The sequence below is a fragment of the Ptychodera flava genome (assembly GCF_041260155.1).
Source record: "Ptychodera flava strain L36383 chromosome 23 unlocalized genomic scaffold, AS_Pfla_20210202 Scaffold_24__1_contigs__length_23054250_pilon, whole genome shotgun sequence".
Lineage (NCBI taxonomy): Eukaryota > Metazoa > Hemichordata > Enteropneusta > Ptychoderidae > Ptychodera > Ptychodera flava.
Genome location: NW_027248278.1, coordinates 4,768,733 through 4,912,911, shown reverse-complemented (window position 1 = coordinate 4,912,911; position 144,179 = coordinate 4,768,733). Strand labels below are relative to the sequence as shown.

Sequence of the window (144,179 nt, the reverse complement as noted above, 5' to 3'; positions counted from 1 at the left end):
CTCTTCATACATCTTAGCCCACTTACTGATTGATTGATTAATTGATTGATTGATTTCGACTTCACATTTCTCACCCTTCTCAACTCTTTCATGAAAACCACGTATACATGTGGAAGTAGTACCAGTGTTGCAGCCAGGACTCGCCCTTGCGACAATGTTCAAAAACAGAGCCCATTGTCCCACATTCTCGCAATCTTTAGTCACACTCATGCGTCGACTGTGTTGGATGTAGTCTGCAAATAATATCTGTTTTGCATGATTGTTTTGCGGCTTACATTTACTTACTATCTTTCAGAGCTGTTATTACTTGTACTGGGTAGTTAAAATGTTTCACTTGATATCACAACTTGCTTGTAGTCGGACTGAGCTCTGACGGGAGGCAGATAGTACGGTATACTGAATTTAATGAAATTCAGAAGCATAGCGATGCAGTCCCAGTATCTTGAATTTTGTTTTACGAAACTAATTTGTTACAAAAATTATGTAACATTTGATTGACAATTGATGCATGTTGTTACCAAAACGTACAAAATGTCCCCCAAAATAACTGGCAGTAGGACACAATGTCCCCAGTTTAAAATTTCTGGCTGCAACACTGGAAGTACTTCTACAGACCGTACGATTTTACAAATATACGGTATATTGTGTAGCTGCCTATAGTGGATAAATTGGTACTAGACTATTTACAACTACAACTATTAATACCTTTGAACAATAAAGCATTTTGTATGGCACATCTGCACGGTATGAGTTTCATGTTGCCTAACACAGTCTGGCTTAGCCAGTCCCTATCCAAACACGTAGTTCAGTTCATTTCATTTTATTTCAGTACAAGGCCTCAGCCCATGGTAGGTTTCAGCTGAACAAAATACACAACAGGAGATGGCCAGTGACAAAAATATAGCACAGCCAGCAAATAAAGTTATTGTACAATTTTATTCGTGTTTCACTTAGAAAAAGGTAACAAAAGTTATTAAGTTAAGACAGTATGCGGACACATTTCTTTCGTCTATGAAAGACTTTACGTAAATAAATGGCAAAATTTCTGATTTTACTGAAAGCTCATGTGTTGTATAAGTTAAAGCCAAACACGTAGTGTAGAGAACAAACGTCCATCGCTAGAGTTTCAAGTACTTGAGATCTTCAGTTATTTTGTTTGGCTCAGCCACACGACATGAGGGCAGTACATGGCTATATGACATGACCAACAAACTGTGAAAGATTCTATTCTATTGTACCAGTATGCTTATTATTTATGTCCTACAGTTGACAATCACGAAATATGTGTAAATACATAACTTGGCATTTTTTTCTGTTTCATTTGCTTATGAAATACACCATTGTTGCCTTTTCACATTTCAACCTCAGTTTGAACAATCGGCAATATGGTGATCTCTTTACAGTACCACCCTTACACAATGACCAATGCTATGGAATATTCCATACAGCTTAGAAAAAAACAACAAAACAAAGACAGTGGATATTGTCTTTAAAACTGTCACCGGCAGACAACCACTACCAGGGCAAATGACAATGAATTCACAGTCACATCAACGGACAATAATTTCCTGGCCAAATGAGGGAACTTCACTTCTGGATTCATATTTCCGTACGAATCCACATTACTTACTTATCCATTCGTCGTCGTTTTCGTCGCTTTCATGACCCACACCGAGGCCAACGGTTTCATTCAGGTCCTGATAATATACAAGTGATCTGGATCCATTCCGTGACCACTTTCCAAATGAATTATTCTTTCTCCAAGAGAACATTCTATCCCAATATCCTCAAAAGTAACTTTTTCACCCTGTCCTTTTCATCGGAAGACTTTCTGGAAATGAGGAAAAGCAAAAAGGGGAAATATGAGAATGGTAATACAAACTTGCCTTTTGTACCGGATTCCAGTAATCCTTGTTTTTCCGCCATCATCATGTAGGACGGAGCAGATTTGGATAGCCACAGCTGTCACCTCACTATAACAATTGCCCTATGCAATGACAGGCGTGTGCTCTCCCCCGGTCACCATATTTCAAATTATTAAATCCCATATGCACTGTACAGCCTCTATCCCATCCCTCACCTCATTAACATATATTTGCATATTAATGTATGCAAATTGTACTCAGGGCCACTCAAAATAATATCATTGTTTACATTAACAGTTGCTCTCACGATTACCTAGTACCTGTACATATCACAGCACGACATTGGTCCATAGAATTACATGAGCCAGTCAAGTTAGGACCAGTGCTGGATATAATAATTGTATGTATTTTTACCTAGGGAAGAGAATGAATATTAAAATAAATTCTAAAAACTCAATAACAACTCAGCTAAAACTGATACAGACGTCCAACCAGAATTCAAGACCGTAAATATTACTTCCCATATATTATATATATATATATATATATATATATATATATATATATATATATATATATATATATATATATATATATATATTATATATATATATATATATATATATATATATACACACACCAGTATATATAAATATATATATATATATATATAAATATATATATAAATATATATATATGTAAATAAATATATTTATATATATTTTACAGTGCTAGATGCTAAAAGCAGATAATTGTAAATAATAACACAAATTATACAAATTACTTCAAAAATACATTTCAGTTATAAATATACTGGAATTTATATAACAGAGTCAGACACAGACAGACAGACAAACACATTGACCTCTCTCTCTCTTCTCTTTTTTTTCGGTCATTAAAAAACTCCCCTCCTTAACAATCTAAATGTGTCAAGAGATTTTCTTCCCCAACAGCAAGCATCCATCCATTGCTAAGAAGTCAGTTTTTCATACGCAAACATTTGGATTAATCAAAGGTAAATACGTTGAAAATAGTTCAAAACCAGTAACGGATTTCCCAAAATAATTATTCACAATATATACATTTAAGTTAGAATGTGCCTCAGGAACAGAAACTGTAGTGTGACTTTCAGTTTTCCAATTCTTTTCTGATCTTCCACTGGTTGGCGGCTCACTTCAAAGCTCTTGGACTATGAAACATTTTCAAAGTCTTTGTTTTTTGAAAATCAAAAATTTACCACCACTTAAAACACATTGTGCCACTTTCACTCCATTACTGTGATTGAAAAATTTTCATCACATGCTTTCTAGTCTAAAGACTATGCTGTCACTGAAACCTAGGTGATAGTGTAGATTGCACCATAACTGAGGACAGATCCTAGACTACAAGCTTTCAGACCTGGCAACTATTATTTCTGCTTGTTATTGTGCCACTGTACGGTACATGTTTGTTGAATTCATGAATCAAAAAACACTCATAAGTTTAACCCTATGAGTGCTGTAATTTTTCCCATAACCTATGAACTCCCAAATAAAATCTCAAGGCACGGTTTTGGACTACACATGTACATCACATTTATCATGCTTTCCAAAGCCCCAGACTGATGAACAGTAGTCAAGAACAGGGGTAACGCATGCATGATATAACTTTGTGTAAGAATCAAACCCAAAGTTTTTCAAAATTTTCACTTTTGAATTCAAAGCACCCAGTGCTCTATTGGCAGCTTGAGACAAAGTCGCAGAGGTTTCAGAAAAATCTAAGAATTCACTTAATATGACCCCAAGATATTTATACTTCTGAACATACTCAATTGAATTAACACCGAGATGAAAATCAAATACACTTCTTATCATGGTTTCTTTCCTGAAATGGATAACTTTTGATTTACTACAATTAATCAGAAGACGCCACTTGGAGCACCACTTACTGACATGGTCAAGCATTGCTTGCATATCAACTTCATTATCAGAAATTAAAACTGTCATCTGCATATAACAATATACAGACATTATACACATCAATAGAAATACCTTTGTTCAATGATTTAAGCTCAACTGAATGAAAATAAAAAGGGTGACAAATTGTCTCCCTGTCTTACACCCATTTTTGTAGCAAACCAGCATATACGGTATCTCTGTGGTTATAATTGTGATAAACTTTATTCTTGTGAACTGTTCATCTGACAAATTTTAGAGCCAGTCAACACCTTGTGTAGTGACTTCTGATGTTGACCTTGTGAGGGCGCTCTAGCACACTGGTCATCAGAGAAATTTCAGGTACATAATCATATCACCAGTGTCACAGACAGGAATTATTTAAGAGTCTGCATGTACCTGTGTTAACAATGGGTTGAGCCAAACCATGGTGGTGGAAAAGTTCAGTGAAACAACCGTATAGCAAAACCACAGTGAACTTGCTGGAGCAGATTTTAATCAATATGTGAAAACACGACAAGTTTTGATGTCAACAAAATAGGCTTTCATTCTCGCTGTGAGACTGAGCCTTCACAATGTGGTTTTTGGAAACACAAGCACTCCTGTTATTTATAGCAAAACCATTTTTCTAAAGGAGATAGTGAAATATAGTCACTTTGGAACGGTCTTTTTGAAACAGTTGCGACGTTTCGATCCGACTACAACGGAGCTTGATCACGCAATGATGTTAATTATTCAGCGTTAATATGTCTCTGTAACAACGGAGGCCAATCATGAATAGAGACCAAGGATATCAATTACCATAAATTTACGGACATATTATTCCGCCAGTTACAGAGACATATTAACGCTGAATAATTAACATCATTGCGTGATCAAGCTCCGTTGTAGTCGGATCGAAACGTCGCAACGGTTTCAAAAAGACCGTTCCAAAGTGACTATATTTCACTATCTGCTTTGATCCTTGGAACCATGAACAATATACTTTCCATCATTTTTCTAAACAATAAAAATTACTAAAAACAATTATTTGCTGTGCATTTGCTGCCACCTAAACTGTGAAATATTTCTGAAAAAAAAGACAACAAACAGACACATTGTGGTAAATGGATTAAAACACCAGCGGGGTCAAACGTAACAACAAACACTGATTATTGACAACTGGGCTCTTACATATTTCTGACAAGCCCTGTAAACCTCCTTAACCCTTTCACCCCCAGTTCCCTGTGTACAGGTCCAACTTTACCGTAGAAAATAATGGATTTGGGACAAACCATGGTGGTGAAAGGGTTAAGCCATTTGCACCTTGAAACCTTAAGGTAGTAATTGTGCTTCAAAGTGAAAGACTTCATCAACTTTTGCTCAAACTTTTTCAAGAAATCTTTCAACCACTCTCTTTCAAAATCAAAAATAACATATCACCGTTGATGACACAGTCCCCACTTGTTAATGGGTACTTTAATTACATGTCCTCAGAGAGGATAGAGTCCTCTTCATTAATTAGGTCTGTGATTAAAAATACTGCGATACAGATGGGGCTTAATGACTGAGAATGAATTCCGTGGTGGTGAAAACATAAAACAATGTAGACTGCCATCCTAATTACTAAAAGTCATTAAATGAGTCAATTAGTAATTAATCAAAAGGATGTTGCCAAACATTTTTGCATCCTATGATAACATGGACAGATTATCATCTGTATCATGTTTCATAAAGTTTGAGGCAGTGCTTCTAGGCGTTCACTTAAAAACAAAAATCCATAATATACATGCACATTAGCAATTAATTTGAGCGATAACGCTAAGTGTCATTGCATTGTATTTATAATACTATGAGATCATCATCTGTAGCAAGTTTCATCAAATTTAATGTAGTATTTGTGGACATATCACTCTAATTAGGAAAGTTCATTACATATGCAATTACAAATTAACCAACATGACACTGATAAATGTCTTTATTCACTGTTTTCTTTGTGAGCTTAACATCTGTACCAAGTTTCACGAAATTTGATGTAGTATTTCTTGACATATCAGCCTAATTACGAAAATTCAATAATTGACATTCTCCTGCTACATATTGTCAAACAAATTGATGTGCATATGTGTGACATAGGTCAATGTCCTTGTACTAACTTTGAATAAAATCAGCTTAGACGTGCCTCAGTTATGGCTCAGGACATGAAAAAACTGTAACAAAATGGCCGCCATGTGGCCATATTAGATCATACCATGAAACAAATTGATACGCATATGTACAATAAACCGGTAGGTCGATGTCCATGTACCAACTTACAAAAAAATCGGTTGAGGAGTGCCCAAGTTATGGCCTGGTGCATGAAAAAAATCGTAATAAAATGGCTGCACAGCAGCCATATTGGATTGCATCACAAAACAAATTGATGTGCATATGTACCTGTATATCATAAGGTGTAATCGTTGTACCAAGTTTGAATGAAATCACTCCAGGCATCTCTGACATATCTGCATGAACAGACGTACGCACAGACTCACACACGCACGGACATGACCAAACCTATAAGTCCCCCACAGAAGGTGTCCTTTGGGGACAAAAAATTGATGGTCATCATACAAATGTTGTCACTGGCGAAACAAATTACCCAACATTTACTGAGATGCGAAATTTAAACTTGCCAAAACACCTGTGTTAACTCTATGGAGAAACGTAAGGTTTTTTATTTCAAAAATGCTAAGATGGTGAAAAGTATTCTCACATCAAGAGCTTCAAAATGAACCCCCACAAGTGGTAGATCAGAAAAAAAATTGTAAAAGTTTCAGAGTCCGAATATCTGTCTCCAAGGTGAATTCTGCCTTAAGCTCCAGTGCATTTTGCCTTTAAAGGTCAACTTTCTATAAGGAAATTTTTCATTATAATGTGCTTGGCTGGAATCCGGCAATCTGATTGGCTGGAGCCGGGGTTTATATTCTCCACAAGAAGACCTGTGCGCCGCGTAACATTTTTGAGCTCGCGCAAATTTCGAACGCCAACTTTAGAGCTCAACGCGCCATAATGTTGGACAAGTCTATGGCTTCAGATTGATTTTGATTGTTAAATTTTAGTCTAGTGCAGCTTGACAAACAAACAAATGAAGAGTTTCTGTAAGGAGCGGAGGCTATGTAACAACAACATGAGTTTTTAAAGTTTTTTGAGCGTTTTATTTTAAGTAAAATTCTTCAAGTTCGATGTCTACTCGCGATATCGATGCGTTGCGTAACCGTATTTTATGAATTCAACTGTGCACGCGCGCGCGTTCTGAAACGTTCTTTTTTAGAGTTTGTATGAGGCTGAGCGCTCCTGAACTCTCGTTCCAACTTCGGCCCTAAATAACGAAACTGCCCACTTGTTTTTAACTTTAGCATATTATAATGAGGTTATAAACGGTGCGCTCGGGTATTTGGTTGCGGATATAAGACCTCTGGGGTGAAAATTAGCATATTTGGGTGAAATAATCACCTCGCTTCGCTCTGAGATTATTTCCCGCCAAATATGCTAATTTTCACCCCAGAGGTCTTATATCCGCAACCAAATATCCTCGCTTGCCGTTTATAACCTCTAATTATTCCCTTGCGAAATCCTAAGTCAAAATCTGGTACCAGAGAAACAAGTCCAATATTTTCCCACACTTGAAATTCAAATGGCTGCCATCTCTGTATTCTCTCTTACAGGAGGAAATTAAATTTTCAATTTCCCTAAAAATAAACAGGTGAAAATTTCAGATGTTCAATGAGCTTCAAAATGGCCCACAAGTTGTAGACCCAAAAGGCAAAAGTTTAAGAGTCTGCATGTCTGTTCCTGAGGAGCATTTCATCTTAAATATCAAACACAGCATGCACAGAATATGGAATTCTATTGTCCAAATTGTTGAACGAGAAACTGATCAATTTCTGTTTTTTAGTGTTAATTAAAGGTTATGTACTCTACATAGGTTTTAAGGTAAAACACAGATATGCAGCAATGCGATGTGAAAATTTGACTCTCACCTGAACATCAGAATGTGACGGCTGGGACGTTGGATGAGGTGTTTGAAGACTGTACAACACAGTGGCAGTATCAGTACATGTTATGACACCGTCAAAACCTAACACGACAATGGAAAACTTTTAACCAATGCTGTTTTTTTGTCTCCTCTAATTCTAAATACGTGCAGTCACACGCATAAAAATAGCTCTTTGTTTTGTGTTATCACTGTTTGTTGAATTTTGACTGAATTCCAATTATTAAACTTGCATTCATGTGTTAATGAACATCATGTTGTAAACATGTTTTTTGGTTATTTAAATGCATGAAATGCATAAACTACAAAATAATTTTAACAACACGTATGAATGTCAGGCGCATTTTCCCTTGAGTAATAATATTTCACAGGACAATGACTGTACCATGTGGTGCAGACTGAGCATTCTTTGAAGGCACAATAGCAGTCAATGGTGACTGTATTCTCAACATTTTTGTTGCAAGAAGCAACACCTTTGCGTAGCACAAGTTTTTAGACCTGAAAAAATACTGCCTTCAATATTGTTTCTGTTGACAAATGAATTCTAGTCAACATTTTTATTCATTTCTCAACAATAACATACAGAGACAATGTGAATCAACTCTGTCTGCAAAAGTTGAAGCATTGTCTAGCAGGAGGTCAGACGCCAGTGCGGGCGTTTGTGGATCAGGTGGTGTTGTTTTGATTGCGTCTGACCTCCTGGTCTAGTCCTGCTAGACAATGTTTCAACTTCCTCTACTACCGCCTAGCTGATAACTGCACAGTGCAATGTGATACAATCTTTCCTACATGTAGTACCAGATATGAACTGAAAATGCTCACGTGTTTCATTATATACCGGTTATGTGTAAATTTGAACCTTTGCCACATATTTGCAACTTCATTGAAAGTGTTATGATTAACATAATGAGCAATAATCACCGCCGATTAATTCTAAAAGGTCATGAAGTATACAAATATGTAGTTAGCTGAAATAAAAATATTAAAGTTCTTTGACTGCTGTCATTGTATCACCATTTTATATAGCAAGCGTAATTACCATTGGCCAAGTCCTTCAAGCCATATATGCCGAGCTGTGAAAGCTGATTAGATGTGCAAATTATAAATTAGCTGACATGAAAATGTGAAATGACTTTTGATATTGTTTTAACCTGGTATAATCATCCATGTACATAGCATGTTTCGCCAACTTTGATCAAGTAAATCCCAGTATATATCCCTAATAAGCAAAGTTTATTAAATATGTAAATTAGGAATTGACTTAAGTAAAAATGCTTAATGATTGTCAATAATGTTGTATCATGGTATCTGCAATATATGTAGCAAGTTTTGTCAACTTTGGTTAAGTCAATTCAGATATATATCTCTAATTAGGAAAGTTCATTAAATATGCAAATTAGGAATTGGCTGAAGAGAAAATGCTTAATGACTTTCAATAATATTGTATTATAATGTCATTAATGTACATAGCAAGTTTCATCAATTTTGATCTAGTCAATTCAGATAAATATCCCTAATTATGAAAATTCATTTAATATGCAAATTCGGAATTGGCTGACGTAAAAATGTCTTTTGACTTTCAATAATGTTATATCACAGTATCTTTGATGTATATAGCAAGTTTCAACAACTACAATCAAGTTAATTCAGATATATAGCCCTAATTGGGAAAGTTTATTAAACATGCAAATTTGGAATTGGCTGAAGTAAAAATGCTTAAAGACTTTCAAAAATGTTGTATCATAGTAGCTCCAAATACATGTAGCAAGTTACATCAACGTAGGTCCAGTCAATTCAAATATATATCCCTAATTAGCAAAGTTCATTAAATGTGCAAATTAGGAATTGGCTAAAGTTAAAACGCTTAATGACTTTCAATAATGTTAAATAATAGTATCTTTAATATACATACTAGGTTTGGTCAATTTTGATCGAGTCAAATCAGACATATATCCCTAATTAGGAAAGTTCATTAAATATGCAAATTAGCAACTATCTTTCATGTAACCCCTCAATGGTTCCCACTGCTGATATATCTCGATGTGATCAACATTTGTAGCAAATCTCATCAAATTGTGTGTAGTCGTTTTTAATGTATATCAGTTTTTTCTAAAGTCATTAATTATGCAAATGAGTAAAAAGTATGCAAGCCACACCCACCATAAACTAATCAGTTCTTGCCCTTTGCTAACTGAATATATGTACCAGATTTGATTCTGATCTGACCAGCCGTTTTTGAGATATCGGACCAACAGACAGACAGACAGACAGACAGACAGACACACGGACACACAGACAGACAGACAGACAGACAGACAGACATCGCTGCGAAATATGCTCAGGTGTGTAAACACGTGAGCAAAAAATGGTTATAAACAATTGTTGACCATACCTATTTTACTGTTGTACCACATCCATTTTATTGTTGTTCTTATCAATTTTTTTCGATACACTTAAATGCAATTGGTGGTGTTTACCCCGTTGGCAAGTGTATACCGTAGTAGGATTGACAATCTGACAACCAATCAGTACGCGCTATCAACCTTTCAAAGATACATAACTGCAAACACTAAAAATTTGATGTGATGGATAAATTTGCATGTCTGACAATTCCACTGAGTAAGGTCAGATAAAGTGGTGTTTTGAACACTCTGTATCACTTAAGCATACATACTTGAGCAACATTCAAGAATTGGTCGGGTCACAAACTGATGACCTCATTTCTGTTCTGGAGAAAATACAGAAGATGTGTATTATGCGACACTTTGCTACTGCCGACAGCTCACACAACTGTCTGAATGTTGCTGATCCTTGCTCCAGTGTCTACCAGCAAGGCACATTTTTTTTCTAACCTAATGCACCCTTTTAAACTGTTACTGTAGTAAAATTTATTCTTTCAATAGAGAGCTGAAACCAGTTTACTTTGAGATAAGGGGGAGGGCGGGTGACAATGTGACATTGTTTAAATTTTGGCATGGCATATTTACAGTCTTCTATCCCAATATTTGTTTAGGATAGTATGACAACGTCATAAAATAGGGATTTGTGTTGTAAGGACCAAACAACATACCGAAGGAAATGATAGCTTCTTTACATTATCCCTTTACCTGCTAGATTATCACTACCCCAGTAAGTAGTTAGCTGTATTGAGCCTAAACCATATGTACATGTACCATATTTTACTCACATGGCTTTATATTTGAACGTTATAGCAGCTTTCGTCTGTAAAAATAGTGTTTTAAGTATTTCTGTCTTCAGGGACCTTAAAATCTTCAAGTCTTTGTTAAAATACATGTTTTGCTTTACAATAGTTTCAACCAACTTGACCTGATGGTGAAATATGAACTTGGCAGGTAAAGGGTTAAATGGCTGTGAACCGGTGAGAAAGGGTGCACGCACAGTGATTTCAACCCTTTTGCCACAATGGTTTGGCCCAAATACATGTTTATCAACGGTGATTAAGGACCTGTGTACAGGACAATGGGGATGAACAGGTTAAAGAGAGACTACAGCAGTCACCTGTGACTGCTTACAAAAGTGATAATTGGGCTGACTGGTATGTCTAGCCAATGTCTACTTTTTTATCGGCACATATACGTTTCAACTCCAGTCACCAAAAATTAGAATATGAAGAAATCTTATTAGAAGCGGATGTACCGGTAGAGAAGGGTCGGTCTTTTCACTAATATTGTATTAAGGTCTTTTTTCCTACATTCCTATCCAAAAAAAAGACTGTGATACAATGTTGTAAAAAACTGACCTTTAGAAAATATACTGCAGTCAATTTTTTTTCAAGATTTTTGTCAAAATTTTGATTACAACCTGTAGCCAATGAAATGTGATGTCCATTAGGTCCAAAATTATCAAAAAATTACAGAAAAATTCATACAAATTGGTAAAAATGTTGCAATAAAATTTTGGTGGCAACAGCACTCAAAGGGTAAATCAGATTGGATACGAAACAACCATGGTTCAAACAATGTGATCATGAACAAAATAAAGCACTAGGTAAAGAACACCTTTAGTCACTGGCATTATCACAAGAGATTGGAAAATATATCACATCACGTTTGTTCTGTTATAAAAAAAGGGTCATACAAATATGCTCATATACCCCTGTAGAACATACCGTATACTGGTACTATACTGTATTTCAATAGTTATATTTCACAAGTTGGTGATCAAAGATAGATACACTTGTAAGCAAGTACAAATAATAATAATAACTTTATTGACGTTATTCCCTCAAAGGTGAACATAGTCAAGAACTAATACTACAAAAATAAGAAAAGGATACTTATCAAAAAAATAATAAATATATATATATATATATATATATATATATATATATATATATATATATATATATATATATATATATATATATATATATATATATATATATATATATATATACGTATACTTGAGATGTACAGATAGCTCCCAGTGTTGTTCGTAGCGTGGTTAGGTAATAGCGGATGAATAAAATTGCACACGTCTACTGATCTGCTTGTATATTTTCTGTTTATTCTGTTGGTAATTTGATACAACGTTTCGTCCTAAAAGTAGGACTTCATCAGGTGAAGATCTCTACAAGGGAGAATACAGACAAATACAGAACAGTGTAAGGATAGTGTTGATCCTAATTAAATGCTAAACGGACTTTATAGGCTGAGTAAATTTGAAAGTTACAAAGGATATAGAATATGACAATTCTTACCGTTTATGTGTGGCGCAGATGGAAAGTGGCGATTCAAAATTGGCGGTAATGGTTATTTATAGTGCCTGTCCGAGGGCGCTGTGAGCAATTGTTATTTAAATTGCTTTTAGCTAAGAATGTTGAGGCTGTTTGGTGACAATGTATCCAGTTTTGAAATCCAGATGGATTCTATTTTTTGCGAAGCGTGTCATCTTGTTTATTTATTTTGATAATCCCTATTATTGAAACGTCGTTAATGGTGTGTTGATTTTCGTTGAAATGAATCGCGACGGGAGTGTTAGCTTTGAGTCTTATGGTTGATAGATGGTTATTGAACCTGAGGCGAAATTCTGTTTTAGTTTCTCCAACATACTGTTTATTGCATCTGTTACATGTGATTAGATAAACCAGGTTTTTGGATTTGCAAGTAATGTTATGTTTGATGGTGTAAACGGAGTTTGTTACGTGACTTTGAAATTGCGTGGCATTAGTGAGTACTTGCAGATGTTGCAACCTCTGTTAGAACCGCATTTGTAGAAACCTGTTGGAAGTTTTGACTGTTGTATGTCGCTATGGACCAAGAGGTCTCGTAGATTGTGACTTCGTCTATGAGCTATTATTGGTGGATTTGGAATGGCAGTTTTGCAGCGAGTTGATTTGTGTAAGATATCGAAGTGGGAATTGACAATTTGTTTGATGTTGGGGTGGTGTGGTTAAACGTTGTTACTAATGGTATGCGTGACTGGTCTTGTTTTGATTTATATTGTAGTAGGGCGTCTCGGGATATTTGTTTGGCGCGATGTATTTGATCATCTACGAGATTTTCTGGATAGCCACGTTGAACGAGTGATGCTTTCAGTTCATTTAAACGAACATCCCGCCAGTCATTTTGGAGCCTGCCGCATCTGCTCCAAAAATGACTGGCGGGATGTTCGTTTAAATGAACTGAAAGCATCACTCGTTCAACGTGGCTATCCAGAAAATCTCGTAGATGATCAAATACATCGCGCCAAACAAATATCCCGAGACGCCCTACTACAATATAAATCAAAACAAGACCAGTCACGCATACCATTAGTAACAACGTTTAACCCACACACCCCCCAACATCAAACAAATTGTCAATTCCCACTTCGATATCTTACACAAATCAACTCGCTGCAAAACTGCCATTCCAAATCCACCAATAATAGCTCATAGACGAAGTCACAATCTACGAGACCTCTTGGTCCATAGCGACATACAACAGTCAAAACTTCCAACAGGTTTCTACAAATGCGGTTCTAACAGAGGTTGCAACATCTGCAAGTACTCCACTAATGCCACGCAATTTCAAAGTCACGTAACAAACTCCGTTTACACCATCAAACATAACATTACTTGCAAATCCAAAAACCTGGTTTATCTAATCACATGTAACAGATGCATAAACAGTATGTTGGAGAAACTAAAACAGAATTTCGCCTCAGGTTCAATAACCATCTATCAACCATAAGACTCAAAACTAACACTCCCGTCGCGATTCATTTCAACGAAAATCAACACACCATTCACGACGTTTCAATAATAGGGATTATCAAAATAAATAAACAAGATGACACGCTTCGCAAGAAAATAGAATCCATCTGGATTTCAAAACTGGGTACATTGTCACCAAACAGCCTCAACATTCTTAGCTAAAAGTAATTTAAATAACAATTGCTCACAGCGCCCTCGGACAGGCACTATAAATAACCATTACCGCCAATTTTGAATCGCCACTTTCCATCTGCGCCACACATAAACGGTAAGAATTGTCATATTCTATATCCTTTGTAACTTTCTAATTTACTCAGCCTATAAAGTCCGTTTAGCATTTAATTAGGATCAACACTATCCTTACACTGTTCTGTATTTGTCTGTATTCTCCCTTGTAGAGATCTTCAACCTGATGAAGTCCTACTTTTAGGACGAAACGTTGTATCAAAATTACCAACAGAATAAACAGAAAATATACAAGCAGATCAGTAGACGTGTGCAATTTTATTCATCCGCATATTATATATAATATATATATTTATATATATATATATATATATATATATATATATATATATATATATATATATATATATATATATATATATATATATATATAAATATAAGATATAACTTTATGGAGAATATGAAATGTTGGGTAATCTTAAAAAACATCTGTTTCTTGGATAAATGTTGAAATGTTGTGAGGTACAAAAGACTGCTACATATCTAGGAAGACAGAACATAAATTTCATTACCGTGCCTTTGTTGATGCTCACTCGTCCTACAGCTAGGCAGAATGCCACGGCATGAAGCATTTTTTCTGCAATATTGCTTCTTTTGTACGAATCAATGTAAATGCAAATGAACCATAAGGTTCTATAAAGGAATAAAAATAGAATTTTGACAAGTATCAGTCACTGCTACAGACATAAACAGATGGTAGGATTAATCCACTGGCAACTATTAAATTATGTTTCTTTTTTCTTTTTAATCAAAAAATTCAATTAAAAACATATGAACATAGCTAGGGTATGTACCGGTATAAGGACTGGCACTCCATTAATAAAAATGTCAGTTTTTTCCCTCAGAATTATACGCATCACGTATTGAAATTAACAGATATATAAATCAGTCAAAATTTGATGAAATATGTCCTCTTCAAAGACAGATTTTTGTTTTTGATTTTGGTTTCTGTTTAATATTTCAATTACTTCACATATCAATTGTGGGGAGATGTCGGAGTCTAACTCCATGGCAACGTAAGAGTAAAGAACAGATTTTGAATCCATGTTACCATTGCTTTATTACATGCCTCTTTGATGACGTCGCGGGCCGCATAGTCATCATTGGACTGAAAGTGAACCAGAACGTTTTTCAACTTGACAACTTTTTGATGTAAAAATGTTGAAATTTCATGTTTTGCACAGGAAATACGGTTTTTGAAAATTTGGCAGAAAAAACTGATAAACCGCATAACAGTAGTTTAAATATATCGATCACTGCACCATTCGATGATGAAAATCGTTCCATTTTTAACAGATATTCGTCTAAGATGGAAATTAAGCATTTGATTATCATTTGCCAATAAATCTAAATATTTTGAGTGAAAACTGTGTAAGAGAGGCATGTAATAAAAACATTATAGCCCAAACAAAGGACCATGTACCCTCGGGGCAGGAGACCATTTGCCCTCCTTACGTCGGGCAAATGGTCACCTACCCTCAGGCACATAGTCCCATGTTTGGGCCAAATAATATTGACGAAGGAAAGAATGTGAGGTTAGAATATGAGCACGACAACTAATTTTGGAGTAGGAAGGTTATGTGTATACATCTTAGGACTGACCATGCTTTAAAAACACTTTAAAATTCAATTTTTCCTCAATGGGTGAACACACATGGCATAAAGCAGCCATTTTTATGTTGTTGTGGACAAACTGCTACCAACAGGTCATTGACATGTACCGGTACAATTAATAGTCAAATTTAAGAAGTCACACAACTTGACATGCCTCGACAGGCATACACTATAAACATGAAAGATAGAATTGATGGGGTTACAGTAGATGGGTAATTTACAGTTAATTCATGGGTTAACAAAAGACTATCATTTATAATTAGCTGTGACTTCTGCCTTTATGGGCTCATAATAAATTAGTGTTTTACACGCTAGGTAGTATGCGCCTCAAAATAAAGTGAAACACTTAAACTTTTGCTGAAACTTTCATTCAGCAAACTTCCAACCACTCTTGCCAAAACCAAAAATAAACATCGGAGTTATCGTACAAATTTCAGTACCAGAGAAACAAGTTACCAAAGATTTACCAATGTTTGAAATTCAAAACGACCACTATCCATTTCTTAACTCTATGGAGAAAAATGAAATTTTCAAAAAATTAAGACACTGAAATGCTCTGTTACACCAATATCATCAAAATGAGTCCTCACATGTGGTAGATTAGAAAAGAGTTGTAAAAGTTTCAGAGTCCAAATATTTGTCCCTGAGACCCATTCTACTGCAATCACAGGTAAAAGGGGCACTTTTCCATTTACCTTGTTCTCGTATAGTGAGATCTCCTCTCAAGCAAACTCTGGGTTAGTTACAAAACAGACAAAACGGAAAATCATCTGTGGTTACAATGTTTTAATTTGCCCTGACATTATAGTTATAGTAGCTGTGGGTCCATAGCTGTGGTGTTTTCAGACGGGATTCCTGCCTTTTACGGGCTGGTTTTGACTTTTACGATTTTAACCCCACGGTGGTGGCGGGGTTAAAATCGTAAAAGTCAAAAGCAGCCGGTAAAAGGCAGGAATCCCGTCTGAAAACGCATGCACAGCTATGGACCCACAGCTTACACAATTTAAGATTAACTTTTACGATTTTAACCCCGCCACCACAGGTTAAAATCATAAAAGTCAAAAGCAGCCCGTAAAAGGCAGGAATCCCGCCTGAAAACACCACAGCTATGGACCCACAGCTACGTGCTGGAGTTTCAAACTCACAATCCTCCAATAACGGGAAATATAATCATATCATGGATGTGCAAAAATTCTGAGCAGAAATGAAGTTCAACGTTGATGTAATACAACAACTATTTGATATTTTCATAATATTTTAAAATTGTGATATCAATATATTTCTTATACTATTCACTCCTAGCTGCAATAATTGTAGCCTTGGTTTGCCGTTGGGCTTGTGGGCTTCTGTCCTGCGGCTCGAGCCTTGTCCAAGCTCTGCATGGCAGGGCTGTGTGTTACCGGCGTTATACGGCCTCCCACCGTATAACGCCCGTTGACGCCGGTAACACACAGCCCTGCCACGCAGAGCTAGCCTTGCCCCAACCATGTTGTTGGGGCAAGGCGTGAGCCGCACGACAGAAGCCCAAGCCCCAGGGCACGACCAACCAAGGCTACAATTATTGTTGCTGCGAATCCATAGCCTCTGCCACTCGGGTAGCTTGGTCATTGGAGTGGTAGCAGAACACGTCAAGGAGTGGCAGGGCTCGTTTTCGCAGCAACAATTATTGTAGCTGCAAAATTGTAGCGCTACGGTGAGGCGGTCGGTGTGAGCGAAGTCGCAAAAACAAAAATCACCGACCGCCTCACCGTAGCGCTACAATTTTGCAGCTACAATTATTGCAGTTAATTCACTCCTTGTTGGTTCGCCTGTGGTACCGGTACTACAAGCTTTCCAAGTAAAACACACAACGTACTTCCGCTATCCGGCTTTGTGAATATGCCCGATCGGTGTTGAAAAGCTTAGGCAGCCGGCAGTACGTATATATGCACTTGGTGTATTGTCCGCCGGAAAAACAAAAATTGCATGGACATGCATGAACACGAAAGCGTTGGGCTGGATACTCAGTTCAACCATAGATCTTCGAAAGTTTTTCTGGAGGGTCATGGTTGAAGCGTAAGGCATGTTTTAATCATAGACCCTCGAGAAAAACGTTTTTCTCGAGGGTCTATGTTTTAATCCGTGCTCCAACTTCCCTTGCACTCAAGAAAACCCATACAGCTGTTGGCTTTGAACAGTACATTCATTGAAACTTTCCCAGCAACCACTTTACGAGCCATTTTTCAATCTCTTGCGGGAAAAACAATTACTTACCAAAGAGCCACGGAAAACATGCAGGGAGAAAGGAGCTCTGTGATCCAAACTATGTAAATTATAAGGTCACCATGTCACCGCACTGCTCGACCTTGTTAAAGGCTACTTCCGGTATTGGAGAAAAACGAAAGATCACAATATGTTGACCCTGTGGTGGTATTTTGAATCATTGGACGGACTGAGCGCCAAAACTCGGTTACCCACCTTGTATGACATGCACGACTACTGCCCAGGACAAGAACAGTAGCCTATTGAAATCAAGCACATCCAGAAAATGTTACTGTGTAGTCCGACAGCCAAGTCCCCTTAACCCTTTGAGTGCCAAAATCAATTTCTGTCGCCTTTATAAAATATACCCTAGTCAATTTTTCTTTTGAGATTTCTGCAAAAAATTGATAAAAAGCTGTAGCCAATGAAATGTTATGTCCCTTTGGTGCAAAATTATCAAAAATTGCAGAAAACTTCATATTAATTGGGAAAATGTTGAACTAAAATTTTGGTGGGAAAAAATTACAGCACTTAAAGGGTTATTCTTGTTTTAGCTTTTTAAGATTTTTATTTATTTATTTATTTATCTATTTATTTATTTATTTATTTTAAACTTGTATAAGTAACATCAAGGTCATGTCTTCTACCACTGTATAATTTTTTGTTTGTTTGTTTTTGTTTTGGTTTTTTTTTTGCTTGTCAACATCGTCAAATTGAAAAATACAATCACTGCCACTCCTACAGCCACGGTAGATTTGAGATAAATGAACAACAACAAATTGACTCTTATCAGAATGAAAAGCTTTGATGTGAACACCGATTACATAGTGGCAATAAGCCCAAAAATGATTACACTTCCAAATAAAGCTTAAATCATTCAATGTCTGCCAGAATGTTCTCAAATTGGTGCACAAATCTCTTATTGAGAGTGTTCTGACCTTTAATATTAACCTCTGGTATGGTATTTTAACTGCTAAAACAGCAGAAAATAGTGCTCGGTCATCGGCAATTTGTTATCAAGCCTTTATTACTCACAGTGAAAAGAAAAGGACATCAGAATATCATGGGTGCACTCACCCTCTTCATTGTCAATACGAAATGCCCCCGTCGGGGAGGCGCTACAGGGTTCGGACTGGTAGAAAATGTAAGGTCGATTTAGAAAGTCATTTTGGCCTATACCTACATCTGTGTCAATTTTAAGGGAAACAGTCATCTGTACTGCGCATGTGCGAGTTTCTTGTTTACAAGCAATGTATCCAGATGCACCTCATCATCATAGCTGCAACATTTAAATTATACGATGTAGATTATGACAGACATGTTGTAACTCATCGTGCCTTGGATACAGTGTTGCCATTGGTTGTATGGGTCCCATTGAGCGCAGTTCCTACGACTGTATCCCTTAAAACTCTCTGTAAATCTGGTGATGCAGATTGTTTTTTTTTTTGTTGTTGTTGTTGTTTTTGGGTTTTTGGTGGGTTTTTTTTGGAGGGGGTTAATGTAAATTCGAAGAGTCAATGATAAATTCCAGTTTTATAGACAGAGAATAGAGTTATCTTTATTTATTAAAGTGTCATGAGTGGACTTTTATATTGCCACACCCAGCCCCTAGGGCTTACAAGACACTGGAGTAATAAGCGGTAACATACTTAAACATTATACACAAATTCCTTTCTCTTACAAAAAACATTACAGGTACTTACAAAGTTTGCTAGGTCTACAGGCATGACTTTCAATAAAAATTCTAGATTTTCTTCGCCCCATACGGTAAAATGTGAGGGTATTTCCCTTGCATCTGAAAAACAAAGCCTCTCGAAGTTTACGAGTATTTGTGAATTGACTCGAATTGAACCGAATAATCAACAATCACCATAATGTACATTCCATAGTAGTCACCCATTGTGTGAAAACAAGGGTATTTGAAAAAATCCCTGACGTGGTATTTAAATTAGGCATAGTGTTGAATTACTGATTACCATTAATAAGCTGCCAATGGTTATCCTTAAACGATAAAAATGTATCTTTCAAACACCTCAGACTATTTAATTTTTGATCATCGAAATTACACAGATACAAGTCATTGACAATGACATAGTCCCCACTTGAAATAGGGGAGTATTAGTCTTGATGGGGCAGGTAAATGTGGTCTTTAAGAAGTATCACTGGAGTATATATGTTAAGATCTATGGGCACATAGGTCTATGTTGTTTTTCCCAATTTGAAACACATGAGGCATGTCTAAGTTATGGTTCTAAATCAGGAAAATAGATCAGACCTCTAGCTGTATTGGCCAGCCAAGAAATACATATGTGGATAATAAATGATGTCCAAGATGTGACATCTTAAGGTCTAATATCCTATCAAAATTGGAGGGTATAGAACTTGTGGTTACTGAGTTATGCATATATGTATAATCAAGGTAAAAAGTCATCAAGGTCACGTGACATTTTGAAAAAATATATATATTGCTAATTAATCCCTATATGCCAAAAATCAGACATCTAGCTCGATTCGCTTGCCCAGAATTAGATATGTGCATAATCAATGAGGTAAAGCGTGTGTTGTCATAAGGTCGCCCATCCTACTAAATATAAAGGACATAGCACTTATGGTTACTTATTTATTGACAAAAACGTATATTTTAGGTAAAAGGTCATAGAGGTCATATGACATTTGATCAAAAAATTTCTAATCTATAGTTATCCCTATATACGAAAAATCAGACAGCCAGTTCTATTGGCATACTCAGAATAAGATATGTGCATAATTAATGAGGTACAGTATGTGGCATCATAAGGTCTTCCATCATACCAAATATGAAGGGTGTACCACTTGTGGTTACTGAGTTATGGACTAATATGTATATTTCAGGTCAAAGGTCATTGAGGTCACGTGACATCTTGTAAAAAAATTGTGTTGCTAAGTTATCCCTATATACCAAAAATCAGACCTCTAGCTCTATTGGCTTGCTCAAATTAGATATGCGCATAATTAATGAGGTACAATATGTGGCGTCATAAGGTGTCCCATCATACCATATATGAAGGGTGTAGCACTTGTGGTTACTGAGTTATGGACAAATATGTATATTTGAGGTCAAAGGTCACCGAGGTCAAGTGACATTTTGTCAAAATATCTGAGATATCATCGTGAATGGAGGGACATGACCCAATCTATAAGCCCCCTGGACTTCATCCGTGGGGCTAAAAACTGTGTCACCGCATCCTTTTTGCTATATGAATATGATGAGAAACTAAATTTTTATTTTACTTGGCCTTATACATGGGATTCTATGCAGAGCTGACTTATACATGGGAGTCTATGGACTGCCTTATACATGGGAGTCTATGGACTGCCTTATACATGGGAGTCTATGGACTGCCTTATACATGGGAGTCTATGGACTGCCTTATACATGGGAGTCTATGGACAGCTGCCTTATACATGAGAGTCAATGGAGGTGGAAACTAAAAAGTCCTCTAACACGGCCAAATTTGATCGCAATGTGAAACAAATCGACGTGCATCTGTATGGGGTCGGGTACTATCCTTGTGCAAAGTTTGAAAGAAATTGACCAAGGTATGTCTGAGATATCTGCGTGAACGGACGGACGGACGCACGCACGCACGCACGCACATGACCCAATCTATAAGTCTCCCCGGACTTCGTCCGTGGGGACTAAAACTCTATACACTTTGCAGGCACGAAAGTTAGAGAGATACATTTAGCAAGTCACCTCATTCTAGCGGACTACCAGAGATATTGATACGCTAGTGTTACTTTGCTGACATATTTTGATTAAAACCACAATATAAGGGGAAAGTATTTACAAACACAAGCTTGTCTTACAACCACCACCCCTGTGCACGAATTTTTAGGAAAAACTTTTTCAAAAAAGCTCTACAGCGCTTTCCGCTCGGGCTTGAAGTTGTAACTCGGGCTGAATCGGAGTGTCCCGTTTCGTATTGAAGCCACTGACCAGGTTGAGAAGAGTAGGCTGCGGAATTGTTAGATTGCTGAATATCCCCCTTAATAGCTAATAGGCTAATGGCCATGTTAGCCATATGAATAGCTTGCTTTCAGTTGTTCTCGGCAATTCAAGCTATTCTGAATTTCCACGGGACGTTTTAGTTGCTATTAGCCGTTTTTAGCTATCTACAAGCTGGCTACCTGCTGGCTAACCAGTGATGACGTCTGAGAAGGTCTGGCTATTGATCTATTCAAGCTATTAGCCGTTTTAGCCGCTATTAGCCCTTTTAGCTGACTATTAGCTGGCTACCAGCTAATCTGTGATGACTTCTGAGAATGGCTGGCTATTCAGCTATACAAGCTTTGAGCCGTTTTCAGCCCCTATTGGCTTTTTTTTCTTTCTTTTTTCGCTACCTTCTACCAGGCAACCAGTGGTGACTTCTGAGACGGGCTTTGTCATTGAACTATTCAAGCCATTAGCAGTTTTTAGCTGCTAATAGCTCGCTATTAGCTGGCTATCAGCTAACTACTGATGACGTCTGAGGAGGGCTGGCTATTGAGCTATTTACGCTATTAGCTGTTTTTAGCCGCTACTAGCCATTTTCGCGTGCTTTTAACTGGCTACCAGCTAACCAGTAGACACGTCTGAGAAGACCTGACTAATTTTTATAAAGAAAGTTACGAGGGTAACTTTAACTTAAGTCTACAAAGAAGACGTCTCTGAAATATGAATATCATTGAAGAACCAAGAAGGTAGTATCGAGTTCTATATGGGAATAGTTTTCATGCAGGTTGAAGTTTCAACCAGCCATGGCATATGGCATTTCTTTTGCTCTGAGAGCTATAAAAATCAAAAAGTGTACTAGTCACTGTCATGAACAAATATTGTTTTAAAATGAAATGATCAGGAGAAACTTGCGACTGGTAGAACCAAGAAAATGATGTAAAGTCACAGGGCTGATTGAACATTACAGTAGATACATTCAATGAGTCTCTGTTTGTAAAGGATTCATATCATTGCTTTAGTTTGTAAAGGTTTCGAGAGTATGTGAGGGCATTCACGCAGAGGTTTGAATTAAATACCTGTGACGGGTTTTGCGGTGTCTTTTATTCAGTGACGTAAAATATCGACATCTATGACGGCTGAACACAGAAACTGTTCGTAGAAGACTTACCACAACTGACGTACGTACATAGGAAATTACACAAGCGTTTGGATGATAATACGCTGAATTATATCCAAGAGCTACGTACGCAGGTAACACCATATGCGAGAATATGGGTAGAACCGAGAAAGCAATATCAAATGTCAGGTTGCTTTAGAAATACCCAATTGTATTGTGCATGACACTGTACATGTCGGGCCTGACTTTACAGAGGAAATGGCCAACGTTATGGTAATTATTATGTTTATTGTCTTGTAAGTTATTACCGAGTGGCAGTTGTGAGAACAGTAACTCAGTTTCGGCCTTGGGAATGCCGCAACACAACAGTAATGGTTTTAAAAGACTTCTTGAGTTAGAAAAGGAGTATATTTTCCGAAAAGTTGTAAGCAAATGTCAGAAATTATACTTACGAAATGTATATTACCACATTTGCATATACAAGCGCTAGGGTGGATGATGACAGTATACGTATTAGTCAAAGATGAATACGGAAAAATGACATTGTGCATGAATAAATTCGATAAGAAATAGCTGATTGAGCCAGCTATACAGCCCGCTAACATGGGCTAGTAGCAGCTAAAAACGGCTATTAGCTTGGATAGCTGAATAGTCAGGGATTTTAGTATCAAAGCAGAATAGCTGAATAACTGCTAAACATCCCCAATTGAAAACAGCTATAAGTCCATCATCATCCCAAACATGACAGCTGAATAGCCACTAATTATCTCTTGAGTCGTTACTGTAAACCCTCGTTGAATAGCTGAATAGCTTCTAAATATGTCAAAGTCAGCTATTTTGGTGATCAAAGTATAATAGCGGAATAGCTCTTTATATCCCGAGTGTCGAGGCTATAAACCCTCCAAGCTGAATAGCTGTTAAATATATCAAAGTTGGCTATTATTTTGGAGATCCAGCAATCCCGTATTCTTTACAGGGTTAAATTCTCTCGATTGCGCAATTGCGCAAATTGTGTAGTTTGAGCCATTTTCTACCCTTGAAATGTTACTGACAGTGCTAAAATCACGCACAAAACACACTGAGCAAGCAAATACGCCCTCATGATGATGACCCAAGAGCATAGTGTTAGTAACCTGTGGATTTGTTGTTGTTTCTGCCCCTAAAATGTCAAGTCTATCCCCTAATTTTGATGAATGGGGCAGAAATTGCATGCCCCTTCAGTGAACATGCAGAGAAAACACAGCCTTTATGTGTGAGAAGTACTACGACTACTGTTCGCAACAGACAGGTACGTTCCCCATAGCACAGCGAATTGAAGTTCGAGAGAGTTGCGTCACTGCGGGGCGATTAGCTGTAGCGGAACACACAGCATCGTACGCAGGGCTACGTCACCAGTAGCTGGTGTGTACGTGCAAGCATGGATGTGAAAAATAGAGATGCAAGTGACTCGATATAGCTTTGTCAAAAATGCAAAGTCACGCTGAAACAACAATTGTAAAGTTTGTTTTTGACACACTTAATACATGCCTCGGTCGAGAGATTGGGTGTCGTGCTTAGGACCGTCTCGACATATCGTACGCTACAAATTAAACCGACGAGACTCGACAATTCTGGTCGAAACTTCCTCCAGAAAAACCGTTCTTTTGTATCCGACCTGTTTTAAATCCGCTGAATTCGGCATGGCTGGCCTCAGTAAACTGTAAATATCAACGTGACGTTAGTAATTGGCGTATCAGTGATAACAGATCGGTATAAAGTTATGTTTCGAGCAACGCCGTCGACCAGCAGAATCAGAAATGTTGAACGCCCGGTTGAACGCTGTGTTTACGTCGTGTACAATGTTTATAGTGTTCTAGGGTTTAATAACAAATGCCTCACCTTACCAAAATTGGCTAATTGAATGAAGTTAAAGTTCACTACCACTTTGTATCCGCAGCACGGGAGGTTTTGTCGCTTACGGCGATATTTTGAGACGGTCCCTTAAACTGTTATCTTGACGTTCGCTTAGCTTCGTCCCAGTGGTGAGTGCTCGAGGTCAGTGCACAGTCAGTCATATCAGCGACACGCCGCTGACGGAATAGTGCTACGTTCCTTACACGGGATAATAAGAGTCGACATGTCAAAGAAACATCTGGCCACGGGTAAGTGTAGCTCTGCATGGCTGTGGTGGGAGGCCGTGTAACGCCGGTAACACACAGCCCTGCCATGCAGAGCTATGCAGGGCTGACTGTGTGTTACCGTTATACGGCCTCCGGAGGCCGTATAACGCCGGTAACACACAGCCCTGCCATGCAGAGCTAGGGTAAGCGAAGTTTATAACACAGTCCCCCAACCACGGATTGGAGGGGCTGTGGATACACATGGATGTAGGAAAGGCATATAGTTACGTACTAGTAGTTGTACCGTTTCTGGAAGCTGTATGTGCCTGCACTCCCCCGTGTTGCGTTTCGCAAATGATTAGGGGAGAAGAACCATTTGATTTCTGGGGGGGTATGGAGGAAGAGGGTATGGGAGCAATTTTTTTTTTCCTGTCAGAGTGACAGCAATTTTTTTTTCTACTGTCAGACCTGCATCAATTTTTTTTTTTCCAAATGGAGTAGCAGTGCAATTTTTTTTTTATTGGTCATCAAGTTTGTAATGCGTTGTATATAAGGGACCCGTCATTATTTACGGCCTGAAACTCCGAAATTTCGAGTGACCCCCTGCCCTTCGCCAACCATGATGAATTTGAGTAACCTCCCTCTCTAACTCTGAAATTTTGACCGATCCCCCACTTAGAAAAGTTAAATACCAATACATGTAATTGTAAAATTCACAAAATACAGCAACAGTAAAGACCTATCAAATCCTGATGTACCCTGCTAGACTATCATCAGTTATCTCATGATGGTTCAACAAAGGTGAACACATCAAAATGAAATTCAAAGTCACAATAAAATAAAGATATAAAAGATCACGCAGTATCTAATCATATAGTATATTGTTTAATTTGGATGGATATTATGACAGGGTTTTCACTAGGATATCTGACCGGGCAGAATTTGAAAGTACAGGGGGAGAACATGAGAGAGGCTTAGGGGGAAAGTGTCACAGGGGCTTTCCCCTATCTTGCATGGAAATTTTAAGATATTGATGTGTGCAATGGTGCAGTCTGGTGCAATCTGAGAGTTTTTTAATTTGTTTACTAAGTGAAACTGTTAGAATACCCTAAGGGGGAGAGCACGAGAGGGGGGTTCCCCCTCTCGTATTGGAAATTTTGAGAAATTGATGTGTTTAATGGTGCAATCTGAGAGGAGTTTCAGTTTATTTTGCACTCGGTAAAACTGTTTGAAAATGACATTGAACACTGATATTTTTTACATTTTTTTGCATGATCAGTTTTTGAGTCACAATATTCAACAACCAAACAATGACAATACAATTTGTGAAAAACAGTTCTGTTTGCCAGAGACTGAAGACAAATGAATATACAGGAACGTAAAATCTGTGACCTTCTGGTGTCATTTTCTCAGCTGCCAGCTTCTAATGAACAACCTGAATATGGTATGTTTGCGATCCGGTGTTTGTGGTCAGAAAAACAAGGCTCACACATTGTATTTCATTATATTTGTTGTTCCTCAATTTTTCATTGTCAAGGTACATCTTCTAACAAATTTATATCAAGAAAATAATATATTGGTTTTAATACTAGTTTATTGACTCCTGTCTTGTGTTTTAAATTTTCACAATTTACAGAAGTCAAATAGTCCCCTTTAGATAGTGCCTATGCCATTGAGATATTGCAACAGAAATCCTGCAATATGATTTCTTGGGTCAGAAAAGGGAAGGAAAACATTGAGTGTACTGAGGTGTAAAGTAGACCTATGTAGTGCATGTTTATATCATAAGTGCTGGGGAAAGAAACATAAGAATTGCTTGTGGTAAAAACATTTGCGCCGCCTATGGCGGCGCGCCGGCAAAGAATACATGAGAATAAGTCTCCAAATTTTGCTTATTTCTGGTGCATTGTGACAATTTTTTTTTCTCTTCTGTCTGTTATGACAATTTTTTTTTCTCAGGCCATGACAGGATCAATTTTTTTTTCTTCTCTCTCACCTGGTGACAAATTTTTTTTCTCAAAATCCTCCATATCCCCCCCAGAAATCAAATGGTTCCCCCTTAGGTCGTAGGAATGACTAATAATGTATATGTACGACCCTGTGATTATAAACGAGAACATGCTGGATAATCTAGTGATGATATTGATGATGAGGATGATGCTGTTGTTGTTGTTGCAATTTTTATTACAGTTTTTGAGTTAGGGCCTAATATAGCTCTGCATGGCAGGGCTGTGTGTTCCCGGCGTTATGGCCTCCCACCATAAACGCCGGGAACACACAGCCCTGCCATGCAGAGCTAGGGCCTAATACAACCGTGGCTGCATCATATGCATGTGAAGCCTGGGATGTGAAGGAAATTTAAGTTAATCATGTACTCAATACCTCTTCATTACTTTATGGCAGGGGACGTACGGCCAAACGTCAAAAGGCCATCCCCATTGTACACTGTGGACCAAAAAGCCAGTATTTCTGCCTAGTATAGTATACAGTATATCTACTTTGTTAGACGTCTACAATGACCTTTGACCACGGTCAAAAGCCGCCGTATCATGATTTGCAAAGGATTGTGGGGCGCGTACACGAAGAGAAGCACCATGGTTAGCACGGTTAGGGGTTACGTGTGGTTAGGTACATACATAGTGGACTCTCTCTCGTCCGCTACGTAGCCCTGCGTACAGGTCTGTGTGTTCCCGGCGTGATACTGCCTCCACCATGGTGGAGTGGAGGCAGTATCACGCCGGGAACACACAGACCTGTACACAGGGCTAGTCCGCTACGCAGCTCTATGGTGATGCGCCTTCAACGGTCTTTCTAGCAAGCGAGGCTCACCGAGCCAGCTGGGTTATAGGCGTAGCGGAACTTGGGGCTGTTAACGCTTGTTTTTTCGATTTTTTTTCCCGCTTTTTCTGATTGGCTACTTGCAGACAAGTTTTCCGTCCAACGCTATCTGTCGAACCTAAGCATCGAGGTAGCTGTGATCGTGAAGTTAATTAATTAAGACAGACAAACAACTCGGGTGGGGGGGGGGGGACTTGCCAACGTGTCGCTCTTTGGGTATGGTTTTTCAGTGACATTTTAGTGCCGCGAGCTACATTTAAAATTGAGTTTGATTTCTCCCACACAAATTTCTTTGAAGTCAAACATGTGTACTTTCACCGAAATTTTCAGTCTTTCCTCAATAACTGTTTAACAAATCGTGGCCTGGCCAGACACAGCGGTAAACGATGTCGCAGAAGCACAGTCCCTTTATCTCTATCATGTTTTTGTTCTACTGTTTGTTTGCAAACGTTGCATAACATTTCCTTGCAAATTTTTTCCAGTCACAGAGTGAGATAGTTCAAGGTCCAATTCTCTTGTACAACTTCATAACAGTCCAAAAGTATGCAAATAATTCATGTTAAAATTCCAATATCATGAGTCCACCGTCCAGTACTATCATTATCGACAACTGTCTAGTCATCAGCAATCATTGTCAGTGCTTGATTACAAAATTTGTATTTCTGTCAAAGCTTAGAATCTATAACATATAGTCATGTGCAAATAACCAGTCAGTCAGTCAGCTGAAATGATGAAAATGTTTTAATAAATTTACTGAATTTACTGAATTTACTGCCATTGGCACATGATGACAGGGCTTCTAATTGCTTGTCTGGCAACTTCCCGATATGACATTTAAATTTTTGTCAATGCACCGGCGTTTTCAACGCTTCACTGTAGACTTTTTGAGCCATGGACATTCCGTTCCAGTGACTATAATAGCACAACGGCTAAATTTATTATCTATTTTGGCAATGGCGTAATAGTAGCAAGCTTAAGATATCTAAGCAGCGTGCTGCCAACACTGATATCACTTGCATGTCTGTCTCGAAAGCTGGTCCAAAGGCAGACAAAATGGAAAAAGTATGGGTGGAGTTTTGACAACAAATCAAAAAAATCGAAAATAAAAACGAAATAATAAGTGTTAACAGCCCCTCGCCGGCTTCGCCGGCTCACCCTCTGAGGGCGGTATTATGGTCAGAGGTGAAGCATGGAGGTGAAGCCGATACGATGTCAAAGGCTGGTTGAGAATGATAAACTAATTTTTAGCGTATTTGCATATTAAATAATTTTCTCTAACTTCGTTGAATATAGGCCTAAGAGCTAAATTATATTGAAAAAATTTGTGGCATACAATTGATGAAAAGGGCACGGGGATGTGAAAGTTCGTTCTCAAATAGTGTATTAACTCGAAAAGAATTGCGGGACTTTATGAGTCTATTTTCATGTTGCATTATGGGAAATTTTAAGAATTTTTTCAATTGAGACTTTATACGGAAATTGCTTTCAATTAAACCGGAGTCATTCTTGGCCTTGAACATAATAGTTTTCCTACGCTGCATTGGAACTGCGGACACTGAAAACTTTACATGGCAAAGGTCTTTAATTAGTTTTTTTGGCAAATAAGAATGCCGATTACATTTTATTGTTTCATAGTCACTGTGTATTAGGTAAACCATAGAAAGTAGATAAACTGTCTATGGCTAAACATTGTCCAACGTTGTGTTGTATAAGTAAACCATGGGTTTTCCTCAAGTTGGCATGGTGGCAATACAGTCCAACATAACCTTTACATTTACCAATGCATGACAATTCACAATAGTGTCGATGTGCTCATTCATCAAGAGGGCTCTTTCGTTTCATATCTTGTCGTTCTATTTTTACCCGTTTACTTTTGGCAATTCTGTTTGTATTATAACATTCATGACTCAATTCATTCATTAACGGTCATTTCTTTGTTTATGCATGCATTTAATCTGTCCTTGGTTAGGTGATGAATGTCCACCGCTAAAGAAGGACACGCTGCGCGTGTATAACATGAGATTCTGTCCCTACGCACAGAGAGCCATCCTCACTCTGCAAGCCAAAGGAATACCGTGAGTGCTTATTGTTACTATAGACAGTACTCCCTGAAAGACCCTGATTGACAAAATTCATGGCACTGTGCAAAGTTGCTTCAGTGTCACTCTGCAAAAAGACTGATTACCATTAATGCAAAAACTGAAAAACTGAGCATGGCTGGTGTATTTGCCCTTTCCTCACTTTGTAGAGGTATATTACATCTAATGCATTATACAGCTATGCCTGAGTCTACTTCCTGAGAAATGCAACTATTGAGCGTCTTAATATGATTCAATATACAGTGGTCACTATGGTTACATACCACAATATTGCAAAAAATTATTCTTTTCTCCAAAATATCAAGGGGAGGGTCATGTCATTATGTAAATTAATATAAACCACCAGAATCCTAGAAAGCTAGGTTGTAGACCTTGGCAATTTGGTCAGGGTAAAGTCCTGAGTTTTAATTTCAGATTTTTTTATATCAAATGCTATTAAAAGATATACCTGTTCTGAATTTTTTCAAAGTAGGAATAAAGAAAACATTCTAAGGTAACAATACACATTTCTCTTTTTTAGGATAACACTAAATGGTTGCCAGACAGCCGTTTCATTACCGATACTCAGTGTTTGCATACATCAATCATACCAAATTAAGTAGATTCATTTCAAACTTTGTACAAAACACTGAACTGTTGCATATAGGTACATAGATGCTCATAAATGTCATAGAGAACATTGTATGACTCCAAATGGCAGCCACATCAATTTCAACTTCGTTACAAATGTTTCCATATAAGAGGACATTGCCTGACATGTGTGAACAGATTTTGTTCAAAAATGAAACAATAACAGAATGCCACAGTATGTGAAAGTGTTATATATATATTATATATATATATATATCAGAATATTGAGTATTTGAACACAATGTGCAAAGTGGACAAATATTTGGAAGCCAATAGTGATAAATTGAAAAATCTGAAAACAATCGTCAAAAAGTTGCACTTATTGGCTTTTACTAGAGTCACTGATTCTCTTGCAGCCATGAGGAAGTCAGGGTCAACACCAGAAAAAAGCCTGAGTGGTTTTTTGATAAAAACCCCAATGCCCTTGTGCCTGTACTGGAAATAAATGACAAGATAGTCTTTGAGTCTGCTATTTGCTGTGAATACTTGGATGAGGTGTACCCTGAAAATCCAATGACATCAAAGGATCCATACCAGAGAGCCAGGGATAAGATGTCTGTAAATTACTTCGATGGCAAGGTATGCATACTTTGAAATGCTGATAAGGATAGAGATGTTGGGAATTGTGAACAAGAGAAATTGTCTGTATCACAATCATGAGAAACTTGCAACCTCACTGATTTTGTAAGAAATCTTGAAATGATGAAAGACTAAAATTGTATTGAAATGAACTATGGATGCTCTGCCGAATCTATAAATGTCTTCAAACCTTGAAATAAAAACAAATAAGTCATAATGGTGACCATTCTCTTTCCAAGATTTGTTGCCTAGAATCTATCTATCATTTGAGTCTCTCAAAACGAATGTTCCGCATCATGCACCGATTTCCGTTAAAGCCACAAAACTGCCCATGTGACCATTGTAGGACTCTGACAAAGATTACATCAATCAATCACGTCCACTTGAATTCAGTAAGTTAATTTGTCACACTAGTACTTGACATCGTGTACTGTTGATGTTACTTCATGTATTCAGTAAATGATTGATAAGATTCGAACTCACAATGTACAGTACCCAGTCACATAGTGAATACATCACAGTCAAAACCACTCGGCGAAATACCAATCCTTAAAAATGAGTGGTTCAAACAGCTTTTCTGACTGCAACCCCTGTATGTGTTACATGTGACTGTGAAATCTCCATTGTGTCAAAATGTTGCAGCTGGGTTATGTAATTCATATTCATAGTGCCACCAACGGTGATTTTGCCAAAGCATGACAGCCAGCTTCGTCTCTTTGACATTGGTCTTATATATACCGTGTAGCTCGTCATGAATGAGTCACTGTGATTGACCTAACTTTTTGGTCTTTTAACAGTCAATTCAGCAGTTTTATTTCGTTTGGTAATGAAAATTTACTACAGGACAACACTGGAGGTTAGATTTTAGAGACTGAAATAATGGATAGTTTGTTGGCAACAAGATTTCACAAAGACCCTGGGCACAATTTTCGTATTACCTCCACTACTTGGCCATGTTAGGATATGTTAGTAAGGGTGCTATTTAGTGATGAGGCTTGACTAAAGTGTCCGTAAAAGATGGGAAATTGTTCTGATGATGAAGTAAGCACTTACCTCTCATTGAAACATGAAAGTGATCACCGACGTCAGATGTTCAGTGGAAATCTTCGTTTTGCAAAATTCAGATAAATGATACGTGTTGGTCAAATTGTTTGAAAGCTTTGCATTCAAAACAAAAATTTCAAATTTATGGTGTTTTCTATGTCATGAAATTGCAACACGTTTGGGGCCTTTTCAGTGTTGTATTTGATGTGGATCTCTAAAAATAACAAAGGAGATGCCACCAAAAAGAAACATTAACCCAATGTCTACCATACCTGAGTACATTCCTCTCCACTGTTACAATGGAAAGATGCGGCCTTTATACACGGAAATGGAAATGAAAGTTTTAAAATTCTTCTGACATTGTCATCAGTGTAATGTCTTTCTCACAGGTAATGTCAGTATACTGGAAAGCTGCATCTGCCAAGGGAAAGGATGCAGAACTCAAAGAGGACTTCCTGAAAAAACTTGATGGAATCGAAGAGGACCTGAAAAAGAGAAATACACAGTATTTCGGAGGTAGTGTTAGCGTGCGTGTGTGTGTGTGTGTGTGTGTGTGTGTGTGTGTGTGTGTGTGTGTGTATATATATATATATATATATATATATATATATATATATATAATTATTATTAAAGTTATGTGACAAACACTTTTCTTGAATCATGTGATATCCGGATTTTCTTCACATACATGCAACATGCCTGTATAAAGATATGCCACACTTACACATTACTTAAATTGCCATAAGATTGAATCTGTTATTCATACAAAACAATATGTATAAAATGTAATTAAGTCATGAAATTAAATTTATAGTCACGCTACCTTAATTTATCCACAGACTGCTAATGCAATTGTCAGGGTCTGTTTGCCATCATTTATGTTTTGCATGTGTACATGTATATGCATAAACTATATGGCACTTTTTGTCTCGAGATTTCATATAAGTATTTGTGTCATGAACTGGTCAAAATCTCACTGTATACTGTCGCTGGGTGTGGTTTATTGCTTAAATATAAATATTTTAGAATATGCCTACCACATATATGTTTTCACTGCGTTGTTGTTGCCCTAACGCCAGGATAATGTTTGGATTGTACCCACAATGCAAACCCCATCCATCCCATCTATATTCAAGGAAAATGAAGATTTGCGATTATAACGTTACTAAAACAATTCTTTCTCCACATGCATTTTATCCACCTCTATGAAAACATACTGTCACCCAAATATACTAAATTCCATTAAACTCTCACTTTTATTTCTTGCTTTGCAGGAGAAAAGCCAAACTGGGTCGATATCCACATGTGGCCTTTCTTTGAACGCATTGAAGGATTGGAAATATTTGGTGGTAGCTGCCTACCAAGTGACCGCTTCCCATTGTTATCTGACTGGGTTGCTCGTATGCTGGAATACCAGCCTGTGAAAGAATATATCTTACCAGCTGAGACCTTGAAGACATGGAATGCACGTTACCGCACAGAAACCCCAATCTTTGACGAGCTGCTCTGAAAGATACAGAGAAAATTCTTCAAGGAAAATTATCATATATGACAACAGAGGCAAACCAAGTAAATATTAACCGAGTAAAAATAGTCTATGACAATAAATGCGAACTTTGTCAAAAAATTCTGTGTTCATATGAATGTATTCACCGACATAATAATAGCTTACATTTTATAGAAGCAAATCTTTACATAATTACTGTGATTTCAATGCCATATTCGAATTACAATTATTATAGTTTTCAACGGTAATTATTTAATTTGTGTCATAAACTATGTATGCTTGCTCAAGTATGCTCCATGTTTTGCTTGTATGGGTATTGTTGTCACAAATGCAGTATTAACAAAGATATTCCAAATAATTGTTTTAATAATATGTGTAAGGTTGATAACTATTTTATGTTAGAAATGCACTTTTGTAGGTGGCAGTAGGTAGTGAAGAAATATAGATGACCTTACTTTTTGAAATAAATAGAAAGAAAACCACACCATTTGATTTGATGCAGCTCACATTGCTATATAAGACAAATTTCAGCTTATAATAAAACACGGAGCTTACTGAAATAAAGTCATTGTCGTGTGGTTTTTGTGTAGATTTTTAAACTTTCCCTTGCGATCTTTAATCATACTATAGTTTCTAGTCCCAGGTATTACAATGACTTATTCTTGCATTTCTTCATGCAAATTAATTTAAACGGCTGTCAATTTTTTAATATTACCATATTTTAACATGTTAAACTTATAATGTAATTTGTTCAGCTTTTTTATCGACAATGACGATCTTTATCATATTTCTATAATTATCAACATATCTAAAAAATTGCTGTATTTTGTAATGGTTATTACATGGAATGAGACTGTATGATTACAATACATACACAAATTAAAGGAAACAATTGCGAAAATTAATTAAGGTAAAGGGCGACAAATTCGGACGCGCACACGCTTTAGAACATTTTTGCGCAGATTTAACTCCAGCCTGCCGCAAATGGGTTATTTTGTAGCGCATGTATTTAACATCACCTGTCATTGTTGAAATTGCGCTTTTACCTAATTTTTTGACCCAGTCTCTTAGAAATACATGTGACCTTTAACCTTGTCATATTTTGACCCCCTAGGAAGCTGGTTTTTATTCAATATGAGCGCAAAATTAACATTTCTCTCCCATTTACATGGCACATATTACCCATTCACCTGGAGATATTGTAAAAAGTAGCGTGGTGACACCCTTTTATTAAAAGTGTAAACAAAATGGTATTATGTCAGGATTTTATTCGCCAAGTTTGGTCAAAATGACACCATTCAAAGCGACAGGAAGAAAGTTCGAAAATTATGTAGTGATTTAATTTCGATATCGTCATTTTGTAATCGATACTTATGTTAAAATTTCTTTACAAACATCATGAAAACTATACATTCGATAGATATGGAGCTTAATTCTTGGTATTTATTAAAATTAACTCATTTGCTAAGCGTTTTATAATTGCTTTCTTTAGTTTAAGTGAATTATATCATTTTTATTTATTCCTAACGACGCCATTTTAACGTCCGTTTCCATGGAAACGAGCGTGGTGACCCCCATTTTTTATTTCATTTTTGCACTTGCACAACTTCCAAGAATATTTGTGCAAAGTTTCAAGAAAATGACACCACAACCTAATTTTGACGTAATTCGTAGTACTTCACCTTAATGGTCATGACCGATAATTAATTTTCGCGATTGTTTCATTGATCGTGTCTAAAACCAGGGTCGAATACCGGTAGATGCATGTTCAATCATTCATTCAGTATCTTTCAACATGTCAAACAATATAAGTAGTATCTCATATCAAACAAAATTTATGAAAAATGGCCGACTTTGTCCCTTTTAACATTTGATGGTATACGCTTCCCAAAGAAGTCAAACTGATGCTGCGAGAGAGGAAATATGAAGCAGTGTCAGATCTGTGATCGATATAATCGTACAACCTTTTCATGCCTAAATCAGTCTACATAGGAAATGTGACCCAATCGTTGATGTAGAGCCATTGATGTTGTCAGTAAATATATCCTTATATTACATAACTATTTGTGCAGTGTCTTACTGTAGATTCTCAAACTACATTCCTTCCAAGACTCAGTTTTGAGGTACCGCTTCCTATCACTGTATATTTTACCAACCAGAGATTCAATCTGCTGAGACAATATGTGCAATCCATCATATGCCTTTCTCATGACTTATGCACACGTTTCCCGCCAAAAGTGCTTTATCAACGGGAAACCTCGCCTTCCGAAATCAGAGACATTTCTACTCTCAAAGAGACACTTCACGTCACTGGACTCTATGCACGGTCTCTAACCCTAGTGTTATGTTTCACTGTACCGGTATTAGCCGCTGTCTATTATTAGTTTTGAAATAAAGTAGTCATCTATAGTTACTGTATTAGATGACTTCGTCTCCCGACTGCTTTCTCAGACCAGGTCGTATTCCACACAGATGTGTTATGGAAATCAACAATGAAAATGACCTTTCTTATTTGTTGTATTACTCAGAATTTTACAGAGTATATTCAAAATATGTGCATATGTGTGCGTCTATGAAAAGGCCATTGGCCATTGCATGCTGATTTTAAAGCGACAAAGTAGACTGGTTTGACGAGTAATTGTTTTGACAAAAATGAGAAAACTAGCCAAAAGTTGTAGATTTGCAAATTTTCCTAGCATTTTGATGTATGTAAAGCATATCTGTAGAAAGCGTTAAAGACAGACCGAAAAGCTAGGAATCCGTTACTGTAAGCTTTTGAATTTTTGTACATCCAATTAAATGTAGTGTTACGAATCTGTAGGGTGATTTAGAAAGTGATAATGTTAAACACATTGAGAAAATGATTTTTATCAAGAAATCCACATGTAAAAATAGCTTTGAAAATTTTCACAATGTAAATATTGAAGATCTGTTGTTGTCAGATTTGTGAAATAATATTGGTCTATAGAGAGGTGACGTCTTGGGTGTACGTAAGAGCACCACTGGCAGAAGCGAAGAAAGAATATTAAAGAGGACTTATCAGGGATGTTCCATGGCCTCAGCTTGAAAATAACCATCGAAATTAACAGAAGTATCCAGAACTTCTTTGACATAACTAAAAACTTGAACAGTGATCAATATTACCTGTACAGAAAGTCAAACAATGATAAGGTATATGTCAATACGAAGTCCAGCCACACACCCTCCATAGTCAAACACCCCCGCCCCTCCCCCCGATCAATTGAAGCCCATCACTTCGATATCTAGTGATAGAGGCCTATTCAACAAAGCATGCAGGGATTTTATAGTGAGGATACAGTGACCTGTTGAAACACACACGTGTTGACAAACCTGCGATGAAAACAAGAAAGAAACAGCGTGGTACCTCCTCTCGCTAGCTGATCCGCGAAGGGAAACTGTGAGCGGTAATACATGGTGGAGAATCAGAGTATCGATCTCGTCAGACTGATTGCCATCTAACACAGGCAGACAGTCGGCAACGATTGCGCACGATCACCATCGCACAAAGTAGTGCCACATTCGTTTACTTGTACGGCAAATTGGGAGTAAACATGTCAGAGAGGCACTTATCCACTGGTGAGTGAGATTTTTACTGATTCTGGTGATCAACTTCTTTGCCAATTCGAAAGTGTCAGCAGTAAAGGAATTAAGGATAGTCGCTTGTGATACAGTGCATTTCGCTTCGATGCCACAATTCAGTGTATGAGACAGACTTAGGCCAAAGTAATTAAATTCTTTGTTTTGCGTCCACTCTAAATGGGAAAAGGTACGCGTCTAAGCGGCTGAAAAACACACACAAGAAAATTAACACAATGTAATTTGATTGCAACAAATAACAAATTGTAACAAAATTTTCGTTCAGAAAAGCTAAGCGGTTATGTCCTAAAATTTTCAATTCAAATACACTGTGTGTGTTTTTCATGGAAACCTTAAAAACCTAGGCGGGTTGGGACGCAAAACAAAGAATTTAATTACTTTGGCCTTATTTCATGTACAAAACAAGCTGCAGTACAATAGCTCAAGGTTTTGCCTTGGTATTTGGGTCGGACGGCAAAATCTGGTTTTGCCGTCCGAACCAAATACCCTGGCAAAATCTATAGCTACTGTACTCACGGTCCCGCCACAAAAGGACCGTGCTGTACTGCAGTTAGTACAAAACAAGCGACTAGCTTGGATATCATGATACATTTTGAAGTGAACGACTCATTGATTGATTAGTACAATAACCCAGCATTTGGGCGTATCAGCTGATTACACTTTATCTACAATGCAATGTAGTTGTTTTTAGTTTCAGTTGAAAGCTACAACAAGAAAATGCGTAGTTAATTTATTATGATTCTAATGAGAAAACCGCGTATCAAACAACGTATCAAAATGAGAGGCTTAGCCAAGAAGAGTACTTCAACGTAGTGTTATCTATTTGCTTTAGTATTACGTAAAAATTAAAGCGAAAATTTCGACTCCTGTAAGGCCGAACAAATAAAATTATGCTGTTCCAATAACCCGACCTACCCTATTTTTTACCTGCCGACCCTAAACTTTTTTTTTTGAAAACCATGTTATCGGAACAGCACAATTTCGGCAACGACGACCAGATAGGAGCAGGTCAAATCAAAGATGAAATGCGATCTCATTGGAATGCAAGCTAGAACTTATGCTATTTTCAGAGACAGTGTCGACTGTCAATGTCAGAAAAAAGGGAACTAAGCTTATGTGTTTGAGACACTCAGATGGTGTAGCCAGACCTAAGGGTTCTTGGGAACGACAACAGATGATAATTTGGTCTCGCCAGACTGATTAATGATTGTCATCTAACACAGGCAGGCAGTCGGCAACGCATGCGCACGATCACCATCGCACAAAGTAATGCCACATTCGTTTACTTGTACGGCAAATTGGGAGTAAACATGTCAGAGAGGCACCTATCCACTGGTGAGTGAGATTTTTACTGATTCTGGTGATCAACTTCTTTGCCAATTCGAAAGTGTCAGCAGTAAGGACAGTCGCTTGTGATACAGTGCGCTTCGGTACCACAACTCAGTGTATGAGACAGACATATTTCATGCACAAAACAAGTGCTGTACAATAGCTCAAGGTTTTGCCTTGGTATTTGGGTCGGACGGCAAAATCTGGTTTTGCCGTCCGAACCACATACCCAGGCAAAATCTATAGTTACTGTACTCACGGTCCCTCAACAAACGGACCGTGCTGTACTGCAGCTAGTACAAAACAAGCGATTGGCTTGGATATTGTAAAAACAGTTCTATTGTAGATCAAGTGTAGTCAACTTTTTATCTCTCAGTCCATACAGAGCAGCTGTCCCATGCTGGTTTCATGTAATTTATCGTTGGGTCGGTTACTTCGAAATATGCCGTAAGACCTTAGCTAATCGCTTGTTCTGTTCATGCAATGTGTCCCTCTCATACACTGAGTAGTGCCACCGAAAAGAAACTGTAAGGTCAACGATCGACAGCCCCTGTGACATAGAAAGGCAGCACCCACAAAAAAAGGTGAGGACAATGTTTGGGACATCGTTTATTTACGACTGTATACGTGGTTTGCCTTTGACCCGGTGACATTGGATGGACCAGACTTACTGTCCAAATCAAGATGTTGTCAACACTGTCAGGCCCAATGATCAGCTGGGCGGTAATTCTCCATGATCCGTACACACGGAGATCACTCATTAAATCGAGGCCAATTTCCTCTGTACACAGAACAGCCAAGACTGTGACAACATTTTTTGATATTCATATTGTTCGTATTTCCCACTTTTAATAATGACATCAACCCTTTTTCCTCGGAGGAGATAGCAATTTTGTCAACAGATATTTTTGACAGCAATACACAATACTTTCAAGGAAAGTAAGCGACTAAGTCGCATCTGTGTTGGCGTATTGGTTTTCTTGAATGCTCACGACAAAGGGAATTTGCAAGTCTAAAAGGTGGTGACCATCTCAGTTGCTGATAACTTTAACTTGACAACTACAATTTTAGCACCTACAAACATCGACTTATTATTCAAATTACTCTTCAATTTTAAACGTAATCAATCATTCTGGAACATAGTTTTAACAAACAATCTTGAAGTTCAATTCTACGTTTCATATTGTTCGGATTTTGGTACAATTGAATTAGCCTTTTATAGCAAACAATTTCTGATTGCACAAATCAAGGGAAATTGAGGGTAACCTCTCTTACTTGCGTAGCTCAAAACAACAAAACTCAATCCGCACACAGCACGTCTGCTATACTTGGCTACATATCAGCAATCCGAGTGCATAGTTCCGTCGCAATAAAGTTTCGTGTGTTGAGAAATTTCAAATTCATTGGTGACACCTGTATGTTTGTCATTTCAAAAATTGTAAATGCGAAAAGCCTTATATTTGATGGCAAGTGATACAGCCTAGACAGCGAGCTGTGCATGGATATGTGTGGTTGTGTTTTTAAGTATGTCCTACCACCTGGAAGACAATGAAAAGAATTTACTGAAGTTTTTTTTTGATATTCTGAAAAGCTAATTTTGCCACAACCAACAAGCCGCAAAGATCTACAGAAACTGTTTCTAGGAAGATTTTATGACCACCGATTAAAAATAAAGATAAAAAGTTATAGAAAATTACAGATATGTAGAAGTAACGTTTTTCAAGATTTGTATATATTTGACAATCAAGAAGTGTGATCTGATTTTGGAAGTCCTACACGATGCATCAATATACAGTAGTAAACACCAGGCATGGTAATTTCCAAATTTATCTCTGCTATACCATAGGATATGCCATGATGGATTGATGGAAAATACTTGAAAAGGCAGTGGCTAGCTTTCAGATTTTAAAGATCAGTCATCCCCTCATACATTTTTAAAGCCAAACAGAGGCAATGATTGAACTAAATGTGTTTCGGAATTCATCTCAGAAGGTTGTGTATCTTTGAAGTAAAGTCATTGATATGCATTTGCAAAGATATACATATTTTCACGTAAGTAATCACCAGTAATTACCAGTAATTAAAATTAAGGGCAAGTAACTATACCTTTTGCTGATTGTTTTTTCAGTATTTTTGTTCATTGTTAGTATAGTTTACTGTTTTACTCTCCGTGTTGACATACCAAGAATTACAGTCATTACATATATACACTGCATCGTTATTGTACACAACTAAATTTTATTCTGAACTGAGAGTTATTTGTACCAAATATTGATGCACTTCACGTGTGCACTGTTCATAAGCTGAATACTGAGCATTTCAATAAACTTTCAAGAGCAGAACAAGAAATAGAGTTGATACATTGAACATTTCAATTCTGAAATAGTCAACAATAGTCACAACTACTGTCACGTTAAAGGGACAAAGTCGGCCATTTTTCATGAATTTTGTTTGATAGGAGATACTACTTATATTGTTTGACATGTTAAAAGATACGGAGTGAATATGTAACCATGCATATATTCTACCCTGGTTTTAGACACGATACATGAAACCATCACGACAATAAATTAATGGTCATGACCTTTACTTCATCTTCGCCATGGTTTCATTTAATTTGTCACTAATTTATTCAGTATCTTTCAACACGTCAAACACTATATGTAGCATCTTGCATCAAACAAAATTCATGAAAATGGCCGACTTTGTCCCTTTAAGAACATTGTATTTCACAAAGACTGTGTTTGTTTGCTTTTTGCATTTGTTAAAAAATTGCTTTGAATCTAGCCACAAAATTGCTAACGGGTAAGGTTTTGAAATAATGCTTCAAGTATATGGGTAAGAAAATTCTGGCCATACCAATTTCGTACAGCCCCCCCCCCCCCCCCAACCAAGAAATCAAACAGTCCGCTCCATAAGTCATGAGCAATGTTTGAGTATGTAAATGAACCGATTTTAAGTCAATGGAAAGTATTCATAGGCCTAAACACGGTCACTCCACCAGTGATCCTGGCCTAATTAGAGGTTATCCAATATCGCCTGTTCCTGTGTCGTATCAGCATGAGTGTCATTTGTGCTGCGTCAGACACGAGACGAAGTCGAGTGTCTGACGTAGCACAAATGACACGAATGCTGATACGACACAAGAAACAGCCGATATTTAGAGGTTATAAACGGCAAGCGAGGGTATTTGGTTGCGGATATAAGACCTCTGGAGTGAAAATTAGCATATTTGGCGGGAAATAATCACCGAGCGAAGCGAGGTGATTATTTCACCCAAATATGCTAATTTCTCCCCAGAGGTCTTATATCCGCAACCAAATACTCGAGCGCACCGTTTATAACCTCATTATAATATGCTAAAGTTAAAACAAGTGGGCAATTTCGTTATTTAGGGCCGAAGTTGGAACGAGAGTTCAGGGAGCGCCCAGCCTCATACAACTCTAAAAAAGAACGTTTCAGAACGCGCGCGCGTGCACAGTTGAATTCATAAAATACGGTTACGCAACGCATCGATATCGCGATTAGACATCGAACTTGAAGAATTTTACTTAAAAAAAACGCTCAACAAACTTTAAAAAATCATGTTGTTGTTACATAGCCTCCGCTGCTTACAGAAACTCTTCATTTGTTGGTTCGTCAAGCTGCACTAGACTAAAATTTAACAATGAAAATAAATCTGAAGCCATAGACTTGTTCGACATTATGGCGCGTTGAGCTCTTAAGTTGGCGTTTGAAATTTGCGCGAGCTCACAAAATGTTACGCGGCGCGCAGGTCTTCTTGTTGAGAATATAAACCCCGGCTCCAGCCAATCAGATTGCCGGATTCCAGCTAAGCATATTATAATGGGTAATAACCGATTTATCATATACCCATGCCCATAATTTTAGGGAATGTTTACTAATAGAACGAAAAACCTTAAATTTTGAGGCTTTACTTTATTACGCCTTGCGCATAAATATCAGAATGTTTATGTGAATAGGCTTCATTCATAAAGTATACGACGAAGATGTCAACATCACGCGCGACATCGCTGCAAGTCGTCCATATCTCAATGAAACCCAAGAAGAAAGACACCGGGATACAAAAATCGTCATACAGAAGGAACATTTTAAGGTGCAATATGCTATTACAACTGTAACCGATCAAAAACTGCTCAGCTTTAAATCTATCCTGATTTTGATCGTCGTACGGCACGGAGCTCGCGCGGAGAGGGGACGCCATTTTGTTAGTTTACCTTTACAGTTGCCATGTCAACAGTCGTCGCGCGCGCGACATCGATGTCACGCCACGCGCTCACTACCTGTTTGGTGGAGACCGTGCACAGTGCCGGCGCCGTGCGAACGGCAGAATGTTTGCTAGAACTTGACCAAAAAAATGCCATGGGAAAACATTTCATGACTCAACGTGATATTTCCGTATTTTGCAACCAGAAATACCCGTGTTCTTCGAAGCCCTTCAAGTTTTTACGTCGGCGACATCGCTTCGCAGGCGGGGAGCGGCAGCCATTTTGTTGTTTACGTTGTTTACCAACAAACTGCTAATGTAGTTCGGGAAAACTCTAAAACTGATGACGTTCATCGTGCATATCCCGACGTTTACCGTGAAATATCACGGCTGATATTTTACGTTGAACGTCACTAGGATGTAACAATATGGGCATGGGTATATGATAAACTTTTATATTATGCATTTCAATTAATACGGCCGAGGTAGTACACAAGAACACTCTTCACAATGTGTAGTATATATGACAGAGTTGTATCAATAGGGTGATTGAATAATAATGGTGGACCAAATCTGTTTGCACCTTTGTCGTAAAACAAGGTCGACGCTATTCAAGCGCATCGCGGGTTTATTCAGTAAAATAAGACTTCAAGGCCATATTCCCTTCGTCACTCGCACGGGTCATTTACTTCCACTACTTCCACTGCAATATTTAAATTATACGATATGGATTATAACATGTTTTAACTTTCATGAATCACCATAGCACCTTGGAAACAGTGTTGCCATTGGTCGTATGGCTGCCATACGACATTCAGCGCAGTTCCGACGATTGTATCCCTTTAACACTATGTGATTGAACTCAATGAATTTTCTCAGAATTGGCATTGTGGCAGTTTGGCATGAAATTATTGGTATGACAAATCAGGATAGGGGGAGGAACAGTCTATCACAGTCTTCATGATGTTCGTTCTATTTTTGCCGTGACTTTGGACTGTATATTTTATTGTTTATTTTTTAAATACATTTTCATTCATTTAATATTAAACACCGTTTTATTTGACATTTTTGCAATTGGTCTTTTGCTTGTTCAGGTGATGAATGTCCACCATTGAAGAAGGACACTTTGAGAGTTTATAACATGAGGTTTTGTCCATTTGCAGAGAGGACTATACTGACTCTGAAAGCCAAAGGAATACCGTGAGTGCTTAACCATTACTTTGGCCTAAAGACAAATTCTCAAAGTACAAATACATGGAAGTATTTGAAGACTGCTATTTCTAGTACTAAACCTCTCTTTCTCTTATTCTGCTCATTCAAAATTTCAAAATTAGTCTGCAATATGTTGTAACCAATATTACCACGTACACTAATTTGAATTTACACCTTAATGCTAAATGCCATATATACATTTGTTAGACACAACAGTTTCAAATTTATCCAAAATAGGAATAAAGCCTAAAGAAATACCACGATGAAGGATTAAAAAATTCTATATGGTGACCAGGTAGCCATTTATTTACCAACCTTTTTGTGTGCATCCATTCCAACAAATCCCATTCGACATTTGTTTCAAACACGGTGACGACATGATAATGGAACAATTTTTGAGGCTATGGAGTGATCCAACATGGTAGTCACAAAGCTATTTTCTTGGAAATATTTTAATTTCCGATATCATAAGTGTGTCAAAGATTTTGGTTCAAAGTCAATACAAAGATAGTATTCTTAGAGTTAACTCTCCAATATCGCCAAAAATGATCTGAAGTCACGCTTTGTCTCTGGTTTAGGATAATTGAAAACAGCATTAACTTTATCTGCCACAGGTTTTATTTTTCCACTTCCAGCACCTTAACCTATCAAAGAAACCTCGTTGTAATAAAGGGAAAGTGGCTTCACACATCACCCATCTTTTCTTTTATGTGCTTTAATGTGTTTTGTGTAGACATTGCCAAAACACAATATACACACAAAACACATTAAAGCATATACACGACAAGATGGGTAATGTATGAAACCACTTTTCCTTTATTACAATGCTGATATTTTACTGCAAACATTACCACGATGGAGCGCTATTGATATCAATATATTATGATAATGCAACATACATTACGCACAAGCATTTTTGTGATATTGTCAAAAACATCCGTTATCATCAGTGATTTTTATTACTTCGTTCGAGCCTTGAGCAAACACCAACACACATACCAGAACTTAACCAGTTTCTTGAATGTTTGTTCGAGAACATTTGCTTGGATATACATATACCTTACTATTTATGAACGAAGGCAAATGACAAAAATGGTTTTAACCGCTTCTATAAAACGTATCTGGGTGCATGTCTATATTGCTTTTGACCTTTATTACGACAATGGACGGTATTGTGTACAGAGTGGTTACAATGACATGTAATATCATGTGCATATTCTCAACCAATTAATTTATCGGTACGCTGTTCATTGCATTGGACCAGAACCAAATTAAGGAAAGAAATGAGGACAAAATATATAGGGTGGTAATACAGTACAGTACAGTAACCAGTACATGGCTGGTCATTTATTGCATTTCAAGGCCTCCGGCCCATATACATTACAACTCTCAACAAAAGGAAAGATGAAGTCATACATGGCTCTGGAATCAGCTATTTTACAAATTCTGATTTCTTTTTGAAAAAGCATAATAAACAAATTTACATAGATTAATTAAAATATCTGGATGCTGAGTTCGCATAAGACTGTAAAACTTGTCGCAATTCACCTCAAAATGAAAAAACGGAGGAAAATATTTTTGTCTCAATTCTCTATAATAAGGGCAAATAAAAAGGAAATGATATTCATCTTCTACCTCTCTTAAGTTACAAAACTTACAGACTCTGTCAATTAAATCAATATTACGGTGCCTCCCTTCTTCTATTGCCAATAACAAAGTGGAACATCGGAAACGGGCAAATGCGTTAATGTATTTTCTGTTACAAGTTAAAGATAAATATTTCTCAGGTTCCAGTAAATTTTTGAAACCTGAGTAAATACGCAATTTCGATTTTTGGGAGATACCGTATTGCCATTGTTATTTACAGACATCAGCTACTCGAGTACAAAATTCTGAAAGAAAAATCTTTTTGTCGCCAACTTCCTGAAATACCCAGGCATATCAAAAAACATAAGAAAAAAGAATGTTTTTCAAGGATGTCGCCCATGTGTGTCTCCCTAAATCGTCGAGTCTAATTAGCATAAGATATGCTTGTTTTGGAAGACGATCCCTGAGCATTTCAAGAAGCTTCAACCAGTAGCTAACACAACCTTTCACCGTTGTTACAAATATGGGCAATCGCCCACATACCCCAATCACTGCTTCACTGGTTGTATTACTAGGTACTCCCATAAATTGAATAAACCATTTACTATGTACCCTTTACAGTCATATCAAGATTACAATTCACCATCAAAATCAAGGGTAATTATGTGATACTGTTTATTAATTATGAAATATACCATAATGAATAGGCTTAAGCCCATTACATTCGAAAGTTTACCTTCAGTTCGGAACATGATTGTTTAAAGTGTTTCTTTTGCAGCCATGAAGTGGTTAATGTCAACACCAGAGAAAAGCCTCAGTGGTTTTTTGATAAAAACCCCAAAGGCCTTGTTCCGGTACTAGAAATAAACGACAAGATTGTCTTTGAGTCTGCAATTTGCTGCGAATACTTGGACGAGGTGTACCCTGAAAATCCAATGACATCAAAGGATCCATACCAGAGAGCCAGGGATAAGATGTCTGCAAACTACTTTGATGACAAGGTATGCATACATTGAACTGTTTATAGGGATAAAGGGTTGAGAAAGGTCGACTAGAAATCTCACTCACAATTAATGAATAGAAACTTGCTTTAATCTGCGAAAGTTATTTGACGAAAGATTGAAAAAGTATAGATTCCAGGAAAATATATGTGTATTTTCAACCAACTTTGAATAAAAATCAAAATTTATCTTCTGAATAAAAAAATGAGATGTTTTTGTTTAGCAGTTTCACAAAGTAGATGAAAACCTCTCATACTCATTGTTTGGTTGAAACAACCGTACCTTGAAGCATGTTTATTGAATGGTTAACTCATGGGTTACAAAATTTGTTTGACAAATATGTGTCACTGAAGATATTTATACTTTATAGTAAATGTCAAATTGATTCATTTTTTTGGAGTGCAATGTTGGTTTCTAGGTATTGCTACGAATAAGAATAAATTGACATTAAGCTTCATTTTAACAATACTTCTATATTTCCTCTGTTCTCAATGGGTATGCACAGCTACACACAGAGAAACCGACGAGGAAGTAACATACTTCTGTCAATCACGTAGAGCTCAACTCTCTCACTGCTATCAATGGTGAGAATTGCCCTGATTAGAGGGAATCAGACTAAACAAGATAACATCTTTCTCACAGATAATGTCAGTATACTGGAAAGCTGCAGCTGCTAAGGGACAGGATGCAGAACTCAAAGAGGAATTCATGAAAAGAGTTGATGAACTGGAAGAAGATCTGAAAAAAAGAACTACACAGTACTTTGGAGGTAATATCTGTGAACACTGTAATGAATAAATGCATCAGAGAATTTAGTGTGGGATTCGAAGGACTTGACGTGTTGCATTTTGGTAGAATGCGCATCGAGAACAGACATTCAGACACTCAAATTTCTATGATACTTTTAGTCTACCGTTTGTGGGGGTAATCTTAAAGCCCCAGTAGCTGTAACTCTTGAAATGTTTTGACCTGAAAAAAAATTTCTATTTCTCTCGTATTCTTCAAATTCTAAAAATTTAAAGGACATCTACTGAAAAATTGGACAAGTAAATTTAAATTTTAATCGTTATTTTGATTCCCCGCCATTTTTAAAAAATTGTAATGTTTTAAAGAAATAAAAGCATATGATGTCCCACGGTAAAACATTCGGCACTATGCATTATATTTGACTACTTTGTTGTTTCTGTGAAGATTCCAAAACATATATGCACGACGTACAGCGTTTTTGCTTTTGGCAAACGTTTATCATTATCTTGCTCAAAATTGCACATGCAGTCCCAGTGGACAGTTTATTATACTTGTATAAGCACGCCTCAATGAGCACAATCCCACGAACTTGTTTTAGATCGGAAGTGAAATCACAGAAATAATGCTAAAATATACAGTTATTTTGCCTGTATTAAAATCTCTTGGAATAAAACAAATTTTAACCGTCTTATCTTTTTGAAATCAAAAATGTTCTTTATCTCCAAGAGTTAACACCAGGAAGGTGGCCATTTTGAATTTAGAATAAATCTTGGGTAATTTATTTCTCTAGTACCGATATTTGCACGGTGACCCCTAATGTTTATTATTGATTTTAAAAGAGAACGCTTAAAAATTGTTGCCTTGAGGCAAGTTTGAACTAGAATATTTTTCAGTTTCGAAGCGCAAACTACCTTCACTTAAGATTGAATCTGTTTATGAATTTTTGTGACAAACAGACAGAGACGTCTTTAGAAAAGTGACAGCTTAATTTTCTTCACAATCACACTCTTAATAAACACACAACGCACATAAACTTGCAATCCATACTAAATCCGACCACCAGGGGTCACCGTGCAAATTGAGCACCGCAGAAACAAAATAAATAGCACTTTATTGAGAATTAAACAGTACTTTATTGAGCATCGAAACGGTCTGCTTCCCTGTGTCAACTGTATGGGAAAATTATAAACATAATTTATAAACATAATCCACTGCAGAAATTCAATAAATTCTCAATCCGGGTTCGAACTCACAAAGTACGGCACCCAATCATATAGGGAAGACATTGCAATCAACGATAAAACTTCACTTGAACTTCAAAATGAAGCCAGTAAACAATTGATTCCCAAGGTGTACCCTACCTAAACAAGATCTGTATTAATTGACGCTCTCATCACTTTAGTGTTTGGTGCCTAGACTGCTGATTTAATTATCGGGGTCGTGTATGTTTGTATGTGTGTCATGTGTATACTCAGTAAGTTACAACAGTTTGTCAGTTTGGTGCTATGAAGATGTATAGAGGCTATACTAAATACTTGAGTATGCTCATTTCATAATTATGAAATCATTGATGGCGTTTATTGATTAAAAAGCGGGGCATAGGTAGTGGTTGCCACGTATGCATTTTATATCGATGAATACTTTAAGTTTCAAGAAGGGCATGCATTCGATTAAGCACTTCGCGCCTCGGAAATTCGTCAAGCAAACTTTCAACCATTCGCTTTAAAAGTCAAGAATGAAAATCAGGGCTCAGCATGCAAATGTTGGTACCAGAGACACTAATCACCCAATATTTACCAGGGTATTGGAAATTCACGCACAATGGCCTCCATCTCTATGTCTGCCATTGATCACAATGTTACCCCGAGCTTGAAACATTGGCTGAGCGTAAATTCAGAGGATTTGTTTATTCATGAAAGTGTATTTATTCGAGAAATTCTGTAATTTGTGATTTGGTTGTAGTTTCTGGTATTTTTTTCTTTCAATAGCAGTGTGTTTTCTACGGTCGATATGACGACACTGTGGCCAAATATGGCACCTCGGTCACTAAAATGATTAGCGACAGCACCCCCGGCTCTGACTTATCACAGTGATTTATATCCTGTATCATTTCATACAATATTTAGACATTTTTGGGACCAATCCTGACGGGTGTAGCATGCTAGTAGGATACGCTTACCCATTCCGGACACCTGGTACCACCACTAATTATCAGTGGTTCAGGATGGTCCTACTTAAATTTGTAAATCAGAAATGTCCCATGGACCTGGTAATGTATTACCTTGAATGGAAATGATTATTGGACCAGTTTAATGTCATATTGCTACTGAATTGGAGTCTCAATGCAAACTGAATCTGAATCAGGAATACAACATTGATTGATACATCATTTTATGTCCTCATGCATAATTACATTGCTGAAATTAAATTATTAACAACAATGTAAGCGTAGAACCACATACATACACCCTCGTGCAAACTGCTTCAATCTGTGTCTAACTCATATTTCTTGCTCCGTAGGAGAAAACCCGAACTGGCTTGATATCCACATGTGGCCTTTTATTGGAACCATTGAGGGAGTGGAGATCCTTGGGGGCAACAGTCTACCGAATGACCGCTTCCCTGTGTTGTGTGGCTGGGTGGCTCGTATGAGGGAATACCAACCTGTCAAAGACTACGCTATGCCGCCGGAAATTAAGAAGGCATTCCGTGCACGTTACCGCACAGACAGTCCAATCTTTGATGGACTGCTGTAAAAACACATAGCAGTTCTTCTACATCTTTGTCATTACTATAGTATTGATGAAAGCAGAGCCGATGTGTATTGTGCCCTCTCCTAACAGGTTTTATTCATAGAAATGTACCAGCAACAATCAAGTTACTATCTTTTTGGAATTGACAAGTACATGACGTCACAGACAGGTTATAAATTACTGTAATTGTATTCTCCAGAAGTGAATATGCCTTTTATGCCAAATTAAGTATACTCGAAGAATAATGCCTATGGTTTTGCAAATACTAATGACAAAGCTACGTCAAAGTGTTACATTAAAAAAAAACTATGTAACAGTAAAATGCTTTTCCTTTTACCAACAATGACATATTTTGTAGGTAGGAGCATGACATAAAAAACTGCGGATGAAAAAATCGTGTTTCGACATCAACGTTTTAGATACATTGCAACGGAATTTCTGCACCCTTGGATGTTACGCGGCTTACATTGCTTTTAATCAAATCTAAACTTTCTACGGAATACCAACCTTCATGAAGTACTGAGTAACATTGCAACCATTTTGAAAGTTACAATAGAATTGATTTTAATCGCTAGGATGAAGGACCTATAATGCTATTATTATATTCCTCATACATCGAAGGTCGCGCACTCCGTCAATAGTAACTTGTTGATCATGACGTCGCGGGACGCATAGTTATCATTTGACTAAAAGTGAGCCGGAACTATTTTCAACTGACAACTTTGGGATTTTAAATGATCAAATTACATGTTTTACATGGAAAATACTGTTTTTATAAAAGCATGCATAAAAATTTATGAACCGCATAACAGTGATTTTAATATATTAGTGCACCTATAGATGATGAGAATTGTTCTACCTTTTCGATATATTTTTGATTAACATAGAAATATAGGATATGATTTTCATTTGTACGTACAGCCAAAAATTTGAAGTGAAACTATGTAAGAGAGGCATGTAATAAAAACATTATAGCTCAAACAAGGGACTATGTACCATCGGGGCATGAGACCACTTACCCTCCTTACGTCGGACAAATAGTCACCTACCCTCAGGTACATAGTCCCGTGGTCGTTTTCGATAGTCAGACATATTTGCTTATTGACTTGTCCGTCGTTTCATTTTAAATTTCTCGTTTTAAAGTAGTTGTAATTCGCTGTATGCCAGGTTTCTTTTACGGAATTATAGGTTCTGGAAATTCATTACTTCTTAAAGAGCTGTAATTTTCTGTCAGCATAAATTTTAAGATGAGCCGTACACCTTCGAGTCGAAGTTGAGCATTGTGCAGTTCCGCATAAGACACATTTATACGATGACGTCAAACAGAAAATAGTCCATAGGATTATATATTTATCACATGAAATTAAGAAGAAAATACTTTTTGTTTGATGTGGATGATCAACATTATTCTGACAGATTGCAAAAATATACTGCATGCCGCGATCAGCTTCACCAAGGAGATATGCAAATGATTTATACGGTACTTTCATTGATAAATCCGATCAAATTGAAAGATGAACACACCAAATGCCATCCTTACCAATCAGACATACTGATTTGGTCTTCACATGAACTTGTCAATTGTTGTTTCGCGCTGTCCCGACGCCAAAGGAAGTCGGCAACTTGTGGCGGGCAGAGAGCTGTCTCTTGGCTAGCGACGGACATCTATTGTGATCTGAGTTATACAGAATATTTTCAAATACATTTTTGAAGTAAATTCAACCACACGATCGAAACTGTAGTGCCTATTCTTGCAGACTTTGATGCTTGCAGTGACACACATATCCCACACGTAGATACCCTCACACTTTTGTCACAAGACGGAAACTGTTTCGTTGTCAATTTGAGATAATACATCCAGTGCAGTTTAGGCTACAGCAGGGTTTGTTGAATGACTTGATGTTTTGAGCCTTCCACATCGCTTTTTGTAAGCGACTCGAAATTTCGTTGGACATACCAAATTTATCTGTATCAGCTTTTATTGTGAGAATATACTGTATGAGTCGCGACAGATCGGTCTGTACGCATTGGCGTGCAGTAAAACATTTCCGGCAGAATAGGGGAAATATGGATTTTTTAAATATGTCCTGGTCTACGTCACACAGGTGGCGATCCGGACAAGTTCATGCGATCTATCTATCTGTCTGTCTGTCTATCTATCTTTCTGTCTATCTGTCTATATATTACCTACCTGCCCACCTACCTATCTGTCTGTGTCTGTCTATCTATCTATCTATCTATCTATCTATCTATCTATCTATCTATCTATTTTTCTATGATGTTATAGCATGAGCTTTTGCAGACATTACACTTGATTGCATTTCGTGACCTAACATGACCTCAGTGTCGATAATTTTCGATGTCATGGTGAATTGAAATTTCTGGTACCTTCCTGAAGAGTGAGAGGGCGCCATTCACCCGAATCGCACGACCATAATCAATCGTGATTTCCTTGACGCCATTATTGGTATTGATATTTTAAAAAACAAGATGCTTCGTGAAATTTCTGTAACATGAAGTAAAGGATGATAGAGCTGACCCGACTCAATAGCTAGAATACAGTTAAGAAGCCCAACAATGCTAAGATAATGAGAAGCAATACTATCTAAAACCAGTTTTCTTTAATAACCAAAGCAACCAACCCGGACAATGGTGGAATCATGACCAATTGAACAACTGAGAAAAAAAGAAGAGTAGACATGTTAGTCAGGAAGGTAGGAGGGGTTGGGAGAGGACAATTGATACACAATTAAAGTTCTGGGAACAGGTCATTATGTGTGTATTTGGCTTTAGGAATGAAACATTTTTATTATTTTGTTGTTCACAATTGTTTATGAATGATAACTGTTGAAAGGTATTTAAGTGATAAAACGAAAGTGATACTCTGACTAGTACTGCAAATGACTCATTTGTTTATTTAGGATAGTAATGCTGTATTGAAAAATCTGCCGACCCCTATGTGATAAACAACAGATTGCATCAATACAGATATAAACAATATATATTAAGTGCAATACATGCTATTTCCCAGAACGGAATTACAGCCTGTAAAGAAAACGTGCGCTGGCAATTGTAGCTTCTGATACTTTCACTACACTGGCATAACAATGTTGAGAAATACGCATCGCCACATTTAATGAATTTCCTGGAAGAGAAAACTCAGGGCTCGAAATTAGCGGTAGTCCCGCGTCCACAGACTACCAACTTTTCCCTAAGACTACCAAAGTCCATGAAATGGTAGCCCACACGGACTACCAAAGCCTGGGACATGAAATACTTGGCGTGCGATGTCCGTCACTTTTGGACGATCTAAATGCAGTCAACATGTAGTTTCATTTGTTTGAAGCAATTATCCTTTCATTAGTGAAGAGTTTTTTCTGGTGACTATTACAATTTTCACTGCTATGTTGTTGTTTACACAAGATGCAGAGCGTTTGATACTAGAATGTTGAGTTGCTTTTCCGTGTGCAGTCTTTGCATACCAGTTCACACTATGCTGTTGATCGACAGCATACAAGACTTACTTGTGTCAAGTTTTGGGGTTTTGATGCTGAAATTTCACAATACTTTCACTTCTATATCAAGAGATAGTGTAATAAGTTTGATTTGAAATAGTAATATAAAACATGGAAATAATAATGGAAATCGTGGCTGAGTTTCGCTATGCTTGTCGATCAGTATCAATGTATTACGTTCTGTACAGAGAGACTCGAGTGTAACAAGGCATGCCAATTCATAAAGATCATGAGAATATTTTTTTTCTGTTTTTCTTTACTAAAGTTGCAATTTTTGGATGTATAAACCGATTTAGAAAGTGATAGAAAGTGTTACAAATGTACAAAGATAAGCATAAATTAAGCGTTTGTGACACATAACATAAGTTTTACTGCTGTTTTGTGTTGCTGAACCGGGGGCTTATACTGGGACGAGCAAAGTATCCCTAAACCAAAATATTCATGGACTACCAGCCATTGTCACTGGGCTACCAACTTCAGAAAATGGTAGCCCAAGTGGACTACCAGGGTAAAAAGTTAATTTCGAGCCCTGAAACTTAATAGTATGATTAATATTTCTGGCAGGAAAACGTGGTGAATCAGTTTACACATTAATTTATCCAAAGGTATATATATTCCTAGCAGTCATTTGAGCTGTAGATGCTGTGGGAAAAGTGATAAGATTACCAGTAACATTAAATTTTAAATTTGGAAAACGGCTACTCAACATGGTGACATCTTGTAAATTTCCTGTAAAGCAATTGAGATGAATTGGATGAGATGGATACAAATACTTCTTGGCAAGAGCAAATGTTTCTTCTTGCATGTCCCTGCAATGAATAACAATTGGAATATTATGTGTCTATGCTGCTTTAAGATTGAAAATGTATGTGTACTGCTGCTGCTGGAAAGTTGATTTGTGTCGATGCTTTCTGTCCAATCCAGTTTCACCAATGGCGACAATCTTCTGCTGATCCCACTTTCCTAAAATTAAAGATTCAACCGAAGGTGAATGTAGGTGTGCATACTTTGGGTGTCGCCCAACAGTTTTCCAGATTCTAGGGTTGGAAATATCGTGTAGGCGATGGTAAGATTCTGTGACACAAAAGTTAGAAATGCATCCTAAATAGTTTGTCGGAAATGAAAGAGAGTCACACTTCATTCGATGATGTAATGAATCTAGGTGACAGAGTGAGTCAAAATATACATATCGTCTTCGTAGGCGGTGGAATCGGCAATGTGAGGCCTAACATATTCCACACATGTAGTCTTTACATAATCCTTGACAAAGGACCTCATACTGCTGGGAAGCTGCCATACTGTAATATTTCTGAAATGGAGAGAGTAAACTGTATGAAGGCGTTTGGCTGGGAAAGTCATGTGTCAATGTCATAATCAATCGTTTTCTAAGATGTTTGTACGTGCTTTGAAATAAAGAAGACAGGTAAATATAGGAAGCAATGCAGGGTATTGTGAGTTCATGAAAAACCCACAAACTGGTATGCCATTGTAGTTTTCTTCGTGCAGTTCTGTAGGTGCAGTATATCTCAGATTACCCCTCTTTCTTCTGTCATGCTGACAGAACAACGTATGAATTTCCAGTGGAGAGACATTCCCTGGAATAGAAAGTGTGTCAGTTAGTGGTATTATAAATGAGCCATATATGTATATGGCTCTTTGTAAGGCTACTGTGAGTGCTAGGAGATTATATTCATCCCCCAGGCTTTCTACTTTATTGCTGTGTAAATCAGATCTGTAAACTTCCGTTGAACACTGTCTGCCTCTGCATTTAGAAGTCTGTTTGTTAAATCCTTTTCAATTATTTGTTTGAAAAGTGAGGGATGCTCTTTAAAAATCGAGAGTGTCAGAAGACGTAGAACAACTGTTTGTTCAGTCAGCAACGCATGCGCACGATCACCGAGACAGTCGTTGTAAAAATTAGTGTCACATTCGTTTACTTGTACGGCAAATTGGGAGAAAACATGTCAGAGAGACACTTATCCACTGGTGAGTGAGATTTTTACTGATTCTGGTGATCAATTTTTACAATATGAAAGTGTCAGTACAAAAGGAATTTAGGACAGTCGCTTGTGATACAGTGAATTTCGCTTCGGAGCCACAACTCAGTGTATGAGACAAACACGTTGCATGTGTCTGCATCATGGGTCAGTGGCAAGAGCAGTGGACGCACGATCACAGGATGGTGTGTTCGAGTCTTGTTTGAATATGCAAATGACCGATTTTGATTCAATCAATAGACCCTTGAGAAAAACGAGGGTATATGAGTCAATGGAGAATATTCGTAGGCCTAAACACAGGCATCCACCAGTGACCGTGGCCTAAATTTGTGTATTATGTATTTCAAGTATATGATTGAGGTAGTACACAAGAATACTCTTCACATCGTGTAGTATATATGGCAGTGTGGTATCAATAGGATGATTGAATGATAATGGACCAAACCTGTTTGCAACTTTGTCGGAAAACAAGGTTAACGCTATTCAAGCGTATCGCCGGTTTATTCAGTGAGTCATCTTTGCTTGCCAAGTCTTTTGTCCGGGCAGCTGGATGCTCCCCGACCCGTGAGAGCAGACGATGTCAATAAATAAGACATGAAGGCCCTATTCTCGTCGTCCGATCTCGCGGGTCCATTACTTCGACTACAGTCGTTTTCCACTTGCTACCATTAAGTAAGACAACTACTAAATTAACGTTAAAAATGCATAAAAATCAATAAGCATCCATATATTTTCATTTCGGATAAAACATATCTGACCATTCGATAGCGTCACCCTTGCGCGCGCTGCCGCTGGCAGCCGTATTGGTAAAGAGTCGTTGCCGCGGTCAGCCCTGGTGTGATATGAAATGGTAATGAAGCTCAATTATGCAGTCATGTATTCTGTGCTTGTACAATGAGAACATGACCCTACCAATGGTGTTTAATTGTTACTTTACAATTGGCACTCTGTGTTCAACATTGCATATATAATGCCAATTCCATGCGTAATTATTTGATGGGATCCGTGCTGCTAGCGTCATTTACACGAGCGTGTTCTATGTCGACTGTGTTTCATACGTTGAAATCAGTTGAACTCATTTTCATAGCTCTTCAAAGGTAATGTAATAAAAGGAAAAAAATGACATAAAATAATGTTTTGCCCCTCAACAATAATGTCGTAAGCTGGTATTTGAACACCCTTAGCAAAGTTGGTTTTGTCTTTGTACAAACAGAATTTCTGACTACATCAAATCGGCTAAGTCAGCACTTGGATGACCAAAAGTCTAACGCAATTTTAGATCCTGTAAACTGAGTACCATCTTAAACAAAATACACTATGAGTTATGGGAAATATAAAGTGATCAGCTGCAGGGCTTTACTGAATAAGAGCATGAATACCATTTATTTATATATAAAATGTTTTATAAGTCTTGACCTGCTTAGGCACAAAAGTAAACGTAACATGGACAAGTTATGTGTACTACGGAGTCTTGTTTGTATACCGTCGCTTGTTTGTATACCGTCGCTCGGTGTGCTTTATTGCTTCAATATCTTTTCTTAAGTCAGTAGAATGCGACTAGGAGACAGATATTAGATCTTTAAAACTTTTATAGTATCCTTTTGGCCCACCAATTGTTGGGGCTTATCATGAATCTTCTTGAGTAAATAACGTGCTCACCTTAGTAGTTTTTTGCCTATCGGGAATTTAAAATTTTTTGCCTATAGAGATAACACAGGGATGGTGGGAATTTTAAATTTCAAACAGTGGTATCTTGGGAAATCTGTTAAACCATTACAAAAGTTTGCATAGTGACCCCTGATTTGTATTCTGGATTTTTAAAGAGGGTGGTTGACGGTTTGTTTAGGGAACGTTTGAGCGAAAGCTTAAGCCTTTCAATTTGGAGGAGCGCACTAACTTAAGATTGATTTTCATTGTGTTTTTATGTGTCCAAAGTCACCCTTTGCCATGGTAACATCGTTCAACGAAATTGTGTCCCTGTGACGTTTAGTAAAACTGACCCTACCTAACTCATGGTTTTGCCCTGACTAATTATTATCAGGGTTGATCAGATCCTTTTCCCTGTGTGATTGAACTCATTTTTTCTCAAAATTGGCATGGTGGCAATTTATCAGGAAACTATTGGTATGACAAATAACGATAGGGGAATTTGGAAATTATTGACAATCCTCTTCGAACAAGAGACCACTCTGAGTCTTCATGATGTCCGATCTATTTTGGCCGTGACTTTGGATTGTTTATTGTATTGTTTATTTTTAAAGTACATCTTCATTCATTTAATTACACGCCGTTTTACTTGATCATTTGTGCATTTGCTCTTTTGTTTTTTTTTCAGGTGATGAATGTCCACCATTGAAGAAGGACACTTTGAGAGTTTATAGCATGAGGTTTTGTCCATTTGCAGAGAGGACAATACTGACTCTGAAGGCCAAAGGAATACCGTGAGTGTTTAACCACTACTTTGGCCTAGAGACAAATTCTCAAAATACAAATACATGAAAGTGTTTGAAGAGTTTGTCATTTTAGTACTAAACCTCTCTTTCTCTTATTCTGTTCATCGGATGGCTTTCACTGCATTATTTTGTTTGTTTACTTTGTTTACTATCATTGCAAATATAGTTCGGAACACTCCTTGACTAATGACATCTTTCGTGCATATGTCGACATTACCTTAAAATATATCGTCGTAATATAGGGAAAGTGGCGTCACACATCAAAAATCTTGTCTTGTGTGTGCTTTAATGTGTTTTGTGTCTCTATTGTGTTTTGGCGGTTAGTGTGAAAATTAACAACACGGTTCTTAATTTAAAATTAGCCATGGGGAGACATGGGCGTAGTCGAGTGTGTCTCAGACTACCTTGACCCTTTGACGCCACGTTTCAAAACCAGTTCGGTTTCTTCCTTATCAGTCGCTGATAGTCGCGCCAGCGACCTACTGACCACGCATTCCCAGATGAATAATATACTGTGCAAGCAACCGGAAGTGTACCCAACTGAATTCATGGGCACCACCTGATGCTATGGCATCGATAGCAGTTTTCAGTCGTATTGGACTACCCGGTGAAATTCTGACAGACCAGACGTTGCAACTTATGACAGATATGTGTGCTATTAAAGTTGAATATGTTGAAAATAAAAACTAACTCAAATACCCACAATGCATAGGGCTCATTGAGAAATTCAGTGAGACTCTTAAAGCTATGTAACAACGTTTTGTAGCAGGAGACCCGAAAGAATGGGACGAATATTTGCCGTACCTTCCTTTTTGCCTACATACAACCTGTAATATAGAGGTAGTAATATGACGTAGAACTCCATGACCTTGCCTTGACGTTTGTGTGGTACGGAATTCACGAGTGATGCGGTGTATCCTGCGGCCGTATTTTCACGAGCGAAGCGAGTGAAAATACAGCAAGGATACACCGCATCACGAGTGAAAATAACTTTCGTAACACACAAACGTCAAGGCAAGGTCATGGAGTTCTGTTATTATTACATATGTTTCCCAAATTACACACGTTGGTAACTTCGTCGAGCAAGTAAATTCTTCGGGTCGGCGGATGGATATTACTTAACCAATAGAGTTATTCGCCCCTCAGCTGGTACACTCAAACAACGTCACTCACACGTATGACACTACAAAATGTTTTCAAGCGAAACCGTTCGTATTTTATATCATTATAATCGAAATTCATGTACACTGGAACAAGAACAATGAGTAAAACTTCAAAACGAGAAAGTCTAATTATGTTATCGGTTGAATAATTCAATCTGAGTCGGAATCGGAGTAGATCACTGCAGGTCGGCGACGTTTGGAGGCGATGCAACGTGGTATACAGGTGAAGACTGTTTAGATATAGGGAATTATTTCCGGTGATGTTGAAGGTAAAGTTGAACGATCCACCACTGATGTGTGCATTTGAGAACATCCCTGGTAGTTGCGGCAACTGATGGAGGGCATTTTGATGCATTGACGACAAGGGACCTCGAATATTAGCATACGAAGGACCGGCCACCGGTCGCGGTGTATGTTCGGCCGGCATCAGGCTTGTACTTCCGGTCGCGGTCGGTCGTGGATGCAGGTTGTGTACCGGCGAGTATGTCGCTCATCTGACGCTGCTGGTTTGCACTGGCCACAGAATAACGGTTGAGTTTTTGTGCCCGCTTAGCTTAGTTGTGAAGCCACAGTTGGTGTAACGCCGGCATCGAGCAGTCGTTGTACGCAGGCTCTACGAGCGCTGTGATTACTCAATTTGTCAGTGAGTCCCGTCGCTCAGAAAAAAACGGGCTAGCAATTGATCTAACTCAGGTGGTGGAATTGTTTCTCCGTCAGCTTGAGCGGAGATACCCCTATTTGCATATTTATATTAGAATTTCGTTCAAACGGAAGTGATGAGGGCGCTGTTCTACTTGACCGTTAGTGTGATTTTTCCTGTTTTTTGGGGGGCAATTTCAGCCCATTTTTTCCCAACAAACGATGTCAGAGACGTTTCTATGGTCATATAAAGCAGTTAAGTTTGTGCCTATGAATTTTTATCAACTTCTACGGCTTACTTTTGGTGCTATGTGTGTATTGTCGATCTATGGCTCGCTAAACATAGGCCTACTTTTGGGCTGCCGCAACTACATGCACAGCTGATTCTTGTGAATATTTTTACATAGTTAGACAGTCTAATCATTATTTAAGCCCCTAACTTAGTTTTATTCTTGTTCATGCCCTGCAAATCACTGCTTTGGCCTCGTAGGTCGTACACCGTCCCGCCATCAGAAGACAAGATGGCCGCTTTAAGTGAGGAACGTGTTGCACTCCGCTGACGCCTTGCTCATGTTTACAAATTGTTTAGGCCCAAAGATTGCACAATATCACATATTTTACTGTTGTCAATCCAACTTATGTTATATTTATATTTGATGCTTGGGCTACAATTTCGCGGTAGTCCTCGTAGGCATTGGCTACCAATATTCCATTGGGTAACCGGAGAAGTCGGGCAGTTGCAAACTCGGCCATCGCCAGCGCCGATGGTGCCGACCAACTCGGCCAGTGCAGTGGGACTCGGCCAGGAGAAGTCTGCCACTCGCAACAAAGCAATATGATTGCATACGCATTCTCTTCACAGTTGAATATGCCAAACAATTTTAACTTTTTACTACCATAGTTTTTGTTATTTTGTCGGTTTAATACTACCGGGTACTACGAACCACAGGCGTACGGAATGTTTCCTAGATCGTCGTCCGATGGGAAGTGACGGACACTGCATGCACCGTGAGGCCGAAGGCCGAACCTCGGTACTGTATAACAATACCAAGGTATGACGCGGAAAACTCGACCGGTGGCCGGAAACAAACGAAATAAAGCATCTACCTCAAAATAATTACATCGAACGGTCGGAAATACCTTCAAACTTTCAAATCTTTACTCTGGTTACAGCATTTCTTTCAAATCTGCCAGTTATGGGCGATAATTAACTGTCCGGCGAGTACTCGCACTTGCAATGCCACTTCGCCATTTTGAATAGCTTTTTTACTCCCGAAAGCCTTTGCAAGTGGACGAGTGACCCTGTGAAGAGTTTGTTTACAAATGTCAGATGGCGGGATTCACAAGCATAAACTTTCCCATCGTTTACGTTGATTGCCTTGTTGCCAGATGGCTGAAGTTGCATTCACTGACAGTATAAAATTTACCTAACGGTTAACGGTTGAATTTAGCGGGTGTGGGGTCACGGGGTCACTCTTCCACTCGCAAAGGCTTACGGGAGTAAAAAAGCTATTCAAAATGGCGAAGTGGCAATGCAAGTGCGAGTACTCGCCGGACAGTTAATTATCGCCCATAACTGGCAGATTTGAAAGAAATGCTGTAACCAGAGTAAAGATTTGAAAGTTTGAAGGTATTTCCGACCGGTCGATGTAATTTTTTTGAGGTAGATGCTTTATTTCGTTTGTTTCCGGCCACCGGTCGAGTTTTCCGCGTCATACCTTGGTATTGTTATACAGTACCGAGGTTCGGCCTTTGGCCTCACGGTGCATGCAGTGTCCGTCACTTCCCATCCGACGACGATCTAGGAAACATTCCGTACGCCTGTGCTACGAACATTCAGAAAACAACTCAAAGTCGAAGAGCTCCCACGTCCACCCTGCAAAACATGTGGTCTGCCTCCGTGTTTCTGCAGATCGCGCGCGTACCGTATTAAAGTTCAGGCAAACATTATGCCATTTCTTCAGTAAATTCATGGCTTGATGACTCTTAACTAAGTTGCTTCGCCATCTCCTATGACTTTTTAACGAACTTCAAGTGTAACTATGACGAAGACTGCAAAACTCGCTACCACGATCGCGATACACCCATACGTGCGTTGAACTGTGATCTGTGAAGTTTGCAAACATTACGCTCATCTTATGAATGACATTTAGATCGCTTTCGTATATAACTTAAGTGAGATTTCAAAAAAGAAACACTAATATGGAGCATATATTCTAATAGGGTGCATACTGTACTGGCCGACTTCTCTTGTATTCGGTCATTGTCAACTGTCAGTGTCTGTCTGTTTGGAGTCGATGCAGCTGGATGGTCGGACATTCCCACGCCTGATTTTACTGACCCCTCAGCCTTTCAAGATAATAATATCGTTGTAAGAGTGGATTTGAGTGACCGTGATTTGTCACAGTTTTCCTTTTCACTGTAACGGGTAGTATATCACTGTTCAGTTACCATGTTTCAACTCGTCAATGTTGACTGAAGTCCGATAGCATAAAGGCGAGTTTCAGTGCCATAGCGTTGTACGCTGTGCACGCGTACACTGGGCTGTACGATGGGCCTTGTACGGTAACACTAACAGCGCATACATGGCATCATGAAATCATGCCGCAAATATAGGCGCACTGTCAGAATTCACGAAACTTGTCACAAGCGTTGTTCAATAGCAAGTGGTTTGACACAACAAGTATTGTTTTTGTTCAAGACCTGTATCAGTGTGTTTCGGGTCACAGTCTAAAAATAGCACACAGCTGAGAGGTATAAACCATCATTGCAACGTACGAATTCAGTTGTCAATTATCATTAGTATTTATTTCTATCATGCATAGATACGATGAAATTACTCTCAAAAGTGTACATTACCTCATAGCATGTTCAACTTCGCATTAAATAATCATATTTGTGAGCTTTCGAGCCCATTTTCACGACCAAGTCGCTCGAACGACGTGTATTCCGACATATTGCTTGTTTACATTCAGAACGAGGCTCTGCAGCCTATTGAATTATGCAAATTTCTATACGTCCGCTCAAGCTGCGTGTCACAAGGTGTTTCCATTGTGTCTCCGTAATAAAATTCAATTTCAAATGATCAACATATTCGCAATTTTGCCAGTCGTAATGCTGGTCCTCAATCGAGCTGGTTTCAATATACAGTAGACGACAGTTTTACCAAAGTATAAAGTAGTCCGCCAAATTTGATACTCATTTGCATAATTTAGCGTGAAAATACCGAAAAATTATTGAATGGGCACGTGACTAATTTGCATAGTTATTTGATGGCTTGTGACATTCTCCTTCAATCTGTAAGTACGTTTTTAGCTGTTTGACAAGGAGTTTATTGTTAACATTTTGTAATATTATGATAAAATTAATAAAGTGTAGGAAGCAACTGTGTGGTCAATATGTATGCAATTTATCCTGCCAAAAACCAAATTTTGAAAAGGAACTATTTTTCTCATATGCACATTACTGAGATTCAATACCAACTTTATGTGGTGGGGCACAATAGAATAATCTGCAATATAGAGGTAGTAATGACGTAGTACTAGGTCAGAGCTGTCATTACTATACATGTTGTCTGTAAGGTTTAGGGATAAACTTCCTATAATATCTTGCAAATCCCAAAAATGACGCTTTGTCTCAGGTGTAGGATAATTGAAAACAGCATCTGCCTTAGGTTTTAGTTTTCCTCTTTTAACGCCGTAGCCTACAAAGTAAACCTCATTGTAATAAAGGAAAAGTGGCTTCACACATCACCCATCTTGTCTTCTGTGTGCTTTAATGTGTTTTGTCCCTATATTTTGGCAATATAGACACAAAACACATTTAAGCACACACAAGACAAGATGGCCGATGTGTGAAGCCACTTTTCCTTTATTACAATGCTCATATTTTACTGTAAACGTCACCACGATGGAGCTATATTGACATGAATATACGACGATAATGCAACATACATTACGCACAAGCTATTTCGTGATATGGTCAAAAGCAGCTGTTATCATCAGTGGTTTATGTTACTTCGTGCGAGACTTGAGCAAGCAAAGAACCAACACACATACCATAGCTTTACCAGTTTCTTGAATATTTGTTCGAGAACATTTAACTTGGATATACATATACCATACTATTTATGACCGAAGGCAATTGACCAAAAGGATTTCAACTGCTTCTCTAAAACTTATCTGAGTGCATATCTATGTTGTTTTTGGCCTTGATTACGACAGGGGACGGACTGGTCTACATAGTTGTTACCGTGACATATACTATTATGTGCATATTCTCACCCAATTAATTTATCGGCACCCTGTTCATTGCATTGGACAAGAACCAAATTAAGGAAAGAAGGAAATAAACTGGTAATACAGTCAAAGCAATATTACAATTCACCATCAACATGAGTGGTAAATATATGACACTTTTTTACTAATTATAAAATATACCATAATACTTAGGCTTACGTCCTTTACATTCGAAAGTGTACTGTTTATTTGAAACATGATTGTTGAAATGGTTCTTTTGCAGCCATGAGGAAGTCAGGGTCAACACCAGAAAAAAGCCTGAGTGGTTTTTTGATAAAAACCCCAAAGGCCTTGTTCCGGTACTGGAAATAAACGACAAGATTGTCTTTGAGTCTGCAATTTGCTGTGAATACTTGGATGAGGTGTACCCTGAAAATCCAATGACATCAAAGGATCCATACCAGAGAGCCAGGGATAAGATGTCTGCAAACTACTTTGATGACAAGGTATATTTAAGTCTTTTTTGGGATAATGGCTGAAAACGGTAGCTTCACAATTATTTGATAGAAGTTTGTATTCTCGCTGCTTCTGTGAAATCAGTTACTTAATGACAGACTAAAAAAGTGTAGATTCCTACAAATAATGTGTTGATTTTCTGCCAAATTTAAAAAATGTCAAATTTATACTGTCAATTACCATACATAGAAGCATTGTACATCAAGTGATTTACTCAATAATTCATGAATTACATAACTTACTTATGTGTTTGGCGACTGTAGGTCATTGACGCTTTTTAACTTTATCGTAAATGTCAAACTAATACATCTTTCCTGTACATCGGGCTTTTTTCAGAGTGGAAGGCACCGTTGATTTTTCGGGTTTGCTACTAATAAGAAGGAATTGGAAGTAAACTTCATCGCAACAATACTTTTGTACATTCCCTCTGTTCTCAATGGGTATGCACAGCTACACACAGAGAAACCGATGAGGAAGTTACATGCTTCTGTCAATCACGTAGAGCTCAACTCTCTCACTGCTATCAATGGTGAGAATTGCCCTGATTAGAGGGAATCAGACTAAACAAGATAACATCTTTCTCACAGATAATGTCAGTATACTGGAAAGCTGCATCTGCTAAGGGACAGGATGCTGAACTTAAAGAGGATTTCTTGAAAAGAGTTGATGAACTGGAAGAAGACCTGAAAAAAAGAACAACACAGTACTTTGGAGGTAATGTCAATGAACATTGTAATAAATAAATGCAACAGAGAATTTAGTGTGGGATTCGAAGGACTTGACGTGTTGCATTTTGGTAGAATGCGCCTGGGGGACAGACATTCAGAAGCTTACATGTTCACAATACTTTTATAGTCTAACGTTTGTAGGGGTTATCTGAAAGCTCTTGGAGTAAAGCAAATTTTCACCGTCTTTTTGAAAATGGACAATTTTCTTTTACTCCAAGTGTCAACACCGGGGTGGGGCGGCCATTTTGAATTTTAAATTCAAAATGGCCGCCCATCTAGTACCAACGTTTGTACGGTGACCCCTAATTTTTATTTATGATTTTGGAAGAGAGTGGTTCAAATTTGTTGCCTTGAGGTAATTTTGAACAAGAGTATGTATTTCAGTTTCGAGGTGTGAACTGCCCTCACTTAAGATTGAAATCTGTTTATGAATGTTTGTGACAAACAGACAGGGATTTCTTTTAAAAATGCCACTCAAATTTTCATCACAATCACACTCCTAATACACAAACAACGTACCTACACATGCCATACATACCTAAATCCGACCATCGGGGGTCACCGTGTGAATTGAGCACCACAGAAATAAACTTTGATTGAACAACACTTTATGAAACATCGAAACGGTCGACTACCCTGTGTCAACTGCATGGGAAAATTATATATTCGACTGGGTTTTTTTTTATAAGACAGTGAACAAATTTGTAAATTCTCAATCGGATTGGAACTCACAAAATACGGCACCCGATCACATAGCAAAGACATCACAATCAACGTTACGATAAATGTTCATTCGAATTTCAACATGAAGCAATTCAACAAGCTGTAGACCAAAGAAATGTTTATGAAATTCGATAGCCTGAATATTTGTCTCAAAGGTGCACTCTGCTTTAAACAAGACCTCTGTTAAAGTATATGCCTCGAAAGTGAAACCTTAAGGTAGAACGCACCTCGGGGACGGACATTCGGACTCTCAAACTTTTACAATTCTCTTCTGATATACCATGGGTGGTTCATTTTAAAGCTCTTGGTGAAAGAAAACTTTTCACCGGCTTAGTTTTTTGAAATTCGAAAATTTTTATTTTTCGCCATAGAGTTAACACAGGGATGGCGGCCATTTTGAATTTCTAATATCGGTAAATCTTGGGTTATTTGTTTCTCTAGTACCAAACTTTGCACGGTGACCCCCTATTTTTATTCTTGATTTTGAAAGAGAATGATTGAAAGATTCTCAAACTTTCCTATTGAAACTTTCAAACATTCTCTTACCAACTCAACAATAAAAATCGGGGGTCACCGTGTAAATTTCTGTACTAGAGAAAGAACCAAGATTTACCGATATTTAAAATTCAAAATCACCGAATTTCGAAAAACAAACCCTGTAAAAAATTTTCTTACTTCAAGAGCTTTAAAATGAACCCCACAAGTGGTATATCAGAAAAGGATTATAAAAGTTTGAGCGTTCAAATCTCTGTCCCCGAGGCGCGTTCTACCTGAATGGACGCTCTCATCTCTTCAGTGTTTGGTGCCTGGCTATTTGACAACCACCCTGCCCTGCTGCATCAGGGTCATGTATGCTTGTGTGTGTGTCATGTGTATACTCAGTTAGTATTTGTCAACAGTTTGTCAGGTTTTTGCTGCAAAGATTTATGATGGTTTTACTAAGTAATTAAGTATTCTTCTTTTATAATTACGAAATCATTGATGGAGTCTATTGATTCAGAAAAGGGTAATACTTAGTGGTTACCATGCATGCATTTTATCATGAATACCTTATGTTTCAAGAAGGAAATGCATTTAAGTAAGTAGTTTGCGCCATGAAAATGAAAGACTTAAACTTTTCTCAAGCAAATTTTCGACCATTCTCTTTCAAAATCAAGAATGGAAATCGGGGGTCAGCATGCAAATGTTGGTACCACAGACACAAATCACCCAATATTTACCCGGGTATTGGAAATTCAGGCACAATGGCCGTCATCCCTGTGTGTTATTGGTCATCACAATGTTACCCGATCTTGTAACATTGGCTATGCGTAAATTCAGTTGATTTGTTTATTCATGAAAATGCGTCCGAGAAATTATGTAATTTGTTATTTTGTTAACAGTTTTTGTATTTTTTCCCTCGCAATAACGGTGTTTATTGCTACTGAATTGAAGTCACGATGCAAACTGAATCTGAATCACGAATACAACACTGAAACGTCATGTTATGTCCTCAAGCATAAGTACATTGCTGAAATTTAATTATTAACATGAATGTAAGCATAGAACAACATACATTCACTGTAGTGCAGACTGCTTCAATCGGTGTCTTACTCAGATTTCTTGGTCTGTAGGAGAAACCCCGAAATGGCTTGATATCCACATGTGGCCTTTTATTGGAATCATCGAGGGAGTGGAGATACTTGGGGGCAACAGTCTACCGAATGACCGCTTCCCTGTGTTGTGTGGCTGGGTGGCTCGTATGAGGGAATACCAACCTGTCAAAGACTACCCTATGCCGCCGGAAATTAAGAAGGCATATCGAACGAGTTGCCGCACAGACAGTCCAATCTTTGATGGACTGATCTAAAAATACATAGCGGTTCTTTTACTTCTTTGTAACTTACTATAGGCATTGATGAAAGCAGAGCCAATTTGTATTGCGCCCTCTCCTGACAAGTTTTATTCATAGATATGTACTTGTACCAGAAATAATAAAGTTGCTTTCTTTTGGCAATTGACAAGTATATGACGTCACAGACAGGCTTTAAGTTACTGTAAGTATAGTCTCCAGAAGTGGATATGCCTTTTATGTTCTGAGAATAATGCCTAGTTTTATTTTATTATCGTTTTTGCAAATACTAATGAGAAAGTTGCCAAATTGTTCTTTAATAATATACCAACATTGAATAACTTGTGAAAGTAAAACACTTTTCCTTTTACCAACAATGGCATACTTTGTAGGTGAGCATGACAGTACCAAAGTGCGGATGAAAAAAATAGTGTTTCGACCTAAATGTTTTCGATGTATTGCATCGGAATTACTGCACCTTGAGATATTACATAGCTAAATTTATCTTTTGCTTTTTATCAATTTTAAACCTTCATGAAGTACTAAGTCACATAAGCATTTTCTTAGTGAGACTAGTATTGATGTTAATAGGTATACGATGAAGGCCTTATAAACACTATCATATCATACCAGTATATTGATGGTGCAAATACGGCGATCTGATTGGTCGAGACGCGAAATGAACCGTGGTATATTGGCGATATACCACGGCTGGCATGCGCACTGTTCTCAGCTTGAGGAAAAGTACTTTAATGACGTTCCCCGCCAGAATTTCAATATACTGTTATGATATAATAGCAATAAATCACACCCAGCTACTGTATACCACTCGATTTTGACCATTTACTCCATGTATGCACTCGCTATCGCTCGTGCATACATGTCGTGAACTGGTCAAAATCTCGTGGTATACCATCGGTTGGTGTGCTTTATTGCTTAATTATAACATGCCTCATATATCGAACGTCGCGCGCTCCATCAATGATAACTTGTGGATCATGACGTCGTGGGCCGCATCGCCATCATTTGAAGGAAAGTGAGCTGGAACTATTTTCAACTAACAACTTCGGGATTGATCAAATTACATGTTTTACCTAGGAAATACTGCTTTTTTTACAAAACTATGCAACCATGAAAATTGATTAACCGTATAACAGTGATTTAATTACATCAGTGCAGCGTTCGATGGTGAAAATTGTTGTATTTTTTCGACAGATTTTCGTCTAACATAGAAATATAGCATATGAACGTCATTTATATGTACAAGCATTGCGTCAAACTATGTAAGTGAGGCATGTAATAATAATATTATAGTGTAAACCAGGGACTATGTATCCTTGAGGCAGGAGATCATTTGCCCTCCTTACGTCGGGTGAATCGTCACCTGCCCTCAGGCACACTGGCATAGTCCAATATTCGGCCTACAATATATATAATCTAACTTTATATTCATAAACATACATCAATGATTCGACTGCTTTATCATTTTTTAGTTGCTTGCTGTTTCATTTTCAATTTCTCGTTTCAGTAGCTGTTATTCGGTGTACGCCAGGTTGCTCGTGTAAAGAATTATAGAAAAAAAAGAAATAAATATGGAACTGATTACCTCTTAAAGGGACGTAATTTCTGTCAGCATGAATTTGTAAAAAATGCTTTTATGATTGTATGAAGAAAAAACTAAGCTTCCAATGCAGCAAATAAGATTTTACATGGTATATTTTTCAGAAATCATTGAAAAAAAGTTCTAAATCGGAAATATCTCAATGTCATTGATTTTCTGAAGGAAAAAGTAATCATTATCGTCAGGTGAGCGTACACTTCGAGCCGAAGGTGAGTATTGTGAAGTTCCGCGTAAGACACGAGTATACGATGACGTCAAACAAAAATATTCTATGGAATTATATATTTATCACATGAAAGTAAGAAGAGTGTACTTTTCGTTTGATGTGGATGATCAAAATTATTGTCCCATTGCCAAAATATTGTCGCGATAACCATCACTATCTGAAAAGAGATATGCAAATGGTTTACACGGTGCTTTCATTATATTGATAAATACGATCAAGTTCAAATATTAACACACCGACTGCCATCTTTACCAATCAGACATACGGATTCGGTAACATGAACTTGCCAATCATTGTCTCGCGCTGTCCCGACAAACCAAGTCTGCATCTTACGGACGTGCAGAGAACTTTCCCTTGGCTAGCGACGGGCAGCCATGGTAATCAGGTTATTTGGAATATTTTTTCAAATATATTTACGAAGTATATACAACGACAAGACCGAAAAAATAGCTCCTATTCTTGCAGATTTTGATGTTTGCAGTGACACACATATATACCGCACGTAGATACGCGTACAAATATAGTCACTGACGGCAACTGTTTAGGTGTTGACTGGAGATGATACATCCGTGATAGCGCTGCAGAGTTCAGGATACAGCTTACAGCTGATGTCTTTACTGACGCTACGATGCAGGTGTGTTAAATGACTTGATGTTTTGAGCCTTCCATCTCGCTTTTCTGAAGATCATATGGTATTTATTTATTCAATTGCACGATACATTCAGATGTAATTTTTAGGTTTATCGCAGCGACTTTACTATTAGTACGCTAATAGATCAATAGATCACTCGTTCCAAGCAAGTATTTAAGCCTTCCAATTAATGAATTTTGTGCAGAAAATTAAGCTCGGAACCCAATCAAAGTATACATTTCCTAAAAGCTTAGATATTGGCCAATAATGTCTTTGTTATTATTTGACAATTGTATACACAAGGACAACGTGACAGTCAATTTGAATACCTCTTAATTCGTTTCCCTGCACTAACGCAGCAGTATTTTACATCGGAATTAGCATGATAACAAGGTGTCATGTCAATTTTCCAAAGCGTGTCTGCGATTTAGTTTTTTTGTGATGAGACATATACCTGATCTAAAACTGATCCCTGATCTAACACATTTCAAAGTATGTAACATAAAAAGAAGGACAGATCAAAAAACATTCCAGACAAACTTTCGAAAATTGACACGACACCTTTTATCAAGCTAACTTCGATCGAAAATACTGCAGCCTTAGTGCAGGGAAGCTAAAAAATCCGATTTGAAAGAGGTTATTCAAACTGACTGTCACGTGGTCCTCATATAAACAATTGCTAACAATACAAAACATCAGTGTTTGCAAGTACCTTGGATTTCAGGAAATATCTATCTTGATCGGGTCACGAGCTTTAATTTCTCAGAGAGTACATAAATTGGAAGGCTTCAATACTTGTCTTGGAACCTTAAAAACGGGTGTGTACAGCCCTGGCAACCCGTTCGGTCATTTATTATTGCTGAAGCTTTAGCGACTCTAAATTTCGTTGGACATACTTTCCGTAACTAAATTTATCGTATCAGCTTTTATTGTGGGAATATACTGTATCAACCCCGACAGATCGGTCTGTGCATATTTTGAAGCCGTGTAAAAATTCCGGCAGAACAGGGACATAACACAGGTGGCGATCAGATATATATATATATATATATATATATATATATATATATATATATATATATATATATATATATATATATATATATATATATATATATATATATATATATATATATATATATATATATATATATATACAGTGGTAAATGAAAAGTGACCCATGCGGGACTCGATATATATATATATATATATATATATATATATATATATATATATATATAATATATATATATATATATATTATATATATATATATATGGGCTATTGCAGACATTACACAACTATCCTAATAGTCTATTGCATATCTTGACCTAACGTGACCTCAGTGTCGATAATTTCTGATGCTATGGTACATTGAAAATTTACCGTTTTGCTTCGAAGAAATATGCATTCTTATGTAAAGTCAAGTCATTCTAAATATTCAGATCAGAATGTCATATAATGTTGCTTGCTGCCCTCAACGACAGAAGTAAACGACTGAACAGCAAGGATATATGGGGTCTTGAACAGAGTGTCCCTGAAAATTCCGACCAGCTTAGATTCAATTCAAGTCCCTTTTGACAACCCAAGCCAATGTGACAGTTTAAAAGTGAAGCTCTAGCGTTCAAAATTAAAAAAGGATAGGAAATCAACATGCTTGAACCCAAAAGTTGGCTATTTTAATCACAATAGTCCAAAGAAACAGTAACAACTTGTCACAAAAAATTAGCATATGTATCATTCATCATTTAACCATGGCTTTTTGTCAATCTTTGTCCGATCTATTAATTTATTGCGGTATAATTTTGTTTCCAATAGATTTAAATTCTTTTTTGACAGAATTGTAACGGCATTTTAACAATACAATGGCAATTTTGTACAAGTCAGCGTGAGTCACTCTCAGACGCACTTTGTTCGTTCACAGGTTTATTTGATATATAAGCGCTGCAAAAACCAGCGCACAAAAGCATTACATAACTGTTGTCTTTTTACCCCGAGTGTTTGCATTGAAAAAGTTAACATTTCCCCCAAATAGATTTCTTATCGAAACTACACTGCACAGGTTTAAACCAGAAAGTCGACCCAGTAGTAGCATGAACGTACCAACGAGTTTTATTCAAAGCGACATCAACACGCCCATTATCTTGGCTGAATACTAAGGTAATCGCGAAGAGTTGCAATGTGGAACACCCATCGGATGGCGCACTAGCGCATGCGTAGTTCTGCCGTAGCGAACGGAACGGCCATGGCTATGGAATAAGCGGGGTTTATACTTGCGAATTTTTCCTCGAAATGGAATTTGATTCTGCAAGACCGGCCATTGGCACCTAACTCAAAGAAGTGTCCACGTATCTAAGAAAGGTGAGGCAACATTTGTTTACAAATATTAAGTGATTTGGCGACATCCCTACCTTCGACAGTTATTTTCTCGAGGGTCTATGGTTTCACAAGCACAATCCTCATATTTCCGTTCTTTTATTGTAGCTGCCTCGCCCTTGACGAAAAACAAAAATTACCGTTGCGTAACTGTACAAAGGAAAATCTGAAACTATTGTGCTCGGATAGAAAAGTTCTGAATATGAATGAAACAAGTCTGCAAAAGCTGAATATCAGCATGTTCACGTCTGTACATTTTGCAGAATAAACGCACCGGCTAAATTTTCAGAGCAGGAAGCTCACAACTTGGCAAACTACAGTAGAATACTGAAACCAACGTTAAAGAGGTAGGTTTTAACAACTTTGTATCTCAAATAACATTGACTCTACACTACTTCCAAAGGAGAACAAAGGGTCAAAATCAAATGGGCAGTCAATGTCAACAACCACGTACGCGCGAACTAGAGATTGAGGACTGCCGCTGTTAGCTGCGATATAATTGAACACTACCATAAATGATATTGATTTCTACAATTACAATAAAAGGTAGAATGTGCCACGGGGACAGATATTCGGACTTTCAATTTTTCACCGTTCGTTTCCGACCTACTACTTGTAGGGCTAATTTTAAAGATCTTTGAGTGATACAAATGTTCCTCGACTTAGTTTCTGGAAAATCAATTTTTTTGCGTTCTCCATTCAATTAACACAGGGATAGCGGCCATTTTGAATTTCAAATATCGGTAATGTCACCGTAAACGAACTTTGCATGGTGACCCATGATTTTGATCTTGAATGGGTAATAAGGTGGTTCAAGGTTTAATTGAGGAAAGTTTGAACAAACGTTAGAGTATTTCAACACTTTGGAGGCGGACACTACTGGGAGGAGGTAGCCCATTGCTCTAAGACTTTCACCATATCTTAAAAGATAATACACTTTGGCGTGATGATTATTGCCCCATGATGACATCTACAATGCAACACATTCATGGTTACGCTTAACTTAACATTGACAAAGGACGGTTATTTGAATTGCACTCAGAACAATGATTTTAATTGTTTTCAAATATTTCTAAAGATGGGTTTGTATTGATCTATGACTGCTGTGGCCACTTTACTGTTGATTAAACCTACTTGATGCAGTCAGAAATTATGCTTGTATAAAGACAAAACCGACCCTGCAAAGGGTTGTATATGATAGTTTACAATTGGCATCCTATGTTAAAAATTGCGACACAAGATACCTCTTCTACGCGATAATTAGTTTATTGAGGCAATACATTTTTATGGGATCACTGCAATAGAATCACCCAAACTTGTGTGTCCCATGCAGACAGTGCATGCATATGGTAATGTTACGTTGTATCTCAATCTTGAACACAGGGTGCCCATTATAAACTCTCATTTACAACCCCAGCTAGAGCTGGTTTTGTCGTCGTACAAACAGAATTTCTCACTGCATCAAGTAAGTTTAATCACCAGTCAAATTTGGCCGTGGGTGTATCTATGGCGTTTAGTTTAGTCAGCTAAACATCGGAATGGTCGTAAAAACTGCAAATTCTCAGGATTGCATTCATTTCAGAACATTTTGTCTCTAACATAGTCTTTCCACAGGGATTGATACAAAGAGAACGACCCACTGGTACTCGGTGGAGGGCGGATTGCGACTGTTCCCATACCTGTCAACTGCAAGGTATAACAAATGACACCTGTCCTAAATGCCTAACAGTTCATAATACGTTACATCAAACTATCTGATCTAAACGGCATTTTACAAACCTCTCGCAGGCCTAAAAATCGCCAGACATTCTTACTCAGCAGAAAATCGGTCGCTTTTAGTAAAAACCAATTCAGTATATGTAAAACCCACGGTCCCACTACCATATAAGATATTAACAGTAATCTGTCGGTAATGAATGGGCCATACTAGAGGGACCCGTGATATTACTAAGGCCGTCGACGAGTGTCGTCGTAATGAACATTTTTAAGGTCAAATATGCACATATTCTTGCTGTGTGTATGTATGTGTGTGTATTATTGTGTGTGTGTGTTTTGTAAAGTATGCCTATTTATGGTTTTATGCGGCTATAGTATGTTTGAGTCTGGTCTCAATATCCCCCCAGAAACAACAATGCTTACCATCATTTTATGTAAGTTTCGTTCTGCAGACATCGCGCCTTTCCAGTTTTACCAGCCCTCCTGTAAGATTTATTCGTTGCCCTCTTTTCAGCTGCCGCTAATATTATTTCATGGATAAGGATGCCAAAATATCAGTATTTTACATTATATATATCTTGCCCAATCAGAATAATTAGATTTGTAACATGTTGATACCCCACCGATAGTAACAGAATTTACAATGCTCTTATTGCAGACGTATACGGTGACGGCGATCGTCTCCTGGGACATCAACGCTACCATGGAAACAACGAGAGCGCGTGAACCGCTGTGTGGCAATAATAACTACGACAAGGGGACTCCAATCAACGGTCAACCGAGAGATCGCGAAAACAAGAAAAAAACCAGACAGATATGTCTGAGTTTAAATGTCCGCCTCGTTCCATACAAGGCGTTCTATTTCATATACGGGTGCGCTAAGGGCGCTTTAGTGCCCTTCGTACCGTTGTATTTCACACAGATAGGGCTCAACCAGCTACAGATAGGGGTTTTAGCAGGGGCTGCTGTGATTCCCCAATTTATTATCAACCCTGTCATTAGTGCTTTAGCCGAAAAGTCTCGAAAGCAAAAACTGGCGCTGTCGATCGCCCTCTTTAGTATTTTGTTGGTCGCATTGGTGTTGGTCGCCCTTCCCGCGTGGAAGTTTCTCGACGTCAGCTGTACCGCCAAACAGAAATTCTATGCACCTTTCAAGAATAAGACAGACTTACAACACTCCTACTTTCTGTGGAATGAAGATAACCCGTTCTTCTTCAAACGGCCATCGGATAATTACTTTAAAAAATTGGAGCATTACTTCCAAGGTTTTCGTCAGGACCACAGCAATTCAACCACCTCACGAGAAACACGTGCGGCACGAGACATCGATCACAATTCACAATCCAACGTCACTTTCCATTGGCACCCCCTGATAACGTACACGGGGCCAGGAATCACCTTTTCCGAACCAAGCAGCGTTAGGCATATTTTTGCCACTTTCGTAGCTATAATTCTGCTGGGAAGTATCTTAGCCTCACCCACGGAGAGTTTGGCAGATACAGCCACGATAATGAACCTGGGCGAAAACGTTTCGTACATAGGAAGGCAGAAGCTATGGACAACTCTCTCCACTGCACTTCTGTGAGTATTTATTGCTCATGTTTGTTGTTTTCACGCCTTGGTTATTACGATTCTAAACACATATTACCTGGTCATGAGGGCTACAGCGCCCAACTATTATCCAGAGGGGCCGCGCGTAACCACAGAAATACACATCGCTATTCCCAATCTGATTAAAATCAGATGTCGCGAGTACGGCGACGTCTTCGTACGCGTACGCCGTACTCTACATCTGATTTTAATCAGATTGTGCTATTCCCCAAGGCTATAGGCCGAGGGGTATAGCGATGCATTTCTTGTAACTAGGGGCCACGAGGGGCAATGAACGGGTGCTGTAGCCCGAATATTGAAGACCAGGTTATAGGTGTTTTATGACACCCCACATGCTCATGTTTTTTTATGGTATGGTTTGCAATATGTTTAGATATTATGCACTTCAACAATCAAATGTGGCAAGTTTAGTTGGCGATTTCTCCAAACCGGTAACGGTAGTACAAATTTGTTCACAAAAATATCCTAAGCATACCTAGCAACATCCTTGGTTGATCTTTGCCGTCGATGAGCTGTTCAAGTTCTTACGCTGCTGGAATACTGTTGTAGAGAGTGGCCCGTTGCTCCTTCCGGGCGCTCATCACGTTCTTATCACCCGCCATTGTTTTAAATTTACCACACACGACATTACGCGTATGGTCACGTGACCGGGGACTTTTCCAAATTTGACCAAAAGCTATTTCTCCAGGGGAATAGTCTTTCAAAAATACTGACGTCACATTTGTCGATTCAATGGGGACTAGACTTATTCTGGGACTAGTATTCTGGCGAATCGTAACCTGAACACGGAATTAGCATGTCGTGTGTTATGATATGTTTTGTGTTCCTATCCTGTGTTTCTCATGATATCTTTCCGTGTGAGCTTAAATGTGTTAAGTGACTATACCTAGTATTAAAGCTGCAAAAATGTCGCAATTGCACGTTCAGAGAAGACCATGGCTACCGACCCACCTAGTAGCACAAGCTTATACAAATATAGGGCAAAGTCCACACACACAGCCTGATGTCATAGGATTTTGAATACTGACAAAAACGAAAGGGTCCTTCAGTGGTCTTTGCAGCAAACTAAAGTCAACTCAGGGAATCCTCAAATTCAGCTGGCTAAGTTTGTTCATGTTGCTTTCTTTTCTCCGATGTTAAGGTCACTCATGTCTGGCGCACTTATCTTCATCACAACTCCCGCGTACTCGAAATGCGGCAATCTGATCACTGTACTCAACTTCTCGCTACCCTTCGCTATTTGCATTGCAAGTATTCTCGTCGCCATTCCGCTGGTTGTAGCCTGCTTCCAATTCAAGGTAACCTGTCTTTTTTTAGCTCTGTGTCCGGTCACGGTGGTAAAAGCTTTTACCTCCATGGTATGGTGTTTGATGTAGCCTACCCTGCTTTGTACTAATATAAACGTGCCTGATTACACATTGAAAGTGGTGATGGCGCTCTTTGAGTTACATCATTTCCGGCATGAATATATTTCCGCCACAAACCAACCAGAGATTCTGTAGTGAAAGCAAGGCTTGAACCCTAACGTTTTCCATTATCACGATTAATGCAAAATTACGTCTACCTTGATTGATGTTTCTATATTCTACTATATTACTGATTTCCTATCTTAATTTTTATTTCTTTCTTTTTTTTGAAAAAAGGCACAGTGATCTTGAGCGTTTACGGTCTATCTCGATTTACGTCGGGGCAGATCGTCCATGTAGCCGACACGAACACGAAGTGTCTGTTACCGGCTACCAAAAACTATGAAAAATAGTAAAGAATGAGCTACAAAATCACTATCAGTTTTAAGTTGCAGGTAGAATAAGTCTGTGCCTTTGTAAAAAATACTATAAAAATAGTAGAAAGTGAAGAACCAGCCGAAAGTTAGTTGAGGAGACCTGAACCGCATATCATTTGCATCTCATTGTCGGCTACATGGACTGTGTGCCCGATTTTACGGATAACGATGATCACATTTTGACTTCTGATAAACGGGACGTCTTTTTGAGTCAAACCACAGGTTTGACTGTGTAATTTCCGGTACCTTCCGGAAGAGTATGAAAGCGCCATTCATCCGACAAGCACGACCATAATCAATCGTGATTTCCTTGACGCCATTATTGGTATTGATATTTAACAAAACAATACAACAGTGGAAGTGCAACGAGAAGGTCACGTGTTACCTGCACTGTAAAACAAATGATAGCTGCGACTACAACTCATGGGATCCCTCGACAGTGGTGGAAGCAAGACGTTTTGTATTTTGAATATGATAATAGTTGGTTTTACATTTAAAATTATGAGTTGATTAAAAATTTAAAATTATGAGATTAATTTAGTGTCTTGTGATTGAGTTTACCAAAGGCCACAAGAAACAGAAATTTACGGTCTGTGAATGAACTGTGAACGAGCTGATCATTATTCGGGTGAATGGCGCCCTCACACTCTTGCGGAAGATTAGTGGACACACCCTTGGTTGCGAACTAAAAGGAATTTCATTAGGGTCTAAAAGTGACACATGAGTGGACTCCGTGGGTTACTAACAATTCATACATTATCTCTTTGTGTCACCTTATCTTAAGTCTTGCCAAATCAATTTAAAACCTTCGATACAGTTCACAATACAGCAGCTTCATTTGAGGTACAAATGTAAGTGATTGCTCCAGAAAAATATACGCCCTCATCGATATTCATCTCTTGTAGCATGGTGCTGACGACGAAACGGTTCACAACGTCCGCAAGACGTTATCATTGCTGGAAAACCAGCACCATCTGACCCTTCTGGTTGTATTTTGTATCGCTGGAATGTGCGATGGTCTTGTGCAGTGCTTTCTTCTCTGGCATGTTGCCAACTTTGGTAAGTGATATACAGAGTCGATGACACGTTGTTGTAAACTGGTTTGCTCAGGGCGGAAGGAGAAAAGAGATTGAGCATCTTACCAGGATATTGCCTGTAATCTTGTATTGATCGACGAACTATGATTTCCCTGCAAACAGTTATTGTAAGGTTAATATTTAATATATTTAAGTATAGACTTGCTCAAGTCAGTGGGCATACAAGTATCAAAACATATATTAAATTGAAGAACTGAACATCAGTATACCGTCGTGCTAATGGTAGGCTGTGGCGTAGATCGTGGGGTGAACGCAATGGCCAGCCAGTAACTCAACTGAAGAGAAAAGCCAGGTGACTGGGGCCCAGTCTAACTTCAGTATAACCCAATATAGTTCAGTATAGTGGGTACAACGTTCAGACCAAAGAGCGCACCAATACTATATATTAGGAATTAAGATATAAGCTTACACGCCAAATACAGTTCTTGGTTCAACAGACAAAGGGTGATAATATTTTATTTCCACATAATGCAAAATTGAAATATTTAATTGATAATGTATGATATGTAAGATACATATTTAACCGAATGTTGTTTACTCAAATCTTTCTAATATTCGTCTATACGCAAACTTACCTGCCATGTTCAAGCCTATTGCTCCAAGGATGTTTTTAACCCAGGTATTATGACATCAACCTTCACAGCTATAGGCTTTTGAAATGGTTACACGGTCTTCTTCTGTCACACCATTGCTATCTATCTTGTCTTCACAGGCGGCACACCCCTCTTTCTCGGCATTTTAACTGTTGTGTTTTACGGCTCAAGTATCCTAGCGTTCTATACAAATCACAGATCTGTACAACTGGTTGGGCACATATGGATCTTCGCCATCTGCCTTGCATGTTTGGTTGTCGTATTTGTATCCTACGCATTCATAAATAATCCATGGTATTTTTTACCCGCACAATTTCTTGTCGGTAAGTCACTACTGCTGAATGGATAATGAAAACGTCTCCTGTTTGGTAATACCGTAATAGACGTTTAGTGATGTAAGACTGTGTCATATATTTACAGAAAGGCTGTACGATCTAATTTCGAAAAGGCAAACAACATTTATATTTTGATAATTTAAAAACCACAATTATATACCGCCTCTAATGTGGCAGGTGCAGTGACAAAACCGCTTTTGAGAAATCAAGAATAATGAAAGATGCCCTCACATGGTATATTTTAGACAAAGATCAAAATTTGGAGGGCGTTAGTTTGAAAAATATTCCTTCAAGCCATTAGCTCTCCCATCTCCTCACGACCAGTCGGTACCGACTGGAACAGACAGACGGGGCGGACGGACGGACGGACGATCTGATGTAGGATTCAAGTTGTCGGGAAGAGTGGAGAGTCAGATAGATAGATTAACGAATAGACATATGGAGAAACACATAGATAGATCGATCGATTGATCGATAGCTAGCTAGCTAGCTAGCTAGATAGATAGATAGATAGATAGATAGATAGATAGATAGATAGATAGATAGATAGATAGATAGATAGATAGATAGATAGACGGGTAGGTAAATCATCGTCTTACTTCAACATTCACAGGTGTGTCGCGAGCTGCCTTTCAAGGTGTGATGATATCATACTTCGCAACGAACATACCGGTATCGTCTTTGGCAACTGTGCAGGGGTTAGTCCACGGTCTTTATTTCGGCATCGGCGTCGGGTCCGGATGTGTGATTGGTGGCGCCCTCATACAGCTCACTTCGCCGACAATGACCTTTCTTGTCTTCGCCGCAACTGCAGCTGTCGGACTGTTGCTCACCGTTTTCGTCAAAATAGTAAGTATAGGTTTGTCACGCCCGCATGGAGTAGTGAGCGCCGCAAAACTGTTCAAAGACTGACACTTTTGTTCAAACTTTCTTTATGGTAACATGATATTCTTTTGGGGTCACATTATTGCAGGAGAAACAAATTACCATTGATAGATCGATATTATAGAAATAACGGACCATGCCCTGCCTGTCGCATTTTGATTGGTCGAGCTGAACCACGTGACTGACCACAAATACACAGTAATGGTTTGGGTTTTTTTTACATGCCCGTGAATATGAATAATAAGATTAACAACTCAAAGTATCGTAACTTTATAGCTCAAACGTAAATCATAATCAATCACAAAATAAAATGGAGCACTTGTAGGTCAAGTTGAGATACTTTTTTCTGAAAACATTTCCGGATTTGCCAATTTTTTTAAGCGCGCGTGACAGTGCGTCGCGTATTGCTCAGTTTCTGGGGCCCAGATGTCGTTCGCTCCTGAAATTTTCGGAAATTTTGACAGTTTTCTTGGGTTCGCTGATAATATAATGGAAATAACAGGCTCCGCTCTGACCATTAACGTCTATTTGTGGGCGCGGGCTCGAGGAAAGCCAAATTAACTTATTAAATTATTTCTATGATAGCGGGCGACGCGCTGACCATTAACGTTTATTTTTGGGCAAGGGCGAGAGGAAAGCCAAAAATTAACGGGCGAGGCTTGCCGAACCCGCTAATTTGGCTTTCCTCGAGCCCGCGCCCACAAATAAACGTTAATGGTCAGAGCGGAGTCTGTTATTTCCATTATAGCGAACCCAAGAAAACCGTCAAAATTTCCGAAAATTTCAGGAGCGAACGACAACTGGGCCCCAGAAACTGAGCAATACGCGACGCACTGTCACGCGCGCTGTAAAAAATTGGCAAATCCGGAGATGCTTTCAGAAAAAAGTATCTCAACTTGACCTACAAGTGCTCCATTTTATTTTGTGATTGATTGTGATTTACGTTTGCGCTGTAAAGTTACGATACTTTGAGTTGTTAATCTTATTATTCATATTCACGGGCATGTAAACAAACCATTACTGTGTATTTGTGGTCAGTCACATGGTTCAGCTCGACCAATCAAAATGCGACAGGCAGGGCATGGTAATATAATTTCAAATTCTATATGTTCGCTATCCTCACGTTCACTTACAACAACAAATTTAAAACGGTTAAAACTTCATCTACTCGATAAACTTCAAACTGAGTCCACACGACAATCATCCTGTCAAAGTATTGTGAAAAATGCTAATTCGAACGAATATCTTTCCATGAGGCACAACCAACCTTCAAGGTTTAAAGTTTCCCTGTTTTGACAGTACTGTAATCGCTGTAATCTTTGAATAGTTTTCCGTATTCTACTAGGTGGTGAGCTCCACTGAAATTTAATGCATTGACTCCACTGAAATTTAATGCATTGACTCCACTGAAATTTAATGCATTGACTCCACTGAAATTTAATGTCTTCAAATATATATACAAGAAAGGATTCTTTATCAAAACAGCGACTACCGGGAATGACATCATGAAAATGTTTCACAAGTCTTAGATTTAGGTGTGGTAACAAAAACTATTTCGAGGGTCGACGAGTCCGTTCCTTCTCTTAAATGCTCATAAGCAGCATTCCTTTCAAGAATATATCGATATCAAAATATTGAGATATTTTCACCTATATTCTTCGACTTCTTTCGATTTCACAATATCGCTTTTACTCCATTACTATAGATGGAATAAGCATGAAATTTTCAGTCTTAACTTCACTGTAATTCCCGCCTTTTTTCCAAAAACTGGTATAAAAATGTAAACAGAAAATATAATATCCAAATGGAAGACACATTTTCATTTAGTTCAATGGATGAACACGTGACTATGACCCCATGACCGTATGACATCATAACCCCTTCATTCTGCATATCTGAGTGGCCTTGAGGCAGCCAAGTTTAAGTTGGAAAGTCGTTTATTATTTTTATTGTTCAAAGTTATGTTTTCAATTTCGTCACAGAAGACTGTGACCTCGCCCCGGAAATTGACTTAAGTCGTCGGGTAGCTGAAATAGTTTACAGAATAATTTTTGAGCCTACCAGGATTATGATATTGTCACTTTGACCTTCACTCAGACGTTGTGGTAGGATGAGAACAAAACCTGAAAAGCATTCTATTATTTATGGAATTTACGGTGTTTATTAGGGATGTGTTTGTTTGTCTGATTCTTTTTACACTTATTTAGCACTTTCGTTTATATGTTATTAAGTAATTTCTTAATGATGCAACTTTACAATTAATCAAATATTTCTTAATTACATTTTTATTCATGCAGTCATTTAATTATTTATTTGTTTATTATTTATTTGTTTGTTTTATTTATTTTAGTGTACCAAACAACCGGATTATCTTGCTGAGGAGTACACTGAAGTAGAAGGCACGAATGACGAAGAGAGGGCTTGTACGTCAGAACACCGTCGATGAATAATTTCCAGTGAAACTTAATAAGTTGAAATCGTGCGAAAATCATATCCACCAATTCTTTTCGCTGATTGAAAGTTTTTTGAAGTCTTATCGCTATATTGGGGCGTTTTTTCTTTGCTTTATTCATTGCTAGATATAAAGATCTTCCTAACAGGTGCATCGGTGTACTGTGACGTCACAGTGTACCAAAGTCTGATATGCAAATGTCTTCGCTCGCATATGGGTTAATTTAACAAAATCTAATCAGGGAATGTAGCATAAGAAAATATCCTGCTTTTAGATCAGCATGCATTTTTGTTATCGCTGTGTCTGCGAGCTAAACTTGTGCACGTCATTGCGACAAAGTCGACGTTTGTGACTGTTTGCTTCTAGTATGGTAATGACTTTTGCTATCGTAATAACTTTTGTTACGGTAATGACTTTTGTTATGGTAAGATATTTTGTTATGGTAATATTTTGTTCTGGTCATGACATGTCTCGACATTTTCTAAGATCTCAAAATTTATTATCAGCATCGCCATCAAGTAAATGTTCCTGTAAAATTCACTTATATTAATTTTCTTTTTAAATAAGCAAGCATAATTATGTTCAAGATTGTAATTATTTCTCATAACCCAACCATTGTAGCGTTAAGGTAAAAATTCCACTTTTAGAACAATCAGCGGCTGAAATTCCATGTCAGCCTTTGATTTTTCGTGTCGATCAGTCTATCGACATTTTGGGAATGTAATAAAAATAGCGCCCTCCCGCTTGTCCTTGAGGCTGACATCTGAATTTTTCTTTGAACCAATGGCGCCTACTTTTGATAAAAACTGATAAAAGTTGATGACCCAACTAACGTATAACTCTTCTACAACCATAATGCCTGATAAAGCCCACCCGCTGAATAGTAATTTCTCTTAAATGAGGTCTGGTTTCAGATATCACTTAATTGGGAGCCGCGCAAACAGATTTAGAAATACTTTTGTGCCCTCAGCAGTGAGGATTCTAAAGTGAATATCTTTTCGCGGAGACGACGGCTACTATCATTGTGTTACTTTAACGTAATATTGATGATCGACAAGTGCTGTGTATGTTATTGGGAACGTTGCTTTTAATTTTTTTGATCGCATTGTATTTTATCGATCGTCACTATTGTTAAGGCGGTGTACACTACAACGCATTGGATTAATAAAGGATAATAATAATAGCAAACGGAAGTTATTTTATGGAAAATTGAAGTCAATGCGTAACAATTGTTGAATACTTGCGTAGCATAATATATCAACTACTAGAACTTACAAAATTGTTAATGCTCACTCTAGAACGAGGAAGTAAAACTTATAGTGTAACTATATAATTTGTAGGGTCCCAAACGTGAAATTTAATGAGAAAATGTGCATTCAAAATATGTATCCGCAAACGTGTGTCTCTACCTTATAAGTCGGTTTTCTGTTGTCCACGCTTTGAAATGTCTTTGCGCTACACAGCATTCTTTTCGGTGATAATTTTATTTGCGATAATTTATGACATTTTATTGAATTTGTACTTATCCACTTCTGGAATAACTTTTAACTGAAGCGATGGATACACCATAGACTCCAAGAAAACTTACATCAATCGAGGATAGATGTAATTCTAATTCCGCTCAAGAACACGCCAGACTGTCGACATGACTACATTAAAAGGTCAAACATTGCAAAACTCGTGCAACAAGTGGGAATATCCTGATATCCCCTGGTTGTATAATCCTTGAAATTCGTAGTATTCGATGTAAATACCAAAATTTATGACAATTTGGCTTAAGCCCACACGTATGTGTTGCAAAGGGTCAATAAATTTAATAGTGCCTATTTGTGACGTCATATAACCCTTACACTAGTTTATCCCCAATGTCAGATGTTGCCAGAACGATCAGCTTAACATGCGAATGCCGACATGCCACATTGATGTTTCAACCTTTCCATAATATTCTCCCAAACATTGAAAAATTGTGGAAAAGAGGTTGATTGTAATTTATGTAGGATTTGTGGTACTGTTCAAACAAAGAAATACACCAGACTCTAATTTTTTTTGGTGATAGTACTGACCTGATTCATGACTAGAGAAAGATCGCCATTGTGTTTTTAGTAACTTACTCAGAGAAAAATGATGTCTATAATTGTATCAACCAGGTTAAACTTTCAGCTTGTTATTTTTGTATTACAGAACATTGCTGATTTGCAAAAGTAGGAATATTTATATCTTTAAATTCTTCTGTATTTTTGCTGATTTCAAAGAAGAGTTGATTTGTAGAATCTCCAGGCAAAATGGTTGAGACGACAATATCTATACATCTACTGACTCTGAAGATTTGTCATATACATTAAGTATACACGTAAGTATACGTAGAAAATGCACAAGTACAGTGTACTCTTGTTCTGCAAAGATATCATCGTATCAATATGTTCTATTTACAAAGGTATACATTACGTATACCAATAATGTTGTATTCCATATATGTCAATATACGTAAATATAATGTATAGCAAGCATTTCCCTCAGTGAATAACAATTAAAAGTATATAAATAGTGAGTCTGCGGGAAAAAAAATTTGGTTTCTTAGTATAGAGTCGTTGAACTTACTTTATTTTGACTGTCAAACATGTTAACTATTTTCGCCCTGTTGTACCATGTATTAATGTGACAATAACGAAAGAAAGAAGAAGTCAGATATTTGGAGTTCATTGTCTATTTTCTTCTGCATATTTTATAGTTTTGTGAAGTATCATAAGATAAGTAAACCCCTCCCCTGTACATCACTTTCTATCACGTGTCGCAAATACGGTCATTGCGAGGGAAGGCTGTCTCAAATATTTACCATGACGTGACGTCATAGAAGTAAATTTGCATAATACGACCTCACCGACACATCAAACAAACACATTGATGTTCATATTTCTCATTCTTATTGGTAGAAATGACGTTGAGGGTGCACTTATGTTCATAGGGAATGGAAGGAAAATTTTATTTCTATCTGAAATTTCTTTACATAACAATTACATTTCTGTTAAAACCTTGAAAATATCAAAAATTTATTCTTGGATGGAAACCGTGTCCTGAATATCGAAAATGTTCACTTTCAAATATACTTTTTCAGTCCCTTCTATCTCCTTTGTTAGTGAGCGTAGTTAAATCAGTGATCATCGGATATGTATATATTTCACAATTATTTGTAACGGCCTTTGTCTTCTGTAGGTACAGTTTGCTGTTGAGTTAAAAAATTTCAAAAGTAAAACGCATGGCTGCCAACCAGACCACCTCTACAGATTATACAATGTCAGTGGTGTGTTTAAAATTCAGCTTGTCGAGGTAATAAGTACATAAGCCGATAAGTTTTTGCATATAGGAAATTGTTGACCCAGATAAATAGAAAATTTCAAATGTACAGATTAAGTAACATGCAGATAAAATTGCCCGAAATGTACGAGAATGCACAAGGTTTTGCGATGAATGACGTTAAAAAGGACATTTTTTCCGGGACAAAGACGAGGCTGGTATTGATTACTTAAGATTGCACACAAAAGTAAAATTTTTTATCAGACCAGAAAGAATAAACGTTGTTCCTGTGATTCTATTGTTAAACTGCAGAGGCGGCGAGCGAATTTTGTTTCTGTTTTCTTTTGCGAACCAGCAAAATCTCCCACCAGTTGCATTGTCACTGAAAAATCGGAGTCTAGATTTAACAAACTGACACTTATGATGCACTAAGCTTTACGAAACAAGGATATTACTTCGGAAAATTGATTCCCGTTGTGTTGTACCATGTAAAATACTGACGCTATCCGACTTGATGATAGTCGCACTGCCCGGACTCCATGCAAAAATCCCATTCGAAAAAATTCAACAAAGTGCAATATGATATATATATTTGCCGAATCTGCGATTCTAGGGAGCAATGAATCTGTTTTTCGTGTCCGGTCTATAGTGTAGATTAAACCACTTCATCCCAAGGCAAAATGCATGATGGTATGGTTTTCAATTTCATGAAGGCACTTGTCCTAACCCATGAGTAATAACAGCCCTGTGGCATGCCAAGTTACATGTCAATTATCAAAATTACAAAGCTTATGTCTCATTGATTTTGAAAATTGTACAGCATTCTTATCGGTAAACTTGAAATTAATAAATATCCACAGCTAAGGGAACCTTAGAATTATACTTTGGAAATTGTTATTCTTTCCACGAAGGAATATGTCAAATTCTGTTACCGATATTTGTGATCGGTTAAAGGTATAAAGTCACCTGTAATCTAAATATACCCGTATATAGTCAAAGGGGTGTTTCTTGGTATTCAAAATGCCCATGTGAGGGCGCTGTTTTTAAAAAGCGGCCACCGGCTTAAAATCTGTGATTGGTTAGATTTTTTCTTTCCATGGTAACTGTGGCAAAATTGGAACAGGTGACAGTATACCTTTAACCTGTACTACGACGGTAAATACAACAAACCCTGTAAATAAGTCATGCAAGCTAAACGCTTTCATCACTGTCCTTCGATGCAGCTATAATTGAAAAGAAATACTCAAAAGATCTGATCTTTCCCGCCAAAAAGGCAACTTTTATGGCAAATCTCTCTCTCTCTCTCTCTCTCTCTCTCTCTCTCTCTCTCTCACATATATACGCACAAAAATAATTTGAAATATCCCGTTATCTCATCTATCTCGGCTATGGTGATGAATAGGGAACAATTTCTATCACAGTGCTTCAAGCTGTGACATATTCATATTCTGCACTACAGGGAGGGTAAGCGTTTGTATCCAATGACACACCTCGTTAAAAAACTAAATGGAGTTGTAATAATGCATAAGAAATCTCTGAATTAAATACATTTAGTCCTTCTATACAAAGTCGTGATCTATAAGTCAAAAACCAATTCATTCATTTCGCTGCCTGCTTGTTTGTGTCATTTAGCTGTGTCGCTGACTGCGAGGGGTTGCATCTTGTACAAACTATGCGATCTCTATAAGTCTGTCACAGCTGTTACATGCATGATGAGTTGTTGTGTGTGCTAAGTCGAATTGTGCCCATTTTACTGGAAATGGAAAGTTGATAATTGGCCAAACAGCAGACTAGCAACAACTACTAAATGGTTGCTATGGAATGAAAGATTTAAAAAACTTCAAATATTTTACAGTGTGTTGTGATTAAGAATTCAACCTTCATTATGTTTTCACATGCCTTGAAAAATGACAGATTGATTTAATTTGTGTACTCACCAAATTCCAATGCATTTCCTAGCTTTTTGTGAGTATTGGGAAATATCTATATGAAAATGTGGCCATACGAAGATAGTATAATGTACAAGTTCTAGAAAAGTTGATAGCTGTAACTTTTGATAATATTAGCATCAAGCATACTCCTTCGTTCCCATTCTTCTTCTGATTTTGTTAAAACGAAAAGCGTCAGCCTTGCACATTTGACGGTAAGTGTGCATTACGACATGTTTTATAGAGAAGAACATGAAACCTCGTTAGAGAATAATCACGTGATAACTCCCAATACATCAACGTTACGGCCACTTTGGGCTTTGACTACGTCGGTTTGCTGACGACATCTCAATAAAATACCCGGATGTTCAAATATTCGAAAGATGAATGTGACAAGACTACCAAATTAGTCCGCACATTTTAAAGTGACCCACCAAAGAAGTAGTTTTCATTTTTATTCTCGATAAATTCGGGGGTGAATTTCTCATCCGGTTTGTCGAACGTCATTTGACGAGATCAATATCAGGCAAACGACATGCAAATGTTAACAGGTAGCTCTCCTTTTTGAATCGTAAGAAATACTGTGGACGAAACAGTAAATGTTACATACCCTATAGACAGGCAAATGCAGGAAAGTATGTTTGTAGTTGTAAGATACATTATCACCTCCTGAAGTACATGTACACTTCACTAACTGTGGTGCATTCACCTTACCTGTACAACAACTATAGAAAATTCTACAGAAACCGAGCCGTCAGTCGTAAATAGTACGCAGCAAAGGTTTTTCAGCCACTGTCCAGGGATCACTACAAATAGCAAAGAACGTAGATCTACAGAAACTATATGCATATCAGTTTCCATGGATGTAAACTGCTGCATGACGCCTTCACACACTTGCTTCTTCTTCCTCAGCATCTTTGACAACCTCATCATCCTGTACACCACCCGCCGACTCGTCTTTAGGCTCCTCCTCCTCCTCCTCGGTATCCCCCTCCTCTCTTTTGTTATCACTCTCACTTTCAACCGCTTCCTTAGTTTCGTTTGACTCAGTTACTATGGGGTTGTCGAAATTATTGTCCGGGGGGAGGGTGTAGTACGGCTCCTGCTTGTCACCGACTAGTTTGGTGCCCTCAAGCTCTTCGTAATCTGCTTCGTCCAATGAGGGTCCACTGGGGAACATCTGTGAAATCAACAGTATCGTGACAACAACGTAAATATTGACATACTAGGTACACGCATCGATTAAATATGTCATTAAATACAATATCAATATACTCTACCTTGCATGCTTTACTGCCTACTTACTATCTACTTGAATACCTACTAGCACACGAACATGCATCGTACAATATTTAGATATACGCATGCACACCTAGGATATTATTCACACATACAAAGCTACGTAAGAGCATACATATACCTACATGAATACCTACCTACGCGTCTACCTACCGGGATACATATATAGATACACAGATACATAGATACATACATAGAAACATACATCTTAGATACATACATACATAGATACATACATACATAGATACATACATAGATACATACATAGATACATACATACATACATACATACATACATACATACATACATACATACATACATACATACATACATACATACATACATACATACATACATACATACATACATACATACATACATACATACATACATACATACATACATATATTATAGATAGATAGATAGATAGATAGATAGATAGATAGATAGATAGATAGATACATACATACATACATACATACATACATACATACATACATACATACATACATACATACATACATACATACATACATACATATATTATAGATAGATACATAGATAGATAGATAGATAGATAGATAGATAGATAGATAGATAGATAGATAGATACATACATACATACATACATACATACATACATACATACATACATACATACATACATATATTATAGATATATACATAGATAGATAGATAGATAGATAGATAGATAGATAGATAGATAGATAGATAGATAGATAGATAGATAGATAGATACATACATACGTACGTACGTACGTACGTACGTACGTACATACATACATACATACATACATACATACATACATACATACATACATACATACATACATACATACATACATACATACATAGATACATACATAGATAGATAGATAGATAGATAGATAGATAGATAGATAGATAGATACATACATACATACATACATACATACATACATACATACATACATACATACATACATACATACATACATACATACATACATACATACATACATACATACATACATACATACATACATATATTATAGATATATACATAGATAGATAGATAGATAGATAGATAGATAGATAGATAGATAGATAGATAGATAGATAGATACATACATACATACATACATACATACATACATACATACATACATACATACATACATACATACATACATACATACATACATACATACCCTCGTACCAATGTACGTGAAAATTGCCCGTTTGTAACACTCTGCGATCACATTCACTCTATAAAAAGCTGACAAATCTTTCAAAACGACAAGCCGGTCATAGTCATAAAACAAGCTCTACGTAGTGGACTTACCCTTTGAACGATGGCGAAGAGTGTCAGAATTGCAACATTCATCACACAGAAAGCCCAGAAGGTTTGTTTGATGCCTGTGTTCTCGATCATTACTCCACCAACCAAATTACCAAGCCCATTGCCAAGTCCCCAGTACATGGCATGGAGGACTCCCAACACCGTAGCATAGTTGTCGCTCGTCAAACCCTTGGCCATATACGTTGTCAGGGACGACCAGACAGCGGCGTAGGATATACCTTAATTTGCATTGAAAGACAATATATGCATTTCGAATATAATGGATATAATTATCATAAACGCCAGAAAAAAAGAAGAGCATAGTACACAGCAGCTGAAGATCGTGCACAAGGCGATAACCATGTCTAAAGAATTTCATCACCGCATCCCGAAATACTTCAGGACATAGCTACATATTGTATACTTGCTGTGCCCAACTGACCGTCAACATTTCTAAACTCAAATATGTTTACGATACAGAGCGACAATACCGTGGCATTACCGACAATACCATGTTGCTTCTAGACGAAGAGTCTTTCAGTTTTTTTATTCATATCGGCATTCATTTGTACCGTTTCTTTTGAACATCTCGGTATTATTATATTTATCCAGGTATCATCAATGTTGTGTCTACAATAATTAAGCAATAAGACATCATTGAAAATTGATAAATCGTACAGTAAGACATTATTATCAATATTGTGCAACATTATCAAGATTTATCGTTTTGTGTATCAGATGGTTTATCCCATTCCCTCCTTTTAAATGCGCAGTCATTTTTTCCGTTTTCCAAAAAAAACTTGTATTGTTATGCTCGCTGTGGGGCCGCAATACTGAATAATGGAATACATTATCAGTAATAATGTGTGGATATGACGTCACAAAATTCACTGGTATTGACAAAGCTATAATATAATCTTCAATGATATCGTGAATATCGTGATATCATGAAACTGCTCATCTGCAATTTTCGCGTCATTGTCTACTTGTGTACTTATCTGCCTACCTATCTACTTTACCCATGCACACACTCACCCAACATCACCTACTGATCTACCTACCTTGTAGTACTTCTGCCGGCATGAGTCCCCAAGGATTGATTATGAGCGCGTACATCAGGAACCGAACGACATAACATCCGAATCCGAAATAAATGACCCACATGTATCCCAGAATTCGTATGAAGTGATGAGATAGAAGGAACATCAACACTTCTGAACCGTAGAGAATTAAGGTTGCCACCCCGACAACCGTCTCATCACCACCTAGATACAAAGAGCAAAAAACGTTTCACATTTGAGACCGTACCATTTCCGACACTGCACCTGTGTTGACATTTCCGCTTGTGGTGAAAGTCTCTGTATCATGCTTACATATCCGACTTTGTAAACCTGTTCACCCCAATTCCCTGTAAACAGGTCCACAGCCACCATTGATAACAATGGGTTTGGGCCAAACCATGGTGGTGAAAGGGTTAAAGGTGTTTCTACACCAATATTAATTGCAAAACAATGAACAAAAATTTCGTTTTTGAATTTTTGTTCATCGCACATACGCAAAGAAAACGACCTAAAATGTCTTACGTTCACATCTCGAGATTTACAGTACATCGTCATTGTTGATATTATTTTTTGGTGTCGGAAGAATTAAATTGTCAGAGGATAAGTCTACGATCAAGTGTTCTGAAGTAACGACAGAAACACTTAAGGAAAAACTACTAACCTAACTCTCGGAGGTAACCGAACAGAAATCCATGAACGAGTCCATTGTTGGCTCCCAGAAACACCGCGACTGCCAGAATGGACATATAGTGAGGCGATTTCAGCATTTTTAGCAAAGCTTTTGGATTGTAAGTTGAGTGAACTTTGTCATCCTAAAGAAGGAGAATGGTAAATATATCAAATATCAAAATACCACACATTCTCATAGCATTGGACATTATATTACCATTAAAGGAGACTTGTAAACCCTAGCAACAACAGATACAACATGTAGAGGTTTAGAATCGCTAAATTTTGATTTATTCTTGTGAATTATAGACAGAAGAACTGTGAACAAAAGAAAAACGCTAATTTACCTAATTTAGACGCGTACAATGATATTCGGCCATCCATGCTGCAGTATATGCAAATGGTTCAATGGAATTCGCATCTCGTATATGCTAAACGGACTGCCTGATAGAAACTGAAGTTTTTGACCCTGCATGAAAAGATTGATCTTACAGAGAAAAATTACAGTTTACTCACACCATATTCGAACTTGAAAAGAACGACAAGAAGCGCAAGGAGCATCCAGCCGTCGAAGATGAAGAACAATATCTTGTAGTGAAGGAAATCCAAGCTTATTCCACAACGCAGAAGGATCATGTGTGACAATTTCAAGATGGCTGCCGCCGGAAAGCATCTAATGAAAAAAACAGAAACGGTGACAATTTCAAGATGGCTGCCGCCGAAAAGCATCAGATGAAAAGTGAAACGAATTACACTGTGTGTATCTCCCTCTCGCCTGTCTTCGCTCTTCTGTACACGAGTTTATCTACCGTGAAGGTGTTTATGTTAATCACAGTCATTGCAATTTTAATAAGAAGAAAAGTTGGTGTTATAAAACACAAGCTTCACGCCTCCTTATTATTTTAAGTCGAATTAACGAAATCCTCCAAACTAAAAAGACTTTAATAATTTGTCTACACATAAAATGACCGATTCATATACAGAATTCGCATATGATATATCCAGTTTTTCGCTGAAAGAGTAACAAAGAAAACTGAACTTGAGACAAACGGAGAAAGGTACTTTAAGTACTCATAACTTACGATAAAATGTGAGCAATGGCGGCACAAGCCCTTTGTATGCCATAATAGGTCAGCCGCTCTTCACCCAATGAATAAAGGGTCGCAGTGTCCGCTAAGCTGCCAGTTGGACCGGTAAATATTTCCCCGATTATTAAAATAGACATATATGCAGCGAAGAGGGCGTTAAGACTGCTTTCAGTATACAACCAAGACCGATCTTCTACGATGTCGCCCTCTAAGTCGTCGACGAGGACAATGATGTCTGATTGGTTATTGGGATCGACAGGGAAGTATTCATCGGACTGCCGTTTGAAGAGCAGATGCTCATCTATCGAGCGCTTTCGTGCACCGTCGCCACCCCCGCCACCAAGGATACCAAGGTGTGATGATCTCGAGAAGTTACTCTTGTTGCCGAAGTGGGCTAATATTTCTTCGCAGGACTTTTCAGTGGGAGGAGGTACCAGTCCTAAGAGAGACATCATCAAGATCAGCGCCCCCAGTGACACCAGGAGGACGATTTTCCGTTTCTGGAAGTGGTCAGCCGTAATGTTGATCAGAGGGATGAAAAGGAAACCGATGAACGGTCGAATTCCGGTCATTGTCCGAATTTGGCTGTCGGTCATTCCACGCTGCTTGAAGTAGCCATCGAGGAAGGGGGCAACCGACCCGAAAGCATATCCGAATGTGAAAAAATACGCTTTCTGAGGCAGTAGGTCGATTTCAACCTTTTGTAGTAAGGCTCTAAAACCAAACCCTTGGCTTTTTCCTGTTGACTTTGCAGGCGTTGTGACGTCATTAGCGTCGACGACTGGAGTTTTTTCGTCATCAGTTGTCATATCGGCGGGAATCGACTCACTCAGCATCGTATACTGAAAATAAAACAAAAACAAAAACAGGCTTTGAGATGAAATTAAATATCTGACTTTTTATCAGGACCCTCTATATTACACATTGCGAAAAAAGTTGCAAAAAAAGCCGCCATTAGAATGTGATACATGACGATAATACTCTGCAATAACAGTCAAAGATGAATCAATCAAAATGACATTATGATGCAAAACTACACAGGCAAATCATCGCTCTTACGCCTAGGCTGACTCGTTCTTCCAACGTAAAGAATTGTAGTGCTCCAAGAAACGCCCTTAGTCGAACGAGCAGGAAATGTTGAATCCTGTAAATAACCCTTTGAGCGCCAAAGTCTAATTTTGTCCCCTTTATAAAATAAACCCCAGTCAATTTTCCTCAGACTTTTGCCAAAATTTTGAGAAAAAAGTGTAGAAAATAAAATAAAAGATGATGTCCGTTTGGTCCAAAATTATCAACAAATTACAGAAAAATTCATAAAAATTGCTAAATTTTGCACTAAAATTTTGGCGGGAGGAAATTATAGCGCCCAAAGGGTTAACATTTATATCATTCTCTACATGCTGAAGACGTGTTTGTTCGATTGATTTTGATGAAATATTCCTTTTACAATTGTATTTGGGTTTTGTTTTATTGTTGTTATTGATCTCTATTTATTGATCTCGATTGCTCTGTAGGTTTCGAAAAACATCGTTTTATGAAGGTCGCGACGCCTAAGAATACACTAGAAACAGTCGAATTCTGTACAATACAATGCAATAAAATACAAGACATGAAATGCTTGAAGTCGATCAGATGGACAAGAACAATACACACAAAATAAGTATAACATGATTACAACAACAAATAACACGATTAGAACTAATTTGGGATAATTGCATCTTCAGTTTTTTTAAATTTCTCAAAAGCGTTAGGTGCCCTATAGCTAAATGTTGCAATATTACTAATTACTCATAAAAACAAGTGTGTAACGTTTAAAAAAGAAAAGCGGATGAGGTTACATGTGCAGATTAAATCGACGTTACTTCACCATCCAATTATCCAAAATTAGTTCAAACCGTGTTACTAGAAACAGTCGAATTCTGTACAATACAGTAAAATACAAGACATGAAATGCTTGAATTCAATCAGATTGACAAGAACAATGCAAAAAAAATAAGTCGAATATGATTACAACAACAAATTGTATTCACTACAATTACTGAACGGGGCTATGGTGACCTGCATCTGCGTTAAACAACTGACTGAAAGGACAATACTAAGGAACACGATTGGAGCTAATTTGGGATAATTGGATGGTGAAGTTGTGTCGATTTCATCTGCAAATGTAACCTCATCCACTTTTCCTTTTAAGTTACACACTTGTTTTTATGTTTAATTTGTAATATTGCAACATTTAGCGAAATGGGGACCTAACACTTTTGATAAATGTGCAAAATATGAAGATCGAATTATCCCATATGAGTTCCAATCGTGTTAGAGACAGAAAGCGTAGAATCACTTGCTTTAGTCAGCTTCGTGAATACCAACGTCAAGAACGATTTCCCGAAGGGTTCAAAAATAGAGATTTTAAACAGAAATTCAGGAAAATTGAGTAACATCTGCATGGAGAATATGACTATCAAATCTCAAGACAAAGGGGGTCGTCGGGCGCAAAGAAAGTTCATCCGATGAAGAACGTAGATGCCGTAACACGTCTGATAGTTATCTCTACAGGGCTCGACAATCGAAAGGCATTCCCTTCGAAGCTACTAGAGATGCTTAGGGAGCGTTCAGTTATTATGGCCGGGGTTGGGCCGGCAAAATCCAGGGGGGGGGGGTTCACCTCAAATTTGAAAACTGCAAAGGGGGGGGGGGTCATGTATTTTTCAAACAGCTCAGAGGGGGGTCACCTAATTTTCATAAGTATCTGTCCCGTCAAAAAGCAGTTTCAGTGTTCAGAAATATTCTGGGAGATAAAAATGATTCGTTGCATGATTTCATTCTCTGAAGTTATTCACCTGTAAATCTGAACAAAAGTACAATTATCTGTCACATGAACATCTTGACTTGACAACTCTGAGGCTTGTCTTATTGTAAATCAAGCTCACTGCACTGAGGGCGATGAACAATTCCTATTACTTACATGTTAGAGATATAGCAAGTTTTGTCAGGGAAATTATTTAACAGTTACCTGTGCTGAGACTACTAGTACCATGAAAAGTTAAATGATACTTTTAGGTGAAATTCCAATATCATAATTGTTGTCCACATCTGAACTTTTAAATACCCTATTTGAATCAAGTACATTTGTATCAATTATCAAACACCTATAAAAGCACAAATTAATTTAGTTTAGCATTGTAAAAAAATTATTCTTAGTTTTCTCATAGACTCCAATATATAGTGAATCAACATAAATTCCAAAATCCAATTTCTTGCACACATATCAACCTTTAACAATCCTAGGCTAACTAAGTACTTTAAAATGAATTATCAAATGTCTATAAATACACAGAGTTTGATAGTTTTGTATTGGAAAAAAATTATTCATTTTCCTCATAGACGCCCATGTACAGTGAATCTACATTTTGGTATAATTCCAAAATCCAACTTCTGGCGAACACATCCATTTGTTACCACCCTAATCTAATCAAGTACATTGATATCAATAATCGAGAGTACATAAATACATGGGTTTACCTATTTTAGTAATGGAAAAAAATTATTCATACTTTCCTCATAGACTCCCATGTATAGTGGATGAACATTTTCAGTGAAGTTCCATAATCAGATTTCTTGTACACATAATATGCACCTTTAACCATCATATTCTAAGCAAGTAAAATTATGTTAATTATTGAACATCTGTATATGCACAAGTATACCAAGTTTTTCATTGGAAAAAAAATTATTCAAAATTTTATCATTGACTCCCATGTATAGTGGATGAAAATTTTTGGTGAAATTCCAAGGTCAAACTTGTTGTCTCCACATGCCAGCTGTAACACCCCTATTTCATTTAAGTACATGTATGTAAATTATCAAATATCTATAAATGCACAGATATAGTTTTGCATTGCAAAAGTATAACAAAGATTTCTCATACATGTATGAAAAAATATATGTATACCATGTATAGTGCATCAACATTATCAACAGCTGATTTTTAATTAAATCCAAATATCAAAATTTTGTACACACACGCTTGCGCAAAAATATTGCGATCCACCTGTCCAACCCCTTTGAGGGGTAATTTCAAAATTATAGCAAGTCAGAAGGGGAAATCTGAGCATTAACACCTTTTGAGTTTTGTAAGGAAGGTCATTTATAAAAATTTAAGCTCTTTTAGGGGGGATTCTATTGCTCCATACCCCCGAGGTGTTTGTGTGTGCAGCTTTACTCAAGCAATGTGGGGGGGGGGGGGGGGTCATGAAATTTTTGTCATCTTGAAAGTGGGGTCATCAAATTTTTGGTACAATGGGTGGGGGGGGGGTTCACTTATTTTGACTGATGCGCAGGAAGAATTTGCCGGCCCATCCCCGGCCATAATAACTGAACGCTCCCTTATACTATCAATGGCGAGACGCGGTCCATCGGCATCACTGACGATACCTTTAAAGGTATACTATAACCTGTTCCAATTTTGCCACAGTTACCATGAAAATAGAAAATCTAACCAATCACGGATTTTAAGCGGGTGGCCGCTTTTTAAAAAGAGCGCCCTTACATGGGCATTTTAAATACCAAGGAACTATGGTTAATCTAAATATGACCATATATGGGCATATTTAGATTAAAAATGACTGTATACCTTTAACTCACGCCACACAAATCATCTGCAAACTATCCGAAACAGAATGTACGCTAACTGTATAGATAAATCGTAGTACGTTTAGGATACTAAATCTTAGGACAGACCCTTTAAGGTATTATATGGTCGATCCTATCAAGAGCTAGCGGCTACAAGAAAACGTTATCAGATATGCTTTTGCCTGCAGTTACATCTTATCCAACCAATCATATCAAAGTTAGCGTCATGATGTGAAAGTCTGTCTGACGCTGTCACCATACGTTGCGGTCCACATCAAATAACAGGAAATTAAACCTTTAACGAAAATCGAGTTTTTGCACGCACGGCAGTCATGTCACAATGAAAAATATGAAAAAAACTACAGGTGAATGTAGGAAGCTTCTGTGCTCAAAATCTGTGAGAAGATGTTCGCCAAACGTGAAAGTAAGCATGATCAGGTGGTTGTGTCTATCACATGATATGCCTCACTAGTTGGTAACAACATAAAGGCTTGGATAAAGATACAGAGAAAAGATAAACAGAGACAGATGGACAAAGAGAGAGACAGAGAGATGGCCAGCTAGTAGTTAGATAGCAAGCTAGAAGGCTAGATAACTTATTAGCCAGCCAGCCAGATAGATAGATAGATAGATAGATAGATAGATAGATAGATAGATAGATAGATAGATAGATAGATAGATAGATAGATAGATAGATAGATAGATAGATAGATAGATATAATATACGGATGGATAGACAATCTACTAAATGATAGATAGATTGATAATATACATACAAAGATAGATAGATAGATAGATAGATAGATAGATAGATAGATAGATAGATAGATTGATAGATAGAGTCTACTTAATTTGCCAATGATTAGAAAATACAATCAAGACATTTATTGTAGACTTCCAAATTGAACAATTGTTAACAATCGGACTTCGAGAACACTAGCCCCTCGGCGAACTTCACAGCAGTATTTCAGTTTGAATGATATGACAAGCAGTCTGTGTTTAGACTGTTCACAATGGCGCGTTCAGTGCAGTAGTCTGGTAGGCGATATTTGCCAAGGGAGTCACAGCTGGTATCGTGTTTGATTGTCAGTGAACGTAAAACAAGGCAACATACCTCCTGATACAACACTTCTATTCAACCAACCAAATGATTCATTGTTGTAACTGCGGCGTCGCAAAATCAACAGATTATGGACATACCGGTCCACCATGATATTTCGTATGTCTAAATATTTTGAGTTATCTGTTTTCCCTCAAAGAGCCGCCGCGCGATCACATATTATAATCAATAATTCAAATCTAAGTGTGACACAAGTGGACACGTCTCTTGATCGCGTTCTCTTAGGCTACTGAACAAACAAAAGTGGATAGACCGATCGATTATCAATCTACACGTTCATCATATTTTTTGCAAGTCTGTGGAATTATAGATAATATTTTTGCCGTCCAAAATTTTATTGCGCAAGCGTACATTCCAATCGACTTTTGAAATTTTAATGCGCGTCACATGACGACACACCGTTCTACAGGCTACAAAACATGGTCGTCGTTGTATTAGCGACACGAAAAAAATGAAATCGGATTCTAGGGTGTCAGATAAAATGTGTTTTTTTTTTCAAAGTCATAGAAGATACTGTCTTTCATTTGGTGTTAAACAGTATTTGCACGAAAATTCTGTGTGCATTTAAGCGTCTGAGACACCAACAAGACGAAATCCTATGTATTCGCTCGTTGGTTTTCATGAACTTAATGCATCGCTGTTCAAAAATATGACAGTTCTATATTATTCAATTTAAGAGTGTGACTATTTAAAATGATAATCTCGCGGAAAGAAAAATAACCTCACAGAGTAATGTATAACAAAATGCTGTAATATTTCGACGAACACTGCTCTGGGATGTACAATTTTAGCTGACATCAAAGTAACTTCTATTATCTTGTCCTTTGCTATTCACAACACTTGAAGCCTTCTCAGTATGTCGCATACTGATATAAAAGAATCAATAACTCCATCATAGAAATTTCAATGGAAGTTGTACAGCAAATATGCAACAGGTTATCAGTGTATTCAAAGGAGAACCATAGCTTCTCTCAGTCAACTGAATGGTTTCCGAATGAGACTCAACTTTCAATGTCAGCATACATATTGAATGTGTCAATCAAAATTTGTCGTGGTGACAACCGACTGTAGCTTCACAAACACATCTCATGAGAACATTCTTTGCTAAGCGGTAACTATAAAAATGAATTTACACAAATCATAACACGCCATTTTAATATACCCGCTATAAAAATAGACAAGGCGCGCCATGACAACACATGACAAATATTTGGCGCCATTTCGACCAGCGGCGGGAACGTCAGTTCATTTCTTACCTTCACAGGGCTGCCGGGTTGCTGTCCTCGTATGCGATCGGTCTCACCGAAGTACGTGGCAGAGGTGTGCGACTGAAAGTGGGTTTTGATTTTGTTTATCATCAGAGCAATTCAACCCAAATCCTACCTGACATATATCAGTTGAATAGACCGGTAATGTTAACGCTGAGAGCTTCCGTGGGGGATAAAGAAGGGTCATCTCAAATTTTGTCACGGCCAACGTTTGAGCAAATGCTTGTAGTCCAACTAACTAAAAGCCAGCACAATTGGTCCTTTTCATCAAACTGCCCAGTTTCCGTGTATATATCGGCCCATTACTTGGTATTCAGTCTCTCGGATGGTAAAAGATCTTCATCCATAATCTACATGGAAATTTCCTCCTCATCCGGGAAATTTCATTCTAATTTTCGTCCTTGATGCGCCCTAATCCCAAGACAGCTTGTCGATTTGTATATTTTCTAACTCCAACTCTCTCCTTCTAGCTGACAACATCATTGCTTAATAAAGGGTCACCAAGGAAGTTTTCCCTTCCTTCTGGGGTTCTCAGCACTGGAAACAACATTGTCACCATCAAACCTGAAACTTTGATACAATTTAGATTTCTTCTATTTCAATGCATTCCCCCGACTCGATAGCAGAATATCTACAGTAACTCCGGCTTTCTGATCAAACACAAAACAACAAGTATTTTCAAAGGTGAGTTTGTTCGAAGCCTTTACCATTACCCTGAACTGTCAACATAATTGAATCCAAAATGGTTTGTGCGAAAGTAACCACCTACCCCTGGGTAATCACAACGTAACAGCTGGTCCGAATAAACTAGAATACTTATTTCGGAGAGGCGGCACGCACGGGCAGCTGTTACATTTTCACTGATTATGTCGATTTTTTGACAAAAAGAAGATTGAGATATTTGGGAGAAAAAATTTCAATACTAATTCTGAATTGATTGAAAGAGAATCGACATCCCTGCGATTGAATCGTCAAACCGGATTTGTGCCTCGTTTCGGAAACTGCCAGTGAAATTTCCCGCTAAATTTTAAATCACAAATTAGTCGATACGGTTAGGTCAAATTACAGAAATATTTTTGCTGACTGTTAGTGTAACACACAATAAGGTAGGTCGGGTACCGTATTTTTTGTTTTGCTTGTTGGAATAAAAAGAAAACCCTATTTAAATTTCCCTGTTGAAACTACAAAAAGTGTAGGGTCAAGGTTACAAACAATGAATCTGGAAACACACAATCTTATTTTCTTTGCCTTACATTCTGACATTGGCCGCAGTAAATGAACATATCACCTACATATTCTTCGCCTGCGACTTGAGTTCACACGATCATTACGTCACTCGTATTTTCCTCCGATGAACAAATAGAAATATGTGGAAATATTAGCTCGCGCATAGAGCCGCCGGAGGCAGCCGCAAGCGGTTCACTGATAAGCATGCGTCAGAGCAGTAGCATTAAATTTAAATTCGCCGCCATTGCAATCCCATGATTCCTGTGATTGCGTCGCGTCGATTGCGTCATCGACGTCAAGCCTTAGTGTAATATTATGTATTATATATTGCAGCTTTGAAAATACACTCTGGCCGAGTTTCTGATGGGTGTGTTTTGTCTTTGACACACGATTCCACTGTATTAATGAGGCACTGTTCAACAGCCAAGGTCATTTGATACACCCATTTTTTGTAAGGCCCGGTAGAAGAAATCGAGATGAGCAGCGTGAAAAAGTCCACCGTAGAGGGAGGGAAAGATTCACGGCAGGTGAAGGGGCTCTTTAAATCCTTCGGCGCCCTAGGTGGCGCTATAAGAGGAATAGTGGCATCGTCTTTTGGTGCGGCGATAGTGAATAAATTCATGTGAAATTTCTTTGCAATGTTTCAACCTGTGTGTTGCATGTACTGTTTAGCGACTTCGATTTACTCGTGTATTTCCTTGTTTAAGTTGAACATTCGATAATGTGCAGAAAGATATCTTTGAAGTGGGCCCATTCTCCTTTTCGTTACCCAGTTCGCTGCACGCACTTTCTTCTTTCTTCCATCGACAGGATTGGACAAGAAGCCAGATTGTCGTTAGCATAAGTTGATGATTTGTGAATGCAACCTCATAAAGTTGCATTATCTCAGTGTCTTTGTATCATAGAATATGGTTAATCACAATTTCTTGCCAAGTTGTTGCACACTAAGTGTCAGCCCTTCTCAGATCGACACCACAGGAGTGTAGAACTGCGCATGTACCATGATTTTCTACTAGATCCTGACCAAGATATTGATATTGTATGGTAAGATAAAAAAGTGGAGATTTATGAATAAAATGGAACATTTTAAGAGAAATGAAAATAAAGATTGTCATAGAAGGTACAGATTTTGAAAGAAACTCCTTTTATCTGAAAAGTAATGTACTGTATCGATGACATTCATAAAAACGTTGTCGACCTATTAGCACACTTGTTTGTGCCATTTCATTGCAGGAGCTATACATTCAAGAACGTCTACCTATGGCGCCACCAGCGGCAAAATTTATATATGAAAACAGGTCGTCCTTGGCAAGTGAGCCTTGTTTGGCGCACATATTTCTAGGCGACCGAGCAGTCTCGAAAGTTGAAAAATAACTGTCGTCACGCACCCCTATAAACAATGCGTCTGTACGTGCATTACTATTTCTAAGCTTTTCCGGCGTAACAGCATGTTAAATCTGCATGAATGAAATTGTAGTCAATATTAGTAATATCGTCTGCTGCGCTTTAATTGGACAATTTTCAAAGTAAGACTGAGGTACGGAAGGTCGGCTTCCAAACTGCATTATTCTGTGCAGAGATCGATGCACGTCTTCAAGAATTATTCATATCAACTGTTGATCGTTTTATTTCCTACGAAATGATACCAATACTTGGAACATGATTGTAAATAAATGTGTATGCTGTAGTCAAACAATAAATAGCTTTTATCATATGTCGTTCATTTTGAAATCTTGACATTGTATGGAGTGAAAATAGAGTAACGCTGCAAACATTACCGATCAAAACACGCTGTACTAATTTCATCTCACTCCAGTTTTCTCCTTTATTGTTCCAAATATCAGTCATTGGCCACGCTCGTTTAACATTAGATAGTCTATCTCCAAGTTCCCTGTGGGAAACCAAACCATTTTCTTTCCAAATCAAGAATACAAATCAGATGTCACAGTGCAAAGTTTGGTACTAGAAAAATATTTAACCTGAAATTTACCGATATTTGAAATACAAAATGGCCGATAACCATATGAATGTAAACTCTACATGGAGAGGTCACGTAAACAAGATGGCAAAAACATATCCAGCAAGCTTCAAAACCAGTTCAAATAAACAAAGTATTGTAAAAAATAGTACTCCAAATGTCTGTCTTCAAGGCATATTCCCCGTATTCTACTGTAAAGGGACTCAGAGTTAGATGCTCCGAAAGTTCGTTTTCAGATGTTGTAAATGTTCTACGGGAACAAATTCAGCATTTTTGTAAAATCAAGCTTGAACATTCTCTGACGTATCTGTAAGTACAGATTTCCATAATGGTGGGAGAAAACTGAATTTCTACACTTGTGCGACATTTTCATGGTGTTCCTGTAACACAGATGATAGAAAACAGTAGTCACGTGACTTTTTCTGATATTGAGATGGTCTTAAAATCACTGAATTAAGTGGGGTTTAAAATGATGAAAGAAAAAGAAGCATGAAGGAAGAAAATGAAAAATTTCACATCTTTAAATTCTCTATGCCCAAAAATGTATGCGGCTGTCCTGTAACATGGCTCAAAAATAGGTTAGGTCGTCAAGGAACGTTTGGTTTATGCAACAGAAAAATGACGATTTATACGTGCTACAATTGATAGTTCTGAGAAGAACAGGAATTTTTGTTTTTGCCTACTACACAATAAAATACCGCACAATAAAACCGTACACAATCTTTAAAAAAGAAAAGTATGTATACAATCGACAGTCATGACTTCATGGGCTAACAGTAAGCTTCTATTCCCGCCACTGACACACAATGTGTTTCTCAATATCTGTCCCTAAAAAAAAATTTTTAGAAAATGTAGTTGCAGACAAGGTCTTGACAAGACTTATGTAACACTATCGCGTAGTGCCCCGCTTGCAGTTCACTGTTGGTCTAATCCTTGTCGACATAATTATTGGCGCCTTTACTAGGTTCGCGAGTCACATTTCTTCCGGCTATCTCTTCGTATCTGTCGTCTGCTGGGCGGCGCTCTTCCGGTTTCTTTATTAACTGTGAGTAACACAAAAATATGATAGAAGGAAGGAAAAACGTTTTGGTACAACCCCACTGTTTTTATGCCAATTCTGGACCGCCGAAAAAAGACAAGTTAACAGGATATTGTCAATGTGATATGACTGTCACAGTATGTATAGTCTCCATTACGTTAGTTCATTTTGAGAATGTGTTTCATGGCATACAAATATCACAGAAAATTATGACTTTTCCCGCGCTATTTCAAGTAGTCGATAGAGTTGCTACATCACTACTTGAAGACGGTAATGTACGGGCAGATAAAAAAATTCAGTTCTTGTACGCATCAACACAATTGCAACGCCAATGGAAATTTGACAAGTGAAATTTGGCAACACGAAAACAAATATATAATATATATATATATATATATATATATATATATATATATATATATATATATATATATATATATATATATTAATACGATTACCGTCAAAATACTTACTTTGTGACCAAAGAATAGAAAGACCAGAGCGATGCAGGCGAAATAGGAAAACCATACGAACGTAACTTGAACCCCATGATTCATGACGAAAAGACCACCTAGAGCACTTCCGGTTCCGGTTCCCAAACCGGCGTAAATACCATGAATGACACCCTGCAGTGTAGCCAATGAGGATGCCTGCACACCCTTCGCAAAATAGGATACTAGCGCCACCTGGCAAGCTGCCGAAGTGACCCCTGACATGTGAATGGAACAAACAAACGACAAAAGCACAGTGTGAGAATATGAAACAACCCGTTCGAATTATGAGACAATTAAATCAACCTGACAAGGGAGGCGCAGCGTACTAGTAATCACGGGTTTGCCACAAAGGTATGAAAGGATGCGTGAGGTAAGTGGTACCTTATGGGGAGAACAAACAAACATTTTATTCCAATGTTAATATGCACGACCAAAGTTTAAAAACAAATATTCCAATTGTGTTACGCCCCTCAGACGATCATTAACTGACGTTACAATTGTTCTTCGTAACCACACTTCTGCACAAGGGATTGAAAAAAACATGAACAATATAACTTTGTGTGTGTGTGTGTGTGTGTGTGTGTGTGTGTGAGAGAGAGAGAGAGAGAGAGAGAGGAGAGAGAGAGAGAGAGGGAGAGAGAGAGAGAGAAAGAGAGAGAGAGTATATGTTGTATTTTTCACAAAAGTTCTCTAACGAATTCTTTCAAAGATTTAACATATCCCTGCATAGAATAAATACAAATTTTTACCGTTCAATTCAAAGTTCAGTCCCACTAGAGCAGCACGTGTTAATTAATAACAAGTTTTACCAATGAGTGTTGTATATTTTTCAATATCAATATTTCAATAGACATAGGCTATGTAATTTTGATAATGTACATGTACATTTGCATTCAGCCGGGCATTTTTTAACTCATCGGTAAGTGCAAGAACTAAAAGGACAATGATAACGATAAGGTTTTTGCCTTGGTTGGGGTAATTAATTTCAAAATACACCTAGGCTTTGAAAATTTTGTTACATGTTTAGGGGAGAGGAAGGCACGGAGATTGTTGTACAATCGCTGACGCTTGGCGTTCATTTCCTGCTGTTTTTATTGTATGAGCGAATTATATGAATTTATCATTGAATAGGTGTTAAAGCAACATAGGAAGTCATATCAGAAGCAAACCATTCAATAAGTAATTACTGCTCATGTATTTTGGTGTCTCTCATTTAGGTTTAGCTGCGTCATCACAGTCAATAGCGATTACAAGAGAAAAATAATGAAAATATATTGCAAGTTAAGCAAACATACCATTAAAACCTTATTTTACATTATTTTTCTTTTTTAATCAAACTGAAACGTCAAATGACTCAGAAAAATATAAATAAGCGAAGCCCAAAATACATCAGAGGGCGATAAGTGCAAATTCTACATACCCGACAATAACTCTCCGAACATAAATGCCCATGGAGTGAATATTTGTGAGTATAGGACGAATCGGATGATGAGACAGCCCAGGCCCAGCAAAAGGAACCATAACTGACCAATATACGCTATCATTTTATACGAGGCGAAGTAGAAAATAACATCAGATAGATAGCTGACTGCTTTGGTAATCCCTAACAACAACTGTGTCCCACCTTTCAAGAAAAGGAAAAAACCTAGTTATTTGTTGTGGAATTTATATACTAGTAAAATACAGATAACGTAAGCGGTTATAACGAAATATGTTCATTTCTCCCAACATGAACTCGGGAATGGTCTGAGAAAACCCATATAATATACCCCTGGAGGCATTTTTCAATTTAGTTAATATGTGATCTCTTCTTTTGTTTGTGTGGAAGTGCAATTTTACATACGTCATCATGTTATTTCAAGGCCGTCCTTTCTTCTATAGTTCATGGTTGCACACTATGTTTAAAGGGATAGAAAGCTAATTGATTGTTGAATGTCACGTTCAAGCCAACTCTCAAAACAGGCACCTGATCTGTCTTTTCGTCACATGGTGCCGCCAGTCGATCCGAAAAGGAGCAAATGGCAAAGAGTTATCCTTTTGTCTTTCGGGTGTACGGCGTTAGAGGGCAGGCTTGTGGGAATCTACATCAAAACGTTCACACTCTGCATACATACAACTTACCCAATTCCTCGATATACCAAAGTAAGAATGTATCGATGACGCCGTCACACAGCCCCGTAACAAGCGCCGCCAGTAAGATGACAATATAATGAGGCGTGCAGAGGGCGGTAATAGCTGTGTACAGAGGGTGGTGCTGTCGGCTTCCAACGGAATCCTGGTGAGAAATGAGACAAAGGTAACGAATCAACATTTTTTCATTATAATAAGCATGGTTACCCTACCCCTAGAGTAACAGAGGAATAAGTTAATCGACACAAATGCTTACACCGTTTTATACAATGGGGGAACAATGCTAATACAATAATATGACCACTAACTACTTTCTGCTTCATATACAGCATTGGACAGTGTTGAATAAACTTATGTAATAAGTTTATTATGGACTAGGAGGAGAAAAGGGGTTGCATGGTGTCTAGATGGTATTGGACCAGAGCAATATAATAGAAGGTACCACAGTGGGCGCCGAGCAGTACGCTCTCTCAATGGTTATGGTTTACGAGCCCCCTCATAACTGAACATATTATTGCTTCCAGAATGCCGTTATCCGTAAAACCATTATTATCATAAGTAAAACTGTTCTAGGTATACCAAACAGTACCTTTGTTGCAAATTTCAGTAAAACTCAAAAAATCCCCCGAGAAATAAGAAACTGACATACATGCAGATAATATTAGGTCACAATAAGTAAATTCTTTCTTTGGTGTTCGCTCAAATTCGGAAAGGTAGACCAGTAAGCGCTTAAAACACAAAATTATTAACCGAATATAAATATGCCATTATTTGACAGTGTTTTAATACAACCTGTTCATTCCTTTAACTATATGTTTTAGAGAAGTCATTTTTCCTTCATAATTTTGTTCAATGGTTGTGATATGACTGAGGTAAGAAAGTATTCTTGTCGCAATGTAAAAGGTATTACATGGTCGTGTAACAGATTGTCTAAACACAGGAAAATTCTGCAAGAAAAGTTTGCGTTCCACCTCAATCCCCCGAAAACGTTGAAAGCACAGCAATTTATTTATTCTGGCACAACACAGAGAGGGACAAATAAAAAACACAAAAAAAATCCAGTCAAGTGGTACATCATACTTATATGATAGAAATGACAATATCCGTTGAATGTGTATTTTATGAGGGAAACGGGATTACGTTAGTCGGACTTACTTGGAAGCGGTACTTGGCGAGGACGACAAGTAGGGCTAACAACAGCAGTAACACGTACAGGGTGAATGGTATAGCGAAGGACGGCACGGCCAGCGAAATGCCACATGTGATCGTGACGTAAGTTGTGAAAAAAGTCGATGCCCCGGATAAAACACCCCTAGTAAGAAAGATTATAATAATGATTTAATGTGATACTTTTGGTGAAAACAGAAACATCTAATTTTTATTATAACTTGCAAATGCCTATAACACGATTGCAACTAATTTGGGATAATTGGATCTTCATATTTTTCAAATTTCTCAAAAATGTTAGGTGCCCAATAGCTGAATGCTGCAGTATCATAAATTACTCAGAAAAAACGAAAAGCAAATGAGCTTACATTTGCAGGTTTAACAGACGCATTACTTCACCAATTACCCCAAATTAGTTCCAATACTAGTATATGTTATTCAATAATAAATTAAAGACATCAACATCATATTTGAGGTTAACTGGCGAAGGTAAGATTTTGACCATTTTACGACATAAAAGGAGCGATAGAGATACATACAATTGAAATTCAAAACGGCCGCGATCAACCGTGCTAACTCTATAGAGAAAAAAATACAATTTCCAATTTTCCCCAAAACTAAGCCCATGAAAACTTTATCTACACTATATCCTTCAAAATGAGCCAGCCCCAACAATGGGTAGGTCAAAAGAATTTGTAAAAATTTGAGAGTCTGAATATAATGTCCCCGAGGCACAGTCTACCTGAGTGACCAAATACACCTTCAGCTAGACTTGGTTCGAGTCTGTGATTTGTGAATGTTTGAGTGGAGTGAACGCAATGATTTGTATTCTGCTTTCATCTGAAACGCGAACGTGACTTGAGTGGACGCTATGAGTGGGCTGAACGCTATACAGGGGAGTTTCACCCGGAATCAGAATCCGACAGAAACTAACTTTGCGCAGACTGAAAGGTAACGCATTCAATGGCTGGGAAAACCTTGCATGGGCTTCCAAATTCCGTATAGGTTTGTAAGAAATAGGAGACACAAGAGAAACTATTTTAAATTATTTTTTTATTCACCGACTTGAACCAAGTCTAACCTTCAGCCTGCAACTGTAGTTAACTTTGTACAAGTTGTGGTAACAATTCCTCGATTTGTATGGCTAGAGGAAGTGATCATCAAGAAATAGAAAATTATAATTCTGACAATGCTGGATGCGAAACTTCTTATAGTATTTATGAAGAAGGGTTAAAAAGAAAAAGGAAGGATTCAAATAAAGATTAAAATCCTGAAAAAGTTATTTCCGTTTAAAAGAGATTTATCCGATAAAGTTTATAGTAAATGAATTTTTGATGTAAGATCAGTACATAATGTTTCCAGTGTGTCTGCACACACTTTCAGGGTGGGTTTATTCCCAACGGCAGCTAATGATTGTAACTTGTTGGCCCTAATTGATGTTATACTTACAAGATAGCAGAGGGCAAGACCATCCATACTTTCTGCAGGCCAATCTTTGCTGTTTGGTCGCCCAGTGCTTGAAGAACTGCCGTGTCATTAAGGCTTTCAACAGGAGATGCAAAGATATGTCCACAGAATATTACAAGTAAAAGCACGTGGAAAAGACCAAGGGAGTCGGCTTTGCTGACCAAATAGTTTCTGTAGCCTGTATAAGCTCTTATTGGCGGGAAAGTGTCCCCGGATGTGACGTTTTTAGGTTTGTCCTCGTCCAAGCGTTTAAAGAAGTCTTCCGACGGTGTGTCAGCCACGAAGGGTTTATCACTGTGCCAAACGTACGTAACTTCTTCTTTCTGCGGCAGACTGAAGTTAATATGCCGACGTAGCGATGAACAGTTGGTCGCTTTCTTCGTAACTACCCCTGGTACAATCCACACTGTACCCATTGCCACTATTGAACTTACAAGGGCAATCAACAACACCAGCTTTCGTTTATTCAACTTGTCCGCGACGGCACTCATCAGCGGATCGCACACGAACTGGGTGATGACCTTCGCTGCCACCAGAAGGCCGATCTGTTTGGGGTTGAAACCTAGCGACTTGTAGAAAATCGGCAGGTAAGGAACTAATGCCCCAACAGCGCCCCCATAGCAAAAGCAGAACACTTTATACGGAATGAGGGATGGGTTAACCCGAATGCTCTCCAAAATGTTCGACCGCCTCCTTGTCGTCTCGTTACTCAACTGAGTTTGAGCAGATAAACCTTGTGCAGGGCTGGACAGCTCGATGTAAGTGTTCGGCTCGGCCATTTTGGATGATTTCTCCGAATCGACATCCGACAAAACCTCATCTTCAGAAAGTATGAAAGAATCAGTAAATCAGGTTATAACGATTGTAATATTCTTGACAGACGATACGGATGCATGTCACTATAAGCCTCATTTTTGCACTATTCAACATAAAAATTGGAACAAAATACGATTTAAGCCGAACAAATATGCTATTATGGCAAGTTTTCAAATTCAATTTGACATTGATCTCGTAATCCTAGCTGTCGTTACTTGAACCATGACCTAAAATGGCGACAGTCTTTCAAATCACTAACACCCGCTCAAGTATTTTGGGCTTCGCTCATTAAGTTTTTGCTGAGTCATTTAACTTGAATCTTTGATAAAAAAAGAAAATGATCCAATAACGGTTTAACATTTGCTTGACTTATGGTAGGTGTACCCGTACTGCACAGTATTTGACATTCTTTCCCTCTAGTAATCTAATTTTGACCGTCTCTGATGACTCAGCAAAAACTAAATGAGCAAACCCAAAATGCATGAGCGAGCGTTCACTATATACCGGTAGTTCGTTTTGGCAACCAAAAAAGTATCCCAGTCAAAGAAATGCTGGGCAATCACAGATATAACCTCGAATTTGATTATTTACACCGTACAGGCAAAGAATACCAAGCTTAAATAACGTACTGGGATTGTCTTTATCACTGAGGTAATGGTTTGAATTCGTAGAATACGAAAAGTAGTACCGCCTTATACTATTCAACCACCAGGCCCCGTTTAATTTCCAATGACGAAAAACAGTTTTCTGGAGCTTTCGTCTCAGGCGACAGACAAACCGACTAGTTTGTGAACAGAAAGGATGTGCATGCGTACGTTATGACAAGGTCTGTTTAAGATATGAGGCGTTTCACAATTTTTCACAATTCTTTTCTGATCAACCACTTGTCATTTTCAAGCTCTTGGCGTAAGAGAAATGGTCACCGTCATAGTTTTTCAAAATCATTTTCCCCCATAGAGGTAACACAGGAATAGCGGCCATTTTAAATTTCAAATGTCAGTAAATATTTGGTCATTTGTTTCTCTAGTACCAAACTTTTAACTGCGACCTCCGATTTTTATTCTTGACTTTGAAAGATTGAGGAAAGTTTGAGCAAAAGTTTAAGTCTTTCACTTTCGAGGCGCATACTACCTTAATCTATTTAACATTCAGGATACAAGATTTTTCAACCTGTGTCGTGATTGCACGGAATCGGGCTTAACAGGCATTTGTTCTTCTTACAGAATAAATTATACAGATTAGTGTATATGTGACACAAAGCCTTTCACAGGGAATCACGCGAGAATTGATGCGAAGTAAGCGACGGAATTCTGAGAATCAATGAGTTTAATCGTGGAGAGATATCTATATGTTTAAGGCTGTGTTCGGCTGTGCATGAATAAATCGGATAAACGTTCACAATGCTACAGTAAAAGTTACGGAAGAGGAACAATGGATGTGTTTTGTTTTTGCAGTTGCCAAAAAGCTTTGAGAGAATTTGTATACCAGAAACAAAAAACTCGCCGAATCCCATAACTTTATGTTCATGTGTTACTCTCAGTCTCCGATTCGGAGGTCAAAGAATTGAACTCTTCTGATACTTAATAGCAGTTGTGTTTTTTATACAGCATGGTGGATGTTCGAAATTATTGACCTTTGTAATGACCCTTGAACCTTTACTTGTGAGGATCTTTCCCATGAATCTCCATTCTGAATATAGGACATGAAGGTTTTATGTTTTGACAAGTACTTGCTCCATACATTGCTATGATTTATATTTCCTATATAATTCTGCGTATGATTACGTTTGTGATTTTAGCATATGAATACACTGTCACTTTCCAATTCAATTCCTGACAAGTTTCTAGCGACGTGTCTGTGAACGTTTAGAGCTGTTGACCATGGAACATTGTGAGTTTCCTTTTCAACAAAATCCATTTAGACAATAAACGTTGACTGCAGAGTTTGTTGTATATATGTCAGGACCAACGTTATCATGCGGCGTTCGTATTATTTCAATGACTGTGTCTAAAATACCTCATCGGTGTGGTAAGTTTTGGACGTAATTTTAAAGTAATGGCGGTAATCTAGCCATGTATGTGTTCCTTTTGTGAGTGCTTACTGCCAATAGTGCCTAGTTCAATTTGATACTGTCCTCCATGTGGGCACTGTACATGGCAAAGTTAGTCTGAAATCATTAAATGATGTGAAAATATCAACTATTGGGGTTTCAACCCTGGAAATACGTTGTACAACGTGACTTTGGATGAATCAAGAATAGGGAGCAATACTTACTGGGTTTTGCAGAATAGTTACTGAGGGTTCTTCTGATGTCCTTTTGAATGTTTAAAACACATTTCTCGGTATATGTACAATGCGAAGGGTGTAAGCTCTGTCACATCGTCACTAGTTCATGGCGTCGTTATCATAGTCGCCGCTTGCTCTGAATCTGTCGAGACATTCTGAATGTCACACAAAAGCTCGCTGATACAACTGTTCTCTTACATATCGTTACGCAACGCTATGTGGCCTAATTGTTATTTTAATATTTTTACAAGTCGTTGTTGTTGTGGCATAGTTCACGAGGTCTGATAAACTTTTTGCAGTCACGATGATATCAAACACACCAAAATTACTTTCTATTGGTAGGTCAGCCGATGGTGAAACTCTGGAATATTTACCAAGCGGCGCAATGTTCGCTGAAATTCATTTTCCAGAATAAATAAGCGAAATTCAGGGTCAGGATGTCGCGTTTTATAGTTAAGATACTGTGGTTAGACTCTTTCTGTTTTTCTTTTCCAATTTTCCCAAAATCAGAACGGCGAAAAAGGAACTTTCTCTGCAGTTTTCGAAAGGTTTAAATGCAAGCGATAAGACAGAAAAAGAAAAATCAAAATTTTGAAATTGCAGCTCTCTCATTCTGAATTGGGTCTGACAATTTTTTTCGCAAACGCATCATCGAGCTAACATATTTCGTTCCTTTCAGTATTCCTGAGAGTTTCAGAGGCAAATACCGTGTGTTCATTTCATGAAGAAATCAGGACGAAACATAACAAAATATTCATATTTACCCATCCTTTGTAACTTACAACAACAAAATACACACGTTATGCGTAATTTTTAACGCTTTATTCAATGAGAATATGAATAATTATGCCCTCCGCTAAAATCCAGACGTGATCACGACTGCTTTCTTTTTTTCCTTGTTTTCTTACAGCATTCATTGAGATGTAACTATCAATTTTGTCAAATGTACACAGTTTGGCGTGAGGCCTCCCGAATTCGGAGTTGAAGTTTGTGGGTGTGTCTACATGTACGCATTCTTATTCTGTGTTTAAAATAGATCAGTTTGGTTGATTTGGTTGACAGTAGAATTTTCAATATGCGCATTTTCACCAAACAGAAATAGGAGGCATTCTGGAGGAGGTTCACTTTATCGATTGCAAGTCACACGTACGCTCGCCATGTATTCTAACCCGCAGGAGACATTGATAACAACTGTTACTGAAAGTACGCCCTCTAACAAAAAAACTCGGTGATCTTTTGTCTCCGTCTTGGCTCTTCCAGGGACAGAATGTTGGATCTTGGAATGGGGTGGTCAGGATGCTGGTATGCAAATTTCGTGACTTTCGAAAACTTGAGATATTTGCAGCACGCATGCTATCTTTCTACGAATTACAAACTTTTTTCAGCCAGTATTCACGTGAACATATATGGCACCGTTGCTTCTAAAACGTGTGTAGCAATTTTGTTTAGTAGTAACATTGTATCAATTTTTGAAACCAGCGGCAAAGTTTCAAGGAGACATGACGATCCGTCATATTGTACACATATAACAATATTTTATCTGTCGATAGCTGTTACAGCTTCTTGGGTTTGTTGTCACATTTTCTGCATTTAATTTATACGAAATGAGAGAGGGTCAGAGAGACACGCAGATGTGGAGGCCTCAAGCCGAGATACTTTATTTCGGTATGTATCGTTACACACTAAAAGATATCAAGTATCCAGTTTCCATTAGACCTGAAAGATATTTGAAAACTGCCGTTGCTGTCGTAACTCTCATTTCTTATTTTAACATTTCCAGGACTTTCTGGTGCGATGTAATATCCCTTGACAGCAATGGAATAACACAGTATAGCTTACACTTGTGTGAAGGCCGTCCACGTGACCCAGCTGGTTCTCTTTTCTACTGAAAAGAATTAACATTAAAATATGTCAGGTAATCATCGTGAGCCACAGCGTGTTGCTCTGTTAAAGGGCCATTATTTGTAACTTTTGACCATTTTTTACCTCGGAAAATTCCATGTTGGAGGCTCATATTTGTTGCAAAATTTTGTTTTACGAAGAAACAAACATGATTAGTGATGTTATAGCCACATAAAACTGCTAATTTTTGTTCAAACGTGTTGCCCTTCCGAGCTCGTTTGTTGACGTCTGGCATGCTCAGCGTGCTGGGGAGAACGCAGATATGGTGACGCCGCGATCACGCGAGATGTACAAGTTCACGTTTATTGCAGGATCAAAACAACATTGCGTCGTGGATTGCCAGACATCTGGCTACGCAACGTGCTCGGCCGGACAATGGACTACGACGTAAGTACCGGACATAAGTAATGAATATTTATTTTGAAATTGCTGTAAATGGCTCGCGCAGGTGCAGAAGAATGCCTTCGTTGCAATCCGCGTGTCAACAGAGTTTGTATTTCTGTCCGGAAAAAAATTGAAATTTTCGTTGTAAAATCACATGTTATTTAGTTGTAGGGCACGTAATGTTTCCGAATAATATGCGATTCTCTGTTTTTTGACAGGCTATTCAACATGAGCCAGTGATCATTTCAATCAAAACTAACGGAAAAATCGCCAGAAGATACAGCTAATGGAACTTTAATGTTGTATCACGTGGTCAAAGGATACGAGAAGTATCTAGATCATGTGCTGTCCGTTCAATCACTATGCGACAGGCCTTTGACGAGTTGTTTTAAGGTAATATGCACCTCGAAAGTGAAAGACTTAAACTTTTGCTCATATTTTCCTCAGTGAAACTTTGAACCATTCTCTTACCAAAGCAAGAATAAAAATCAGGGGTCACCGTGCAAACTTTGGTACTAGAGAGACAAATATCTTGCGATTTCTCGATATTTGAAATTCAAAATGGCCGCCATCCCTGTGTAAACTCTATGGGAAAAAATAAAATTTTCGATTTTCAAAAAACTAAGACGGTGAAAACTTTTCTTTCGCCAAGAGCTTCAAAATGAGCCCCCACAAGTGGTAGGTCAGAAGAAAATTGAAAAAATTTGAAGTCCCGAATTTCTGTCCCCGAGGTGCGTTCTACCTTAAGGAAATAGTATATGCAAAACTTAATGTTATGTTTATTTTAGCGGGGATCTAAGAGAAAAAATTGCTGAGATGAAAATTCATGGTGTAGAGTTTACAAAAAAATCCAGCTACGGCCGTTTTTTTTTTGTCCTGACCCAAGGTGTTTGTCGTCAACCAGATCAGACTAAGAGAAATCTCACTGTCACTTGCCGTAGGTGACGCGAGTAATTTTGGTCTTTCAAACGGCGGGATGTGTGTTTACATTGTGTGCATGTATTTCGACTTTGGAGTCGACAATCTCAAGGTTTTATATCTCTACATGGATTACATTTTTGCATTTGACTTTAGATTTAGTTTGAAGGAAAATGGTGACAGCTCTGATGTTCACGTGTTCCAGGTTCAAATAATTGAAAAGCCTAAGAAAACTAAATAGAACATGTGACTGGCCATGCTAGGGCCTCTTTGTTTGACGAAATGTAGTTGTCATGCGTTGGAGATTTGATTATGTCAAACTTAAATATTTCAGCCTTTTTTGAAAATAATATAAATAAAGAGCAATGGTATTTTGGCTCTATTGCGATGAAGTGGACCGCATGGACAAACGCATATTTTCGGGCATGAAATATATGCATGCATGGATTTGTAGAAGATTAGGCACGCATGCGCGTTGACCACGCATATGTTTAATCGTCAGTGCAATAAAATATAAGATGCATCAAATTAAGCTAGTCTTTTCGACACAGTGCCGTTCTGTTTCGAGATAAAGAAAATAAATAGAACTTTACCGTATTTTATTTTGGAAATAAAGTTTTGGGTGATTGAACAATGTAAATATTAGAATGAAAAGGTGAAGGTACGTCTAAAACAATAAAGAAAAAATGATAATTACAAATACACCGTTATCCTTGCCCAGGTTGTTGTAAAGCTTCAGGTGCATGATGGATATTTTTTGATCATAAACATGCAGCCTATTTCAACTTATAGTACCTCGCTGTCCTTTTGGAGACGTTGGCAGATTCGCATTAAGGTATGCGTCTCGGAACAGACATTCGGGCTTTTATATTTTTACAATTCGTTCCTGATCTACCACTTGTTGGGGCTCATTTTAAAGCACTTCGAAATAGCAAAACTTTCGCTGTTTTAATCTTTCGAAAATCGAAAAATTAATACAGAGATGACGGTCATTTTGAATTTGCAATATAGTAGATAATATAAAACAGGTATAATTGCACGGTGACTTTATTTTTATTCTTGATTTGATTAGAGTGTCCCTTTCAAATATCATTGCATGAGGAATATTTTAGAAAGAGTTTAAGTCCTTCATTTTCTAGGCTCGTCTACCTTAATCGTTTTCAAAAAAGTTGTCGGAAATAACTGAACATAATATCCTAAAAATCGTCCTCGTCAGATTTTACTTCCGGTAATTGATCTGATAAAATAGTTTTTATTAAATCTTCCTGCCCTCTGTGTCGTTTGGTCAGCTAGTCAAAATCTGGCCCAGGGATGGCTTTCGCTGCAGCGACCTCTACCGACATAGATGACAACGACTTCCGCCTTTTTGCTGACTCGTCGTCCGTGGCGCCCCTTTCGCTGTCATCCTCGCCGGGAGGCTTCATGTTGACGTCGCCTTCTAGCTCGTCATAACCAGTGTCAAGATACTTTGGTCTTGGACAGACCTAAGGCAACAAGAAAGAGAGAAAACGACAATAAGAGAAAGAGAAGGAAAGCGTCAGTTGACAATAACCTTATACATTTATGTGATTGCATTATTTTAAGGTAGTATGTGCGGAAATGAATGACCTAAACTTTTGCTCAAACTTTCCTCAATGAAACTTTCAACCATTCTCTCACTAAAGCAAGATTACAAAGAAGGGGTCAACTCGCCAAGTTTGAAAAAACAAAGAAAAACAAATTACCTGACATGTACCGATGTTTGAATTTTAAAATGGCCGCCATCCATGTGTTTACTCCATGGAGAAAACCGAAATATTTCGATTTTCGAATAAAGAGGTGATGAACATTTTTTTCTTACTCCAAGATCTTTAAAATGGGTCCCACAAATTGTACAACAGAAAAGTATTGAAACAGTTTGAATGTCCGAATGTATTCCCTAAGACGCATTCTACTATAAATGTTAGATGTTACTACAGTAGGAAAATACAAAATGGTTGCAGTACCGAGTAGCATTACCTACATAACTTTGCTTTTATAATTGTTTTAGTCATTTTTCCCCCTTTCAAGGCTTGTTTTTTCATTTCGTTAATGGTCAGAAAATGCATAACTGGCTGTAAAGAATACACAAATCTCAATATCGAATCACATCTGAGCAAAGCCGGTGATGAGTTGAAAATATCTAGGTTACCTGCAGTAGTGGTGGAAAAATGTCACAGAGCGCCATATCGCTGATGGGATTGTACAGGCAGCCATATTATAGACCACCGTCTATCCAATAGCGCTCCATATAAGAACCATTTTGTTATCATGGCGCAGGCAACGAATGAAAAGCCTTGTATTGTCACTATGATGTGAAACGCGCCCTGACATTGATAACTTTTTTTAACAATGGTGTGTCGCCTCCTCATGGTTAACTTACCCTCTGCACCATGGCAAATATCACCAACACAACACAGCTGGCGATGGAATATCCGATGAATGTTCGCACAGCACCGAAGAAATCGACGAAGAGACCGCCCAACATGTTTCCAACACCGGTGCCTAGACCCCAGTAAATGCCATGGAGGATGCCCTGCATTGTGGCGAAGGAGTCGTTTGGTACAGCCAACGCCAAGTAGGACGCCAGCACAGTCCAAACAGCAGCAAACGTAATTCCTGTACAATTTGAATCATATATTTAGCATCAGGTAATTTCATTATAAGTTACAGAAAAATGGATAAATAGGTCTTTAAAATCAGTTTGCTAATGTCTTCCCTATGAGCTGTCCGCAATTTTATTGTTTTTGTCATGGTCTAAGGGTAGAGCTCGGAATTCGATGTAAACGGTGAATTGAGCCTGAACTTTGAACTCAAAAGCTCTTGGAAGCATTAGCATTAAGGATTGACATAAGGCCAAAAATAATAAATGTTTCGTCCTTGGGTGGATTCAAAAATGATGCGGTCATGCAAATGCCTTTAATCCCTTTTTCGGGAAATAAAAAAAATAGCCAACCCCCTTCTCTGGGGAAGCCAAACATGGCTGGCATCATAGACAGTCGAGAATGATTAGGTTGTCACGATTTCTACTTACTTAAACCCCTCTGTTGTGCAAAACTGTCCTCTATAATGACTAAAGGTTTCAACTTAACATTTAAATAACAATTCGGGAGATGATTTATTTGATAACATTCTCCCATTGACAGTATATTGGGTCCAGGTCAGTGTCAAACATTCATGTCGCCGTTTGCACATTTATATTTTTTGCGGACAAAATACAAACTATTTAGAATAGTGCATAGTGTCGTCAATAACAATTGGAAGCTTCAGGTCAACAACCTTTGAATAACAATTTGGTAGATGATAACCTATGTTTTATTCATAGTTTCCACAGTGCTAGCGTACAATGTATAGTGAATCAACACTTTCAGTAAAATTCCAGAATCAAATTTCTTGCACACACATGCACTTGTAACCACCTTAGTCTGATCAAGTACACTAATATCAATAATCAAGCGAACATAAACACACAAGCAAATAAAAACGATAATGAGTCAGAGTATTGTCAGATGCAGTCAAGCATAGTTGTAACGAGAAAACTTGAACATTATGTTGTATCGAAAGTGACCCGATCTATTCACTAGTGGATGGGTCATGCGAACAGTATGTAAAGTACTAAGGTATTGAGAATTTATATTCTCCATCATATTTTTCCAGGACAGAGATATATTACATTTTGATAAAATTAAACGACATATTATGAAGCTGTTATTCAGTCAGCGTATCCTACGCAAGCCGGAGATCAACATGTAATAATTTTTACTACATACAGTAAAATTTCTGCGTGCAAACTACAATTATAATTGAGATTTTATTGTCTGAAGATGTTAGTTACGATTGGAAGTCGGTAGCGATTCCATTACCTTGTAAAATTTCAGCGGGCATTACCCACCATGGGTCGACAAGATAGGAGTAGATAAGAAACCGTATGGCATAGCAGATGAGGCCGAGGTACAGGATACGCACGTGGCCGATGAGGGATATCAGACGATAGGTCAAGAAAAACATGACGACCTCTGACCCGTATATCATCACACTGGCTGTCCCTAACAACAGTTGGGAAGCTCCTGAAATAAAGAAATTGTTTAGGTCAATGCTTACGGTTCTGACACGCATGCGTGTAATATTCATCATGTCACCCTGCCCATCGAACAGGTGCAACGGCACAGCCTCGTTCAAGCACGACCACGTTACAGTGACATCAAACCGTTAAACACAAATTCGAGCTAAACACAATTCTGTTATACCACTATGAGAAATCTGGACTGAAATTTCGTTGCAGAATTTGGATTTAATTTGAACGAAGAGAAAACGATAAAAGTGACATACGATAAGGCATGACTGACAGTGTGTTTTTAAACCTTTCCCATCGAATGACGCGATGAATAATCTGTCAATTTACATTTCGTCATCCTGGGCTAGTTTATGAACAGAACAGTTAGATAACTGTCATCGACTAAATCTTTCACGCTAGTTTCGTTTGTTCTCTTATTGTTATCATTCCCCACCGGATAAAAAATCTCTCTTTCAAGTTGCCAATAGATAATGGTCACTTACCTAAGTTTTCAAGATGCCAGAAGAGAAAACCGTAGACAAGTCCATTGCAAACACCCATGAAGAAAGCCACCAATAGAATGGACATAAAATGAACCGAGCATAGTAACTTAAGTAGTGATACTAGGTTGTGTTTTGACGGCTGATCCCCATCACGGTCCTATTGACATAAAATCATGACATCTGTTTAAACATTAAGTGACTTCTTGTCCTTTCTACATGTATGATTTTAGTTCTGTACATATGCTTTTTTGTTTGATCATTGCGTTGGTTTTGCTTTGTTCTTCATTTCGTTGTGTTTTCTTCTATTCTTTAAAGATGTTTGAGGCCCTGCAAATTGGACTTGATTCGTGGGATTTCTCAATGAATCAATGAATCAATAAATAAATAAGTAAATAAACAAATAAGTAAATAAATAAATAAATTAGTAAATCAATCAATCAATCAATCAATCAATCAATCAATCAATCAATGCGAATGAGTTAAGGGACAGTTTAATTGTATTCCCTGTGATCAAAATAGAGAAATGCGTCATGACATTCAAAGTCGTAAGGAAGCTTTTCTCTAGACTAAGTCTAATAATGCGATATGGTAGTCTTACGTCAGGTCAAAGAAAGATCGTGCAACTGTGTCCTCTGTGTTTTTGATCTTGGAAGTTGGATGCGAAATAAGTTCTAATTGCAAAATAGGCCTTCATTACATAGCGCCCTCCTTTTCACTTAACCTTTTCAAAATACAACCAGTACATTAGTGTCTTTACAGTTGTCACACATAACTGTAATCAAAAACGTAATGACTCTCTTGTGTTATGTTGGTCACACTTCATTCAGTTTAACTGTGTTATTCTATTGTCTGATAACGATTTAGTTTGTTATATGTCTGTCTGTATGTCTGTCTGTCTGTCTGTCTGTCTTTGCGGATCTACCTATCTACATTTGATTGTATTGACGAAATCAGAAAAAATATTTGTTGCGTCTGTGAATGGAAACGTGCAGGTACAAAGCCATCTTCACTCACCGCAAATTTAAGCCTGGTTGCCACGAGCAACGCTGTACCCATCATTCCACCGAAGACGTAGAACGCGATGTGATAATCACTGAAAGTCATGACGATACCACATTTAGTGACCGTTTTTCTCGTAGTGTTGATCATCGCTCCAACGGCGAAAGAACTGTTTATATGTATATAGAGTCTACAGATAAGTTTCTAAAAATGTGCCTTAAAAATCGTTAGTGTATATATATATATGTATATATAAATATATATATAAATATATATATATATATATACTCTTACGTTATATATATATATATATATATATATATATATATATACTCTTACGTTATATATAACTAAAATACGTCTTTAATCTCTTAAGAGTATATATATCAATATATTGAATGTATATATATACTCTTACGATATATATATATTACAATTTATTTTGTAACTCAGATTACCCTCTTTAAATAAAGTCTAATAATAATAATAATAATAATAATATATATATATATATATATATATATATATATATATATATATATATATATATATATATATATATATAATTTACCAAAGTATACAAACGTCATCGTGGGAAATTGCAGTGCTCGATACTACAAGAAGAGCGTTGTAAATAGTAACATAAATTACTTCAAGTATAAAGTAATAATATAAGTACAATGTAATATAATAACTATACGTTCTCCGTCTCTGTCATTTTTATGCAGGTAATGATGGTGATGATATAATCAGTGAATGAAAGTTATGGTAATGATGTCTTCAAGTCTTTGATAATGGTGAAGTCATTTGTGATGGTGAGGGATATATTTTGGCAAAATCACTTTTCGTGACATGTTCATGTGTTTGGTACTTACAACATCATCTTAGAGTATTTAAACCAGTGTGAAAATGTAAAGCTTCTACGTTTTTCTTGTATGAAAGCAATACAGATGAAATTGAATCGATGGTTTTAAATTGAAAGTAGTAAACATTCAGCTAATTTTGTACATATCATGTTAAACCAAATATTCTGTCTAATAGTCTGCAGATTTCCTTATTCATCCCATCTGAAATTCATACCTTGCACCAAGCCCTAATGCTCCCCACACGCGCTGGTGTCCATATTTGTCCAGATTGTTTTCCAAATTGTCCAAAGTAGCAGTATCGGCGAGTGCCGTGGTTGGTGACTGCAAGAATTCCCCGAAGATCATGAGCGCCGCCAAGAGAATGAATAATCTCTGTAAGCTTTCCTCGTCGTACAACCAACTGCTATCTTCTTGATTTTGCATCACGGCAATATAAGACTCAATTGCTTCACCTTCAGCTTTTGCACTTCGCTTCTTGTTTCCAAGCCGTTCATATCTACGGGGGACTATACTCTTGTGATCGGTTATCCACCAGACAGATTCCGGCAGTTCACAACTTCCGCAAGTCAAATGCGTGACGTCACTCATTGCCCTGACTTTCCTCGCTGCAGCCACAGATTCTTCCGAGAGGGAATGAAGACGTTGAGATTTGTTTAAGTAGTGGTGCACGGCATTCGCTGACACAGGGCATTTTCCTTCCTTGGCAGCGGGAACAAAGCCTATCGCCATCACAGCTCCAATCCAGCCACAGAGGGACAGCATTAACATCAGCCGTCTTGTCCTGTACCGATCTGCCACGGCTCCCCAAATAGGTCCACTTAGGAATCCAATGAAAGGGCGAATCCCACTTAGTAGGCCTATCCTCATTGGATCAAGGCCAAGTTGCTTGAAATAAATCGTCATATATGGAAACACTGAGCCTAAGCCACCAAAGAAAAAGAAATAAAATAACTTGGAAGGCAGCAAACGTTTGTTTATTCTAAGACACTGACTGCAATCTGAACATTTTTGCTTACTCTCGATTCCCCCGTTGACCTTAGAGGGCGTCTGACCTTTCTTGTCTTCTGTTATTGACGTTTCTTCCGATGACAGGTCTGCCATGTCGTATCAATCTGCGATACGTGTAAAACTCCGAAAGGTCGGTTCTCTATCGTTATACCCGGTACTGGAGACAAACTTAAAATAGCCTGAGGAAAAAAAGAAAATGTAAGCTTAAATGCGAGTATTACTATTTGTTGGTATATAATCCTTACAAGGTGGACAATGAAATAAACAGCCGATGTTCCCGCCTTCTGATCTGTGGCATATATTTTACTAAACACAGCACAAATCGTTTCCCTACAATACCAAACCTTCTTCTCACAGTTTTGTGAATACAGAAAAAAGGTACACTGGTATTGAGAGCCATTCTCATCTATTTGTTTACATGTTTGACTACAGCCCCTTTGGGTTTCAGACCAATAATGTAACAAAAATATCAAACCAAGAGTCTCTTTATAGGCAGTTTCACGCCGTACTGCTGCTTTCAAATATTAAGATGATGGAAAGCCCGGATGTGATCAGTCATGATAGAATGTTGAAGTCTGTAACCTAAATTTAGCAGTGAAGATTTTGACAAATGAGGTGATACTTGACAGGGCATCAATTAGGGTTGTTCACTTAGAAACTTGGCGCCTGTTATATACAGGAAAGGGCATACATAGCATGCTATGCAAGGTATATACCCATTATCAATAAGATAAAAAACCTAACATTGTTGTGCTGCTGTTGTACATACATGTTGTCCATTGACTTTGACATTTAGCAGTTTGCATCCATTGCAAAATTTAAACTGAAGAACAAACGATAGCATTTAAGGCTTAGACATTTAAAGACGTGACTTAAAATAAGCTAGTTTTATGATGTAGAACATGTTCTGACAGATGATCTATAATCATGCTTTAAAATACATTTCTAATAAATTCACCGGAATGGATATAACACAAAATAGAAAGTGAATAACAAACAATAACATTTGAGGCGTAGACATTGAACGTGACTTAAAATAAGCTAGTTTACGATGTGGAACATGAACAGGAAATAACACAAGTGGTTCTTCGACTACGGAGCTATTAAAGTGATTGAACTGAAAATATTGTAAATTTTTATACAAGCACAGGCATTAATATTACGTCAATGGAATGGAATATCTGACACGAGTTCGGACTTTTTATCCAACTCTTATCAGACAGAAATCAGCACACTCCATCTTACCCCCTCGTGGGATTGATTTTTTCCCCGTAGTCCTGGAAAATTCATTAATTATACTGTAGTATGAAAACACCGTTACCAGAGAGGTTTCTTTCATGTAAATTATTGCTCCTCGGTAAATGTAGTCGATACTCATCAACATCAATGGTGTGAAAGACAGTTTTGCTGGTACATGTTCTCAACGCTGTCATTCTGACCAGACTGCGTGACCATTAGTTTGCGATATCAAATTCAAATTATGCTTTGGAGTACTCAAAACCCGCCTACTTTGAAATGTGTCCTCTACCTACCTACTCTATAGTTCCAATTTTACAGTACGCGACCTCCAATTCGTTAAAAAATGCAAGCATCGGGCCCAGGGACATAGAACTTACCTATAAGCATTCGACTTACTAAATTACATTTCACTCGCGCGATGATACAGAGTGTGATAAAAAATCGATCTAACACCGCAGTGTACCTCCGACATCAGTGTACCAGGAACGTGAGAAAAATCGGTGTTCCCGCCATTCCTTTTTGGTTACATCGTATAAAAATTCCATCCGGCCCACATCAGCCGGCAAAAACAAGGAAGCTATTTAAAACCAGTTTTGTCATTTCAATTGCGCATAGTTTTGTAGGACGTTTTCAAATGCAATTCAGGTTTGTGGAAAAAAACCCAAACATCCCTGTTCCTAATCCGGACGACTCTGGAGGTTATTTGTGACGAAACCCTGAATGCTGTCCTTGCACTCTGATATTTAATCCGTCAAAAAAGTAAAACTGTCTATACACTAATCGTGCAGAAATTTGTATTGGCAAGAAAAAGTCGACAAAGCAAACGTAAATACATTAAAATTATACTCTTGTACAAAATTCTAAGGCTTTTTGTCCTGTAAAATATTCAGTCTACAAGATAGCCGTATATTTAAATCCTTATTGTCGATGCTTTTTTCTATATTTACAGCCTTTTTACTTTCACACTTCAAACAGACTGTCTCAGTTGTCTGGGTTTATACATATAACACGCTTACAACTAATTTGGGAATAGGCTCTTTTAATTGTTCAAATTTATCAAAAGTGCTAGGTGTCCTACAGCTGAATGTTGCAATATTACAAATTCCCCCTAAGGAAGCAAGTAAATCGCAAAAAAAACCCGAAAAATAAATGAGCTTAAATTTTCTCATTGAACCTACATTATTACAGTGTCCTAATCTCTCAAACTAGTTCCAATTGTGTCATTGATTTGAGTCAATTATTGTTAAAGTTAGATCAACAAAATAAAACTTAATTTATACTTTTAAGTATATATCTTCTTTTTTCAGCCACCAATGTACCCGTAGAACATTATATTCATTTTATTTATATAGCATGAATAAATGGATGTTTCTGTTTTCCTACAGTTTTCTAAATCACAAAATTACATTATAATAAATATCAGACACCAAAGAAAAAAGATGGACAACGTATTTGAAAACGTCTCAGATATAACGTAAAGAACAATCGGTGCAGGAAATAAGATTGGGTATCAAACACTTAAAGCTTATAATGATAAAGTACTGAATCGACAGAGAAACCCCCATGACTAAATGCGCTGTGGAGAAAATAAGTTCCTTCGTGTTGAACTGTGGCAAGTTTATAATATTTCTTGTAGGCCTACATAGCAGAATATTGTTCTAAATTGTAATGGCACGGGACATAGTGGATACCTGTCCAAGACAAATGGCCCTGTCACACCTTGGCGTTTTAGCCTGCGTATGCCAACGTATGAAAAATTTGGGGAATACGCTGTTGCGTACGTCAAATACGTTACAGATAAGTTTTGTATAAGTTAAGAGTACGATAAAGCACGCTGGTATTTTGTGCATGCCAAAAACTTTTCGACGTATGTCAGCGTATGGTTCATACGTCCCGCACACGCGGGCCATAAGTTGTGGGTAGGTCATACGCTCGTCGACACACGTTCACACACTACTTGTAAGTTACTCGTAAGTCGAAATGCGTCAATATAAAATGTCTAGTGTACCCAAAACGTATCTTTAGCCTGTGAGAACGTTATGAATATGCTATGTATGCGCCAAAAATTGAAAAATACATCGTAAACCAGCGTTTTAGAGAAATTTTGATACGTCGGCATATGCTGGCTAAATCGTCAAGGTGTGACAGGGCCCTCAGCAGCTGTCTTACATGTGGGAGTGTACTACATAAATTGCTTCCTCAGAGCTGTGGTTCAAGATGAACCTATTGCCATTATTATTTTCTGTTTGTTCCACGGGCTCGGTAAATTCTTTATTTACCTTAAATGATACTGATTATTATCCACCTTCGTCTGTAACCTATGGAGTTTTGTCGTACATACAGTGAGTTTGGGTATGAGAGGACGCGGAGTCCAATAACTTTGACGCGGAGTACAATAACTTTAGGACTGGTGTTATTGGACGCTTGACCTCAAAACACCTTTGCGTCAACACGAGGAAAGGTAATAGAAGATTCTACATTTTAACAAAAATATATACTTCTTAACGCTCAGTACTTCACAAAGCAAATCATGGTCAGTCCAATACCCGTGAATTTGAGTGAAATTAGGCTGCTTAGCGGACGTGCTGAACTCGATTCAAGTCTGCTCGCGATCGCTCAGTACAGTGCGCGACGAGCATCCAAAAATCACCTTAATTTCGACATTTTTGTCTCAAAGTTGTACTAAAAAGGTGTATAATCACACGGTCATTCACAAAATACAGGGGTTTATGTCCTCGTTTATCTTACTCGTCTCGGACAATACCTCCACTGCACGATGTACTTGGACATAAATCCCTGTATTTTGTGAATAACCTTATTTTATTAGACCTGTTTTGATGTCACATTACAGGTATCACAAGAAGAAACGCTATTAGAATAAACATCTTATCGTAGAAAGAGTGTAAAGTTATTTAATTCAAAATCGCCGAGGACAAGGATATCATGTCGTACAGGGCAACGCGCAAACCATGCTCAAATAAGTGAATATTGATGTGTTCACTGAAAATATGTAAAGTTGAAATAATCACAGACAGATATAGCAGGAGATAATTATATGTGAAAAAACAGCTCTAATCCTCAGACAGCTGTGTAGTGAAGGCTATCTTATTAAAAGCAAAATCTAGGTACCCATTATAAAATTACCTGAAACGATATCAAGAAAAAAAATGCTTGTTCATATTTTAAACTTTCGTCTTTCTTTCTATTACAGGAAATTTTGTTTTCCTTTTTCGATTATCAATGTCAACAATACTGTATGTGATTGCGTAAATATGCAAGTATTTCTTTGCTGTAAAATTCTTAATGTCGAGAATAACGGTTACAATGAATGCGTAAATATAGATATTTTTGGAATATTAATAACATTATCACGTCTCACAATCATATTTTTCACAAATATCAAATGCATGGTTTAGAATACATATCTAGGGTATGATGCATTGATGCGGCGTTGCTTTTACAAACCTATCCGACATATTTGTTTCCTATCATCTGACGGGAAGTTCCGAAACACTGAGCTTGATAAAAGCTCTCAACATGGTTATATAAAAAGTCAAAAAAAATATTGGGGCCAAACTATAGAAAGTGTCGGTTACCTTGTCAAATCGCCCTTGATTTTCCGACGGCCCACTGACGATTCGATGGTCACTTGAAATGAAGCTGTTGTATTGCTCACGTGATTTACACCAGCTGCAGAAAGCGTTCTGGCGCGTCATCGCAGGATATACATTTTTTTTGAATATTTATGAATGACCGGCAAGCTGACGCGTAAAAAGTGAAAATCGTAAGCATGCGTGTTTTCTGTCGATACCAGACGGTAAATCTGAGGCACGATTTTAACTATCGTTGTTCATAAAAAATAAGCGCGGGATTTATATTATCTTTCCTTTTCTACACATAATTTGGAGAATTTTCTAAATTTTGAGTTTCTGTTCTCGGAATGTTAGAAATGGAAATAATAATGGGCAGGGGATGACCGTGGCACGTTGGAAAATACACTGTAGCCAAAATGCCAAGGTCATTACGAATAAAACACTTGTCATCTTAATCGCGCAAATCTATCTAACCGCATTTGCGTGTACAGCCAATTTTCGTTGCCGAAAAGTACAATATAATTTGGATTCACAAAGAGGAATACAAAATCAAACAGTTTTGTACCATACAGATTTGATTGAGAAGAGTTTTTATCGGGCATCAAAACTACATTTATACAATTTTTTGTAAATTACAGCTAAAAACGTTTTCTTCTGTCGGAATAATGGGCTCATCCATTATTTGGGGGTTTCATGTTGAAGTGTTTGTGCCGCTTAGTTTGCAAAAAAAACCCCAAAACTTCTGCTTGACTGTAGCATAACATTGTATTTCGCTCCAGAGCAAAGTCTTTTTAATTAATGTTGAAGTGTATGCATCGCTGTATTTGTGTAAAGATGTTCGCTAACGTTCGCGTGACACTGAAAAGATTTTCTCTGAAAATCACATTATAGAGGGACAACGTGTTTGTTTTCCTGTGCAGGGGAATGTAAATGAGGGTCCGCAATTATTTTTAGACAAATACACATACGACCAAATTGCACATGTTGCACCATATTTTTCACCGTTTGATCATTGATGCTATATAATTCAATTAATTTGCTGATTTAAGCGTGTTGAATTATGCAACTTAAAACAGCTTACCGATGATTTTGACGTGTGCGCCCGCAAGTCAATCGATACTTGTGTGTACCAACTAAGGTGACTAGTCAGGTCACGTGACGAACCGCTAATGATGTCACAGGGGAGAGTGTATATAACCTGCTCATAACGCACGAAGCTTGACGTATTAGTGTTCAATTATGCAAAGAGTATTCATAATTGTTATGTATGCAAATATTATGTTGACGACTTACTTCTCTATATTGCATATTCTTCAACGTCGTATGGTGCACCGTATGACAACTTCTTTCACGAAGTAGAAACTTACTTATACAAAAAATGTCCCCGGACAAGGACAAAGCGCTTGGACTCGTTTCAGTTACTGGAATATATCTGATCAAGGTACAGGTCATTTCATGGCCTCGTAAAGATGTTTAACAATCGTTGCGGGTACGCACTTTCTGTCGTACTAAATTGAGAATAGGCATTCTATTAGTGATTTTGCTGTCTGGGAACACACGCTGTATATCCGCAAAATAGCCTGAGCTTTTTTCCCAATCGAACGTTACTACCAGTTAATAGCAAATTATTGTATATCATTTCATATCATTCTCTATTTTTCTAATATTCGCAACATCACCCCTTGATATAGTGTAGCACGTCTGCTCACGCCGTGGCAATGCCATGAAGTTACGAGATTTCATTCATGGTTTGAAACAAAGTCTAAGACCCATTAGAAAAGTGTTAGTCTTAAAATAATTATGCAAACAGTCGGTATTGATTCATGAAGTTTTAATTATCGACTGTGTCGCCCACTTATCTGTCTTTCTATCTGTACATCTGTCTTTCATTATACCCAATTACACAGATACCCATCCACGTACCTACCTTTCCAACTACCTGACTATATGTACCTACTAACCGACCGAGGCACCAATCAACCCATCATACCTACATACACACTTAACTAAATACCTACCCACCCACCAATCCATCACCCATCCATCAACCCTTCCTACCTACCTACCTACCTACCTACCTACCTACCTACCTACCTACCTACCTACCTACCTACCTAGCCCTACGTACCTACCTACATATACCTACCTACTTATCTATCTACCTACAAACCTATCGACCTGGTAAGATAGTAAAGTCATTCAATGGTCAGGAAGTTTAGCGGTAGTATGTTGTAGAGAAAAAACTGTAAATACTTGATTCATCATTTTATCTGCAGATTATGCGAAAATAATTTCAGTTAGCATTGCTACACGTTGGTAGGTGATTTAGTGACGGCGTAATGTTGAACAGAAAGTGCTGTCGCCACAAGCTAATACATGTAAAAAGGTCATAAAAGGTAAACTGGAAACACGAAGATATACTACAACATTGTTATTCTAATAAAGTGTGAACAAGATTTAGGACAATGGATTTTGTATTTTGATTAAAATATAATGCTTGGACACGTTTCAGTTACTGGAATATATCTAATCAAGGTACACGTCATTTGATGACCTCGTAAAGATATTTAACAATTGTTGCAGGTACGCACTTTCTGTCGTACTAAAATGAGAAAATGGCATTTTATTAGTGATTTTGCTGGCTGTTAACACGCGCTGTCATTCCGCAAAATAGTCCGAGTTAATAGCAAATTATAGTATCTCCATGTCCTATCATGCTCTGGTTTTTGTTTAATATTTGCAACAACTCCCCTTGAAATAGTGTAGCACGTCTGTAAATGCCATGGTAATGCCGTGAAGCTACGAGATTTCATTTATGGTTTAAAACAAAGTCTAAGACCCACTAGAATAAGTGTTAGTCTTAAAACGATTCGGCAAAAAGTAGGTATTGATTCATGGGGTTTAAATTATCGGCTGTGTCGCCTACTTATCTGTCTTTCTATCTGTACATCTGTCTTTCATCATACCGAAGTACACAGAAACCCATCCACGTATATTTTATTTTATTTTTTTATTTTATTTTATTTTATTTAATCTCGAACCAACAGGTTGCCCCAATAACAGGTTCGTTTGAAAATTAAAATATAATACAAAAACGAAAAATATATAACAGTTACAACGTAAACAAACAGACAGGATATGCCTTTCTAACTACCTAACTACGTGTACTTACCAACCAACCAAGACACCCGTCAACCAATCCCACCTATCTACACACTTAACTAAATACCTACCCACCCATCAATCCATCACCCATCCATCAACCCTACCTACCTACCTACCTACCTACCTACCTACCTACCTACCTACCTACTTACCTACCTACCTACCTAGATCTACGTGCTTAACTACCTACCAACAAACCTATCGACCTGGTAAGAATGTAAAATCATTCAATAGTCAGGTATTTTAGCAGTAGTTTATCGTGGAGAATAAAAACTGTAAATACTTGTTGCATCATTTTATCTGCAGATTATGCAAAATAATTTGATTTTCAGTTAGCATTGCTATGCGTTTTGGAGGTGGTATTTTGACGGCGTAATGCACCACAAGCTAATACATTTGAAAATGTCATAAAAGTAAACTGGGAACGCAAAAATATACAACCATATTGTGATTCTGATAAAAAATGAACAAGATTTAGGAAATGGATTTTCTATTTTGATTAAAAGAAAATGCTTGGACACATTTTAGTTACTGGAAAATATCTTATCAAAGTACAGGTCATTTGATGGCCTCGTAAAGATGTTTGACATTGTTGCAGGTATGAACCTTCTGTCGTACTAAATGAGAATATGTCATTCTATTAGTGGTTTTGCTTTCTGGGAAAACGCGCTGTCATTCCACAAAATAGTCCGAGTTTTTTTTTTGATCAATTCTTACTGTACGTTAATAGAAACTTATTGTATCTCATGTCCTATCACGCTCAGGTGTTTTTAAATATTTGCAACAACTCCCCTTGAAATAGTGTAGCACGTCTGTAAATGCCATGGTAATGCCGTGAAGCTACGAGATTTCATTCATGGTTTAAAACAAAGTCTAAGACCCACTAGAATAAGTGTTAGTCTTAAAACGATTCGGCAAAAAGTAGGTATTGATTCATGGGGTTTAAATTATCGGCTGTGTCGCCTACTTATCTGTCTTTCTATCTGTACATCTGTCTTTCATCATACCGAATTACACAGAAACCCATCCACGTACATACCTTTCTAACTACCTAACTACGTGTACTTACCAACCAACCAAGACACCCGTCAACCAATCCCACCTATCTACACACTTAACTAAATACCTACCCACCCATCAATCCAGCACCCATCCATCATTCCTACCTACCTAACTACCTACTTAACTACCTATCTACCTACCTACCTACCTAACTACCTAACTACCTACTGAACTACCTACCTACCTACCTGGCTACCTACCTACCTAGACCTACCTACGTACCTACCTGTACCTACCAACTTTACTACCTACATACCCACCTTCCTACCTACCTATAAAGCTATCGACCTTGTAAGATTGTAAAATCATTCAATAGGCAGGTAGTTTAGAGTTAGTAAATTGTGGGCAAAATGTAAAATATTTGTTTCATCATTTTATCTGCAGATTATGCGAAAATAATTTCAGTTAGCAATGCTATACGTCTGGGTATAGTGACGGCTTAATGGTGAACAGAACATGCTGTCGCCACAAGCTGATAAATGTGAAAAAGTCAAGGTAAAATGGGTACACAAAGATATACAACCACATTGTTATTGTAATGAAAAGTGAACAAGATTAGGAAAATGGATTTTCTATTTTGATTAAAATAAAACGCTTTGACACGTTTCAGTTACTTGCATATATCTGACCAAGATTCCGGTCATTTGGTGGCCTCGTTAAGATGTTTAACAATGGTTGCAGGTACGCACTTTCTGTCGTACTAAAATGAGAATATGTCATTCTATTAGTGATTTTGCTGGCTGGGAACATGCGCTGTCATTCCGGAAAATAGCCCGGGTTATTCCCAATCGAACGTCACTATCAGATATTAGAAAATCATTGAATATCATATCCTATAATGATCAGGTTTTTTTAAATATTTGCAACAACTCCCATTGATATAGTGTAGCACATGTGCTCATGCCATGGTAATGCCATGAAGCTACGAGATTTCATTCATGGTTTGAAACAAAGTCAAACACCCACTAGAAAAAGTATTAGAAGTCTTAAAGGTATACAGTCACCTGTAATCTAACTATGCCCATATGGTCAAAGGGGCGTTCTTTGGAATTCAAAATGCCAATGGAGAGGCTGTTTTTAAATGCGGCCACCCGTTTAAAATCTGTGATTGGTTAGATTTCTCTTTCCATGGTAACTGTGGCAAAAATGGATTAGGTTACACTATACATTTAAAACGATTCGGCAAACAGTCGTTGTTGATTCATAGGGTTTTAATTATCGGCTGTACTGTTTCGTCTACTTATCTGTCTTTCTATCTGTACATCTGTCTTTCATCATACCCAATTACACAGAAACCCATCCACGTACTTACCTTTCTAACTACCTACCTACATGTACCTACCAACCAACCAACCAACCAAGGCACCCATTAACCCAACCTACCTATCGTATCTACATGCTTAGCTGAATACCTACCCATCCTCCAATCCAGCACCCATCTATCAACCCGACCTACCTACCTACCTACCTTCCTACTACCTACCTACCTACCTAACTACCTACCTACCTACCTACCTACCTACCTACCTACCTACCTACCTACCTACCTACCTACAAAGCTATCAAACTGCTCATATTGTGAAATCATTCAATAGTCAGGTAGTTTAGCGGTAGTATATCGTGGGAAAAAATGTAAATACTTGTTTCATCATTTTATCTGCAGATTATGCGAAAATAATTTGATTTTCAGTTAGCACTGCTATGCGTTTGGGAGGTGCTATAGTGACGGCATAATGTTGAACAGAACCTGCTGTCGCCACAAGCTTATAAAATTTGAAAAAAACCCTTAAAAGGTAAACTGTGAACGGAAAGATATACAACTGCTTTGGGATTCTGATATGAGGGAAACAAGATTTAGGAAAATGGATTTCATATTTTGATTAAAAAGGCTATAAAATTGTTTTGTGCTTGTTCTCTAATTTTGGCGGGCGGCTTAAAAGGAACTGTTGCTAAATCTACTCCATTTCAAGGTCCGGCTTTTATAGCAGTTGTTCGGGCAGAATGGTAAGGCGGTCGCACATATAATTTTTGCTGGTAGTTTAATATTTACATTCGTAAACAAACGGAAAGTCCAGAACAGATGATTAACAATGGCGTGGTTGCCGATATGACATTAAATCCTTGGAAAGGATGGTTACAGAGACAACATGCAGGTAAAACAATTCCATCATCCAATGTGTGAGAGATGATGTTGGAGCAGACGACAACCCACTTTCTCCAACTTTAGCCACATTTCCTCCGACACACAACATATTTTTACATAGAGCAGCGACGTGGGATATTAATACATTGTTCTACCTGTAAATTAGTTTTACTCATTTTTGACCTTTACAAATATTTAGCAATGCAAACCACTTGTAAATGTGCTCAAGATTCAGGCAAATTATTTACACTGGTATATTTGGACAGGGTTAGCATGGTTTAAGATGAGAGAGAGAGAGAGAGAGAGAGAGAGAGAGAGAGAGAGAGAGAGAGAGAGAGAGAGAGAGAGAGAGAGAGAGAGAGAGGGTCTGAGGGACTACAAGCTAAACGTTTTGTTAAATTAGAGAGTTAAAAGTCATAAACAGTTAAAATAAAAACAGAAGACATGCTTATTCATCTATTGTACATAAAAATGCAGCTTCACTGAGCGCTTTCGATAAAGATGTGGTCTCTCATCCTAAAATGTTCGCACCTTCCTAATGTGAAACAAGTACGCTATCTAGGAACACGAAGTGTCTACAATTAAACATTTTATGATGCAATCCATCAAGTGATAGTAAAGTCTCAGGTTATGCAACATGTGTTGACATTTACACAGGATTTCTGAAAAGATACGAGGTCGAACAAATTGATTTGTTCAGTCTGTTTATAAAAGGAACAGTTAGAGAGCGATTTTCGCGGCGCATCTGGCCTCTACGACAAAAATGTAAAAATATGCTGGTCTAAAAATAATCATTTATATATCTGTTTATACATATGACGGCTTTCTCGGTTACAGGCCGAACAAAGCGGGGTGTTTGTCCTGTTCAGAGAGGTGAATTGCATTTCGTCCATTCGCAAATCAGTTCAGATTGAATTCACTTGCTTATCTGAAACGGTCAAATCCAGCATTCTATGATAATAATTGACGGGCGTAAAAAATAGTATTGCTCCAGCAATTCCCTGCGAAAGCAGCTGTTCCTCATTTCGTACACTGTTATGACATTGACCGGGCCCTTAGCGTGCACGACACTTAAAAACATAATTAAGGTCTTGCTAACAACTTACCTTGCTTGAATTTCTACCTCTGAAGAGGAATGTAGCTATGTCATATTAGTCATATTTGTGATAAAAAGCCGATTAGCTCGTTGTTGCACCTGGCATTAATATTCATGGGGTGAATTGTCAACCCAGCCGTTATCATCAGTCTGCCATCACCAACAGCATTGCAAGAACAGTACCCGACGGAACCGTCGTTTCCATCAAACCACAATTACATATTGTTCGGCATTTCTCGTCGACTTTGCAGGTGTTCGAGTCCGTGAAGTAGGCGCAGCTGAGGGGTTTGATGTATTGCCAGAATTTGCGTTCACGAGTTTTCCCCCGCGGACCATCGCGATGGGTGGCGCTGTTCGGGCCCCCCGTGAAAAGGCTGGGATCGTGACGTCACCCATTTAATGAACTTACTGTCTGCAGAGCGCAACGATGTACAGACACAAAGCAGTTCTCGTGTCGCATTCCTAAAAATATCTCTAGAAGATTATTTATCACTCGGTCTAAGTCGGTAGAATATACCTCAAATGACAGAATAGATAAAGTTGTTTAAATTTTGTGAAAGCAAAATCTTACTTTGTGGGAGCTTAGTCCAACGGGTTCTTTGCTCGAAAAAACGATTAGCCTAACCTCGTGTGAACGACAAACATAAGAACGAGGTGCATCATAGGTATGCTTTTTGTTCTTTTCATGCTCGTTTAAAAGCAATCCATCGTGATTTTTGCCCGGCCAGTTGGCATTTTGCACGAAACGAATTAAGAAAAAATGATAAAAATGATTGCCTATAATAGAAAATGTGAAAATAACTTTATTCTAAACATGTTGATGAAGTCGACCCTCACTCCAGGTATGCAGGGGTACTAAAAATACAATCTGGGACAGCAAACTGATGCTCCCAGTTTACCATAAATTTAATCTGGGATCGGTCCCAGTTTGGGGTTTTCGGTAATCTGGGACCGGTCCCAGACCATGTTTTTGCAATCTGTGGACTCTTCTAAATAGATTAAATGTATTCTGTTGGTGGTTTGATTATTTCATACTATGATATAGTTCGTTTCAGGAAAATTGCTCCTAAATATATCATTTTATTTTATTTTAGCAACACGTTTGATTTCTTCATTATTAATGGCATTTGTGCATAAGTATGGCATTGTTGAGGACTTTGACTGTTTATTTTTCTATGAAAGCATGTCCCCTATATATTGTTTTATTTTTACCATCTGTAGGATGAAGTGAACTGTATTCTCATATGCTTTTCCCACTCATGCAGCAAATTATTTGCTACGAAAGTTGAATCAAGAGCTGGAGGTGGAGTTTTTGAGACCTTTTGCTTGAGGCATGGCATTACAAGTCTTGCTTGTCCCTCCACGCATGAAGCACGGTTTACAGCAAGTAGATCTAGAGCTCCTTGTACAGTGGTGGGACATGCTATCGTGGTGTCTGTGTTTGGCTGGAGGGATATATTTGCATATGTTGCAGTAAATGTATTTATTTTTGTACGTATACATGGTATAATTAATTATGATGCATAATCTGCCTTTTGTATTTTTGTCAATACTCCACTGTTATGTTCCGGTGAACATTTTGTATCAAGGAACAATGATATTTTTGAAGGGTTGTATGGCTATTCTTTCAGACCTAATTTATTTTCTGTTGGAAAACGTGAGATTGGTGATTTCTAATTTTGTAACTCTAAGCATGGACAAATGTTCAAAGGTACTTTTCTGGTGTTCTGTTAAATGCTGTTGCTGCTGGAAGATGATTTTTTAAAAAGATACTTGTATCGTTTATCTAAGTCTGATTAAACTGTTACCTTCTTCAGAAGCCTTTTCTGTTTGCACATTGTGGTTTCAGAGGGCATTATCATGTCAGTTTTTCAGTCTTTTAGAGCATTGAAGGTGTCAAGTAAGAAGTACAGGACAACGGCAATATATAGTCACTTCATACTTTATTCATTAGTTAACAATGAACGATTGTCTAAAAACTAAGACTGCTCGTTAGGGATGACTTTTAGAAAAGGTGTTAGTTACAAAACGACAGGTTGAAAAATTTTCACCTTTTTCAGACAGAAAAATTAAAGATCGATAAAGAAGAAATCAAAGAGTCAAGAAGTTGCTCTTGAGGTTCCTTTTATGTACAAATCGGGCATACTGTGAAATATTAATTTTTGTGGATTTCAGGAAAAAACTAGACTTTACCCACTGTCAGGCATTTTGTTTAGTCAGATCACAGTAAATAATCTCTACTCTCCATAGCTCTGCATTTGCACTCGAGTTGCCGTCCAAGCACTTTGACATAACCTGAGACTCGCTAAAACCCGTAAAAACCTTAATCAGGGACTTCTCCCAGAACGCAAATGTTATGACCTTCCATCAAGATTGCAAAACGCACAACTGTTCCAGTCCCAGATAGCCAAAAAACTCAATCTGGGTCTAGTCCCAGATAGTCAAAAAATTCAATCTGGGACCGGTCCCCGATTGTCAGATCACTTAATCTGGGACCGGTTCCACATGGCCAAAAAACCCAATCTGGCACCGGTCCCAGATTACATTTTTAGTACTTGTACGTACCTCCTCCCTCCTAAATAGTACGAGTCATCGCATTGATCCTAGGGAACACAGTAAAATGTGTATTCATGAGCCTTTTGTATAATTAATCATGAAATATGCTTGCCTTTTAGTAAAATATGAAGCCAGTCAACCTTTAGACTTTACGATGTGGTGTCACAGAATCAACGAATATGGTGAAAGTTCTCTGTCGGACTTGCTGTATTACCATTTACATTGTCATAAATCTATGTATAATACATTAACGATGATTATATTACCATGCCCTGTCCGTAAAATTTAAATTTGTCGAGCTGAACCACGTGACTCACCACAAATGCACAGTAATGGTTTGTTTACACGACCGTGAATATGTATAATGATATTAAGAACTCACAGTATCGTAAACATCGTACAGCTAAAACGTAAATTGTTATTTTAATCTTTACGGCCCTGATACGGCTTTTGCGGCCCGAGGTCGTACGGCAGAAGGGCCCGAGCGTGCGAGGGCCCGTACGCCGTACGACCAAGGGCCGCAAAAGCCGTATCAGGGCCGTAAAGGTTTTATCATATACCTTATGAAATGATAAATATGTAGTTTACATAATATTCAACATTGTTTAGGAGATAAAAATGCGTGCGATATCAAAAATTCATCGCCATTTGTGTCAGTTTTCATAAATACGATGGCCGCTTCCCGTCGCGGATTGACATACATAATGACGTCATTTGTTTACCTGCAGAATTCTAGAACGCGCAAAGCAATATGCGTACTATTACATGACCAGCAGAGATCAAGGCTGAAATTGAGGTGTAAGAAGGACAAAAGCGTGATGTCAGTTTCTGGTAATTTATACTGAACATGCACGCACTTAGTATACACAGGATTTCACTAGAATTTAGAAATAAAAGCCGATGTTACCGGCGCGGCTCCACTGTCGCCACGCGCAACTACGATCTGAGCGAGCAGACGTTTTCCAAATCTCGCGCTGGCTTTGTGTACGAATGGAACGTTTGCGGATAGCAACGCGCGTAGTAACCAGAATCGAGATAGTTCAGAAATGCACGCGATTGCCCATATTTGGGCACCGGGCCGGGGCGTGATACGTAAAAAAAAATGCACGGATCTGAGGGCGCTTTCTCCCATAGCTTTACACAGGCACGTGAATGTAGGTATATGATAATTTGAACAAATATCATAATCAATCACAAAATAAAATGGAGCACAAAATGCGGCCAAATTTTGTCACTTTTTTCCAAAAAAGCCTCCGGATTTCCAATTTTTTTTTCTGCACGCGCAACAGTGCGTATTGCGAGCTCGTATACACCGCAGCACGTCACTGTTGAGTGAATGCAAGTTCTGGGGCTCTGTTGTCTTTCGCGTGAGAAATTTTCGCACAATTTGATGGTTTTCTTGGGTTTTGTGGTAATTTAATGGAAATACAAATTCCGCCCTGGCCATTAACGTTTATTTAAAGGAAAGCCAAAAATAGCCGGCCCGTCAACTTCGGCTTTCCTCTCGCCCTCGCCCATACATAAACGTTAATGGTCAGGGCGTCGCCCGTTTTTTCTATAATCTATACCACAGAGAAACATACAGACAGAGTGGCAACACTTGCATGCCTTTTGTTCCATGGTCGTCTCGGTAGACTATTGGCTTTTCATATTAAAATGAGCTTCAAAGGTGTTAAACTTTTTGGAGGCTTCGTTTGTGGTTGATAATTACGCGAGATTATGCGAACAATACGACGAGATGGCATCGTACTGCCAGTCGCGTAGCAACCATAGTTACTTTGTGTCAAATTGTGAGCTCTCAGGCCAGAAACACTGCTTCACGCCAATCAAAACATAACACGCCAGCAGTTTCATAAACATGTCCTTCCTTGACGCACGTGTGAAAGACGGTATGACTGACCGTAAACCATTGAGTAAAACCAGACAGTATCGATAAAAGACTTTCAAATTTGGTTCAAACACACTCATTATATATTCATAAAAATATGAGAGGAATTTTTAAAACGGTAAAACTCACTTTCCTGAAGCTCAAAACACTCCCGTTTTCGCTCGCACGTCAATTCTGCTCAGCAGCACACGAAAACAACAACACAAACTTTGCCGAACATACTTTCGCTTAACAATTGGCGAAAATCCGAAAATTACCGAAGGATTCATGGTCGGCACTCTTCGGAAAAGAGAGGCGAGAGCAACCTGAGGCGAGGCGAACATGGATGGGTTACGTAACCGCTTCACGCCTTAAACAATACCCGTTGCGACTCTATCTATCTTTCTCTATGTCTATACCATGTTTTGTTATCGATGTAGATATCTGTATTGTTTGTTATGCACAAGCTAGCGTTACCAATGAGGCAACAGAGTGGCTCCTATTGCCGGTACAAGTTCATAATTAATGTGCAAAAGTATCAGAATTTTGAAAACTCTTTGTAAACTTACCGGTATTTGCAAGAGAAAGAAAAATTACAATTTTAATTTTAAATGGTATGAAAGCGAGCGCAGATAGAGCGGCTGAAAGCCGCTCGCGAAGCGAGCATTCAGACTAACGCGTGTACATGAATGAATTTAGAATGAAATCTTTGTATACGAGTTTGAAAAGACTGCACTTCCGATTGTTGACATGGAGGCAGCCATTTTGACTACTTTGTCATGGATTGCGTGAAATTAAATATGTCATCTACCTCAAATCCTACCCGACTTCGCATTTCCGCGTTAAATTGCTATAGTCTATTGTTATTTTAGAAAATAATTGACGGCCATTCATCCTCTATGGCAGAAAAGTCCAACGAACATAAAAATTAGCATAAAAATATCATTGACGATATACTTTTCAATGTGCTCGCTCTCAGGTCAGACCTGTTACATATTATGATATGATATGATATGATACGATATTATTCTATATCATTTTATTTTTTATTATATTGTATTTCAATTTATTAAGTCACAAGTTAGGTACTCGGATCATGAATAGCAGCTCTAAACACTATGGCATAATAGACAAACATTTTCTGACTTTCTGTGGACGGAAACAATGCCGAGCGATTCTTTGTACACCCCTGCCTGTAAAATCCTGGCCAGTCTTTTTGAACCAAAGCCAAAGTAGGATGCATCTCCCCGGGGACATATATTTGGACTCTCATACTGATATAATATTATTTTGTCTCATCACTCATAGGGGCTTATTTGAGTTTATAGAGTACCAAGTAAAGTTTTCACTAGCTTACTCTTGTGAAAATCTGTAATTTCATTTTAACCCCATTTGAGTTAACACCGGGATGGCGGCCATTTTGAATTTCAAATATCAGCAAATGTTTGGTCATTTGTGTCTCTGGTACGAAAACTTGCATAGTGACCTCCGATTTTATACTAAAGTTTAAAAGAGAATGGATGAAAGTTTGTTTGAGGAAAGTTTGAGTGAACGCTTTTCTTTCAATTTCAATCTTCATTCACTCTTTGCTGAGTTTACGTCACATTAAACTGTTCGAAGAAATGAGTGTTAAGCAAAAATTATGTTTTTAAATTCAATGCAAACAAAAATTAACACCTATTATAAGAGCTGCTGAATGAATGGTTACGTTGTTCAAAACATGTTCCTAGTACAGTTTTCGTCAGGACAATTTTAAACATGTCCATTTTGACGATTCGTTGACTTTTCAATCAATGTGCTTCATATAAAAGCCTCCGCTCCAGAAAAATAGTCAAAAATTGCAATTCATGAATACCGTAATAATTATGTGTTTCAAATTACGTTTTTAATTTCCAAACTTTATTTTGTATGCGATAATAATTGCATCGGTTCACATCGATAGGAAATTATTTTGTTTTGTCAAAAGTTACGATAAGGTTCCTTCAACACATTTCTCTTTCAAAGAGTGAACCCATATGGAGCTGCTGTAAAACATGTTATTAAGGCTATCACGGAATAAAGTCTACATATTGATATGTTTGTGTGCCGTATTACATGCTTCCAATAAGTTTCCAATTCACACACACATACATGCACTCTCTGTCTGTCTGTCTGTCTCTGTCTCTGTCTATCTGCCTGTCTGTCTATCTGTCTGTCTGTCTGTCCGTCCGTTTGTCTGTCTCTAATTTAATTTATGCTTGTAATGCACCATTTCGATCATTAAATTAAGTGAGTGCTTCTGAACTCTACAGCGTGTGGAGGGGTCACAGTCAGAAAAATGTAACAACTTAGTCGGTTATTGAACCGCTCTTTTTTTAAGAGTGGGGATTTGGCCGAACAGTTCTGTCTGTTGCCTCTCCGCTTGGTGACTGATACCGTAGGTTGTGGGTTCGAATCCGATTGATAATACCTTATTAAAACTATCGTTCTTTGATCTGGCAAATCTTCCTTAACGGAAAATCGCTACTGGACAATTATACCATACTTTCTTTTTATCTCGTCTCTTGACATTGTGTAACGCATGAGCGATACAATACCCCCGTCACCCCAGTTGCCCTTTAAGAGCTGAATCTTCAACAATGTCAATTAATGCACGTTAAGCTAACGGAACACTAGTCGAGGAAATTGAGCATTCGGTGAAGGAAAATTACCCTTCCCGAGTTGAAAGCGGTCATTGAAGCAGCGTCGGAAACTGTATATCTGAGTCACGTGATTGGATCACAGCCACATTATCTCAATCCATCACAATCACTGTCTAAATGAACTAATCTCATCACCAGTTATGATGAGGAGTATCTCCTCACAAATTATCAAATCAATACCATATTCATGAGCAACACAG

General features: G+C 37.8%; 8 protein-coding genes across 19 annotated transcripts in view; 4 read left to right on the top strand and 4 right to left on the bottom strand.

Annotated features, from left to right (window-relative positions):
• Positions 1-18,249, bottom strand: part of LOC139124442 (endothelin-converting enzyme 1-like) — a 47,496-nt gene extending 29,247 nt beyond the window's left edge. Inside the window, exons 1-3 of one of the 4 annotated variants that reach the window (XM_070690576.1) lie at positions 18,145-18,249; positions 14,790-14,910; positions 1,631-1,831 (exon numbers count right to left, since the gene is read on the bottom strand). In XM_070690576.1, coding sequence (XP_070546677.1) covers positions 1,631-1,772 — 142 coding nt within the window. In that variant the 5' untranslated portion in view covers positions 1,773-1,831; positions 14,790-14,910; positions 18,145-18,249. Of the gene's footprint in view, positions 1-1,630; positions 1,832-1,886; positions 2,044-7,800; positions 7,941-14,789; positions 14,911-18,144 lie in introns of those variants that run through there. The other 3 variants (XM_070690578.1, XM_070690577.1, XM_070690579.1) reach the window with 3 other exon arrangements.
• A 6,884-nt stretch (positions 18,250-25,133) lies between these two features.
• Positions 25,134-34,585, top strand: LOC139124480 (glutathione S-transferase omega-1-like). The gene is made up of 5 exons (XM_070690621.1): positions 25,134-25,366; positions 30,132-30,237; positions 31,248-31,470; positions 32,904-33,030; positions 33,789-34,585. Exons 1-5 carry the CDS (start codon positions 25,342-25,344, stop codon positions 34,022-34,024), a joined length of 717 nt encoding a protein of 238 aa, XP_070546722.1. The 5' UTR covers positions 25,134-25,341; the 3' UTR covers positions 34,025-34,585.
• A 2,753-nt stretch (positions 34,586-37,338) lies between these two features.
• Positions 37,339-51,948, top strand: LOC139124479 (glutathione S-transferase omega-1-like). Of its 4 annotated transcripts, none has more exons than XM_070690616.1 (5): positions 37,339-37,618; positions 44,291-44,396; positions 46,774-46,996; positions 47,639-47,765; positions 50,264-51,948. In XM_070690616.1, the coding sequence occupies exons 1-5, from the start codon at positions 37,594-37,596 to the stop codon at positions 50,497-50,499; spliced, it is 717 nt and encodes a 238-aa protein (XP_070546717.1). In that variant the 5' UTR covers positions 37,339-37,593; the 3' UTR covers positions 50,500-51,948. The 4 variants fall into 4 exon arrangements, with proteins under 4 accessions (XP_070546717.1, XP_070546718.1, XP_070546719.1 ...); XM_070690617.1 differs by lacking the exon at positions 37,339-37,618 and adding an exon at positions 38,722-38,974; XM_070690618.1 differs by lacking the exon at positions 37,339-37,618 and adding an exon at positions 38,761-38,974 and having other exon boundaries at positions 44,360-44,396.
• Positions 51,949-55,807: 3,859 nt separating this feature from the next.
• On the top strand, positions 55,808-69,917 carry LOC139124478 (glutathione S-transferase omega-1-like). Its single transcript, XM_070690615.1, has 5 exons — positions 55,808-55,997; positions 58,344-58,449; positions 64,785-65,007; positions 65,605-65,731; positions 68,082-69,917. The coding sequence occupies exons 1-5, from the start codon at positions 55,895-55,897 to the stop codon at positions 68,315-68,317; spliced, it is 795 nt and encodes a 264-aa protein (XP_070546716.1). The 5' UTR covers positions 55,808-55,894; the 3' UTR covers positions 68,318-69,917.
• Positions 69,918-72,978: 3,061 nt separating this feature from the next.
• LOC139124803 (major facilitator superfamily domain-containing protein 6-like) lies at positions 72,979-87,463 on the top strand. 4 transcript variants are annotated; one of them, XM_070690912.1, is made up of 8 exons: positions 72,979-73,138; positions 73,417-73,500; positions 75,528-76,450; positions 77,622-77,778; positions 79,169-79,322; positions 80,073-80,276; positions 80,902-81,137; positions 83,524-87,463. In XM_070690912.1, the coding sequence occupies exons 3-8, from the start codon at positions 75,573-75,575 to the stop codon at positions 83,617-83,619; spliced, it is 1,725 nt and encodes a 574-aa protein (XP_070547013.1). In that variant the 5' UTR covers positions 72,979-73,138; positions 73,417-73,500; positions 75,528-75,572; the 3' UTR covers positions 83,620-87,463. The 4 variants fall into 4 exon arrangements, with proteins under 4 accessions (XP_070547013.1, XP_070547016.1, XP_070547015.1 ...); XM_070690913.1 differs by having other exon boundaries at positions 72,994-73,138; positions 73,262-73,500; XM_070690915.1 differs by lacking the exon at positions 77,622-77,778.
• Positions 86,584-101,669, bottom strand: LOC139124802 (major facilitator superfamily domain-containing protein 6-like). Its single transcript, XM_070690911.1, has 7 exons — positions 101,310-101,669; positions 94,299-95,146; positions 93,733-93,889; positions 93,209-93,359; positions 92,548-92,751; positions 91,490-91,725; positions 86,584-90,024 (listed from the first exon to the last, which is right to left on the bottom strand). The coding sequence occupies exons 1-7, from the start codon at positions 101,409-101,411 to the stop codon at positions 89,731-89,733; spliced, it is 1,992 nt and encodes a 663-aa protein (XP_070547012.1). The 5' UTR covers positions 101,412-101,669; the 3' UTR covers positions 86,584-89,730.
• A 2,007-nt stretch (positions 101,670-103,676) lies between these two features.
• On the bottom strand, positions 103,677-114,123 carry LOC139124820 (major facilitator superfamily domain-containing protein 6-like). Of its 2 annotated transcripts, XM_070690927.1 has the most exons (7): positions 113,914-114,120; positions 110,806-111,643; positions 109,345-109,501; positions 108,181-108,334; positions 107,480-107,683; positions 106,039-106,274; positions 103,679-105,569 (listed from the first exon to the last, which is right to left on the bottom strand). In XM_070690927.1, the coding sequence occupies exons 2-7, from the start codon at positions 111,600-111,602 to the stop codon at positions 105,453-105,455; spliced, it is 1,665 nt and encodes a 554-aa protein (XP_070547028.1). In that variant the 5' UTR covers positions 111,603-111,643; positions 113,914-114,120; the 3' UTR covers positions 103,679-105,452. The 2 variants fall into 2 exon arrangements, with proteins under 2 accessions (XP_070547029.1, XP_070547028.1); XM_070690928.1 differs by lacking the exon at positions 107,480-107,683 and having other exon boundaries at positions 103,677-105,569; positions 113,914-114,123.
• Positions 114,124-115,559: 1,436 nt separating this feature from the next.
• LOC139124819 (major facilitator superfamily domain-containing protein 6-like) lies at positions 115,560-124,670 on the bottom strand. Of its 2 annotated transcripts, XM_070690926.1 has the most exons (7): positions 123,784-124,670; positions 122,719-122,872; positions 121,705-121,861; positions 121,011-121,214; positions 119,531-119,766; positions 118,399-118,613; positions 115,560-115,807 (listed from the first exon to the last, which is right to left on the bottom strand). In XM_070690926.1, exons 1-6 carry the CDS (start codon positions 124,668-124,670, stop codon positions 118,419-118,421), a joined length of 1,833 nt encoding a protein of 610 aa, XP_070547027.1. In that variant the 3' UTR covers positions 115,560-115,807; positions 118,399-118,418. The 2 variants fall into 2 exon arrangements, with proteins under 2 accessions (XP_070547027.1, XP_070547026.1); XM_070690925.1 differs by having other exon boundaries at positions 115,560-118,613.
• Between the last annotated feature and the right edge of the window lie 19,509 nt (positions 124,671-144,179).

What these genes read in the sequence shown, in the direction of transcription:
- LOC139124480 (XM_070690621.1), top strand. Translation starts at nt 25,342, where the DNA reads ATGTCAAAGAAACATCTGGCCACGG. An exon ending in AAAGAAACATCTGGCCACGG is followed by an intron (nt 25,367 to 30,131) that starts GTAAGTGTAGCT and finishes GTCCTTGGTTAG; the next exon opens with GTGATGAATGTCCACCGCTA. An exon ending in CTGCAAGCCAAAGGAATACC is followed by an intron (nt 30,238 to 31,247) that starts GTGAGTGCTTAT and finishes ATTCTCTTGCAG; the next exon opens with CCATGAGGAAGTCAGGGTCA.
- LOC139124479 (XM_070690617.1), top strand. Translation starts at nt 38,881, where the DNA reads ATGCGCACGATCACCATCGCACAAAGTAATGCCACATTCGTTTACTTG. An exon ending in CAAACTACTTTGATGACAAG is followed by an intron (nt 46,997 to 47,638) that starts GTATGCATACAT and finishes TCTTTCTCACAG; the next exon opens with ATAATGTCAGTATACTGGAA. An exon ending in AACTACACAGTACTTTGGAG is followed by an intron (nt 47,766 to 50,263) that starts GTAATATCTGTG and finishes CTTGCTCCGTAG; the next exon opens with GAGAAAACCCGAACTGGCTT.
- LOC139124478 (XM_070690615.1), top strand. Translation starts at nt 55,895, where the DNA reads ATGCGCACGATCACCGAGACAGTCGTTGTAAAAATTAGTGTCACATTC. An exon ending in CAAACTACTTTGATGACAAG is followed by an intron (nt 65,008 to 65,604) that starts GTATATTTAAGT and finishes TCTTTCTCACAG; the next exon opens with ATAATGTCAGTATACTGGAA. An exon ending in AACAACACAGTACTTTGGAG is followed by an intron (nt 65,732 to 68,081) that starts GTAATGTCAATG and finishes CTTGGTCTGTAG; the next exon opens with GAGAAACCCCGAAATGGCTT.
- LOC139124803 (XM_070690912.1), top strand. Translation starts at nt 75,573, where the DNA reads ATGGAAACAACGAGAGCGCGTGAACCGCTGTGTGGCAATAATAACTAC. An exon ending in ACTCTCTCCACTGCACTTCT is followed by an intron (nt 76,451 to 77,621) that starts GTGAGTATTTAT and finishes TCCGATGTTAAG; the next exon opens with GTCACTCATGTCTGGCGCAC. An exon ending in ACCCGCACAATTTCTTGTCG is followed by an intron (nt 80,277 to 80,901) that starts GTAAGTCACTAC and finishes CAACATTCACAG; the next exon opens with GTGTGTCGCGAGCTGCCTTT.
- LOC139124802 (XM_070690911.1), bottom strand. Translation starts at nt 101,411, where the DNA reads ATGATAAACAAAATCAAAACCCACTTTCAGTCGCACACCTCTGCCACG. An exon ending in TTTTCAAGTTCGAATATGGT is followed by an intron (nt 93,360 to 93,732) that starts GTGAGTAAACTG and finishes CTCCTTCTTTAG; the next exon opens with GATGACAAAGTTCACTCAAC. An exon ending in CGGTTACCTCCGAGAGTTAG is followed by an intron (nt 92,752 to 93,208) that starts GTTAGTAGTTTT and finishes CTTTGTATCTAG; the next exon opens with GTGGTGATGAGACGGTTGTC.
- LOC139124820 (XM_070690927.1), bottom strand. Translation starts at nt 111,602, where the DNA reads ATGGCCGAGCCGAACACTTACATCGAGCTGTCCAGCCCTGCACAAGGT. An exon ending in TTGGTATATCGAGGAATTGG is followed by an intron (nt 107,684 to 108,180) that starts GTAAGTTGTATG and finishes TTTTCTTGAAAG; the next exon opens with GTGGGACACAGTTGTTGTTA. An exon ending in GTTCGGAGAGTTATTGTCGG is followed by an intron (nt 106,275 to 107,479) that starts GTATGTAGAATT and finishes TTCACATGTCAG; the next exon opens with GGGTCACTTCGGCAGCTTGC.
- LOC139124819 (XM_070690925.1), bottom strand. Translation starts at nt 124,670, where the DNA reads ATGGCAGACCTGTCATCGGAAGAAACGTCAATAACAGAAGACAAGAAA. An exon ending in GCATTAGGGCTTGGTGCAAG is followed by an intron (nt 122,873 to 123,783) that starts GTATGAATTTCA and finishes ACATATAAACAG; the next exon opens with TTCTTTCGCCGTTGGAGCGA. An exon ending in CAACCAGGCTTAAATTTGCG is followed by an intron (nt 121,862 to 122,718) that starts GTGAGTGAAGAT and finishes TTATGTCAATAG; the next exon opens with GACCGTGATGGGGATCAGCC.